The following is a 127,233-nucleotide window of genomic DNA, read 5'->3' as shown; positions in this document are numbered from 1 at the left end:
AAGAACCCAAAATCTTTGTGTCACACACTTGTATTAAAATACAACCCTGGACATGGATTTATTAGTTACATGCATTAATTAAAGAAAATGCTTTATTACTATTCCAAATTAAACAAGAGGCCTCTCTAGACCTGTGGTGCCTGCCGAGTAATTAGCACAACCATCCACCAAGTTGGACAGGTGAAGAAAGGAATACTTACAAACAGAGGGAACTGGTCCAGTCACCAGCTGGTTCTTGGATGTAAGCAAAGTTGTCATAAGCAGGGTGAATCACTTACCTGGCTTATCTGGAGACCTTAAAATGAGTAAGGCATCATGTTGCTTACTGTATGACAATTATCAAAAGTACAAGCTACACCAAAGTTATTTAACAGCTACTGTAATATAAGCAGGGAGATCAATTTCTTGTGATTTCCTGCTTCTGTTACATCAGCATCTTCTTCCCTGCACTTTCACCTTCACTTTCTCATCATCATTCATTGCTTCAAAGTTCCCAGTTACTGTGCAGAACCCATTTCCTCTCTCAACAACTCTGTCGTATCTATCTTGGCATCAAGACTTATTTCTTGTTTCTTGTTTTTTTTTCCTATTCATTTTGCTTCACTCCTGGCAGATTTTTAAAGCTCTTTATTCTACACTACAGTTAATATTAGGCTAGCTTAATAAAACATCATTGATTTGTATTCACAGGGTTAGGTCTTATTTCTAGTCTGTTGTCTAAAAAGTTTCTGGTAATTTTATTTGCGGAATACAATCCTGAAAAGCATTGGTTATGTCAGAGAAAAAAGTAAGTGACCTTAACCCCAAGACAGAAAAAGCTGCATGCAAAAAGTACATTAGAAGCTTTATTTCGTTTGCTGTTGTGATTATAAGCACACATGTGCACCTGAGTACAAGAAAAAACCTGCAGATCACCACCCAAAAATAGGGGGGAAAATTATACCATTGTGAAGAACACAGTACTATTAAGCTAATATTTCTTAAATACATTTATATATTATTTGTAAGAAAAAATTACAAGGATATAAAAAGTATAGCCAAGAATTAACGAATTGGGAAATACCAATATTAAGATGGTGCATATTCATCATGACATACATCCTTATTACACACATCCCTACTGTTTCTTCTGCATGATCCATGATTCATGGATCTGCATGATTCAGAGTTAAGACAGATTGCTGTCTTACTGAACTGCTATATCTTATTTGATTTTGTTCTTACTTGTTCACTGGGCAAAAGTCAGTACTATACTCGGCACACACACCATTCCATTAGTGCTTTGAAGGAGGAATACTGGACTCTAGTGGGTATGAATCTTCCTCCCTCCCTCTCCTCTTACATACAAATGATTTCACAGCAGAGAGTGGGCATATCTGTACCATGCAATGGAACATAATGCAGAGTTAATTCAACTATTCCAGTAACTCCACCACAAACACTGCTCCCACTGTCCAGATCGGAGGATAAATTAACTGGGTTACCAAAGGCAGGCTGATGCAGCACCACACCCATACTAAAACACTTGACACCTAGTACAGCTAAGCTGAGCTGACAAGCTGTCCTGCTTGCAGTGCAATCGGCGGCTGAGAAACGTTTTCTGTGCTGCACTGATATGGAGAGAGCTGATGGGCCCTCGGCCTCCAGCCTGGTTATTATAGGGAGGATGAAATCTACATAAAGTTTTATCCCTTAAACTCTGACCACACATCAACTTTCATACTGTTGACACAAAGCAAAATGTTTAAGAAAAAAAGCATTAATGAAGAAATAAAATTAGTGTGCTTTAATTCAAGTTATTTAATCCAAATGGCCTTTCTGGTGGAAGAGGTGAAATCTTGCAGTAGAGCTCTAGAATGAGAAAGGCTGTTTTATTGGTCTAAAACACATTTAAAAATTACAGGCTAGACACTGGGCAGTAGGTTAAGACACTATGTCTGAATCATACCTTGAATGACTAGCCCCAGACACTCTCAGTTAGCAATCCATCTTGGTGTATTACAGCCTTAGGGTATAATACTAGGCTTTTTTGCTGTAAATCTAAGATGTCCTCTTATTAATAAACAGATAAATATGTCCTCCTATTAATAAACAGATAAATATGTTGAAGTGCCTGAATGCCCATAGAAAATTAAGATCTTTGGTGAATGAAGTCAGGTTTTCACCCCATTCACTGTCACATAGTAGGATTTTTAACTCCATAAGGCATGGAAGGTAACCATGACATTCAGTCATTCCTCACCGGCAATCTTTATTGTGCTTATGTGAACACAGCCATCTGAAAAAATGCTTAAGTTCACTTTAAATAATGAAATAAAAAGCAGTGCCAGGAATTTCTGTTCATGTAGAAGATATTGCTAAGGTCCTTGATAACAATTACTATGTTTGTATGTGTTACACACTCCATTAGCTTCATAAACATAACTTTAATGTATAATAGATTGTTTGCAAATAGGTACTGTTTGAAGGAGAGGCTGCACTCGGTAGATGTATGTATATCTGAGAGATACTGAAGGTCAACCTGTAGCATCCAGAAGAGCCTATTTACTAATTCATGCAGTGTTCCACGGGCATGCTATGAGGACACAATAGGAGCATTTTCCTCTCTTGGTATTCTGCAGTGGTGGAGAACTTACTGGGGTTTTCTTATTCACCTGCCATGCTCTATGGGTTTCTAATCATTAATGATCAATAGATCCATTTAGATAAGAATGATAATTCAGACAACTGAAAAACATATATGCTTCCCTGATGGGTCTGTGGTATTAGGAGCAAATGAATTCACTGTTTAGCCCTCCCCTGAGTAATAAATGTGCTGACGAGCACATTTTAGAATACCAGAGTTGCTACCTTTGATGATTCCATAATCACTGCATTGTAGTATTTGATTTATTTGTCCAAACACCTCACAAATATTCTTTCCTTAAATTTATCAGCTTTGCTGTGCTCCTGAGCTCTGTTTAGACCCTATGACCTCATTGTATATTTAGTTATTGCAGCAGTCTCTGCAGTTACAAATCTTAAAATGTTCTCTCTTAAGGAGTTGCTCAGTGTTGTCAAATATTATTTCTAAGTCCAAAGCAGGCAAAACCCAAGATCCAGGAACACAGAGTCCTTATGGTCTATACATTTGAAGCCACCTTCAATCTCTGCTTTATGTTCAGCAAGCCTTGTGCCTCTCATCCATGCCTCCTGCACGCATGCAATAAGGACAGTTGAGGAAGGATGGAAGTCAGACTCATGGTCCATGATTGCCAATATTCTTTCTAGAGCCATTTATGTGGACAGAACAGACTTCTGCAATTGGTGCTCTTCAAATTCTTTCTTAGCTTTCTTAATTCTTCGATTACTTTTGATCTGCTAGGAGCTACGGACTTTCATGTTCTATTCTAGAGGACAGACTTTCTGTTATAAATTTCAGTCCTTTCTATATGTTAAGCACCTTAATTTTCTGTTGAGCCATGTAGGGTTTTTACTGGATCACTCTGTTTTGAAATTTCAGCAGAGTTTGTCTTGAATTCTAACACAGCATTTTAAAAAAATATCTAGGCTACCTCTAAGCTTCTTGCTTTCTAGCCTGCTCATCCCTTAATGCTTTCTCTTCCTTTTGATCATTTGCCTTATTAGTATGCTGTTCCCTTTTTCAAAATCGAACGCTTGTGGTTGTGATTTATATTTTGGTTAGTCTCTCCTGCTGCAGTGTTAATCTTAATTGTATTGTAATTGCTGTTACAGATCTGTTCTCCCAGATACTTCTTGACCTGGTCCTGTGCACTGTCCAGGAGCAAAGCCAGAATAGATCTGTTCTGGGACTGAAAACTAGTTGTTCTGGAAAGCAACTATTTACTACTGCAAAAAAAAAAAAATATTTCCATGACTTGCCATAAATGATGAGGCATTAATTTTGTATAGCTGAAACATGCCAGTATTAGTACCTGTCCTGAATTTGCAAGTTCTCTAAACTCTGTCTATATCCTGATTGAGAGTGGGAGCAATGATACATTTCATTTACTACAGTATGATACTTCCAACCACAAGGATTTCACAGAGCTTCTCTTTTACAACAGTGATTTCAATGCAACCCCCCCACATGCTCATCTTATTTAGTCAATTTATGTAAAGTTGAAAGCCTGGGAACATAACATCCTCTGTTATACTCTCTGCAAGATCTCTGAGCTGCCTCTCTGTCAGGCTCATTACATGAAACCAAGCACCCTTGTTCTCCTATTTAATTTTCAAGGTTTCTGGCACTGGCAAGTTTTGTCCTTGCTGGATATGTTGTCAACTGACATAGGAAGGATTCTGATTTGCTTTCCTTACTTATTGTTGTTGTGCTGCTGTCATCCCAGCATTTTCAGACACACATCGAACATTAACCACAGACATTTTAGGGCATGTCAACCATCTGATATCTGTGCTCCTCTACATTCCTTCCAGTTCTTAGCACTTCTCTAGGTTTTCAAGGCCAGGAGCCTGGCTCATGTCTAACCAAAGTTCCAACCGTTCCTCATTCCTGTTCCTCCTCTTCTGAAACATTCCCCAGTTCCAAACGTATGCAAATCTCTAATCCTAATATCTAAACTAAATAATTTCTAACTGAATATTATGTTAATGTCTGTTCATGAGCAACTACTGATCATCATAATCTTAAGTTTCTTAATCTGTTACAGTTTGGACTGCTATCAGAGCACAGAATTTCTAAAATGTTGGGATTTTATGAGAAGTTATTAACAGGGAGTTGACAGATTATACATGAGCAGGCAGGCCATATATCCTGTTTATCCAGACAATAGCAGTATCAACACTGTGGTGTAAGCTTTTCCCATACTACTCTATCAATTTATCTCTATCATACCCAGGAGAAATTCCAATAGGGAAAAGGGATTGTAATGAATCCATGAAGCCTCATTCACACCAAGCTGGTGCAGATAAGGATTTACAGAGGGGGAAACAGATGTGGGGCAGCATCCAGAAGCTGGGTATTAAACAGTCAGCACCTATTTGCAAAGTCAAGCTAAATACCAGGCAAAAAACCCTATTCACTGGCCCTTCAGCTTCACCTTACAGGGGGACACCCACACTCCACTGTTTGTAGAAAGGGAAGTTCAGTTAGTTGCTTAATATTGGGGGGGAAGTATCCCATGCCAGAAATAATTCCTGAAGAGCAGAGCAGAAGCATTTTAACCTGCTGCACATCTGTAGTTTCTAATGGGACCCTAGCTTCTGTTACCACAGGCCCTTTCAGCAGAGGGAGGACTGTCAAAGGTATAGCATCTCTAAACAAAGGCACACTACAAACAATAATGACTTGTAGCCAACTGCAATTCAGCTTCAAAACAAAATCCTGTCTCTGCACCTCTTGAAAGAATTACCAATGCTATGACTAGAATAGCTAAGTCATTTTGCCATTCTTCATTTTGTCTCTTTAGTTTGACTTGTGGAGTTATTCATGAAAACACATATAATGGCATATTTAATTTACAATGTGAAAAGTACATGGTAAAATCCATCTTATTCAACAGAAATACACCATTTGAAAATGCCAAACCATTTACCAGAGCTTCTCAGCCATATGGTAACTGTCATGGGCTAGACGAAAGACGAAACCTAGGAATTAATAAATTCATGTTCCAGATCTGTACAATTTGTGGTTTGTAGTATCTGTTGCAGTATCAAAAGGATTTCCACAGCAGTCAGATCAGATCAGTGAAAATAGGTAAGGGAAGCCAGAGCTACAGAAAGCATTCTGAAAGACAGGTGAGAGTTAATGGTCTCATCTTCATGTTAGAGATGTCATAAAGCCTCCATCAAATGAAGGCATTGCTATAAACTAGGGATCAGAATGGGGAAAGGGTAAAAAATCCCCATTGATTGCACTGTCTGGAGTGACAAGAAGTACATTACTTTTTGAAGGATTCCTTGACATCAATAAGAACTAAATTATTTATAACTTTGAAAGAAAGTCTGTGTCTTAATGCCACAGTTTGCATTCATGGGCCAAGGATAATTTCAGAAAATTTTGCAAGAAAATACCTCAGCTGTTTAAGGGATTACATGTGTTTTGATTCATGTATCACCTGCAATTTGACAATGTGTTTGAAAGGTGACATTTTCCAGGATGGTAACTGCCAGCAGTGCTGGGTGCTTTAGGCAATGGTCAATCTCATTCCTACTGTGCAGGAAGACTGATCAGTTTTGAAGTGCTTGTTGTGTGACACATACTTACTGATCCATAAAATGAAAATAATCAGAATTTGTGCCCCCTCCCTTCATGAACCATACCCATTGTTTAAAAAGTAGCTTGGTGAGCCTGTTACCTCTCACCTCTGTACGGCCTGCAGGCAGCATGTGTATTTTGATTTCAGTGTCATGCTCACACATAATAAAGGAAGGATTTTCTTGGATATATAGCTATTGATTCAAAAAACGTCTCAGAGTTTAATGAGCTGAAAAAGTTTCAGTGAAGTTTTCAGTCCTTCTGCAATATCCATTTTATCCTCAATAACCAACCCTCACTCTCTCAAAAATCAAGTCTTTCTACCCAGATTCAGACTTCTTGCATATCCCTCAGAATCCAAGCATGGTTTGCATGCTGTCTGGCCTGAAGCTGGTAGTGACATAAAGAAACAAAGACCATTTTCACATATTTCCTCCCAAGGCCATTCTTTTCCCATCTGAACACCATATTTTTCCTGCCATAACGACACAATTTCCAGAAGGAAGATCCCATCACCTGCCCTTTGCTTTGAGCATAGCTGCTCAGTCCTATGACCTTCTGTGTGAGCTTTAGTATTCACATGGCTGGGAGATGAGCTCAAGCCAATTAAACATCCCAGTTTCTCAACTTATTTTTCAGATTGTTGATTACTCTGCACGGCTGTTATATATATAGCACCTAAGCACAAAGAAAGCACCAGAATGAAGTAGTCAAGGCTAAATTCTCCTTTCAAGCAACAGCCCAAAGGAATTACATTAAAGAGATGGGTCACCACTGCCTAAATATTTCATCAGAGAAAGTAACATATTGTCCAATAACAGGACCTCGGTTTGAGTTCCCACCTGGAAATGGTATCTACAGCAATGTCAGGAAAGCAAAATATCATTTTAATAGCAGAATAAATGGCAGAAGATACAGCTTATACAGTTCTTCACACACCACGGTCTTCTAACAGTTTCACTGGTGATGTGGTTGCAAAGGGGTGCACCAGAACCTGGCAGGTTTTTAACAGTCAGTAGGAAAGGGTTTCTTGTGTTTGATCTTCAGTGAAAAGGAATGATTACATAATTCATTGCACAGTGTACATAGGCAGTTTAGGACAGACAATAGCAGAGCAGCTGAGTGAAAAGACAGAACAGAAAAATGTTTAAAACCAACTCTCTCTGAAGATGCATTTTGATGTAGTGAAATGAGACACATTCAGAATCCATAATCATTGAATCACAGAATAGTCTGAGTTTGAAGAGACCTCTAAAGGTCACCTAGTCCACACCCCCTACCCCACCTCCGCAATGAGAAGGGACATCGTCAACTACGCCAAGTCACTGATGAAAACATTAAACAGTACTGGTGCCAGTATGAACTCCTGAGGTACGCCACTTGTCACTGATCTTCATCCGCACCACTGCTCTCTGGAGGCACCCAAACCAATTCCTCATCCATCAAACAGCCTACCCATCAAATTCAACTCTCCCATTTAGAGAGAAGGACGTTGGGGGGTGACCCTGTCAAAGGCCTTACTGAAGTCCAAAATTGATGACACCAGTAGCTCTTCCAAAAATTTAAATACTTCAGAATGTTATCAGAGAGCACAGATTGTTCATTGACCACGGAAAGTTCGACAAACTTTTATTTATTCTCCTCATTGTCAAAGTGCTGAAAATCTTACTGCTCTCTCTGGAAGTTTTTCTCTACATGAGGACTACAATACTGAATTGGATACAGGAGTCATGCAAGGCTTGTTAACAAGTGTAGCAGTACAAAACACCTCCTTATTGCACCCAGACTTGAATTTTCCTTTTTGAGGTGCTTTTCTTCTCTTCCATCCTGCCTCATTCATTGGTATATATACAGAATACATTTTGAATAACCTTAAGAGTCAAAATCTACCCTCATAATACAAATAACAGATACAGTCTCAGTGTTCAAACAGCTGCCTAGATAAGGAAATGGCACTTCCTAAGCCCATTACTCCAAGCAGTCTCGCGTGCTTTATAACCTACAGTACTGGCACAATCCAACCTATCAGGAGACCATGAGCGACATTGCTGCTTGCTCTCTGCAATAGCCTAATTGCACTGCTGAAAACAGCACTTACCTGAAGACACAAATTTGTCTAATACAGAGTACTAGGGGAATGCCATGGGAAAATTACCAGAGAAGTGAATTACGTGTCAAATGCAAATAAAGAACCAAGAACTAAGCCTCTCACTGCAATCACAGGAAAATAATTATGCACATTACATTCATTTGTTCCCTTCAATGTTACTGCAGAAGTCATACAAAACTCCTTACTAATTTTATTTAAATTCTTTGTAGGCATGAAAGGATTCATCCTGACATTATGATAAATGATGAAACAACATTAACATAAACTTACTTACATGAGAAACCCTGCTGACAGAGTACACGCTTATTCATTTTCTGTTGTTATATTCCCTCTTTCCAAGATACTCAGCTGGGTTCTCATCAATTACACCCATTCAAAAGAAGAATAGCTTTAATAAAGCTTGTATAAATTCATCATTCTAACTAAGAGGCAATATGTAACAGTAAGCTGATTTTGAGAAAACTAGTAGATCAAAATAATAAAAATTAAAAACCAAAGTTGTCTATATTGTCTAAGAAAAATACTAGTTTGGGAACAAACAACACAATATATTTGATCTGTTTTACTTTTCTATGCAAAACTACTTGTGTTAACAGAAGGAATCTGTCTGTGTTTGTTCAGTTGAAGTTAACAAGAAGTGCCTTTTCCTTTGCTTTACCTGTACTGTCCACGGTTCGAAAAGAAGGTCCAACAGGAACTTTGCTTTCTCACAGACATCTCCCTACTCTGCTTCATATTCCAGAATGGTTGTTCTTCAGCTCACAACTAGGGCTTGGAAGTCTTCTGCACAGTATGATGAACTCTACCTACTTGATTCAGGTAACCTCACTACTGTGTGCTTCAAGAAAAAAAAAACACCTACCAGTACTAAAACCAATGGTCATACAGCAGAACAACTTCAGCCCACAGACAAAAGTTTCAAGACACTTCTAAAAAGAATCACGTTGATACTTTGGTTCCAGAAATAAGCATACACTCAAGGAAAGACAAGCAAATCCCAGAGTACAGTGGTAAGACAACTTAAACAATGGCAAAAGTATTCAGTGTAACTCCCAAGGATACTTGATTTGATTTCTCTCCTTTGGGGAATTTAAATTTGAAAAGCCTAATATGGACCTTTAAAAAAAAAAATTATTTGCCTCTAAAATTATAGTGCAGTTATTTTGTTAAACAGCCATGTAAAAACAAACCAAGTTAAGTCTTAGATTAGCAGATGACAGCTCTTCAAAAATATACTCATTAAAGTTGCTCGGATCATCAGAGATGATTTAGAATTTAAAAATTAAGTTCCAGAAAAGCTTCCTCCCTCTTACAATATCCTTGAGGAACCACGAATACTGTTGTGGGTGGCAGTGTGTTGGCAAACCAAATGCCAGCCAACTGCCTCTCCTCACACAAGTGATTATCAGTTTAATAGAGCTGTAAATCAAGAAAAATGTTCCTCCAGCCTTCACAGTGAACTATGAACAAATAATAGACACAAGCTTTGATGCAGAATTGAAAAAAATCTAAGTACTTGTGAAATACTTGTGAAAAATCTAAGTACTTGTGAAACCACTGACCACAATGACTTCTAGCTATGTGACACAGTCCTTGAGTTCTGGTGACAAAGCCTTATAACATTAAGGTTGGGCATCCTTGCTTTTGTCTGTGGGGAGCACCCACGTGGTTTTTATCACATTTTGCTCAATTTAAAACAGAAAGAAGCCAGTACAAGGGAGCTATGAACAGTGCTACAATGCACTAAACCAAGAAAAGAAACTCCAGCCATAAAGCAAAATCAAAATTCTTTGCTATCATCTGGTGCTTCTATCTTTACAGAATTCAGAAAGCTACCAATATTTATAATTGTTTGTACAAGATAGGAAGTGCTGGTAATGTGTAATTCCTCTACAACTCCTAAAAGATTCCTTAAATACTTTTCTTCTCCCATTAAAACACACTGCTCACATGTCATTTTTTCTTTGCAAAACACTATGTTTCTGGCATATCATACCATTTCTGTCTGGAGTTTCTCCTTCCTTCTTTCCATCCTTGCAAATTTAACAGGACATTTGCTATTTAAACTTTCCAATAATGTAAAATAGAAAAAGCATCCTGCATTGGAAAAGGGTAGGTGTAATCCAGCAGCCTGCAGTGGACAACTGCCAGCTGCACCCAGGCTTGAGCCTGGTGCTCTTCCTAAAAGATAGGAAGGGCTTGCAAATAATAAATTCAGTTTTCACTCATGATTAAGTATAATTTTTATATTTTTATAATGCAACAATGAGTTTCTAAGTAATACCTAACCATATCCCTTTTTACCACAATTTGCAGAATTTTTTTATTTAGTTAGACATCTGAGCTTTGTACTTGCCAGAAAGAGAAGTCAAATAACAGTGATCTGCTTCACAGAAAGAACCTATTGTGATTACCAAACAAAGCCCCCAAATCCACAAAATACTAGAGCTCCCAAAGTCTCTGTTATGTCCATGTATGTAAGCAGTCTTCTGTATTTAAAAGCAATTCAACATATTTGAAGAGTGCTAAAATGCTTGTTTCTTCTCCTGATAGTCTAGGGGCATTTGCTTGTGCAATGTCTGTCTATGGGATCAAACACACTAAATGTTTAACATCCATTAAATATTACTGAAGAAGCAAACACTGAGCTCTTGCACTTGATTAATTAATCTCAGGGTTTTTTTCTTGCCTTGCATTTCTTTGTTAGAATGCAATCAATAGGCTGTATCCTTGGCCTTTCTTTTCTAGAAAATAATCAGACTAAAATTAGTTTCTATATAGTAGAGATAAGTATGTCCAATGAGATGACTCTGTCCCATGAAACTAGGTTTACTTGCTTCAGTCTTTTTATTAAAGTATTGTAGCAGCAAATTTTAAAGTTTTGATGCAGCAAATGATCTACCAAGCAGACAGCCCAGACAACAGCAATGGTTGTCCCAGCTCTACAGCAAGACAGTCTGTGTACACCTGATAACTTTGTCTGATGCTGACTCATAGGACCACACGCTACTTGGAAGCAGTATCTCAAGGTAGCTACTATAAAATTCTCTAGATTCTCAGATTTTTGTCTAATGAGCACATTTCAAAGTCATTAGTTAATGATCCAGAAAGGAAGAAGAAACCCAGTTCATTCTAGAATCCTACTTACCTCAAGTTTAGCAGTTTTTCAGAAAAATGTCATTTTCCTGAATGAACTTACACACTGGCTTGACCATTACAAACTTAGAATTTAATTTTGGCTTGAAAAAATCAAACTTACTGAGCCAAGTCAATAAATAATGCTGTTCAGCATGGTCAATAAATAACCAATTTAGCTCCTTTCCAAATCCATTTACAAGTAATCATGCAGACATTAAGCAGTTTTGTAACTGATACACAATGGCTACATAATAACACAATTAGAGTTAATAATTCCTGTTATGCTAGTAAATGGACTAGCATAGTTCATCACCATCCCTAATAGTCTCTTTATGAACTAAAACAGAGGCTATCATGCAGTGATTGGTATACCACATGAACAAGGTTTCCTTAACATACTGTTTCTCATTTCTGGAGAATAATGTTCGAACACAGATGTCCTGGGCCATGGGCCTGCCATGCCATGTTACAATAGATTCCATTTCCCAAGTTTTGTCTGAAGTGACTGCAGCAGACTGGGACACAGAGAAAACTAGAAACTTTAAACTTACAAAAATAAGGAATTACCCATACATATTAACCATCTTCAAAACCCTTTGGGCCACTGCATTTCCTATAGAAATGTGCAAAGTTAGTTTTCGTCTGTCAGTTAAAGCTTTTGAGTCCTCCACACACACTCGATAGCCTCCAAGCAACCTGTTTTGCAGTGAAATTGTTTCTATTTTAAATGAGACGCACAGGACAGAAACTGAGCAGAAAAGCTACTCTGAAATCCTGTTATGTTACTCAGGCTGTGGGTGAGGCTGTGTTTGACTCTGCTAGAGACTTAGTTAAACCCAGCCTTTTTTTTTTTTTTTTTCCCCTCTGAATCCCTTTTTCCAGGTCCTGGTAAACAGTTGTAGCACAATATACATCAGCTATATCCCCATCTCAGCCTTGGGCCATTATTTTTCTTACACTGCCATTATATTCTTCATGTCAGGGCTAGCAGTAGCTGGGGTGTGTGAGCCACTACATTAATTCCCTTCTCCAGTTTGAAAAAAGGCCAAGCCAAGGATATTTATTAAGCTGTTTCCTCTCTCTAAATTCTCTTTTATATCACCCGAGCTGGGAACTTTGTACACAAGCCCTTTCTATTTAATTTCTAGAGAATGTTCCCTGGCATTGATTATGTCAAAATCCCATTTTTGTCCTAGCACTTGGTAAAACTCTAATGGCTTAAAATCCCTCCCCACTTTAGCTTCCCTTCATATATCAGGAAGTGAAAAAAGAACATTTTTTTAAACAAAATTCACAAGCTTGTGTCCATTTAACTAATACATTGAATGTAAGAAATATGGATGGGAAACCTGATTTTTGTCTGCTATCCTCTGTATCTTGCTATGCACATCCTAAGCAGAAGACTGCAGAAGCCTTTCACATCATCAGTGCAGAACATCAGTGATACCCTGGACACAGGCTCATTTAGCCAGAAGCACCCACTGCTGCAAGCAAGGAAAGTGACTCACCATTTTCTGTGCATTGTAGAACCATCTCTTGTGACTGTGAAGGGAATTATCATATTTTTTACTGACAAGGCATATAAAAGATATGAGAAAGAAACAGTAGTGCAGCAGTGTCAACAGCAATAGAAATTGCTTGCTTAATCTGCTGGCAGCCTGAGGTAGAGAATGTCACTGAAAGCTTGCCTTCATAATACTGCATTTGCAGGCAAAGCCCTGCCAGTTAACAGTCTCATTCATGGTTCCATACCTCTAGTCTATCACTGAAGAAAAGTTTGATTAGAAGTAACTGACAAGATCATTCCCTTCCACATCACCATCTTAGTCTAAATCCCTGTCTGTTATGGATATACTGAAATGATCTTACTTGGGATAGCATGGTCTAAGGAAAAAAAAATGCTGCCCATACCTCTCTTCCTCCTGCTTCATCTGACTGTCTCTGAGTAACCATTCACAAGAAAACCAGTAAGCAAATATGTAATATTTAAGGAGTGTTCATCCCTGGTTTGAGTAAGCCCCAGTGGCTAAACACAGGCTTCCATCTGTCCAGCTCCAGGCAGATTGTTCCCTCTCATACAATGGGAGCAGAGTAGCCACAGGACTGGCTAGCAGCATGCAGCCTGAGCTTCCTGTCCAGATGGATTTTGATATGGGGCTGGCCTATCTCCTCCCTTCTTTGTTGGCTTTTGGTCACAAATCTGAACAAAGGCTAAGCAATTCAATGGAAATTTGATATTTCTTCCTGTTTTGGGAAGGCAAGTAGGAGGAAAGATTTCCTGTTCCTTTTTTTTTTTTTTTTCAGGCTAAAATGTAGATGGGATTTTGGCTCCCTAATCTCTGCCAGTCAATGTCATTTGTATAAATCAGTAAAGCAGTTCCCTGAGGCAGGATGTGATTTTGCACTCACTATTCAAGCTAACCTGATTTTGAGCTGAGCTGATTTTGGTGGAAGTTCTACCCAAATGAAAAATGATGTCTAAACTAAAGGTGAATAGCATTTGGTTTACACATTCTATTTATTTGAAGCTACCTTCTAATTAACAGTGATTAAAATACCAGAAGCTTTCAAATACAGAATGTGGCTATATTAGCAAAGCACTAATAATACAGAAAACAGCTGAAGGAGGAAGAATATGATCTGCATGACAGGCAAGGCCCAAGGTCTCTTTGCCCAAAATTTCTGTGATGTGACATTAAGATGGTGACCTGTGACCAGCGTGTATTTTAAAATAAGAGACTCCCTTTATGATTTAAAGAATAATGCCTTTTAAAGATGATTCCAGAGTCACTCATCAGAAATGTACTTGAGTTGCAGTAATTTTTGCTGACTTAAACAAATATGACACCAGAAACATGTCCCCCAGAGAATCAGACAGAAAACCAGAAAAACTTCACATAGCTCTAGAATTTATGTGCTTAAAATATGCATTAAGTATTTCAAACACATTCTAGCTTTGTTTTAGACCATAAGATCCGCTTTCATCTATTGTAGGTTATTGGCTGTGCTTTACAAGAAGCACTGTTTTACAGGTTTGTAACTCACCTAAAAAAATCTGCTCCATGCTAAAGCTCAGTATAAAAAGAGCTCAGCTAAAGAGTTATTTTTTTCATTACAACTTTTTTTCCACTTTGATTAGCTATTTAAGATTACAAGTGTCATAAAAATTCTCCTTTCACTGTAGGATTATTACCCATAGCAGGGCTTGATTTATACTTTAAATTGCAGAGAACAGAAAGGTAGCCCAGATTTAAAAACAACAACAAACCTCATGAATGCTGGAACTGTGAGTTTTACATGGTCAAAATTTTAGATTTTTAAAGATAATTTATTAGAAAAAAATTTTAAAGAGCTGTAGCTTAAAGTGCACTTCAGATAATACAAAGGATGTAACATAATAAATGTGTTACTGGTACATACTAGGAGACCTGGGACAGATCAGTCCTTCAGTGCACCTCTCCATACTGACAGTTTGGAGTTATTCAAGGCCCCGAAAACAACCAGCAGAAGTTGTTTGGGTTGTTCATGTCAGCCAACACAGATTTTAGAGGTTATTTGATCTTAGTATACAAGCACATAGCCAGGGTTAACAGGCTAAGCCCAAAAATCTAGTTCAAAGAGGTATGCCATGTACCAAGAGTTATGCTCAGAGACAAGGCTAAGCATACTTAGAGTGCTCTTGTCTAGAGTGCTCACTTCAGCCTCCTCAGTGAAAACACCAATCACACAAGTTTCACAGATGTTTGTGGGACTGTCTCCATAAACTGTAGTCCAGGATGATACTGGACAGAGTCTTCCCCAACATGATTAAAGAAGCTTACCCAAAAAGAAAGGAGTAGTAAGTGTTCCTCATTCATTTTATTTATCATCCCCATTCTTCTTGTACGTTTTATCTGGACAATGTTTTAAACCCTCATGTTATTAAGCCTTTCTCTGCTCAGTGAGGAGGACATAATTTTAATCACTGGGATGAAGTCACATTTAAGTTAAAACTGCTCAGCCCTGCTATGGGTGAGAAGCATTTCTCTAATGATCTGTCAAAGGGAGTGCTGAAAAACCACCAATCTCCTAACAGCAGGGCAAAAACAATGAAGGTGACCAGAATTCTACTTAATTCAATTTCTAAATCTCCTCAAGAGTGGGATACAAGTACAGGCCATATTTGTACCAATGTGAACAGAAGTGCACACAAAAAGAAACGACTCACAAGAGAGTCTGAAGGTCCCAGGAGAGATTGTAATACTGTAGCTAATTTTGGAAACACTTGATGATTTGTATCTCCTCTTTCACTGCCAATGGAAATAATGAAAGTTAATACCAGGTGCACCAACGCTTCCTGGCAGTTTTGACCTTTAAAAAAAAGAACTTGTATTTACAGATGACAAGATTCATTGCAAGTGCATTGCACAACAGAAAGCTTCTGACTTTCAGACTCGCTAAAATTTACTGGAATACTCCATCCCATAGAGCAATACTTTCAACACCCACAGGAAGGGAAGTCTTGCTGACAAACATCCCTGTCTGCACTTTTAACCAGTAATTCCTGAGACCTTTCCACCTTCAAAATCATGTTAACCAACATGATGTAAACTTATAAATTTATCTCTTCCTCGTAAGGCTCATTAGCACTACACCTTACACAGCTAATACTGGGTCTTCTTCAGTTGCATACAAACATAGTGCAAATACAAACAAGTTGAGATTGCTGCAAGTGTTGGCCACAGCACAATCTTACTCTTCTTCACAGTAGCTCAGAAAAACATAAAGCTATAGCCCACAAAGATATTATTCATTTCTTTTATTGATTGAAGAGTAAGAAAAAAGGTGCCTAGCAGCCCCTGCACCACAGGAGAAAAGAGACTACTAAACCAGATGCAAAGACTAGCAATGAAAAACATTGAACAATGTAACAAAAGATATAAATTATGGAAAGTAAAGCTAAAAATCAATATTCTGCTTTTCTGAAAGACCGTGCTCAGTTCTAAAAACAGTAGTTTTTGCAGAATGTTTAATTAGCTATAGATTTTTAAAAGATTCCAGACCATCTGGAGCCTATTCTGTAACTTGATCTGGAAATCTCTAGCTCAAAAATAATCCCTGTGGGAAGGCACGAACGTACATGCTGCAACCTCATCAGCAAGTTCCTAGTGTATATTTTAGATAAAAATGCCATCTTTACCTCCTGGGAAATCTAAGATTAAAAGTAAAACAGAAACTTCCCAGTGAAATACCAATTACTAGAAACGATTAGAGAAACAAGGTATCATCTCTCAAAAGATCAACAGGAGGAAGGTTGAGATGAAAAAGCCTGATGAGCAGCTTCTAAACATTAAAAGATACAGTTATTCAACAATGGCAGATAATCACCATAATGATAAAGATACATCTTCGGAGCTTTTACAGGAAGCTTAAAGTAAGACTTACAATAACAGCAGAGGAAGATACACTCCAATTGCATTGGGAAAAAAATAAAGCACCACATAGAAACTGAACAAAGTTGTCCTAAAATAGAACTTGGAATGATGCCATAGTTAACAGCTATAAATACAGAACACACTGACATATTAAACGTGGTCTTTACAGTTTTAACCAGAAGGAGAAAAAAGAGGCACAGCTTTGCCCAGATTTTGGTCACTATCAAAAGTACAAAGAAAACTGAAATAATTCTACATAGACACTAACGAAAGATTTAATTTTTTAAATTATGTTGGATGGCTTTCTCAATGGCTTCCTCCCAGCTTCTATACCGGGAATGGAAGAATTAACAATATATATTTCAGAACCAGAAACATAATTAATGCATGATATTTGAATTATAGTCCACTTGGTGCAGTTTCTCCAAGGGTGACCAGCAAATAATCTTCTGGAGATGGTGCAAAAAGCCCTTATTAAGCAGATGACGTCCGATCTGTGTAGGAGATCTTTGCTGCTAATAATCAGAACATAATATATTTTCTGCTTTTTAATAAATGTGGTGTTCTAGGAACACCTAAAGAATGAGGACTGAAAACATAAGTCAACTCATTTTGGCATTGGAAAAGGTTTCCAGGAAGAAAGTAAATGAAGGAGAAAAAGAAAAGAAAAAAAAGAAAGAAAAAAAACCCTGACAGCCTAACTATTTCAAAACTAAGATGCAGTCTGGGAGTCAGAAACAAAGATCTCTCACCAAGTCATTGCTAGTCCAGTTCTCACCAAGTCATTGCCAGTTTATATTGGCGATACAACCACAAATAAGATGCAAAGGAAGCAAATATTGCTTCTTTCCTTCCTAAAAGGCCAGTCATTAAAAGAATCTCTGAACAGAAAGTTCAAATACTGGTAGTAGCCTCATGTTACAAGGACCTGTGTCACTTCATTATTTTCCATCTGCATGGAAAACAATCCTGACTCATTTTTTCTGCATTTTCTCTTCCTTTAGCTCATCGTAGGGAAATTTAATTCAGTAAGATCAAAAGGAAAGAATTAAGATAACTCAAATTTTTAAAGGCCAGCTGCAAAAGGACAATGCCTACACAAATACTTTAGGAAAAAAAAAAAAACTATGGGAAAAAAGACTCTTAGGTCATTAGCTTCTTGACTCCCTTTTGAATCTTTGGAGAAATGGCTTGATGAGGTTAGAATCTATGTACTTATATTTCTGTTTAAGAAAGCTAAAGTCAAACTGGCTTAAAGCTAAGGTAACATTAGCAAAAACTGCTAAGATAGCAAATAAAATAAAATAAAATAAAATAATAAAATAAAATAATAAAATAAAATAAAATAAAATAAAATAAAAATAAACACACCAAACTAAACATTTCTTTCAAGTAAGCCCAGACATTTTCTCCAGCTGGATTATTTTTTTCTGCAAACATTTTTTTTTTCCTTGATTCCCTACGCTTACAATAGAGCTGCTTTTGAAAAATATCAGTCTCTGGAAATACGTGCTATATCCCAAAAGAGAGAAAGAAAAAGATGAAACCAAAAGTCATCACCCAAGTAACAGAAATGCAAAATGTTGGTGCAAAAAAGTCTGTGTGAGATGACAATACTATTTTTCTTACTTACATCTCTCCATTTTTTTCATTATACAAATCATAAACACACAGAGGCACTATGACAAACCCAGCAACTGGGAATTCACAACAAATGCTCTGTGCTCAGAAACTTTTAATCACTTGACAGATAGCAGTCATTGGATATTTACTTTTTATTCCTACCACATCAAACTGAGCTTCTACCTAAAATGTGAGAGTGAGAAAACTCTCCTTTAAAATGGTGGTGGAAATTTATTGTGGCCACTTGTGAATTAAAATACTTAAAACTGTCCATTCAGGTATACTTGAGCATGAGAGAATGTCCACTGCCTTCACTTGGTTCTATTACATTTCTGTGGCTTCTACAGCTCTGACACGCTGACAAAGGATAGCAATACTCCCACAATCTAAGATCATACTCTTTCTGTTATTAAAAAAATGGACAAGCAGCCACATAATGCAGAAAGAATTCTGCCAATCTGCCAAAGGTTCTAGCAATATAAACCACAAGAATAAAAGCCCTGGGAGCATCAATACAGTTAAGAGCAGCTCAGTACTTTTGTGATGCTCTGATGTACAGTTCGAGCATGCTAAACTGCAAAAGGCTCCTGCTTCTTCTAAAGGACAGGCTAGACATAAATCCTTACACACCACAGAAGAACCACGAATAAATCAGATCATTTGGAACCAAGTGTTAAATAAAGCACCTACAGCCGCTTCATGGATATGGGATGCGTTTCCTTTAGCTGCATACTTCCTGTAAAATTAAGGTGTTTTTTAAAAATGCAATTACAGTTGTTCTGTGCAGTTACATATACACATACTTGTCAACAGAAGGGCAAAGCACCAGTACTGGTTTAAATTTGCTTCAAAATTTTAACAGATTCACTTGTTGGATCTTCATTCTTCCCTCCCCTTTGCCCCTAATTTCATCACTCCCAGCAATGGTTTTATTCAGTGCTTCATAGATGTGCCACAACTTGACAGCTATACAATTTACTCTAACAGCAGAACTAAATGCACTTACGTCCCATTACAATTAACAAAGTCTACCTTAGCCTGAGATTGTAGAAGCATTAAAATTTCTATTTTGCTGCAAAAGAGCAAACTTGAAATTTACCATTTTTTCTTTCTTTAAAAGGATCTTAACATCTGGTGCTTGATTTAAGGACCACTTTTCTTTTGTAAAGCACATTGATGCAGACTAGCATCGATAACTGTTTGGTACAGTGCCTTTCACTGCACTCATCCTACCATTTGTTTTCTTCAGCAAGTGTGACAAATAAGCCCAAGTCCCAAGTGCAACCTTTACAACTAAACAACAGCAGCAAATAAAACCAGAACATTCTTTGCAGACTACAGTAATATGGCTCTCTAGTGTCAGTGGAGTAGCATACATTTTCATCAGCAGAAAATGTAATCCCTTGGTTTTAGCCAGAAGATAGCTAGAGGTTTGTATATTCAATGGGCTAAATAATTCTAATAGTACTCTGTACTGGAAAGCACGTTCTTGCAGGTGACATCTTCCCAAATATACTGTTCATGCAGATCCCTGGGGCAACCATGCAGCTTCAATTCATTGTACAATCACAGAACCATAGAATCAGTCAGGGTTGGAAGGGACCACAAAGATCACCTAGTTCCAAACCCCCTGCCATGGGCAGGGACACCTCACACTAGATCAGGCTGGCCAGAGCCTGTACAATGTCAGGTAATTAATAATCTCACATCTTCACTCATTAGTTCCACTGTATTTTGAAATAAAGATGGAACTTCAAGATATAATCTATCACTATTATAAAGTTTTTTTCCTGTTACAATGACAGATATCTAAAAAGTGGATGTATCATGGGAAAATTTTTATCTTAGCACACTCTCAGTATTTTTTTCCTTTTAATGTATGATCCAAACCCTAGTAAACTTGAGAGGGATTTTCACTGACCTTAGCAAGGTTTGAACCAGACCTGTAAATTAGATTCTGACCCCTTTCAATAGCATGCAGAGGATTTATGGTCTATGCAGCCTATCCTTGCAAAATTAGGACATTATGAAGTCAACGTTTTATGCACCCTAAAATAACTACTAACTGATAGCGCAAACTGTGCTGCTTATTTAAGCATATCCTAGAACCTGTGGTTATTTATCTATCTAATTTAACTGTAACTGACTCCTCCCCCATTTATGCTTCCTTCATCACAGTAGTTCTAGGTCATCTGTCTTTCTCTCAGGGTATGAAGCTCAGACACAAGAGAAGAAAAGATGTTTGGCCATCTAGTCTCAGATTAATAATTTAAAATGTAGTTTTAGCAATTTTTTTATCCTATCATGTGAAAGGAAGCAAAAGATTAATGTTTAGCAACAGTCATCCTTGCCTATTACAATACGGAACATCTAGTTAATATTTTAAAAATATATATGCTTATATGCATAGAGAAGAAAAATGTTTGGAGTATAAATGACATTTTCCTTAACATTCCACACAGTCCAGCCATACTTACTTCAAACTGAAGTGACAAACACATGACATATCAGCCCCTCTGCTTTACTGTTCAGACACTGATGTAAACAATTACTCCAAATCCACAAATCTTCACAGAGTTAATCTTGCTTGTATGTATGGAATGAATCCATTATTTAACATTTATATTAAGTTTACATTTGTTTATGAGTCCTTCTTTCTACCTGATTGACTGGCATGTCCCTTTCCTCAGGGAAATTTTTATTTAATTGATAACAACCTCAATTTGCAAATAACTTGTATTTAATGGGGTTTTATTTCATTACCATATTGGCTGCAGATCCAAGTCAACATGCATCATTCATTTTAATGCAATTCTGAGCAGTTATTTATAATACCCTAAATATTTTACTTTGGGAGAACAATGTGCACTTTTGACTACAAAAAAGTAAGAAAAAACCTATACCATTCTATATTATATAAAGATATGAAAATCTGACTTCAGGACTTCCTTCCTAATGGAGGACATACAATTAAAAAGCCATCTATCCAGACCACGTTCTATACAATCAGGATATACTATTCCACTTACATATCTGCTTCCTCACCATATCAAGAACTTCTGTAGCCATGGGCTTTTGTGACAAACTGTTGTTTTGGTTTTGAGTTGGAAGTCCTAAAAAGCCAGTTACTGCAGTCTGTCCATTTCCAACCTGAGCTATATAATCATCAGAATCTGAACACATTTTTACCACACTGCCATGGAGGCTGCTGAAACCAAATGGAGCAGAGTGAGACAAAGTACACCCTTCCAAGGATCTGTCTCAAATCCAGCACTTTTCCAAGTCCTAGTGACATATACATCCTGCATAACAAATAGGATGACATATTTATTGTTCTTTTTTTCTGTAGGGAGAGCAAAAAATCCACTAACAATGAAACAAAAATGAACAGCTCCAAGAAGTTCATTACTACTTGCAACTCCACTCTATTTACAGGTTGGATATGCAGCCAGCCTGGATAGCTGCCTTCAGAGTTGAATTTCAGATTTTTTAGTGATCAATGTCTTTACATTAACCCAGGATCTGATACGTGACGAGACATTTTGGATTGATGCCCTTCAGCTCACATCCTGGTTCCTCTCTCCAACAACAGCAGCTTATAACGTTGGTCTGTCCCACTCAAAACAGCAAACCGATTGCAGAAGGCAGCAAATATAAATTTATAATGTGGTTAATAATCTGTTTGTGACAGATCCCTTTCCAAAAATTCTTAAAGATAAATAACACAAGTGAAGAGCTTAAATTTTAAACCAAACTTGATGGTTTCTAAGTTTTTCTTACATGGGTCACTGCCCATGAACAACTAAAGAAGTAACTTTGAATGAGTCTTGGCAAATAGTCAGGAACACTCAAAAATCTCACAGAATGCCAGAGGCTTTTTTCCATTTCCTGTGTTTGGTACATTTCACACCTTCCAGAGGACACTTATTTAACGGTAGAACACCACCTCAAACTGCTTTATCAGGAGCCAACCAGTCAGAGACTGAAACTTTAGTGTCAGAATTCTGCAACCAACTTATAGCTATATTTAGTTATCTGAACTAAATATTTCACTCAGTAACAGCATTGACTTCAGCAGGCACAAAAACCCATCGGAATCTAGACAGGAATTTTTTGCAGTTCACCATGGTAACTGCACCAAGGCCAGCTCTTAAAACTCTTCCCCTCTCCACTAGAGGACTTACTTTGCATGAATAAATTTCTGTTTATTATCAACAACCCTCTCCCTAGCCCATTCTTAGAGCTATAACAGATTTCAGTACCATGCTTTGGAAATAACACGTAGGTTGTTTGTGGTACTTTGGTTTGTTTGGTTGGTTTTTAATTTATCTTTCTGTACTTAATTGAAACACTGATCTCTCTGAGCTGCCCTTCTCTAGGTCAGCAATAAGGCAAGCCTGCTCCCACTAATGTTAACAGAAACCTTGCAATTGACTTCAAGAGGGAAGAGAATCAAGCCCTGCAGAGTGCAGTAGTGTGTTGATAACCACAATGATTTGTTTCACCTTCATCCATTCTAACCTCTCCAAAGATTTAAATTTATGGGCAACAGTGTCTGCTCCTCTCTAAGGGGTTTTGAAAAATGAATAGCATTAATCTGTCACTTGATTTTCCACTTGAGCTAGTATACACAATGAGGCAAAAAGAAGCAGTAAGATATGTTAGTAAGGACTCCCACTGACAAATCCATACATGTTTCATGTTGGAGTGTGACCCCTACACAGATTAGGCTCTTATTCCCATAAAAGCTGATTTATATCTAGTTGGCTTCCTTCCAGAAAGTGCACCAGGGAGACTTACACAGGACACCCTGAACATTACAATAGCCTCAATGTGGCTTTTGGATTTACAAGCAAATCATCCCATTAGTGTACAGCTCCATTGTAATACAACTGTAAATGTAATTATATTAGATAAAAGCTATCCTTCAGCAAGGACTAGCAGATTTTTACCTGATTCAGCATGTTATTTTATTCACGTATTTTGAAATAGGAAGAAAAATGTCTGTCACACCATAGTATGCATTAAACATCTGCTAAAAATTTTCTCTGAAGAGTCAGTCTTCTTGCTCTTAGTCCATACTTACCTTTCAGCTTTTTCTTATAAACACTTTTGATTTTTCAAAGCAAAAATCTAAATACATGCAAGATTAAAATACTATATTGACTTGGCTGCTTGTATGACTGTGGCAGAGGCATTTCCTAGCAGAAAAGGGGTCTTGATGATGTGAGGGACCCCTTTGATCACCAGGGTGATTTTCTCTGAAGTCCTCAACATAGGTAGTAGATGTCAAATGAAAATTTAACATCAACACTCATTCTGCTTGTACATACATAGACAGCACTTGAACAACACTCACATGTAATGTGTGTCATCAGTATAAAAGATGAAAAAAACCACACTTCAAACATCACACAGAAAAAAAGAACAACTGTACTTAGCAGCATACAGGTCTTGCACTGTCAGGGAGTTACAGTGAAGCAGTTGAACTAAGCCCAGGAAATGAACCTTACTTGAGGGTTGGACTGGGTGATCTTTGAGGTCTCTTCCAACCAGATACATTCTGTGATTCATAAACCAGAAGAGCACAGGAAAAAAAATAATCCCAAGAGCCTCTGCCAGTATAAACATGAAAAGGGGCAGGGGTGGGGAGTAGGGAATTCTGCATTCCTCTCAAATCTTGCAACTGCAAGCTAGATGGCATTGCCAAGCATGTGTGGAAAACATAAACATGATCCAGAAAATTCCCCATAAGAATGACAGTATAGCATGTTCAGACTCCCATCTTTAGTTCCCAGAAAAGACAAAGCAAAGAAACAAGAAATGTATGAAACAAGGGAAAGAATCATTCTTCAGTCCTTCAAATAATCAGTGGAAATCCTCACCAAATAGATAATTGATTGGAAATAAGACAAACAACTCTTCCTAATCCATTTAAAATATTTGAGAGCACCCTAGCCAGTCATATAACTCCTTCCTTGAATCTGTCGAGATCCATTTTCAAATTCTGTTTTCCTTAGCCTTTTGCTCAACTTCAAAGTTATAAAATTAACTTCACTCACTTCCTCCTGGTTACAAATGCAGTCCTGGTGCTTCCATAGATCACAGAATCATGGTTCTTTCATCCTTACTAATGGATCAGTTTAAGAACAATCAATATCACAGAATATTAGAAATCTATAAACTTAATTATCATTGTATTTTAAATTACCAAGAGGCATTTCATTACTATCACAATTTCATACATGGCTTCCATGTTACTGGAACAATGCTTTAGAAAGGGACCTCCAAAAGCACAAGACATTATATAGATAATCTGGGTAAGAGAGCTAAACAAAACTCCCCCTCAAGAACCTTACTGCCTTTCCCAGACAATAATCCAAAATAAAAACCAACTTTCCTATCATCTTTTCTCTGCCAAGCCAACCAGACACATCTATCAGCTTGATTTCTTCCCCTGAAAAGAGGTCATTTTTATCTTAGTTTTGCATCTTCTTATTTTTATGCTAGCTTTAGCCTGTGTTGTCATGTTGCTTCTCATTTCCTTTTCCCTAAATAAACAGAAAATTAGGTTCCCATTGCAGATCCAAGTCCTATCTTCCCTCTTTCCTGCCAAAAATAACTTGTTTCAGTGAGTTCACTGGAATCATCACAATGCTCAGATTTAGCAAGGCTCTGTTTTTACAGCCTATTTAAGCAATATATATGATAGTGCCCCTTCTGCAGCTGGTCTGAATCGAAACAGAAATATTCACAGGATCTTTGTTAAGCTACTGCCTCCACAGTAAGAAACCTAAACTCTTATAATCCTACTAGTAAAAGTCATTTTTAGGAACAGCACAATGTAACATGTGCTTCTGAGGAATCTATTTTCTAAGGGTGCACCTTTCATATCCTGATATGAACCAAGTGAAATGTAAATGTTCTTTGTCTATCCTTGCATAAATTCTTAAAACATGGAGAAGTCAAATAGGATGAGAATTTGAAGCAGAACATTTCAGACTGAGAAGCAAATCCATCTAATCCAGTCGTATTTCGTATCTTTGCAAATTCTTTCATGACTAAGTGAGGTATTAAAAAAGGAGGTGCTCTAGGTTACTTCTGATAACTTTTAGACAATCAAAAATGGCTTTCAAGAGTGGCAAACATATACAGATCATATGATAAACTTGAATTAACAATATTCTAGGGCTGCAAATCAACATGCCGTAGTAAAAATTAGAATAAACATAAAATTCAACATTTCATCAAACTATTTGAGATACATAATGCCTTAATTATGTTTTCTATTATGTTCTCTGAATACTTAGAGGAAATAAAAATGTCTTTGTTCTTTTTGTGCTATTGTATTAAGCACATGTGGAAAGTACTGATTTTTGAGTCCTTAAAAATGAAATCTGTTTGTGAGACAGGTAGACCCAAATGCTTATGGAATTAACACATGATAAAAGCTACACGGTTTGTCTTGCAAGGCCACCATAAAGGTTAAAAGTACCTCATTCACCAGTGTCTTTGAAGAGTGCTTCTAAATAGCCCTGAAAAACACAGACAAATCAAAATACGTTATAAAAAACTTGACACATACAGAAATACTTCTATAATAAAGGACCACACATATGGTTACTGCTAATTAAACCAGTGAGACTTGTTTATAACAAGAATTGTCATCCATTAGGAAAAGGAGAAATTAATTCCATACAATCTACTAAAAAAAAAAAGCTTCTTACTTTCAATGACATGAGTTAGATTTGAATGTGATCAATATTGCATTTCATCATCAATAACCTCAATTAGTTTCTTTCAACCATGTCTCCATTTTCTGCCATAGGCTAGCCCTTGAAGTAAAGTAGGATGTCTTTCAACTTCCTTTGAAAGCAAATAAGGCCAGACTTTTTCTACTGCCAAGATGAGTGAGGAGGCAAGCAGCAGAGGACTCAGAGAGAATATCACAGGATTTCTGTGACCAGGAGGTTAGATTCATGCTCCCTCTCTTTTTTTTTTTTTTAAGCAAAGAGTCAGAATGATGAAGGTGTGCTGACCTGCAGGAGCCAAAACAACTTCCAGTGTTTGAACCTGCTTTTCTGAAGCTCTCACACATTGCGTTTTTAAAACACACTGGAAGATCTGTTAAAGTGTAGATACCAGCCTCTACAAATGAAGATATGTGCTGGTTTGAGGCCAGACGGATCCTCTCTTGCCCCGGGAGGGACAAAAGAATGACACTCACACGAATGGGTTGATGAGTGATGGAAAGTTTAAATGGAAAAAGCAATTGGTGAAACTACAAAAAGCTACAAGCATAGTGGCAAAGAATCCCAAAGCGTACAGAGTCCCTCACATGACACCCAAAAGCTTCCCAACTCTTCCCTTTTCCCCACCTGAGGCTCTACCCAAACCCCCAGGGCTCTTTCTCCCACCCCCACTGCTAGGCTAGTCTCAGGCTGGCAAGGTCTGAGACTGGCCCCCCCTTCTTCTGGCATTAGGCCTAGACAGGCCTAAGAGGCCTTGAGATACTCCCTCACCGTTACCTGATAAGAGAGCATCTCCCACGGGAGCAGAGAGGGAAGAAAGAGAAAGAGAATGACTTTGCAGATGGATTTACAGGGCGCAGGATTTATGGGTAGAAACACGCCGTTCCCTGTGTCCACCTTACTGGTTTGGACACTCAGGACACCGAAGGTGTAGCTTATATGGCAGTAACAGGAGGCACCCAGCTAAACTGCCACAAGATACCATCGAGTACATTTCTTCTATTTATTTAGGCTCTATGCTGCTATAGAATCATAGAATCAACCAGGTGTGAAGAGACCTCCAAGATCATCCAGTCCAACATCACCCAGCCCTAAGCAATCAACCAGACCATGGCACTAAGTGCCTCATCCAGTCTCCTCTTGAACGTCTCCAGGGATGGCAACTCCACCACCTCCCTGGGCAGCCCATTCCAATAGGCAATCACTCTCTCTGTGAAGAATTTCCTCCTAACATCCAGCCTAGACCTCCCCTGGTGCAGCTTGAGACTGTGTCCTCTTGTTCTGCTGCTGGTTGCCTGGGAGAAGAGACCAACCCCCACCTGCCTACAACCTCCCCTCAGGTAGTTGTAGACAGCAATGAGGTCACCCCTGAGCCTCCTCTTCTCCAGGCTAAACAACCCCAGCTCCCTCAGCCTCTCCTCAGAGGGTTTGTGTTCCAGACCCCTCACCAGCTTCATTGCCCTTCTCTGGACATGTTCCAGTACCTCAACATCTCTCTTGAATTGAGGAGCCCAGAACTGGACACAGCACTCAAGGTGTGGCCTGACCAGTGCTGAGTACAGGGGAAGAATAACCTCCCTTGTCCTGCTGGCCACACTATTCCTGATACAGGCCAGGATGCCATTGGCTCTCCTGGCCACCTGGGCACACTGCTGGCTCATGTTCAGCCTATTATCGACCAGCACCTCCAGGTCCCTTTCTGTCTGGCTGCTCTCCAGCCACTCTGTCCCCAGCCTGTAGTGCTGCATGGGGTTGTTGTGGCCAAAGTGTAGAACCCTGCACTTAGCCTTGTTAAATCTCATCCCATTGGCCTCTGCCCACCCATCCAGCCTGTCCAGGTCCCTCTGCAGGGCCCTCCTACCCTCCAACAAATCAACACCTGCTCCTAACTTGGTGTCATCTGCAGACTTACTGATGATGGAATCAATTCCTTCGTCCAGATCATCAATAAAGATATTGAATAGAATGGGGCCCATCACTGATCCCTGGGGGACACCACTAGTGACTGGCTGCCAACTGGATGTGGCACCATTCACCACCACTCTCTAGGCTCGGCCCTCCAGGCAGTTCTTGACCCATTTCAGAACGAAATCTGCCCAAGCCATGAGCTGCCAGCTTTGCCAGGAGCTTCTTGTGGCAGGCAGTGTCAAAGGCTTTGCTGAAGTCCAGGTAGACTACATCCACAGCCTTTCCTGCATTCACCAGGCAGGTAACCTGATCATAAAAGCAGATCAGGTTGGTCGGGCAGGACCTGCCCCTCCTGAATCCATGCTGGATGGGCCGGATCCCTGGACCATCCTGTAGGTTCTGTGAAATTGCACTCAAGATGATCTGTGAACCAGGACTGCTGATAAATGATGGAGAGCGGCTTGGAAGGGAAAGAACAGAATACAGCATTATGTACCACACAAGGAGAGGCTTGACATCCTTCTCACAACATGACTTGTATCTATGGCTTTCTTCCTTCAGCATTTTTAGAAGTATGTTGAAAGCCACAAAAATAAATGATGCTCATGGTAAGCTAGTGTTTGGGAGGCTGTACCATGAATTGCTGAAGATCAGCAGAACTGCCCCAATAAAAATCTCCAGGTACATTAAAGATGAACTTAAATACTCAGCTCATATATTCCAAATCAGTAAAACATGTCACAGGAGTTTTAATCTCTTTAAAGCATGAGTGTCAGGAGGATGGAGCCAGACTCTTCTCAGTGTTGTCCAGCGACAGGATGAGAGGCATACTAGCCAATATTTCCTTGAAATAATAACAATTTGATGCTCAGGATAGCAAAGTACATCTCCTTCAGTACCTTAAGTATAAAAGAGACATTTCTCCAGGCAATCATGGAAAATACTTTCCTGATTTAAAAACTAAAATGGTCTTAGCATTTCTGCCAAGTGGAATATCTGAGCAGAGTAATGAAATGGCTGTATGGATTTGAAAATATTATCCTTCAGCTCACTGCTCATGCTATAAAATCACAATCCCAGGCAAAACTACAAATTTAAAATATCCAACCTGTCTATCTATTTCCTAGGGAAGCTCAGCTGCATCAAAGACAGCACAGTGAGGATTCCTGTATGTCTGGGCTTTTTCCAAATTGGTAGATCTGTTTTTAGAATCAGAAATAAACCTCACCTAATTCCTTTAGAAGTTAACTAGTTCTGCCCTGAAACCAAACAAAGGCATTGTCTGGAGGTAACCGAAGGTTGAAGATTCTAATGGTTCAAAGAGCAGCTCTTTCATCATTCCTTATTATTAACATAGACAAGAAAGTACAAAATTATAAAATACTACTTTATTCACCTTTCTTATTTGCTGTTCATATCTCATTACAGAATGTACCCTAAGATTTTGACCCAGCCATTGTCTTCACATAGAGTAGGATCAAGCCCTAAAAGAATAAAAGCACTCAATGGACAGGAAGGAAAATATATATGAATCTGAAATGAAAATTCCTGTCGGATATTTCTGCTTAACAGAATTGAAACAATCAAATTTCAGGGTTGCAGGTGAAGTCTTAGAAATGCAATTACAGTATTAACCAGAGTCACTATAATAATAACAAAGAATCTAAACAATTACACGAATTATGGTCCTGGTAACTTACTTTCATTACAAAGCCTTCAAATGTAGCAGCAAAAGAATGGAACTCATCCAGTCCTGTGACTGGTGTTTATATGTACATTCAGATAACACAAATGAACACATCTGTCACAATTTCTCTTATATACTGAATAAACCGGAAATACTAACTTGACGCCACGCTGAAAGGTGCAGCAATTGGGTTCCCTGAAGCAATGCTGCCATCTTGTGAGGGAAATGCTTAAACCGAAGTTTTGGGTTTCCAGATTCATCCTAAGTGGCTACAGGTTTATGAGACACAGAGGTAAAGAATCAGCAGGGACGTTGATTACCAGGACATAAATAGCTCTGTCTGGAAACATAATAGAGATGATAAGCAATACTGTCCACAAACTAAGAATTCTTTAAAATAAGCCCTGTCTTCAGCAGTAAGCAGAACATTCAATGTTGCAGTGGCAAATTCAGAACTAAGTGAACTTGCATGTCAGGTGAAAATTAAAGCGAAGGAACTACAAACAGTGCATGCTACAAGCTGGTGAATTCCACTTCCTTTCTTTTAGCTTTAACTATGCAGCTGGTCTTGTCTTGATGGACAGGGAAGTCCAATTTTTTAAAAAATGCAGTTTGCATGGTCAGATATTTAACTCCCTTCTCAAGGTTATGTACATCCATCCTTGACGCTAGGGATGAACGATAGAGCACAGTTCAAAGGACCAAAGTATTTTCTTCAGTCATTGACCAAGTAGCACGCAATTGTATACAGAGATGTTTTCACTTGTGCTGTCTCTCCAGGAACTCAGGAGTGTGTACTAATGGCCTTCCTTTATAGTCTGTCTCTAATTCTAGTGTAATATTTTATATTTCTCTAAATCTCTGTATTTTTTCTCTAGTTCTGTATCTTCTAATTCTAATGTACACACAGAGATTTCAAGACAAGAACCACGATCACCTACAGTCCGACTGAATTTCCTGTGTTGCTAGAAAAATATCACTGGCTCTTGTTATGAAATCCATGTCTTCCTGCAAACCCCTTGCATCAGAAACAGCTTCATGCTAACTGGACTGATGGTTGCAGCTACAGACAGTAACCTCTGCATTCTCCCAATATGAAGATTTGTTGTATGATATTACAAGGAGTTATTAAAATAATTCCTTATATGTTTTACTAAGATGAAGCTGCTACTGTCCAGTGGAAGCAACTGGCTAGCAGAAAGAAGACTGCCAGTTTCTACCATTGCTGCATATTCCCATCTCAGAAATTACAAATAGGTATATTCTTATAACACATCTTAACTTGCTGATGATGTAGAATGGAGCACAGAGGTCTCTGGACATTATTGTGTAGAAGACGAAGGGTAAATAGAGAGGCCTCGGTAAGATAAATCAAGCATTCTTTATCTCTGACAGAAGTGTAGTAATTTCAGTATAAGAACATATTTCTTTCCAACCCCCTCATGATATTGTACTATACTGAAATAAGTCAGCCTTAACAACCTCCAGTGAATCCATGTAAATACATTCCTTCTAGTTTACTCAGCAATGGAACAACAAGGATGTTTTAGTCTTATTAAATACCTGGTTTTTTTTTTTCTCTGTTTTCTGGCACTGCACTCATGCACAGTGTTCTAGAAAACTCAGCATCTGAATCACCTTTCACTGTAATTAAGCAGTATCTGTACAAAGTTTACTTCATTAAATACCTGTGACTTGTTGAAATCACAATTGTCCCTCTCCTGTCAAAACACCACACTTGCGAGAGGATGTTTAGTGGATCCAAATGTTGACATATACTTAGAAAAAACGTGAAACGACCTTTCACTGTAATTAAGCAGTATCTGTACAAAGTTTACTTCATTAAATACCTGTGACTTGTTGAAATCACAATTGTCCCTCTCCTGTCAAAACACCACACTTGCGGGAGGATGTTTAGTGGATCCAAATGTTGACATATACTTAGAAAAAACGTGAAACGATCATCAGTAGCTTCTAATGTGGAAAACGCTCCTGTATTATCATCACTTGTTCTAATTCTACAACTGAGGTCTAGTCACTGAGTCAGTCTGCAGATATTTCCCTGATTAATGAAGAGGTGGCTAAAGCTGTAAAACTAAGGTCTCTGCACTGCACTGTCTTGAGGAATTTCTTCCCCGTCTTGTTGTCATACTACAATGAGAAATTGGATTCTTTGTCACAGGTTTCTCTGTCCAAACCCCCTAGAGAAAACTGTAAAATACCTCTACAGCATAAAGGAAGAGAGTTGGGTTTTGTAGGGAGGTAGGATGGGGCACAGATTTCAGCTTCTATGTTTGCCTATTAAAGTTTTGTTTACAGAGTGATACTGGCAAACACAACTTCAGGGTTTAAAAAGCTCTTGTCTACAATCAAAACTACTGCATATTGCTTCACTTTTCAGTCATACAATAAGCTCCCTTTTCCTTTGGGGTTCCTTCCTTGAATTCAAGACACGAGCTTTAATCTCTCGTCTCTACTGCTGCTAGACTAGACAACAAAAGAGACACTGTACTGCCTCTATAGATGTTTATTCCAGCAGCATTGGCTACTAGTAAACAAGCAACAGAGACATCCTTATACAATTTCCTGTTCTTCTCAAACCTTATTCTGAGATTCCACCACCTAAACAGCAGAATCACTAACCTCCTGTTTGAAAGGTGTCTGAGTGACACCTACAGCTACCTCTAAGATTCAGTACATAAGGTTCAGTTTTCTCAGCAGCATAAAACTGTCATGATAAATAAAAGTGGCAGAGATAGCTTTGCTCAACTTAATGTTTTAGCATTTTTGAAGAATAGTAGTACCAGAGAATAGCTTTACTGGTTTTGCTTCTTTCCTATAAAGGTCTGTACTGGGTTTGGTTGAGATGAGTTAATTCTCCCTAGAGCATCTTTCATAGTGCTGTGGTTTGCAGTAGTAGCTAGGTGTTGATAACACATGGATGGGCAATAGTTTGGGAGGGAGCACAGACAGGCCTGCTGACTCAAACTGACCAAAGGGCTATTCCATACCATACCATGTCAGCTGAGATATAAAAGCTAAGTGAAAGTAGGCATTGTGAGGGCATTCGTTGATGCCATCTGTCCTCTAGAACAATATTCACTTTTGTTGAAGAATTTAAAAAAAAAAAATAGCCTGTCCACTTTGACTATTACTGCTTTCACTTTTCTCCCTTCCTAATTACTTCATTCTAAGGTAAAGCCATGGTTTAAGCAACCAAGGAACGAGGAAACAACCAGCAGTGAAGCTCTGAGAACTGTTTCTGCCATGAACTCCTCATCATCAAAAATGAAATCACCAAAAATCTTCAAAATACCCTTTCATGACCATTATTTTATTCATTTTAACACAGGAATTCTTGGTTTGATTAACTGTTAGAAGTTGCCTTTTTCATTTTCAAAACAGGCACTGTAAAACTGGTATTACTGCTGAGGAATGCACAAAAAAAGCACCCTAAAGATTCTGTTAAATCTAGTTTGGCTGTATAGAAATGTGTCAGTCCAAAAGGCTAATAGTCCCTGTATGTGACTGCAGACAGCAACTACCATCCCAAGGTTACCAAGAATATGAAAGTTTTGATAAGGTGGAGTCTTTAACCTCCTCATGCCTGAAACATACCTACTACTCTAGTGCCACCCAAATAAATTCAAAGATATGAAAATAAGTAACTGGCATGGGCTGAGTTGAAACTGCTGCTGTTATTCAATACCGTCCTGCTGTCATGCCCCCTTCAAAATGAAAAGTGCTGTCTGGAGCAAAGTATCATGGGGCTTGAAGTTCAGACTGTAACATGAGAGGCTTCCTGTTCTGGTTGCGAGGTTTTTGAGGCGTTGGTCCTTTCCGCTGGGCTGGCGGCAGGTCAGGGTGGGGGTGGAGTCACTGGCTTCAACTGCTGCATCTGCATTTTGCTGTGCTTTTCTGCAGATAGATTGAGGTAATTGTGCATTGGAGCATTTCCAGTAAACTCTTTATCTCAACTCTTTATCTCAACCCAAAGGGTTTTTTTGTGTTACTTTCCCTCCCATCTGTGTGGGGGGAGAGAGAGGGGCTTGTGAGAGCAGGCTGTGTTAACCAGGACAATAACATAAGACAAAAAACAGATTAACAAAAGACAGGCCACTATAGTTTCAGCCTGACTTTTAAAACATCTGGAACCAGCAAGAACAAGAAGAGACGGATGGCATAACAACAGAATGGGGAAGATCAGAATGAAGGATGGTTACAGTATTAGCATAAATTTTGCAGTTACAAAAGCGTGTCATAGTCAGGCTTTAGTCTTTCCTACAATTCAGTGGACAGAACAGACAAAAAACCTAAAAGACAAACATGACTGGCTTCATTATCTTTGTTTATAACTTCATGGCCTGTTTTGACAATAATCCTCTGATGATCTAAGGCCTGCACTTTCCCCATTTCAGAAACCATTCTAGACTTAAAAAAATCTGCAATACAACCCAGACCTTGGATGCAGACCAGGATGGGGGCTTTATCATACACACAAGTTTTCCTGTATGTAGAAGTAAACCCAGAATGTCAAAAATTTCATGCAAGCTTTTGGCTCACTCATCCTGGTAGACTTGATCCTACCAGCAAGCCTGGAATTTGGGTTCCATTAAGTCTTTCCAGTACTGATGGTATCAAAAGCAAAGCTGTATATGCATGTTAGTATTTAAAATTAGTCTGGGCTCCTTGATGCCACTCTTTTGTTACCATAAGGAACACAAACCAGAATATATGCAAATGCACAGAGCATGAAAGGCACACATTTCCAGCACAAGGAATGACATAGATTAAATCCATACACAAACCACTGTGGTAAATATGGCAGTACCCAGCCTATTATTATATCTATGAGCCTGGTATTGAGACCTAATTCACTCACCCCTGCATTCCATTGATGCACCCCTACGTTACTAACAAGTCAAAAAGAAAACCCCAATGACCCCTCTTCTTTTAACATCAACATATAAAAGAACCCTTTGCTGAAGAACTAAGTCTCATGAATGGCTCTGGATCCAATCCAAATGATCTGGAATTTGTCTCTACCTCTCTGGGCATCCTTGGCAAGCATACTTACAGCTAACAGGCCCAGTTAACAAGCCTGGGTTACATCACAGGTGACTGGCAAATGGGTACACATCTAACTTAGAACAACTGGAACAATTCATTGCAAAGGAGTAACAATATAAAACCAAACTTAATTCCTGTGCTCACAGCAAATGGAAGATTCAAGTTAGCATAAATGTGCATGGGTTTCAAAGAACTGCAGCCAACCCTTCTAATTAAAATGCTAAGAAAACACCTGCTCTCCAGGGGCATCTTCTCACAAAGGCAATGATAATGAGCAAGGACAGTACTTAGGATTTTTTTCCCGTGTCAATTCAGTACAACCAACAGAAGAATCCCAAACATTTACTAGAAAAAGACAAATTAAAAAAAAAAAAACAAACTGAGAAACATGTGAACAACATTATTGTTTTCAGAAACTACATTCTTTAAGACTCTCACAACCTAGTGGTTTGCCTTAATCTTTCACCCAGAAGAGAGACTACCTGTTCCACAGGATTACTTTATTGACATAGACCCCACACTCTCACAGCCTACTTACAGTCAGGTCTCAACACACAACAGAGCAGTCAAGAGCCAGTAGCATTTCCTTATACATGACCTAAGCAACACAGGAGACAACTTGCTGGGAGATTTCAAAGGGCATTTTACCAACGTCGGGATATTCTGTACACAAGTCCCTGCCCAGCATGACTCATGCTGTGTCCACACTGACATTCCCCGCATTTGCATGGTGACAGCGTTCCCCCTGCCAGAACTCCAGTACTGGCAGCTGCTCTGGACTGGCAGCTGACATTTTAAATGCAATGCAAGACCTCTTGCAGCTCCCTTTGCTGCTGCCAAAGGTAAAGCTACATTAATTCATGCAAGAAAGAACTTTGCAACCCCCACAGCAGACTAGTCCTTAAAGCCAAGAACACTGCAGATGTTCAGGGAACAGCCTGTTGCAAAACAAGGACAAAGTTGAGCTCAGAGAACCACAGAGCCAGTGGCTCGTTTTAGACCAAGCCTCCCAACACCTATGCACGCTACCTAAAAGCTGCTTTAGAGACATCTCACTGCAGGAGACTCTCAGCCCCTGCCACTGTGGAGACACACTGCATAAGCAGCAAGCAGGAGGGGGCCCTGGCACAAGGAATGACCGCAGACTGAGGGTAACCCTTCCACCTAAGAAGCCTAAAACAGTTATAAAATAATCCAACCTCAATATTCCTTAAAATACAACATTCCTCCTCTCACCAGTGGAAGAAAATTATTAGTAAGGGCACAGAACAAAGTGGAAAGAGTAGTGTCAACCTCTGCCAGTAAGCAGCATTCTGGAGAAATAGGAAGAGAGGCAACAGCCCCCTCAAGCTTTCCACCCCTGCCCCAGTAGAGAAGGCTGTCAGTGCACAAAGGCCAAAGACAGACCACACCATAAGGCAGATCCTGCTGCCCTTGCTCTCAAAACCGTGAGACAGCACATTCAAAAGATGCTAACTGCTTCACTTCCTTCCATCCCCACCGTGAGGGGATGGGGTGAAGTTCAGACAGCTGTGAGCTACCATTTCACACTGATAATCATTACACTTTACAACGAACAGGTGAAGAAAACATGTTTCATCCAGGGATAGGCCACCTAGGAACTTAAATCTGGGATGAAGGAATGTTCCCTATGTGCTAAGGCTTGCTGAGGATAGGAAACCATTTCCTGCTCACCCAAAGAGCCATGAACAGTGTAATTGGTGTTTGCTCATAATATTAAACGTCACCAGATTTAATCTGAAGGGTCAGTGGAAACCCCTAATGCAAACCTGAGCTATTTAACTGCCCTGGACCCAAGGGCAGCTATAAATACTTCCAGTGTCAATACTGAGTGCAGCTCCATGTGAAGCTAAGCTACTCTGTTATTTTTTGCACATTACACAGTCTTATTTAGTGCTGCCTTTGCACTTATGGTGACTCTCAACAGCAATTCCTCAAGTGTGACAAGTGTTAATTGAATGTTTTTAAATATACTGGCCACATCATGGTGAGCTTTTTTTGAACCTCTGAAATAATGGAACCATTTTTGTGACTGACATTACTTATGCCATGTGTGAGGCTATTCTCTTTTTACTTTCCTATAGGTAAACCTTTGTTGTGTTACTGTGCATGGAGATGTCTTTCTCCCTGCCAACCCCCAGCCTCAGAAGAGTGAGTCAAATAACATACTAGCCAACATTCCAGAAAGGATGCATGCAGTACACTCTACCAGTGTGCACATTTTAAAAGGCAGCAGATTTCCCAGCTACTGCATACATTTTAGACAAAACTAGTTAATCTGGCCATGAGCCTAAGACAGAAAAATTCTGTGTGAGATTTGCTTGGAGCTCACAAACTCTAGATGATACCAACCCACATATGTTTCCAAATTCTCACCACATAAAGTGGAAGTCAGCTTGCTAGTGCATGTGTTTCACTCCCAGTGACACCAGGAAGGTTTCAAGTACATCAAGAGGCCAAACAGCCTTTGAACTGTGTTTCATGCTAGTAACTTCTCTGTAGTTTATGTATACAGTGTTGAAAATTGTAAGTCAAGCTGATAAAAGAACTTAGTGTTGTGAATCCATGGTCCTGCAAAACTCTCTGCGAGGTTTCTAATTCCCTTTACAACTGTAATTTCAGCCTCAAACTCCTCTGGGAATTCACACATAAGATTAATGCTACGATTAAAAAGAAAACTAACTTCCTCAGGTAATAACTGAACATTTGGTGTCTTGGAACTAGAGTGATAAGGCCAATGAATCATAGCTGATGATTTATGATTAATTAAAATGACCCCCTACTGGTTTTGATCAAAAAGGTCTTGGCATGAATTACCATGTCAGAGGACAGAAGAAAACCACTTGAATGCTCATAAAGATTATAGAAGAAAACACTATTTAAGAACAGCAGAACACAATGTTTATCACTGAACCTAAAACAGAGGGGTTTTACTTAATCTCATGAAGTTTAACTTCAGATGCCTGTTAACCTACCTACAAGACCTTCAATAGTCTTTCTAAAGTGAAAATACATACTTTTTCCATAGTAAACCTTCAATTTAAAGCTTTACTGTCCCATAGCATTCTCAACTGTTATAAACTGATTTTTTTTATTTCCTAAAACTCTGCATACACTTTTTTAGCTATGGATGACTACAATCTCTTTTTTTTTTTTAAGATGGAGATCATAGAAAATTATTTAATGATTCCTTATCTTTAAATGTATACCTTGATTCCAATGCTTAACACATTCAGAAGTCTGAAATGCTAAAATAATAAAAGCCCTCTTCTGACAGTAGTTACAGAAGAATTAAAAATAATGAGTGTTCCCTTTGTAATGATCTTCATTTACTCTGCAGCCTTTTATTAGTCTGCTTCATTTTTAGGGAGCTAAGATCAAATAAGTGGAAATCTAGCAAAAAGCACCTTTGAAGATGCAGAATTCTGTAATTTCCCATCTTGACCTTGTACTAATTCTACTTGTTCTCCCTAATAATTTTCCTCTCACCCTACTTTCACTCTATCCATATAAGGGCCAAATTTAGTGACTTACTTTTTCCCTTTTGAAAGTACTGGATGGTATAGTCAGTAGGCTGCAGTTTTTCAGAGAAATGCTTCAAATCTTCCTGTGTAATTCAGTCACTTGGGGCTCAAAAGCAAAGTAACCAACAGTACAATGAACTGCTGAATTGTGAGATCTTGAACTTTCACACATCTCTTCCTCTATCAGTAGCTGTCAACTTGCCAAAGATTGAAAAGGCGAGAGGCCTTGAGCTGGTTTTCCTTGAAGTGCTGACAACGCAAAAGAGGTTTAAAAGGACAGTGCCTCGGCACTAACTACATTTCTACTGTTGGCAAATACAGACTGGCTATGTAATTTTGGTAATTCATCAGCAACTTGCCAAGGGCTGCAAAACTTTAGGTTTGAGCTTGGGGTATTTGGTTTTTGGTTTTGGCTTTTTTGTGTGGTTTTTGTTTGTTTCCCTAACAGAAGAATGCAGAAGAAAACAAGCACTACAATGCTGCCTCTACAAATTTGACCACCAGCCTCTCAAACAAGAAAGGGAGCTCCAATCAACAGTTCATTTGAAAAGCCAAAACTGAAGTGTTTCAGAGAAGACATCCCAAATCAACTGTATTAGTTCAGACAATCCTCTTTACATAGACTTTCTATTCTATCTATACTACTTCAGGAAAGACAGCATCTGTCTGTATTTTGACACTTACCTCTTAAGATTTTGCACTCCTACAGGTCTTAGAGTACAACTGTGCATAGAAAAGAGCAAGATGGTAGCACTCCCTCCAGTTGTTTTTAAATCTTTTCACACGCTGTCAAATCTTGAAAATGGATGTTGAGACAGAAGTGAGTGAATGTAAACAGAAGAAAAAACGAGTAAAGTACAAACTTGAAAGAAACTGCAGAGGTTGGGAGGTATCCCATTCCCACAGACCAATTTAAAAGTTCATCATCTCTCATAAGGAAGGCCTCCTATTTACTCTAGCAGACCATTTCTGCGTAACTACACTTCCCTTAATGTAAGGCATACATTAGTGTGATAAATACTGCATTGACTAGAGCTAGCCAAGTGTCAGTGACCAAAAAATTACACACTTCAGCACTTGTGACTCTCATTAATACACCTCTGAACAATAGTTTGACAAACAACAGGCTAAGAAATTCACTCGTAACTGCAAATCCAATGTAATTTTTTGTCTAAGATATCACTTTTTCTTCTGCACACTAATAACAAGTTAAACCTGTAGTATGTATATCAGTCTGTACACAAGACTAGGATTCCCTTCATGAAACTCAAATTCTGAATATTCCTCTTTAAGAAGTCTAACATACAGAGATTAAATACTGTAGCATCCACAAATTACAAAAGCTCCTGGAGATTTAATTATTAACTAGAGATTATTACTCCATTAAAAATGTTTCATGCACACATGCTATACTAGATGTTTGCACAGTTTTAAAGTTTGGCAAGAGGATCTAACAGTATTTCTTTATAAATCAAACTCCAGATTCTTATCTAGTAGGCATGTATTTTTGGTAGCTATGTCTGTACCCCAACAGAACAACATATTTTGAAGTCAATGAGTCCAATAGTTTGGCCCCTTTTAAGCACAAATTGCAGAAAAAAAACCCAAACCAACCATAAGACCACATTAACACTTTAGAAAGTCAAAAGAACTTGCAAAGGTAACATCTTTGAAAGCTTCTCACTCCTGAATTCTGGATTCCTTACAAAACAGGAAGAAACTCTCAAATTACAGATTTTTTGGAGCATGTGTTCCTCCCCAAAAGGGGAAAAGCCAAAGTAATAACAGACCCATAAGACACATACCACTGTTAGAGGGTCTTAGCCAGTGCTTTGATGATTGCATCCCCTTTGGTTGCAAGCTTATGCCTCTACTCCAGCTCTTCAGGTGAAGGACTTGCTTGCTAATCTCATGGATCTTTGGAAACCACTGGACAACAGAAGATCACCAGGCAGCTGTGCCTTTTCAAATGTGTACAAAAATGTTGACACAATGTTTTTACTTCTTCTGCAATTACACTTTTTCTAACACCCAGATGCTTATAGAAGTATGCCTATAAAAACTAAACCAAATCCCAAACCTTTTAATCAACAACACAGCTCAAACATTGTAACAAAAGGTCTATTCTAAAAGACATGGGTTCATAGATTCCACAGTCTCTCCTAGTAAAAGCCAACTATTTTACATACTCTTCCCTCTTGTAGAGGAGTAGCTCTACACAACCCTCTGCTTAATGTTGTTACAAAAAGCAAGGAATTCATTGGTTCCTGTCTTGATGTTTGATTTCATCATATTACTGTTCAGGTGCAACATATTTTAAAACTAGCTCCTGTCTCAACCTCCTGACTTTTCCTATATAAATAATTTGATCCCATTAAGTTATGTAATGAAAGCCAGGCCAGAAATACACTTAAAACACTACTTCAAGTAAGTTTTCAATGAGATTTCTGTGCTTAGTTCAAGGAGCAGAACTGGAAACAAAACAAAAAACCAAATCCCCAACCAAACAAAACACTTAGCACCTACCACAACACACTTGAAAGGTAAAAATATAAAATGACTGATTTTGTTACTCACAAAACTGACTGGTTTAAAGGCTTTTTTTACATTTTAAAATACTCTACTAATTTAAATATGTGATGGTTTGAAACTGTCTTTTTAATTTTTCCTTCCAAAGTTCAGAACAGAGAAAGTGAAAGAGTGTGAATAAATCACTATTGGGTGTAAGAAAGCAAAATACTGATTGTTCTAAACACTTCCATTGGATAGATAGAAATGTTTAAGAACTATTACCCAAAACAAAGTGGGGCACTCTGCACATTCTGCGTTCGGCAGTGGGGGCAGTTGCTGGGCTGTCTGGCTGCTGTTTTCTTCTTCTTCTCTTCTGGCTGAATATAACACACTGACCTTGGCAGCTAAGTTAACAACTTTCTGCTCTAACTCTGCTTTCTGTCCAAGGGGGGTCTGGGGGGGAAGCTCCTAGGAGAGGGAGGCCCCTTTGGGAAGGGTCCCCTTTGGGGGGAAGCAAAGGGAGATTGGTTGTGATTTTCTGTTGATTGTATATATATATTTGTAAACGTTGTGAATTTTGTATATTTGTACATATTCATTGTATTTCATCATAGATTGTAGATTCTGCTTTGTAAATACAGCTTTCATTTGCTTCCAGACTGGGCTAGCCTGGTTATTGTCGGTGGGGGGGCAAATTTCAGCTCACACTGACACAAAATATCAATTACAAACCATGACACCAAAACATGTCACTTATCTCATTTTTGAGAAAGCAGGGTGGAGAAAAACTGGAGAAGCTACATAATTTAAAAATGAAAAGGGAGAAGAGATAATTCTACTAAATCTGCACAACAGATTCCCAATAATATACTTTAAGTTTCAAAATGCCAAGTTTCTTGGACACAAAACCAAAAAGTATCCTCAATTCTGCATTTTTCCACAAGAGGACACTAAAATAATGAGAAAATGGTTGTACAAAGATGTGCAACTACCATGTACCATTCTTCCTCATTAGCTAAGTTGAACGTTTTTCACTTTAAAACTATTTTGCAGCAAAAAATTACATTAAGGTAGAATTAATTCTCTGTTAATACGCATTTGAGTCACTGTAGTGATGAGTATTTGGCTTTTAGTGTGCGTCAGGTAGCCTGAAAACCAAATATATTTAAGTTTGTAGACAAAACACAACAATTAAGTCATGCCACAGAAACAGGCTTGCATTTAATTTGAAAATTAACTATTAACCCTAAACGTACAGAGAAGCAAGCACATGCTTAACTTCACAGTATGACTTCAAGTAACAATTTCTGGACAACAATACCAGGGTACACGTTAGTGGGACCAGACTCAGAATAATCATCCTCTCCTGCTAGTCTCTTAACCCCTCAGCCAAACACCACTGTCACATCCAGGTGTGAGGAAAAACAAAGCAAATGAAACATACGGAAAGTACAGCCCGTGTGCCCTGCACCTTGACTGTGGCAAGGATATGTAACAGGTGTTGGAGCAGGAAAGCCGTGAGAACGAGAGAAGACCTTTATGGTGCGGGGGGCTGGCCAGCTCCTACACCTCCCATTCCCTCAGACAGAGGCCCAGCACCCGAGCACACTGCCGGCCTGGCTGCAAGCCCTGCTCGTCGAAGCGGCTGAAACTCCCATGCCCACGGAAAAGCTCTCCTCCTTCACATGCCAGCCTTGGCCTCTGGACACGCTTCCCCCTCGCTCACCTACTGCACCTCAGATTTAATCACTTGCTACTCTGTCTCGCACTCGCTGTCAGCCCGGCAGAGGACAGGTCGAGGGAACACAGAGCAGCGGTAGCCCTCGCCTCCGTTCCAAGGCCCGTGCCGGTCTCCTGTCGGACGGCATTTCCCGCCACTGCTCTCTTGAGTGAAGGGGGTGGCGACAGCTGAGCACCGTTTATGGCCCTTGGAAAAAGAACGGGGATGGGGATGGGGATGGGGATGGGGATGGGTGGCGCGGCCCTGCCCTGGCCGCCTGAAGGGGGAACATGCCACGTCTTCTATACTGCTCGTACTCAGATGATAACTGTGCAGCTCCGATAAGGCCCGGCACCAGGTGAGGAGCATGCCGACGATAGCAGAAACCTGACCGCAGACGAGCCCAGCACCCCTGACACAGCAGGGTCAGGCGGCTCTCGCGAGAGTAGCGCCAGCCGCCATTTTTGCTATTGATTGGCGGCGGGGCGGGACTGTGGCACTGCCCACGCCGGCTGGGGCGGTGGTGGAGGATGAGCCGCTGGTGTGCCCCCGCCTCCCGCCGCTGACGCCGCCGCCGCTGCTCCTCAGCTCAGTTCAGTTCAGCTTAGTCTGCTGCGGGCTTAGCACCGTGCCGCCGGCCATGGTGCCCAGCGAGGAGAACCAGCTTGTCCCCAAAGAGGTGAAGTGGAGGCGGGTCGGGCTGGTGGATTATTGTGCCGGGCACCGCACTGGGCGTTGGCGCCGGCCCCTGCAGCGTGAGGGAGGCCCGGGGTACGGGAGCCGGCCGAGGGTGGAGGTCGGAGGAGGCCTGGCCCGGCCTGGCTTGGTTGTTTGCCTGTGAGGCCCGGCGGGAGGGAGGGCCTGTCTTTGTGTGGTGGCCAAGCAGCCCTTGGCTTGTAGGGGGGACTGGCAGGGGTGAATAGTGATGCGCGAAGAGGAAAGGGGACGCTTTTCCGTGTGGGCTGGTGTGGGGAGGAGGAGGCCGGGGCCGAGCCTGGGCTGCGCAAGTCCCCGGAGGCGGTCGAAGAATTGCACCTGTCTGTGTTGCGGTATGCGGGGAGACCGGCCTGCGTGGCGGCGGGGCTGGGGCCGGGGCCGGGACGCCAGTGCCAGCGCTTGGCCACGGGCTGGGTCGTTCTCCGTGTCAGAGGTCTCGTGCGTTGCTCAGAGGGAGGGCAGCCAGTCTCTGGCCTGGGGGGGGAGCGAAGCTGAGCGGGCAGAGGAAGATGTAGGCATCGGCGGCAAGACGGGTTTCTGGATGCCCGAAGGCGTCTTTGGTTGAGAAAAAGGGGCCAGTGCGCGAAATGGCAGCCCGGGGGGGCCGCTCGCGGGTTTGTGGGGCGACTCCGTGTCTCCCCGACGCAGCTGTGAAATGCTGCAGAGGAACAGGCGGTAGTGACTGCGGTGGGAGAAAATATGGTTCGGCTCAGCAGTGGATTGAGTTTCTTTTACAATGGGCCCCTCATCTCTTTTCTGCGGCAAGAGGAAGGCAGAAGTCTTGGTTTTGGCCATAGGCTGAAGATAAGAGCCTGGGTGAAAGAGGAAGGCTAAGCCTCTGTCCTGCAGCGATAGGCAAATGACACGTGTCAAGTAAGAGGGATACTACTCAGGGCAAGGAGTCTTCGAGCAATGACGTGAAGTGTTTGGAAACAACGATTTGTAAAGTTGTATTAGTAGAAACTTTATTTCCCCAACAGGTACACCTAAAATACTCATGAATTCTTCTAACACTTTTACTGTTCTGATAAATTACTCAAGCCCTTTTTTTTTTTTTTTTTTTTGTTCAAGTGTCAGTGGATCGTTAAATCTACCTGTTCTGTTGGGTAAGAACTTGTGTTTTGTAGAGTTGGGCAACAGGAGTTGGTGGTCTTTTAACGGTATTCTTGAGAAGAGCTGTGAAACAAATACCAATACTGAATTTTAGAAACAAATTTTTGTACTGGTTAAATAGAGGATGTATATAAGACAAAGGTAGCTTTCTTAAAATCTCGTTTGCTTTCTTAAAATCCTAAGGTGTAAAGGACTATGTTAACTCCTTACAGGAACGTGCAAGTCTCCAGAAACTTCAAACAGGGGATGGAGTATAGTAGCTAGTATGCTTAAATATTTGCTTTATAAATAATTTCTAAAAATGTAAGACCAAGGATAGAAGACAGTAGCTAGTATGCTTAAACATTTAATTTTTTAAAGAAACAAACAGAGATAAAAAAGACTGGCAGGAGAAACCTTGTGGCATTGGTTGTAGTTAACTGGAACAGACAAGGTGATTAATAAAAGCTGCTAGCTCAGGCTGTTTCTTTAGTTATGTATTAATAGTATCCCTGTTGGCTTTAAAATTGTATTCAGAATATAGGTATGATTCAGATGTGTATTTTTAACTGACTCATTGGACTAGGATTCTGAATGCACTTCTATCTGTAAGGAGAGAAAGTATGGATAAAGGAAGATGAATACATGTTGTTATAGATATGGATACCTTAAACTCACTGTGAAATCTATAAACTCTGTGCATGAAAGATACTAGTGTGAATTGCTTTTTTTTTAACAATTTTTCACAAGTTCTGTAGCTTGTCCCCTGCATCTATCAGTAGATAGAACTGAACAGAATATAAGAAAAATCAAACTGAGGAAAACGGGTTAGCTGTTAGCATTAAACTTACTTGGTTTATATATATATACGTATATGTATGTATACACAGACACACTTTGTAATAGACATTTTTTCCAGTGTTTTTCAGTATATCCTTTTTTTATTTAAATGATGGGAAGTTTAACGAATGTTATGCTACAGCATTCATATTAAATCCTTCTGAGATTCATTAATAATCTCATTGCAGGGAACACTGAGTTATGGATAAACAGAATTCTCCAGGTCTCTGAGTTCTCAACAACCTTCTCTTGAATATTCCTATTATGCCATTGTCAACAGCTAGAGGCAAAGCAGATACTTTGGAGTTTTAGTTCTGCCCTTAAAAGTTACAGTTGATGGGTTTTGTCCCTTCCCAGGGAGCTGATAGTGCTTGTATAGCTTACTGCCTTGCACCGTTTCAAAGATTAAACCAGTGTCTGTTAAAGATGAATATGCAACCATATTTTTAATTTGCATTCCAGTATGAAAGAGGAAGAAGTATGTTTGCTTTAGGCTAGTCTAGGGAATGACTAATCTAAAGGAGTGGATGTGGGGAAAGTATTTAGGTTCTTTTTTACAAAGCATCATCTCACATGATGCATCTGTATGTATGTATACCTCTCTATGCTACCAAGGAGCTCAGATTGCTAGCTTTAAAGTATATTGCATGAAGTTTTTCATTACCTTTTGTAAAGAGTAATAGCATGTTTTCATGGAGACAAAATGCTAGTAGTTTCACTGCTGCAGTCAGAATGTTTTCTTTTGGACATTGTGCAAGTTCAAATGCATCTCTGCAGGTAATCAGGGCCTTGTTATTTTTTCTTGTTCATAACTTTGGCATCAAGTTCTTTTCCATTTGGGACAGATATATTAAAATAGTTTCTAATAACCCAGTGTTGAGATTTGTTTTTATGTTAACGTTTTTTTCCCAAGTTATGCACGCATTTAGTACATTTGTTCTTTCATCCTTACCACTGCCTAGCATTTTCCCAACTGCTCTTGTAGTTGTGTGACCAATAAATCCTAATAGTAGGGGTCGTGAGAATCACTGCTTACTAGATCTGGGGTTAAGTTTCTTGAACTGGTCCATGTTTCTTTTCATTTCAATTGTCAATTCATTTTCTCTCTTCGTCTGAAAGATAAGTTATTCAATTTAGTCTTCTTTTGTATCCAGTAAAGCAGAAGGTACTGAGTAACATACAGGATGTTGCTACACCCTGGCAGTAAATGCTGAGCATGTTCTTTAAAAATGGCTTTAATATTAGGCATCAATTTACCCCCTATTAGTCTAATAACCCTGGGGAGAGAGAGGGAATGGTGTAAGAAAGATAATAATGGAAAAAGGAAGAAAATGGTGCTATTGGAAGGGAAGGCTTTCAGTCTTTCTGAAGTAAACTTAAAACTTTTTTTGGTGTAAATCTACCTTAAATAGAATATCCTAATCAACACAGTTGATGAGGAAGTTAGATGTGTATGTTTGTTTACTGGTAATAGAAGTGAACTTTACTAAGTTGTCTTGAAAATCAAGATATATCAGAACTTAGTTAATATTGTCCAGATTTGGTCAGAATATAAAAAGTATATTCTGCTTTGAGGTTTTTGAAGTGTCTGTGGTACTAATTAAATAAATGCTGTGCAGATACTTTCTCAACATGTTCCAGCATGAACTATCCAAAATACACCTGTCAGAAAAAAATAAATATATATATATATATATCTCCTTTGTACTTGCTGCCAGCAAAGCAAAGAAGGTGGTGTGAGTTCTCTGTTATCTAACTAATGTGAGTCTTTCAATACCTGCACTAATGAGTCTATTTTATCTTTTTCACTGAACAAATAAAATGTTTCTTGGTGGATATTGCTCTAACTTCTTTGGAAGAGCAAGAATCTGATTAAGGTTCTTGCAGTTCTGTTTAGTAAAGGGATGCTGTTCATTTCAATGCTGATGACATCCTTACTCTTTCATTCTTGCGTATTTAAGAGATTCTGTAAGTGGTTACAGCTTGTGTAATTCATGAGGTTTTCCTGCTTTACCTTCTGCACTCTGTTGTAAAGCATAATGGGTTAACTACTTAATTGACTGAGCAGGTATTCCGGAAATCAAATTTAAGAAACAAACAGAAAATCCACACAGAATTGCACCAAGTGATCTGTTCTGGCCAACAAATGCTTTCTGAATCATACTTGGGTAGTAATTTAGTTTAGTGAGTGAGGCATGGGAGTACAATGAAAGAACTTTCCCTGCTTAGTTCAGCCACTGGGGTTCTCAGACACAGTTTAGTTCCCTTTGCTATGTACAGGGGGTTTTATTCCTTTTGTGAATACTTAAAGGTCGTATTTTACACTTTGTCCCTTTGTGAATTTATATGCCATACCTTCAGGTGGGTTGCCTGTTAGCATTTTGTTATTTTTCCTGAAGAAAGTATTCTCAAAACAACACCATTAGTTACTAAAGAAGTGATAATTGAAAATGCTATTAAATCTTTACAATTCTTGGTAAACTTTTGATAAAATAATCAACTTGATCACAGTTTCAGCCACTGTGAAGTGTGTAGTGTTTTCTTTGTATTTTGAAGTTTGGCATGTAATCATCTTGCATTGAGCAAATGGTCTTGCACAGCGTTGGCAGATTAAATAATTTATAAAAAGTCGAAGGGTAAAACTAGTAAAAATCACTTAATTCAATTTAATCTCCAAGATTGTGTACACAAGGGTACTTTAGGTGCTTCTGAAAAATGGTACTAGATTATTTTTAGATAGGCAGCTCTGTGAATAGCATAGAACATGTTCTTCAGCTGCAATTCAGGTATATCCTCCCAATATTCACGTGAGGAAAGCCTTCTAGGTAACATGAGGAAGTATACCTGATTTCCATAGAATTGATTAATGCTCTAATTTTGAATCTGTGATAAAGATACCTGATATTCTAGGGAAGTTTTCATTGTAAATAACGTCTGACAAGATGTTAACAGTATATTTTTTAAGAAGCCTGGTGGAGTACTGCTGGAGCTAAGGGGATGGAAAGTGGTTATGCTTACTGATTTGTGTAGGTGTTGCATTGAGATCAGTAAAAGTAACTGAGGGAATATTGAAAAATAGCAGATATAACAACTTAAAATAGTACCTGCTTTTTTGTAAATAAAATACTTTCTTCGGTTGATATAGAAAAATCATCTGGGTCCTTTATCATAGATGTTGCTGTATTTATACCTTCTGTGGAGACACTGTGCTTCTAAGTTCCATGCTCTCCCTAAAGGCCTTTGTGGTAGTGATATCAGATAAGCACCCATGAGGCCTGGGCATAAACTTTATATTCTTAACGGTTAACCTTTCTTCTATGCAGTATTACTAGAGAACTACACAAAGAATCCCTGCTGACTTGCTATTCAGCTTCTTTTTATCTTTCTCCAGCAGCAGCTGGACAGTGTAGCATTAGAGAATTAGGTATACCTGTATTCTCATTTTTACTTTCTAAACAGTGTAAGAATTCAGTTTCTTAGCATGCATGTTGGTGATTTTGTAGAGAAGTAAGCCTTCATTTCAAAATTGTCAAAGAAAACTCTTATTTTTTTGCTTGGACTCTGTAATCTGTTGGGTTTTTTGGCACTTACAACTCAATCCAGCAGAAAGTCCTTTAGGATACTAGCAACATAGGAATATTCTTCATAGTGCTTCCATACTTGAAGGAATGGAGGGCAAGTGTGAAACCACCATCCACTGCTTCTGTGACCTTCCTCAGGAAACAAATGATGTAATTTTAGGTTAATAGATAAGTGTAGTATTTGGTGATGTTCTTGGATCCCCTTTTCCTTCCAATATTAAGAAGAAAAGGAGCTCACTGATTAAGAAGATGGACAGAAGATCCAAACAAAGTAAGCCACATAAAGATGATGATGGCTTAGATTTGAATTACTGTAATAAATGTACAGAGGCTGGCAGATAATTTACAATTAATTCTCACAATTTGCAAACTAAGTTCTCTATATTATTTTAGACTGGTTAAAAAATTCCTTGGAAATTTTAACAATTCAGGGTCATCATATGAAAGAAAATATGATCACTTTAATTATAACTTTTAAAAGTGAAATACTCAACATTCAGTGGTTATGGGAAAACTATTTAGATTTTAAAGCTGTTACAACTACTACTGTGTTCATTGATACTCATTAACTTAATAACAGGAAACTTTGTTAGAGTTCTTGTGTGATCTGTAGCCATGATAAGGAAATATCTGTACTTTTAGATTCTTGACAGTAGCTACATTTTATTTTTAAAGGAAGCAATTAATCTTTAATCACCTTAAAAGAGTATTGGGAGATAAGCATAAGAAGGCTTGTTCTTCAAGATGTTAAGTAAAATGTATTTAAAGTTTTTTAAAACACAGAACTTGAAAGAAAAATAACTTATGTAAAACCGGAAAGTAAAAGTCTTGATCTCTAGTTTAGCTGTCCCCAGACACACACCCCTCTGCCATATCTTTTTCAAATAGTCTTCTGAACCCCCTGGATATGTTTTGTTATCTCTGGCCCCATACCAAGTTTTTTGGCTGTCATTTCTACTCTTTTATAATTTTTTTTTTTAAACAGATGACCCAGTAATCCACAACAACAGGAACAAACTCTCAAAGGTAAATGCTGGCCTCATAACATACTCCTTATTTCTGAGGAATAATGTTATTTTGAATGAATCCATAATCTTTGTGAGGCAGAGAACAGAGTAAAACATGTGCGCCTCTTTCCTAAAGGAACAAGGTCACAGAGGCCTGGCTACAGAATTTCTTGTTGTATGTCTTCTTTCTGCGTCCAATAGTCCACTATAGGAATGCATTCTTGGGGTTCTCTTCACCAGGGCCCTTAGTCTCAGTATGACGCCAGCCACCTTCTGTGGTTATCCTGTGTCTACAGCACCCTGGGAAACAGAGTGAGTGTGATGTGAGGACATAAGCAATAGGACTGCCACAGTGACGCTTTCCGCTCTTATAAGCCATTCAAGATAGAAGGGGGAATTGCTTCTCTTGTCCTGTGAGCAACATTGGTGTTTACAGGAACTCATACCCAAGGATGGAGGGTGTAATTTCATTCTTTCAGGAGAACAGAAAGTTGCAGTTATGTCATGGTAGCATTGGTATCTAGTGATTTAAGCATCTCTATATATAATACATGCATTTAAAGTAATATTCCTCCTTCTCCTCTGCTGGTACCATTGTATCACTCAAAGCTTTTCCAGGAGAATTAGGGATTCTGTTGAGAAGCTAAAGGGATGACTGGGGTTGAAGCTAACCCATTAAAAAAAACCAACCAGAAATTATTAAATTTAAGAAGGATTAGCTATCTAAGTCTATTCAATACGTAGCTGCGTGACCATTTGTACCCACACAAGAAAGGGGACAGTGTAGGGGTGGAATTAAGCAGGTGGGAGCAAAACTGCTTCTTCTGGCAGCTATTCAGGGTGTAACTGCTTGTATAACTGAAACATTGCTGTTCTCAAAGTTTTTAGGCTGCTCTGTGTGTGTGTGAAGTATTATTAGTGCACTGTAAATTCATCTAAGTCTTACATATTTAGTTTCCAAAATAGATGAGTATCTTCATAGCCTTATATAGTAATATCATAATTATTCTTTTAATCGCAGTAGTCTTCATGAGGTATCTCATTGAGGCATCAGTTTTGTTCTTTTAAAGTATATCAAATACTGAGAGGAAAGCATAGCTAAATGCTATAGATTGAAGCAGAGGGAAAGCAGTATAACCAAGGACATATTGCTACAAATGTGTTTAAGGAATAGATGAGGGTTCACAAAGTTGAAATTGAGTTCAGGCTTTGTAATGGGGAACATAATTGGGCTAGCTTGTATTTGTTCCTTTATGTCTCTCAGACAATTACTCTGTTGACAAATTTGAAAAATATTCTGTAAATTTTTATTGACTCCTTTCCTTGCACAGTCTTTGAAGTCTCTCTGACTCTGCTGGAATGGGGAAGTTACTTGAAATCTTTGCAATCTATCAGAGTTGGATGGGTATTAATAAGCAACAAGGATTAAACCCAGAAAAAAGTAAAGCTACGTTCAGTTATGTCAAATTTAAAACAATAATGATAACACTTTGGAGATGTAGTTTTTTTAATCACCCTGTTGGGTATTAGCCCTAGTAGGCAGCTAAGCAGCATGCAGCCACTTGCTCACTTCCCACCTCCAGTGGGACAGAGGAAGAGGAAGGGAAGAGTAAAAGCAAGAAAACATGGGAGTCAAGATAAAATTGTTTAGTAAGTGAAGGACAAGTGGAAGAACAGAGGGGGGAGGAAAGTGCCCAACCAAACCCAAACAGTGCAAAGGCAGTCCGTCACCGTGTCCTGTGGGCAGACCAATGCCCAGCCAATTTCCAAGCAAATCCTGAACCTGACCCAATTATTTTCCCTTCTGTTGCTGAACATGGTGTTACACAGGATGGAATATCTCTTTAGATAGGTTGGTTCATCTGTTTGGTCATGTCCTTTCTCAGCCTCTTCCACTTACCTCACTCAATTCACTTGAGAGGGCAGATTAAGAATCAGAGAAGGCCTCGATGCTGCGCACACTGTTCAGTGAGAGCTAAACCTGTCAGCTAAATGCTGGTAATGTGTTATCAGCATTTTTTCAGACACAAATATAAAACGCAGCACATTAGGGGCTTCCAAGAAGAAAATTACCTTGGACTGGCTCAGTACATACTTTTTTGGTAGTTTTTCTTTGTATTTTCCAATCTCATTTCTAGTCAAGAAGGCTCAAAGGCTTCCCCAAGTCTTGGGAGTCCTTGATATCCCATTTGAGGTGGGTGGGGGAAGGGAGAGGGTAAAAGTTTAATAGGAAAGTGGTCAGAACCAGGGTATATATTCTTGAACATTCAGTGTGAAGGTGATTTTGTGGCGGTTGTTTGGGTTGGTTTGGTTTTGGTTTGTTTTTTTTGGTTTGGTTTGTTTTTGTTTTTTTTTTTTAACTTGCTAGTGATGGGGCAGAAAACCTCTGTTTAGTTTCATTAGCTTCAAAGCACAGTTGTTGGATTTTGCCTGAAGTCTCTTCAGGTATAATGAATAATTTGAAACTGAGGGAAAAGTGTACATTCAGGTACTCACAAACCTAATACCTTGAAGTCAGTCAGTCAGATACAAAATATAAAGGTTGTTCAGAATTGTTTTGCCTCAGGAAACGTTCCAACACAAGATATATCAAGTTAACGGCTCAAAATTATTCTATTTATTGAAATCTCCTGGGATCATTATCTAAAAAGGTGTATTCAGTTTACAAAGAAGTACTTCATAGCATGCTTTTGGCAAAGTATGTTTTGGTTCAGGCATTTGTAACAGAATTCTAAGTGTACTGTTTCCTCATTAACTCAAACTAGGCTACAGTGAGGCACCTCTGTGGAGTAAGAACTTGCAGTGCTCTGACAGAATTACTCTAGTAAGCACTCTTGAAGTTGCTTCTTTACTGTAAAATAAAGTCAAACATGAGTCAAATTTATATTTCCTTCACTAGATGAGTAACTACAGCAATGTCCAGTGGTGGAGACCACGTACTCAATGCTTCATTCATTTCAAGAACCTTTATCACCTCTTGTTTGCTTCCCAGTCTAGTGATCTGCTCACCTGGCTGGTCTAGGAAAAACCATGGAGCATGACTTAGCCCAGTTGCAGGGAGAAGAGAGTTGTGGCCTGTAAAGATTCTCTGAAATCCATAGTTCAAAACTGACAGCATAAAGAGAGAGTTTATGCAGTGGAGATGGTAGGCTAGTTCTCTGATTTATTTATTTATTTTTCCTCTGTATGTGGGGGGGTGATTGTTTTGTTTTGGTTGGTTGGTTTTTTTGTTTTTTTTTTTCCCTCCCCTTGCTGTATATTTGAAAAGTCTCTGGCCTTCATGTTTTGTGCAGAGTGTAGTGCTGTTGGCATGTTTCCAGTGTGGTGTTTAATGGGTTGGACCTCTTTGAACAGACGAAGGAATTCCTGAAATATGGTTTCTCAAGCAGCCATATTTATGGCAATTTGTCATCATTGAGAGGGAGTGTTGAAACAAACTTCAATCTGAACATTTCTATGTGGTGATAGTTCAGAAGTAAAAGGTACAAGTGCAGACTATTTTTTTGTGATTGTACTTACCAGATTTCACTTTTATACTTGTAATTTCTGGAAATGTGCAGCCCACCAGCTACACAGACTTTGGAACATACAACCCTAAGTTTGACCAGCAGCAGTGTGATAGACAGTAGTCACTTGTGTGCGTTTCATGAGTCTTATGTTGCTAAAGCTACATGAAGTTTGAGAATTGCTGTTTTAGGCTTAATCATCCAAGTCATTGTGAATGTAAGCAGCATGTCTGCCCTTTCGACTTGCTACTGATCTCTTTGTCTTTCCTCTCTGTTGCAGTGATTTGTAAGAATTATTTATAGGGTGTGGACATGTAGGAACTTTTCTGTTGCTGATCATTTGAAGTCTCAATAGGCCATTAGCTTTCCTTCGCAGTCAAGCTTCACACATCTGTTACTTAAACTCTTGACCTTAAACTGGTGATTTTACTTACTAATTTATGCTGTCAGTGTTTTTGCATGTTGGAAATACTGAATTGGGAAATGTTGTGTAGAATCTATGTCAAGTTTGAGCTTAGCTTTAGGTTTCAGCTTCAATCTCTGAAAATAATTTTATAAAAGAACAGAAGCAGGAGTTGAAATTTGGAAGAATCTTCTGTCATTTGAAAAATGCTTGTATTGGTTTGTTGTCTAAGGTTAGTAAAATGCTGCTATAGAATTTTAATGGACTGAGGCTGGAAAACAGCAAATCACATCTAAATGTAGTGTTAAAACCTCTGTAATTTTGCATTTGAGTATTGCTCTGACAGATCTAGTAACATTGTAATTTTTTTTGCCTCTGTTTTCATCAAATACAGAACTTACATGGTCAAAGTTAATGTCTCAGTCTTGCAGATGGCACTAATAACAGTGCTTGCTTTGTTAGTATATGAAGAATCACAGTTTGAGTCACTTCACTGCTACAGTATGCTTTATGCACTGCAACTTACATGTGCAGATCTTTCATGTAGAAAGGATGAAATATTATTTAGAAAGGTACACGTGGTAAATGCCTCTGTAGATTGGGACTCTAGAATGTCCACCCATATTAGACCTGTGTGCCAATTGCATATTGTATTATAGTCTTCTGCAAATCTGGTCTAATACAGGGTCAGAAATCTTCTACATAGAGATTTGGGAATGTCATCTTCTTTCTAGAAATGAAAAAATGTAAAAGATGGAGTGATAGGATGAAAGTGTTAGTATTTCAATAAATGTAAATGGTTAACATTAGAAATTAAAATTTCAAATAACACTGAACCATATATATTAGCTTGAGAAAACTCTTGTGTTTATAATAATTATAACAATAGGATTATCTCTTACATTGTAATCATATGTAGCAGTCTGCATTTGCCTCTTTAAAAGCTTATGCTGTCAAGGGTCTGCAGCTTCTTTTTACTGAGTTACTGGTAGTGTTGTGGTATGGCAAAGTAGCAACATCTGATTTTGAGGACTTTTCACAAGTGTGGAGTAGATGTGCTTGCTACCTGAATAGTTGCTTTTCTTTCTTCTGAGGAAAGGGCAGTAGGATATTTCTGTATGTATCTACGAATACCATGTATATGTTAGTTTGAATGCTTTAACTGAAAATTAGTAAATGCTGCATTTGAAAGATTGACACATCTGTGTGATGTGATTTATCTTGTTAGAGTAGCTGAAGGCTGCTTCTAAAATTCCTGAACATAAACAGTCTAATTTGTAGAGTTCGTTTGTGTTATGTGGCATGTTGAAAACCAACTTTTGTCATTTAGAACTGTGGAAAAATCTTCCAGTAGTTCTTTACTGAGCATTCAAGAGCTGAGAACCCAGCATAAGGGTCTTCTTACGAAAGAAGCAACCCGTAGATCGAGTCCAGTTCAGGTGATGCCTGGGCCCTGTCTTTCCCTTCTACTCTCTACCACACACATCAAGTAAAATAGCACACTAGGAAATTAAACATCCCTGTGTATATTGGACTTGCCTGTCTCTGCAGGGAAGGAATTCAGGCTAAAGTAAGGGTTCTTTGGGGACACCAATTAGGAGAAAAAATAGAAGACTTTGGTTTTCAGCACTGGGCAATACACTTGACTATCATAATATTATAAATCAACAGCTTCAAAATTATGCTTCTGGGACAATATTAAGTCACTTCAGCAAATGCGTGTAACTTCCAGCTGCAAGAGCAGGTAACACTAGTACTAAAAAAAACATTGAAATTATGGTGGTGTTTGTTTTCATGGTGTGTTTGTTTGGGGGGCTTTTTGTTTGTTTGTTTTGTTGTCGTTGTTTTGGTTTTGTTAATTTGGTTTTTTTTAATATTTAAATCCCCTGTTGTATCTGAAATTACAAACTGGTGTGTAAAGTAAACACTTGATAGATACAGTTGCTAATCTTGGATTATTAAAACTTCAAACCCAGAACTGAAGTTTCTGTATGTGAGGAAACAAATCTGGCCTTCTGTGTCATCCTGCTGTTAAATGCAGTGGTCTAGTTTGCCTGGTTTTATAGGTTGTTTGGTGGGGCAAATAGAGCACATCACTAAAGATGATGTCAGTATTTTGTGTTTTGATGATCTTGACTTAGGGTGCAGTTAAATAAACTTGGAAAAGAGCAATGATATAATTAGCATCTTTCAGTCTCACTTCCTGTTTTTCCTTTCTGGAGAAATGCAAAGTGCAGTGCTTCAGATACAGAACGTAGTGAATTTGGTGTTTCTTCTTAGTCAGAAAACAGTTTTGTACAGAGAATATTTGTTGCATTTTTGATGGTACAAAAGAGATACTTGGAGAAAGCCTGCTTTAGTACATAAGGAAAGTCAGGAGTGTCATCTCTTTATTACCTTCATAGGGGTTCACAGGAATAAAAAATTCCTACAGGAAGTACTCTGGGCATTATGGAAGAGTTTCATATGAAACTGGATAGCCTCATAATTTATAAATGCAGTAATAAACTGAATTACAGGCTTATGCTTGTGTTTGAATCATTTGAGGTAAAATATTTACTTATGTCTGAAAGGCTTTTTTTAATATAATGAAGGAATTTGTTAATATGAATTTTCATTTTTAGTTATTTATAATTTAAATGTTAAACTAGTGTGCACTGAACTTGATTTTACTTGTTACAATATTAGGAGTCTACTCCATTTGTTCTTTAAATGTTGATTTCGAACAATTTACTTCTATTGTAGAACTGTTTGAAAGGACTGAGTTGTTAATTTTGTTTTTGTATGCTATAGGATATGTTTTGGAATTGCAGACAAAGTATCTTTGCTGAAATGAAGAAGAAATTTTCACAGGTAGATAGATGAACTCAACTTCATAAAATGATAACCAAGACACATAATAATAGCATGATGCTGTAGTTTTTATTTATTTCTTAACATGAGCATGTGTTACTGAATCTTTGTGTGCATGTTTTTGAATACAAAGGTTATGTATTAAATCGTCTTCCCAGCAGAAGCTTCAAACTGAGTGTATGCTTATATGCTTTTGCACTGGTATTTGGGGGTTTAGCCCTCTGTAGCTTTTGCTTTTAAAAAAATAGAATTGTGTGGTTGTCATAACACGTCAGATTATGTAATGATTACAATTAAGTTTTGTGTTTACTTTGTGGACTCTGATAACAGCCTGTCAAAATAGTTCAGAGGCCTGTCCCTGCCTTTTACACTATTTAAATAGTCAAGTAGCCACAAACATGATGTGCACATTGTTGTCTGATGGTTCAGATGGTATATGTGAATGCTTACCATTAATAGAGTTGGACTGAGGTTATTTTTGCTTTATCTGTTTACTATGAAGAACTTGAAGCAGTAGCAGCATGAGCAATGGCTTAATACCCTTTGGTTTACTAACCCCAAGTTAACCTGTTCAGTCTGTCAGAATTGCATCCATGAACAAGGAAGAAAGGATTTATCTGACATGAAACATCCAGGAAATCTTCTGTAATTTGTTCACTTAATGTTTTTCCATCCGTCACATGCTCTGTGTCGAATTATTTTCAGTAGCAACTCCAGTTTAAGTCACAACTGATTCACTATCAAAGGTACTAGAGGCACTGTGAGTAGGAGTTAAATTCATGGATAGGAGATAGGAGGGATTGGTTATGTAAAGGCAGTAAGACAACAAGGAATTGAGTCTCCAATGGAGAACCATACAATGAAAGAGAAAAACAGTATGGTTGTTGTATAGCAAAAAAAACCCTACAGAAACCTGGAGAATGAAGCTGTGCTGGGAAATTTAAATGAGAGAATCCATGAGAAGTAATCACTGGTGAAATTTAAATTTAGGCTACTCAGGTACACTCCTGTGTGTCTGTGTGTTATGGATGAAAGTGAGGATAATAGTATGTCAAAATTACTTCAACTTCAAAATTATCTTTTCTTGATGTATGGTTAGTGTTTCAGGAATAGCTATATTTGGCTTCACGGAAAGTAATTCATAAACCTAACACTAAAGATTAAATGTATGAAGATGAATTGGTGCAAATTTGCTCGAAATGGTGCCTTGAATCTTTTGGAGCATGCAGCTAATGAAGACTTCCATACATTGTATCTGCTAAACTTGGAGAAATTCCACTTGTCTAAACTAACATGGTACAGACTGAGGGGGCGAGGGGGCATTTTTATTTGCCCTTCTCTAACTTTTTTTTTCCTGATAATGATAGGAATAGATGCTGCAGTCAAGAATTTAGTTTATAGTTGCTTGAAGACAGTCAGCTGATGCTAGGATTTTGTGAAGTGATGTGGTGTCAGCTTAAATGTTTCTATTGCTTTGTGAGAGGGCTGGTGATGTAAAAAGCTCTCTTAAGGAACTATACCACTGTATATGCTCTGTATTATGAGGCTGCATGTGTAGAAATAAATGGCATGCTGAAGTTTATATCTTCTTTGTAGTTCTCTATGCTGTAGAACAGAGAACTGACATGGCTGACAGTTTTAATGTAACCACAACAACAACGTAATGGTTTTGTCATGAGTTTCAGTGGATAGCACTGCATGTGTTTGTCATTTTAGATGTACCCTTTAGCCGTGAGCTGATTAGGATGCTCTGACATGCCTTACTAACGCTTTCTGTGTGTTACAAGTTGAAAAGGCTGAGTGCTTAGGCACTAATTCCTTTTACTGACCTGATGCTTTCTTGTGTGACTTGTATTTAAGTATGGGTTATTCCTTACTGTTCTACAACTCCCAATAATTTAGAGAATTAATTGATTGCACTTATTTTTGGCCGGGTTTGAATTGTTGCAATGTTTTGAGAAAATGCCATTTTCTTGGCTTACCAGGGTCTGTAAAATTTTGTCACTAGTCTGTTGCCACCTTCAGTTAAGAGTGTTACTTTCATAAATTCATGAATAGTCTAGGTTGGAAGGGATCTTGAAGATCATCTAGTTCTAGCCCCCTGCCATGGGCAGGGACACCTTCCACCAGACCAGGTTGCTCAAGGCCTCTTTTAACCTGGCCTTGAACCCCCCTCAGGGAGGGGGCATCCACAACCTCCCTGGACAACCTGTTCCAGTGTCTTACCACCCTCATTGTAAAGAATTTCTTCCTAATATCTAGTGAAAAATCTGCCCTCCTCAAACTTAAAGCTGTTCCCTCTCTTCCTATCATTACAAGCCCTTGTAAAAAGTCCATTCCCAGCTTTCTTGCAGAGCTTTCTTTCCTCCAGGCAGAACAGCCCTGACGTGTGCCTCTATAGGGCAGGTTCTCCAGCCTTGTGCTCAGCTTCATGGCTCTTGTCTGGACCTGCTCCAGCAGCTCCATGTCTCTCTTTTGCTGGGGGCACCAGGACTGGATGCAGTACTCCAGGCAGGGTCTCATGAGAGCAGAGTAGAGGGGCAGAATTGCCTCCCTTGACCTGCTGATCACACTACTTTTGAATAATCAGTTATATTGAAGTTGCTGTTTAAAATCTCCTTGTCTAGCAGCCATTTGGCAGTTCTGTTCAGACTGAAGAAAAATTTTCTATCACTTGTGTAACAGTTGATTTAGTAAAAGAAATGTGGTGGCTTGTTTATGAAACTTCTTGTTTAATGGTTAGCTTCCAACGTTATTTGGGAGCTTGCACATCATCTGGGTTGCATTCCTGAAAATCACAAAAGGTATACTTCTACCTCAGCAGGATTTGTGATCATGTCAAATTAAAATGCAAGCTTGAAGAAGTGATTTGAAAATCTATTCCTGATTTGAAGAGTCTGTCTGCTTTACTGGATGAAATTCTCATAGGACTTGATCTGTTTTTCTCTCTCTGTAGTGCTTACCCATATTTAATTCTTTCCTGTTCTATAAAAATGGAGCTTGTTTTTACACATGCTTAACAAAACAGGAAGATTCTTATTTTCTTGTGCCTGCCTTCAAAAATGAATTCCAGGTTTAGGATCCTTTGGTTGTAAAAGTGTACTGCATTTTACTGGTGAAGTCTTGTTTCTGTTGCTCTATTTAACTCCAAAACGCTTTTAACTTTACTCATGAATTTTTGCCTGATCCCATTCCAGGTAGAAAGCGCTGCTGAGGAACCCAGGGTGTTGTGTATAATACAGGATACTACAAATTCCAAGACAGTGAATGAACGTGTTACCTTAAACCTGCCAGCTTCCACACCACTTAAAAGACTGTTTGAAGATGTGGCTTCAAAAGTGGGCTATGTGAATGGAACTTTTGATTTAATGTGGGGCAATGGAGATAATGTAATTGATACGGTATGGCAAAAGTGCTTTTTATTTCTATTTTTGCAGCAAACATTTAAGCCTCCATGTTTAAAAGTGTGCCATTTTTCATAGATTTCATTTATTTAATCATTAAACAATAGAAACTAAGATAATTCAGATGTAATGCAGTATGTATTTTTAATAATATCCATGATACTTAATTTCCCTTGTTTTCTTTGGTCTTGTTGGAGAAATGTTTCCCTCTCAACAGAAGCATGTTATGTACTGACTTTCCATGCTTCTTACATGTACTTGAATGTATTACATGTATTTAAAAAAAAAAAATATTAATACTGCTTTATGACTTGAACTTGGTGTGTTTAGTTACTGTGGTTTCCATAGATACACCCATAAAACTTAGTAAGATTCCATAAGACGTAGATGTTAGTTTGTTTCAGGTCATGCTTATGCTTGTTGAAAATTTTGTGGGGTTTTTTTTTTTTTTTTAATAAAAGCATAGTCAAGTGATATAGGACACTATAGTTTGATGTACTGCAAAAAAGGTATAGACCAGTGTCTTGACTCCTGAATAGACTGACCAACTTCTCAGGTCTAAACTATACTGTAGTAATTAATTTACACTGTTTCTTAAACTGTCTCCAGTTATTAATGATGTTTATATCAGATAATAATTTATTTTCATTTCATCTTAGTGTGTCAGAAGCAAGTTCAAGCGGTGTACGTGGACAGAAACTATTAATTGCATATAGGTCTGTGTTGTTTGCTTGGTGTTTTTTTTTTTTAAAGTGTTTGTTTGTGTTGTTGTGTTTGGTTGTGTTTGTATTTTTTAGCAGAGTCCAATAGATCAGAACAGTGACAGAACTATTCTGGATGCTGGTTTTGAGCCAGGGAAGAAGAACTTCCTGCATTTGACAGACAAAGATGGTGAGCAGCCTCGTTTAATGCTGGTAAGTAAAATCTTCACAGAGCATAAGCTATTGCATTGTGGGGGAAGAGCAATACACATGCTGAATATTGCCTTTGTGAGAGCAGAAAATGAAATAACATTTCATACAATAAGCTTCTTCAGGAACCTTCTCAGCAGACTTCCAGACTGTTATTTTTACTATTTTTCACTTCTAGGTTTCTCCCAAGTAGGACCAACTCCAGTACTGGTGATTTGATGTCACTTTTTATTCCTTCTTGTCAAATATTTATGTAATGCTTTGCTTTGAGTAATTTTCGAAGGTTATGATTAATTAACCTTCAGCGTGTTTAGAGATGATTCTTAACAATACAGGTCTAATCCTTTTCCTTTGAGTATTTGAAAGCAATATGAGGCCAGTCTATCAGAATTCTTGGAGGAACTGACAGTTTTGTAACAACAGCAGTTACCTGCTTCCAGATGTACCTTTAAGAAAAAGAGAAATTATATATTTTAAAGAAGAGTTGTCGATGTTGTTGGAAGCACCTGTTTGCCAGAGCAAAATATTTAAAATTGCTATTTGTCAAATGTATGCGGTGAAAGATAAACTAAGCTGCAGTTATTTAAATCAGGGATAGTCTAGTGATATATTAAGATTTATTACTCAGGTCTCATCTCTGCATAATGCTGCCCTACTTAGCCTTTGCTGTGGACTTAATTATCACAGTATATTAGAGACTGGAAGGGACCTCAAGAGATCATTGGGTCCAACCCCCCTGCCAAAGCAGGGTCACTTAGGGTAGTCCACACAGGAATGGATCCAGATGGGTTTTGAAAATCTCCAGAGAAGGAGACTCCACAACCCCCCTGGGCAGCCTGTTCCAGTGCTCTGTCACCCTCACTGTAAAGAAGTTTCTTCTCATGTTGAGGTGAAATCCTCTTCTATGTACAAGTTTGAACCCATTGTTCCTTGTCTTATCACTGTGAACCATCGAAAAGAGCCTGGCTCCCTCCACTTGACACCCACCCCTCAGGTATTTATACACATTGATGAGATCCCCTCTCAGTCTTCTCTTCTCCAGAGTAAATAGCCCCAGGGATCTCAGTCTCTCTTCATAGGGGAGATGCTCAAGTCCCCTAATCATCCTCGTGGCTCTCCGTTGGATTCTCTCCAGCAGTTCTCTGTCTTTCTTGAACTGGGGAGCCCAAAACTGGACACAGTGTTCCAGGTGTGGTCTCACCAGGGCAGAGTAGGTGAAAAAGTAAAAAAGTAGCTGAAAAGGTGAAAAAAACTACTTAAAAAATTGTGCATCTGATGAGAATTTCAGGGTGATTCTGAAAGAATATTGAATTGTAATTCTTATAACTGAAAAATAATCTCAGTCTGTGTTTCAGTGCAGGACATAGGAGGTGCTAAACTGCAGGCTTGCCCTTTGTATGCATTATAATCCTGTATTTGATTATACTATATTCTAAAGGGCATGGATTAACATGATGAATGATTCTCAAGGAGTTGAGAATTTGGAGGGCAGAATTAATGTTACACAAGCAACTGTATATGCAATTTTGTGAAATTTGTATGATCCTCCTAGCAAAATTGATGCCACAGCCACAAGAGAAAGACACAAAACTTGTGCCTCAGTAAAAATTGTCTAATTTTCATATAAAATTGGTTTTCAGGAGTCAAGTGCAACAGATGACAGTGCGCAAGACAGATTTATAGGCCCTCTTCCAAGAGAAGGCTCTGTTGGCTGTAGCAATGACTATGTCAGTCAAAGCTATTCTTACTCTTCAGTCCTGAGCAAGTCGGAGACAGGTATAGTGTTCTCTCTTGTAAAGACAATGATACTTTGTAATTATTTTAGCATGTTTTCAAATAGCAGCACTTAGAGATTTTTGAAATTCATTTTTGTAAAAGCCCATGTTGCTACTATGTTTTCCATCACGTTTTCTACAGGGGGAACAGAAGAGCTGTATCCCATTGTTTTCAGTATTAATCTGCTGCTGTGTCACTAGTTGAGTGGTCAGGATTGTATTACCAAAGAATGTTCACCTCAAGCTGTGTGTTCACTGGCAGCTTAATGAGTACTTGATACTCAGTTTTAGAGGGGCTCTTGCCAAATCTCTGCACTCCACTTGTTAACTGAAGTCTTCTACTGTAGCCCCTGGTTGCAGTTACTCTGCCTGCACCCAAGAGGTTCATCCTCCCCTGCCTGGCTCCCCACCAGCGAGTGGAGACTCCTGTGGAAGGGAAGCGCAGCTCTGCCTTGCAGGCAAGTGCCAGGGCAGATCCTGGGAGGCTGGCTGGGCACCTGTGCTGTGCAGGGGGCAGCAGGAGACAAACTCCTGATACTAAACTTGAGTAGACATGAGGATGACATTCATGTTACACCAATTCACATGTGTTCACTATGTTTATCTGCCATGTACCTTTTTTTAATTTAATATAAATGTGAAAAGGTGATCTGTATAGAGTAATGCATAAAATACACATTCTGTCTTTTCATAGAAAATTCTTCGTTTATATGGAGTAGCTGCCTTTTCATTATTAGTCTGCAACTGAGATTATTTCTTTTAATGCTTGCAAGGCATATTGAATTTCTTCATGTTTCAGTATATGCTGCTTAGTTATCAACTGTTTTATTACTGCATACTTTGAAGGAAATCTTAAAAGTAAGATGAAAATAAGAAAGTAATTGCCTTTTCAGCTAATAAAAATGGCATTGATTTTTAGTAGCTCTTTTGGTTACTGTAGGATATGGTTTTGGAAGATACATGTGAGCACTTAAGAGATGTATTTTTTTTTTTTTATTTGTACTTCTGAAACAGTTGTAGAAACCAGTGCAGATAAAAACTGTTTACATTATAACTACAATATTTTTAGTTGACATCGGGCACTAAGTCACTATTACACAATTGCTTCCTAAAAATAATTTTTTTTTCTTATAAAATATTTAAATGTTTCACAGTGGTAACCAATAATTCATGTTCACTAAAACAGCTTTGTGTCATTCAGGGAAATTATTTTCTGTTGTGTATCCTATTACTCTGTATTGATCTCAGAAATTAGCAGTAGTAATATTACCTCAATTTTTATAGTGTAAAAAATGACAACAGCTGGATGCAGTTCTTAAACATCATCACCAGATTGTTTTGTTGTCCAAATTTATAACTTGTTTTGTTTTTCTTGTATTTTTAGGTTATGTGGGGCTAGTAAATCAAGCAATGACTTGCTACTTGAACAGCCTTCTACAAACGCTTTTCATGACTCCTGAATTTAGAAATGCATTATATAAGTGAGTGCATATATAATTAAAACTTGTTTTTAAATTTGTACTGGTATATATTGGTAGGAGAGCTGTTTGAAGTTCTCCTGTCAAAATTGCAGTGTTTGAGTACTGAAAAGCATGCTTCAAGTCAAGCTGGAAAGACCATTATAAATTACATCTGCTTTAAAGTTTCAGATTGTTAGTAAAATACTGAGATGTTACTAGTTGTGTCATGGACACTGTTATTCAAGAATTGGCCCCATCTTGAAAACATCAAACTTGAAATTAAGTTTGAATCTAGGTGGAGTTCATGTCTGTATTTGTACAGTGTATAGCTTCAAAAGCATTTAGTTTGCATTAGATTTGTACATTTAAACAACAGTGTTATCGTTTACTGCAGAAATGGAAAACAATTTCATTTGACTTTTCCCTAGAAACAGCTTTAGCTAACCTCTGTAATATCGCAAACTGCTTAAAACGTTAAGAGATGCTGATGTAAATGCTTGAGTAATGTTTTTCAAAGCAATTTCTAATTGTCAAATATTTTGTGTTGTGAATAGATGGGAATTTGAAGAATCTGAAGAGGATCCTGTGACGAGTATTCCCTACCAGCTTCAAAGACTGTTTGTTTTACTGCAGACCAGCAAAAAAAGAGCAATTGAAACGACAGATGTAACACGGAGTTTTGGATGGGATAGTAGTGAGGGTAATATGCAGCTATTACGTTTGTGTGATTTGCTTCAGCAACTGCCTGTTAGGAGCCTAAACTGCTGTGGATGGGGTTATAATCCGCTTTGTTTCAATGGATACAAAATAGCCAAAATGGGTACTAGGTTGCAGGGTGGGGGGTGTTTATTTTTATTTATTTTTTAAAAAAGAAATTGCCCATGATTTTTAGGCTGTTAAAGTAAAAAGCATTATATTTTTTAATTAAGCTATCATTGCAGCTGTTAATTGCTTCCAAAGTAATAACTTCATGAAAACTTGCATCTGTCTTGAACCACAAATGACAGATTGTAACACATGTTCCTCTTAAGTAGAAAATAGTATGGACAATTCTGTAAAATCAAACACTGTATTTGTCTTTTTGATGCCTGTGTAATATAATTGTGTTCTATAACCTGCTGAGTTTCCCATGGAGTAATTGTATAAGGAATTGAAAATTTGGTTTCAATGAATCAGCGCAAAGTGGGAAATAAGTCAGAAGCAGTTTATTTTATAACAGTGCAGATTAGCGTTTATGTATAGTTTTTTATATATTCTTGTTTGTGGTTCTTGTTTATGCATAAACATTGTGAGCAAGCTTGCTGCTTATTTTTTCTGACTTCAGGGGCAGCTGCTTGTGCATTTGAACACTGGCCCAATAGAGAATAATGTAGTAAATAATAGATGCAGACTTAAATGATTAAGTAGCGTTTTAGGAAGTATTCTTAACTATAGTTAGTATCAGAGCTAATAGCCTCTCTTTTAATTAAGATTAATTTCCGTTTCTAACAGCATGGCAACAACATGATGTACAAGAGCTTTGTAGAGTCATGTTTGATGCTTTGGAACAGAAATGGAAGCAAACAGAACAGGTAAACATACAAAATCTTTCTTCCATTAGTGCAACAACATGGCATTGTGTTCTGGTGTGGGTTTTATAGGACAGTCTTCATAGTGTAGATTGGCAAGTACTTCCTTTATCTTTCTACACTTACCTCTGGAGACACAGAGAAGGCCTGCATTGTCAACCTGCTAATAACGTCTGCAAGGTCAGACTTGGTTTTGAAACTTGGTTTTGTCTTCACTCGTAAGACAGGACTTTAAAGTACACTGTGAAGCTTACGCAATATTGTTCTAGAAGCTCATTTGATAGGTATTTCATGTTGTGGTGGAGCAGGGAAAAGCAGAAATCAAGAAATAGGTGTCCTGCTTTAGAATGGTATTCTAAATGTATAGCTATACAGTTAAAGCTTAATTTTAAAAAAGGCATTTCCTCGTACAACTCAAGGGAAGTGCCTTCTGTTTCATTGCTTAAAGCTCTGTTGCATATCTGTTTCAGGCCGATCTTATAAATCAGCTGTATCAAGGCAAACTGAAGGACTACGTAAGATGCTTAGAATGTGGCTATGAAGGCTGGAGAATTGACACCTACCTGGATATCCCTTTGGTCATCCGGCCGTACGGCTCCAGCCAGGCATTTGCTAGCGTGGTGTGTACTATTATGCTGACTGATAGTGCATCCATACACACATAGAATACATAATGCGACAGTGGTATAATTGGTTAAATGGTAAGTATCATCCTAGATACTCCATCTTGGGGTGTTCGTCTTTGTGCAGTCAACCAGCTAGCAAGTTCTAGAAGATTTTTGTTTGGCTTTTTGGTTTTTTTTTTTTGGTTTTTTGTTTGGGTTTTTTTTTAATTTTTCTTTTGCCCTTCAATGAGTCCTACTGGTGCATGTATAAGGGGAGGGGAATTGCAACTTTATTGCCTTAGGGCTGCAGTAATCAGTTTTCTTTCTGATAAAATCTTCAACATTTACTTAAGATATTTCTGTAAGATCACTAAGTTTTATTTGAGTTATTCCCTTTATTGGCACATCTGCTAAATTTTCATAGCATTGTTGAAAATCTTAGTGAAAGAACAGAATGTTGATCTAAAACTTTTAGTTTAATTGCCATGCTGTTGCTGTGCTTTTTAAAGTTCATTTATCAAATATATGCTTTTAACAAGCAGTTTAATTGTAATTTTAAAAAATCTGTCATTCATCAGTGTTCTTGGTCACTGTTATTCCAGCATTACTGATGTTGGCAAGCATATATACTGCTTAGTATATCTGTGGAAGGTTTTTTTTGTTTGGTTTGGATTTTTTTTTTCCACCCCCACTCCTCCTCTGAAAAGAAATGATTACAACTGTGAAATTCCACTATTGTGGTTTAAAATACCTGTACTGTGGATGAAGCTGGGAGAAAGAGTAAATCAGACAAGTCTTTCAGTAAAGATTGTTTTAAACAAATACTTGTATAATTGGCTTACCACGATGATTTATTATATAGAAAGTGTTTTCCCTTTTATATTTAGTATGCTGGCAATATTTTTTTAAGCACTAGTAGTCCATAATTCTTAACAGTAATTTTGTTAAGAAAATAGTTTCTAGAGTTAGGTTAAATTGTGCTGTAGGTTCAGAGCACTTAAAATACTTTGAATACTAGTCTTGAAGTAGTGAAGGTGAAGGGCATTGGTCCCACAAAAAGGATTCAACTTAGTAAAATCCTTTGAATTCTTTGTAAGATCACAATGATAATTTTTAACTATACAACTAATTCAAGCTGTACTGATACAGATTGATATTTCATATTGTTGGCTTCTCTTTAACTCTTTAAAAAACTAATTTCTAGAAATTTTCTCTAAACAAAAAATTATTTTTATTTAATAATGAGATTTTTCTGATCAGTTGCTTTCAAGTAATGAAAGCTGTTCAGTTCATGAAGTTCCATTCTGCATTTAACAATGCATTGTATGTGTGTGTCAAATTGAATTATTTTTTTCTTTAGTAGAGAAGTCTATACTGGAATGCCGGAAAAAAAAAAGACTTTGTATATTTACAAAACTACAGAAAGCCTGAACAATTAAGAACTTAAATATCTAATTACTTTTAGTGGTATTTGATATTTCTCCTGTAAATCATCATGGGTTTACTACATTAAGGAAAAGAGGTTTTTAAGATATTATTTTTTTGTTATACAGTTACATGGTTGCAGTTTATTATTGATGCTTCAATTTTTGAGCTTTTTTTAATTCATATTCTGATTATATTCAGTTGATTCTCTTCCCTGCATTTGTATTATCTATAGCAGATGTAATTTTTAGTTTTATAGTCTTCAGCAGTGGGGAGATATGGAGGATACTTGCTTTTGGAGAAAGGAAAAATCGCCTGTTTCTAAATGGAATTCTCTGAAGGTAGTATCCTCCATTGATCCATAGATGATGGTGATTTAGTAGGTGCAGGTAAAAAGGGTATGAGAGAGAGAAAAATTTCACACATGCGCTAATAGGGCTTATAGAAGGGAACGTAAAACTTTTTAGACCTTGCTAGTCAGCTCCTGAGGGAACTTGCAGCAGGCGACACAACCCAAGATAGGGGATCTAAGGAGGATACTACCTTCAAAGAACTCTAGTTAGAGGTAAGTGATTTTCCATTACTTTCTGATAAGAGAGAATGGATGTGTGAGCTTTAAGTAAGGTTAATCTGTAGAATGCCACAAAGTGTATTATCCCACTGTTCGACATTGTGTACTACCAAAAAATGTAGATACCTGACATGTTGCATTTATCTATACATATATATGTATTACTTGTGTGTGTATATTATATATGGGAACATGGAGGAAATGGAAAGGGTGATACTATGTTTTCTGTATTTCCTAATATGAACTAATTCTGAAATTCTCCAGTATGTTTAAGGTTTGTGTTTTGAAATATTTTTCTGATTCCCCACACTATCCCCCAAGTTCATGTAGTAAGACTACATAGCTACAAACACATTAGGGCAGCTCTAAGATCTTGTCAGTACCCATCTTAAGATAGTTTCTGAAAAAGCGCTTACGCTATCTGCATTGTTCAAGGGCATGGTTTAAATAAACTTGAATTAGAGTTTTTTTTAAGTCTCTACAAACATAGACATAAAAAGTATAGCTTCTTTCAAAGGGGAAAAAGGAACACCAGTTGACACCCAGATTTTTGTAGGTACTGGTATCTTTTGTATAGATGCCTAAATTCACTAGCATTAGACATAAGCTGAAAAGTTTTGGGTTTTTTTAATTGTTAAAACATAAAACTTTTGCAAGATGAAGAACATCTGAGAGAAGAGTGGATGCCATGGGGACTAGCTGTTTTACTAGAAAACAGTGGAAATGACTTGGTAATACCAGCAGACTAGTAATAATGCAAGTATTCTAGGGATGTAGCAAGTTCAGTTCTGGTCAGTTAAGCGTTGTTAGTTTTCAGTAACACTGAACATAGAGTATGGATGGTGTGCTATTTTCTTTTTTTAAGCTACATTGGTAACAAGTTTCTAGTTCTTTGCAAGGACAGTTTTTCTTAATTATTTGTGGTGTAACGATCTCAAGAACTACTTTTCAGCCTCTATTTTTCTCTTTGATTCTGTGAATTTATTAAAAAAATCACACAGAAAACAAAAAGCAAACACACGCAATAAGAACGAACAAAAAAACCCCCAACCAACCGAAAAACCACAAAAAGCATAAACCTTAAGCTTAAATAGTCTGTCATACTAAACTATTGCTTCATTTATAGTATGTTTTGAAGCTTTTGTATGTTGGTAGTGTTGGAATTGCTTAGTAGCTCTGAGGATGCATAATAGTTACTTTTTAGAAAACAAATTCAAAGGTACCAGAGTTGCACAAAAATGGGGCATATCATGTGATAGGTTGTGCGGTGTAGAAACTGTCACTGGTTTTGCTGCATAAACTGGTAAAGTACAAAATGAACTGCATTAGGATAGGAATTGTGTTAAGAAACATTCTCATCACAGGACTTTAATGTAAAGGTTAAGTAGGAGAAAAATGGAGGAGACAGAAATGAGTGAGCTTGAGAAGCAGCAATGTTCCTTATGGAAAAGTACACAGATATTCATGTAGCTCAAAAATCAGAGTTCTCAGGAGTTGGGTTTTTCAAGGCACAGCTCACTATTTGTTAAGCAGTGAAACTACAAAACTAATGTAATAATACTTCATTCAGTTTTGGGGAGTCTGAAGGATCACTTTTTTTTCCACATGGTAAAATTTATGCTGTGTTTCCTTGTTAAATTGCATATCACATGAGTTTAAATAAGCATTACATAATCATTTATGTCACATCATTTGCATATTCCTACTCATTCATGTTCCTGTTTATGCATGGATTGCAACTTTTTTTTTGCCCTTGAAATACATTTTTATTGTCTTAACTGGCATTTTCACAGCAGGTGACTGAACCGGTATGACTGCATGTGATGTGCAATACAACAGGAGTTAATGTCATTTTTTATTGTATCATTAGTAAAACAAGGATAATTTGGATTCATCAAATACTGAATGAAATACAGGTAGCAGTAATTGTGGTTTGACTATTTAACTGTGGGCTGGGTAGAAAGGCTAGTTCCTCTTCATATTTTCCTGACTCTGTGACTATATCAAAGTTTGCGTCAACTTCTGGTTGTAGATTTAATTCAAGTAGCTTCTGTGTGTTTACAATCTCATTGTAAGCATATTATTCTGACTTATGTCTCCATAGTAAGCATTCTTTAAAAACCAGGTAACATCTTTTTGTTATTAGGAAGAAGCACTGCATGCTTTCATTCAGCCTGAGATACTTGATGGCCCCAATCAGTATTTTTGTGAACGATGTAAGAAGAAATGTGATGCAAGGAAGGTAAAGACTGTTGAAATGATTTGTGAAAGTTACTTTTGGTCAATACCAATTCTGACGACTGTAGTGTAATCTTGTCTTTACTTTCTTTAGGGTCTCCGGTTCTTGCATTTTCCATATCTGCTGACATTACAGCTGAAGAGATTTGACTTCGATTATACCACTATGCACAGAATTAAACTCAATGATCGTATGACCTTTCCTGAGGAGTTAGACATGAGTGTCTTCATTGATGTTGAAGATGAGGTAAAGTGTGTGGTTTCAGAGAAAACTCTTTAACATTCCAGAAATTTCTTACCAAGAAAGTTTAAATGTTGGTCAAAGAAACCCATTTTTAACATCATTCATCTGCATTAAAGTTCTTCAGCCGTGGCAGTGTTTTAATTTGAAATTTTCAAGTCTATCCATGTGGGGTTTTATTACATTGACAAGGAAGCAGGTTTGATACCTCTCAAAGTGTTACTGGGGTGGGTCAAAATGAGAATGAAGATTGATCTGAGAGAACAGAACTTGAAACAAAATTAAACTATCAGAAAATCAAAAGACTTTTTCTCAGGAAAGAGTATCAGGTAAGTACTGGATATACTAACTTATGGTGAATGAAACACATTCATGTTGTTGTCATGCTTTTAAGCTAATAGAACTCACCAGCCTTACTGTGATACCTTGCCTATGTCTAGTGAGTTGAAATGGAAAAAATGTTTGGCAGTGGATGAAAATATTTCCAATAAAATCAGTTCTGAGTAACAAGATAATGTCACAATAGGATATGTTACCTGATACTGGACTTCAAATTGACTAGTAAATGCATTAGGCTAGTAACAGATAAAACCTTGTCAAGCGTGAAACCAGGTAATCACCATTCAATTGCACACAAGACCAGAAAATACTGATTCAAGAGGCGGACTGAAGAGAGAGACTGATAGAAACAAGTCCAGTCTTGATGGTGAGTTGCAGAGGTCTCTACATTTTTGAGGAACTTCCTTGTTTGCAGATTGGAGTTTTCATTTCACAAACATCATTACTTCTTGTTCTGTGTAACTTCAAGTATTGTATGATATTAGTATGTATGTCTTATTTTTAAGAAGTCTCCTCAGACTGAGAGTTGCACTGATAGTGGAGCTGAAAATGAAGGCAGTTGTCACAGTGATCAGATGAGCAATGATTTTTCTAATGATGATGGCGTTGATGAAGGAATCTGCCTTGAAAGCAATAGTGCAGCAGAAAGGATTTCTAAAGCTGGCAGTGAAAAGGTATGTTTAGAAAAAAAAAAAACTACACTGCGTCTAGTTGGGTTGGAGTTAGTTTTCTTTGTGGTTGCCTATATGGTGCTCTGTTTTTGGATTTGTGATGAAAACAGTGCTGATGGCACACCACTGTGTTCAGGTTTGCTGAACAGTATTGCACAACAGCGATGCTTTCTGTTCATCGTTTTGCTCCTGTAGTGGGTAGGTCTGGGATGAGCAAGAAGCTGGAATGGGGATGTAGCTGTGATGGCTGGGGCTTCTTTTTGGTGGGGGAGAGAGGTTGGTTTGTGGTATTCTTTAATTCAAATTCTGAAAGTTGACAATCTGTCTAGGGAAAGCATGCAACTTGATTTAGAGGTCCTCTGAGAATAAAAGTCTTCCTAGCTTGTCAGACTGGGAATTCTTGGATAACTTTGACATCAGACCCTCAAATTGAAGACTGTTTTCTCTTGTGAGCAATGGTTTTACATTGAGGCCAGCTGTCAAAGGCCCACCAACTTTGGCTACAAAAGTGTCTTGCAGCTTAGTGGAAGATTGGAAAGTTATGATCAGTATGTGCCATCCAGACAGAAGATTGCAGCCTCAACAATGCCAAGTACAGGGGCATGATCACTTCCCTTCTTCTGCTGGCCTCACTATTCTGTCTGAGTTTTCACCAGTTCAGAGGTTGTACAAGAGGCAACTAGTGGTGTATTAAGCCAGTTAAAGAAATAATGGAAACATTTTTTTCCCTAAGTCCTTTGGTCTTCTCTCTTTCTTCCCAGCAGTGAAAGGGGAAATTTCTCTTCACTTCCATTATCACATAGTCTTGTATAACGCTTTGCGAATCAGAGCTCTGATTTTGGTCAGTGTCTAGTGCAGTAATGCATTTCTGTTCTACACATCGGTTTTGTAACATGCAATTATTTTGTATATTTGGGTTTATGTAAGTAGAATTGTAGAATGGTTTAGGTAGTTGTTTTAAAAATTTTGTACCTTTTACCTTTTCTTAACATGTATCATACTTTTTTTTCTCCTCAGAGTTCTTTATTGTATGAGCTGTTTTCTGTTATGGTTCATTCTGGAAGTGCTGCTGGTGGCCATTATTATGCCTGTATAAAATCTTTTAGTGATGACCAGTGGTACAGCTTTAATGATCAACATGTAAGCAAGGTAAAAATAGTATTTTTAGTTATCTTGTGTCCTCATAGATGAACCAGTAAGTTTTTATTCATGTAAAGCTGCACTGGTAAAGAACAAGTATTTCAAACTTCTACTTTGTTTCATCTCCTCATCCTAATGTCCTGTGATTTACCTGTCTCTTGGTTGTTAGCTTAACTGATTTCTAGGAGTGGTGTGTATTTATTTTTGTATGAGGTTTTGTGCATTTAGGGGGAGGAGTGTTTCTATGTGATGGTGAATGGGGATGGTTCATAAAGAATTCTTTATTCATGTGCAGACCAGGTTGGATTTAGAATTTTGCCTTCTATACTTGCTTAGAGAAGTGCAGTTGAACCTGTCCAGATCCATTTCAGGTGTTATGTGCATCCATAAATACTACTGCAATCAAGAACCCCCATTTTGTTTTTCTAGGAAGTTTCTACTTTAAAAACAAAACAAAACAAATTCTGCTTACTTTCACTGTAAAAATCAAGAGGCACATCACTTTGAAACAAATGTTGAATTTTTTGTAGTCAGCAAATAAACACATTCATAATAAAATTCAAATTAATATTGTGTCTAAATTATGTAGTGCCTTTTTTTCTAATGAGAATAAATGTCTTAATCAGTACGAGTTTCTCAGTCATTAAATTGATTTTCTGTTAGATAACTCAAGAAGATATTAAGAAAACATACGGTGGATCTTCTGGAAGCAGAGGCTATTATTCCAGTGCTTTTGCTAGGTTAGTAGTACTGTAAGATTATTTTTCTTTCTGGTTGTGTTTCAGTGCAGTAAAATGAATAGCTAAGATGTGTGTGCTTTAATGTGTTCGTTTAATAGAAGAAGTTTCAAATAGTTGTAAGAACTATCCTAACTGCTGGTTCAAGTCATTAAAATAATGTGATGTTTTAAATCTTGTCTGGTTAGTGTATTGCTAAGATATACGTGATATAGGTCTTTACTGAAAAGCAAACAACAAAACACAAACCAAACAAACAGGAAACCCACCAAAACAACCATAAAAACCCAAACCCAACTATTAAAGTCCATGTTGTTCTCCTGTCTGATCAATTCACATAACTATTCTTTTCTCCACCAGCTCCACAAATGCATACATGCTGATATATAGACTGAAGGATCCAACAAGAAATGCAAGTGAGTATGTTTTGCAGTTGAAAGATTCCATTGTGAAATGATGTTTTAGATAATACAATTTTTTTGTGCAGGTATTGGTATTTTTAGGAAATAAACTGTTTGTAGCCTGGTTGAAGTTAGGCTGATAGATAGTGTAGGTTGTTCTAAGATAGCGTTGAGGATGTGTATATGGTTCAGTTGTGAGAATTTATAACTCCCTTTTTTTAAAATGAAATGCTGACCCTGAAGAGTCAAAATAACTTCCTAAAATTTATAAAGGTAGATATGCAACTACTTCTATGTCAGTATATTCTGAAAAGTATTTTATGATAATCAGAGCAAATCCATCATCTCACTTTAAGTTCCTAACAAGCACTGACCACGTTTTTTAGCAGCAAGGTATTTCATTACGCTGTTTTCTCTACTTACTTTTCTACTATGTTCTCTGTAAAGAAACAGGAGTTGAACGATGGCATTTTCTTTGAGGAAATACTTAAGTTTTCCCCTCCCTATTTTCCCTATGACTTCTTTTTATTTCTGAGAATTAATGGTACAGGGAACAATACAAGTCACAAAAATAGATTTGTTAGTTTTAAACAAAAAGTATTCGAAATAGATACTTAATGTAGTAGAATTCAACAGAAAGATACTGTTAAAACAGCCTTTTATCAACAAATTGATAAAATAATAAGTCTTAGGAGCAATAAAAAATAATACCATGTCAGTATTTTTTCAGTGGGAAAATTCATTATTGTAAACTATTCCTTTGTTTTCACTGGCAGAGTTTCTTGAGGCAAATGAGTATCCAGAGCATATTAAACAATTGGTACAGAAAGAGCGAGAATTGGAAGAACAAGAAAAAAGGCAACGTGAAATTGAACGCAACACTTGCAAGGTTAGAATTTCTGCTAAATAAAGTTACAATGCATTTCCAGTAAGAAACGTTTCTACAGTAAAAAGTAATTTTTTTTACAGTATGAGACTTTTGTGATAACTGTACTTGTATTAATAACTCTTTTAAAAGAATTGTACAGCCATTGGAAGCCTCTACACAGCAGAGGCACCTGTTAGATGTATTCACTGAAGATTTTTGCTGAGTTCATGTCTTCCATGCAAATTTGAATTGGTATTAAAACCAAAATTAAACAATAGTTAATGTGACATCACTTGATTTCAGCAAAGTGAATTCCAAAGAGTATGTACTGCAGTAAAGTAGGTGTTTTATACTGGTAAATCTTTTCATATTGTGACCTTTTGCTTTGAGAGACAATATTTGTTAAACTATTTTTAAAAAATTATTTGGCATAAGGAGCAGTGGATTCAACAGTAATAAACAAAATATGACATCAATGACTTAAAGCATAACAGACAGCTGGTCTACCTATGCTTCAGGTGACTTGTCTTACTAGAAGGTTCTTTGTGGTTGTGAAATATCTAACTCTGTGTGTGAAAAAATTTTGCGTTCATTGTTCCTGTGCAAGTTTTGGTTTGGAGGAGTTTTGCACTGTCTACAATTTAAATATGTTCTGGTTGTAGATGTTGCACCCTCACTTGTAAAAAGATAGGCACAGATATAAGCACACTAGTGCTGTCTGTTATGCCTTTGTTTTTTTTGTCTGCAATTCCCTGATCAACTGAAAGGAACCTGTCCTATAGCTGGAGTAGTGCTAAACATGCATTCTTTATTAGATTGTTTAGTTATAGTGTTGTATTTGCAAATACCTTCAGGATTGTTTGTCTTCCTTTTGTATTTCGTAGATTAAATTGTTCTGCATGCATCCTACGAAACAAATAATGATGGAGAACAAATTGGAGGTTCATAAGGACAGGACGCTGAAGGAAGCTGTGGAAATAGCTTATAAGGTATGCTATTTAGAACAGAATAGTTTAATTGTTAGGTGTAATCTTTGCTGTTGTCTGTCTTCACTTTTTAAATTACTAATGCTGTAGGAATGTTTGTGAGGGATTGACAGTTCTTCAGGGGGGTTTTGTTGTGTATTGGTGTTTAGAGGTTGGTTTAGCAGTTCTGTGGCTGCTTTTTGAGAGGTATTCTAGTTGGGTATTACTGACCTAGTGTTTTCTGTTGGTGACCATAAGGTGATTTTTGATTGAAAAGAGACAGCCAGCCATTTTAAAAGGTGATATGATTTTTATGTACCCTTATTTTAAATTTGAACAATGAGAGCTGCTGTTCGACTCATCGTAGAATTACTAAGTTGAAAGAATTCTGCATGCTTGTATTTGAATTGCAGTAAAAAGTAAGATGCACAGAAGATAATTAGTGGACTTCCTCAGGCCTCTGTGGTGCCATTTGGTATAGTTGATAGGCAATGTATTCCTCTGAACATGCTTTCAGGACGTGTCTTTGTATCTACATACTTCTCACAATTTGCTTTTCTGAGGAGTTTGGTATAGGCTTCTCTTTTGATTTTGAAAACCTATATATATTGCTCATATGTATATATAATATATATGATACATGCATGTGGTTTTGAAATTTGTTAATTCCAAGGATTCCTGGATATACGTATACTGAGAGATTTCTAGCTTACAAGTGAAAAACTAAATTCAGAAATAAACCATGATAAAATGTCGGGGTCTTTTGGGGGGGTTGTGTGTGTATGATTTAGCTAATGGATTTAGAAGAGGCCGTTCCTTTGGACTGCTGTCGTCTTGTGAAATATGACGAGTTTCATGACTACTTGGAGCGATCTTATGAAGGAGAAGAGGATACACCAATGGGGTTATTACTTGGAGGTGTCAAATCAACCTACATGTTTGACTTACTTTTGGAAACAAGACGACCTGACCAAATTTTCCAGTGTTACAAACCTGGTGGTAAGACACGTATTTACATATGGAAAAGGATAGATTAAAAAAATATTTTGTGTGATGGCATGAAGACAAAACTTACTTGAACTTTATGATCTGAGAAAGAAGTAAAACTGTGTTGTACTTAATTTTACAAAGCCAGCATTTGGAACTTCATGCTGTGCTGTGTTGCCATCTTGTTTCTAATTGAAACATTTCTAAGGTGTACTAAAATTTGGAATAGTTTGCCTTTTGGGCATTAAAATTGATAAGAAAATTTCTGAAATTGGTCTCCTTTTTAAATTCAGTACTGCTTGTATGTATTTAACTCAGTCCTTTGACCAGTACATAAGGCAAGCATATCTTGTGTTTTCTTTGCCTGTTGAATTCTGTTACCTATATGTGGTTTTGTTTTCTTTTCCCTACAGAGGTCATGGTAAAGGTTCACGTAGTTGATCTAAAGACTGAGTCTGTTGCTCCTCCAATAAGCGTACGAGCTTATTTGAATCAAACAGTTTCAGAATTTAAACAGCTAATTTCAAAGGTAATTTACAGTCATTAATGATCTTGTTTTGGAGTTTTCATTTACTCTAACTGTGAAAATATGTCATGATTTAAAATGAGAGCCTGCATCTTTTGCAGTTCATACTGTGTCATGGGCTAAGTTAGCTCTTACACTATCTGCTCACAGCTGGTAAAAGCAACAATCTGCCCTGGCTCTTGCACAAGCTTAGCCACTGTGTTCATATTTCTTGCTTACTTAGGAGGTAATAATTTCTTTTGGAAAGCTGAAGAGGCATGTTTATGTTCTTTTAGGGTAGCAACCTGAACACTCCCTACTGAGTACTCTCTCAGTGGCAGACCGTTTCTTTATATCACCAGTCATTAACCATTTACCTGTTCTCTGCAAAACCAAACCATTGTCGTCTGCTGACCTTTTAGAAAAACTAACATTGGTACATAACAAAGGATGGAAGAAGGGAACTGGGACTTTTTTGCAATTTATAAATCAATAAACATTTTCCTTCCCCTTTCTCTAAAAATGCAATTCCTGTGTTTGAAATGGTGTGATGTGCATGTTACCTTCCTCTCAATGTCTTATTTTAGGCTACAAACCTGCCCGCTGAAACAATGCGGGTTGTATTAGAGCGTTGCTATAATGATTTGCGTCTTCTGAACGTCTCCAGCAAAACACTGAAAGCTGAAGGCTTTTTTAGAAGCAACAAGGTACATGTTCTGCTTCTTGATTTACTAATTCCATGTATTTGTACTGTTCTGTTGTAAAATGCGTGTGTAGCTGTAGAACATTTATAATGTACTACCGTCACATATTTGTGTGTGGTTTCTTAACAGGCAAATACCATGGTGCTGATGAATACTATAAACTATATGAAACTAAGTGTACATAACATGGTAGAGCGGGTTCAGAATTAGACGTCTGGTTGATACTCAGCCATTCAAATGATGGTGAAGTTAACAACCTTATGATGAAGATTTTTAAAAGCCAATCTTTTTTAGGGAACGAAGGTGGAGGTATTACTGTGAAATGTGACTGATTTGTTTTCCAAAGCTGTGCTTGCTCTCTGTTAAAATGTCAAAACTAAGAGCAAGTTTTTGGTGGGTTATTCTTAAACTCAGTAATTTTTACTTTTCAGATTCCACCTAACCAAATGCATATTGCTTTTTCCAAAAAGACTTCTACTAAGTGTCTCAAATAATAGTTGTGTATTCATACAGAAAAAGAGTAACTTAGTACTTAAGACAATGCTACAAATATTATTTTTTACATCTTTTAGGACATTCTGCACATGCTCTTGTCTCTGAAATTTAAGCTCAAGAACACCCTATGCTTGATGAAGAAAGTTTAGTGAAAGCTTTGGCTTACAGCTAAGCAAAACGATGGCATTGTGGTGTTATTCAATTATTTTCATCCCTTTTGCATTCACTTTGTCACTGCAACATAGTGGCCTTTGACCATATGTACAGGCTCTTTTTGGTGGTGCACAGTAATAAGACAAGGAAAAATGGGTTCAAACTTGAACATAGAAGAGGATTTCACCTCAAAATGAGAAGAAACTTCTTTACAGTGAGGGTGACGGAGCACTGGAACAGGCTGCCCAGGGAGGTGGTGGAGTCTCCATCTTTGGAGACTTTCAAAACCCATCTGGATGCATTCCTGTGCAGACTCCCCTAAGTGATCCTGCTTTGGCAGGGGAGGTTGGACCCAACGATCTCTTGACGTCCCTTCCAACCTCTGATATACTGTGATTTACAAATTTCCTGTTTATGATGCTGCATGAGAGACTGCAATCTATAGGTGTGAGACTCACTATCACTGCTAGTGTACCGGTGAAGAGTGCACATAAAGTGATGTGTAAATACACTTCTGAGCATAAGTGTTCACTGCAGTTAAGTCAGTCTGGTTACAGTTCACTCTAATCTTAACATCTTTGTGCAAGGAAGGAAAAATGAAGTAATTACTGAACTTACGGACTCCTTAGTCTATCTGTTTCTAAACATGTGTTTAATTTTTTTTATATAAAAGGTGGTATTTCTTAGTGACATAACTTTTAATATATGCTCAATCCTCTCTGCTCTTGTTGCTTTTACTTTTATCTAAAATAACACTACATGATAAACACTGTTATTTTTTATTCAGGTATTTATTGAAAGCTCAGAGTCTTTAGATCGTCATGTGGCATATACAGATTCTCATTTATGGAAGCTTTTGGATCGCCATGCAAATACAATCAGACTGTATGTTTCATTACCAGAGCAGTCACCTGGACCTCAATTTAGACGAACAGTTTATCAGAAGTCTAGTGGAGATTCAGGCAACTTGGATGAAGCCTGTGAAAGAGTAAAAGCAGCTGTAGGTAATATGAAATCTGTAGAGGCAATTCTGGAAGAAAGTACTGAAAAGCTTAAAAGCTTGTCCCTTCAGCAGCAGCAGCAGGAGGGGGATAATGGAGACAGCAGCAAAAGCACAGAAGCCAGTGATTTTGAAAACATTGAATCGCCTTTAAATGAAATAGACTCTTCAGCATCAGCAGAAAACAGAGAACTTGAAAACCAAATTCAGATTTCTGATCCAGAAAATCTCCAGTCCGAGGAACGGTCGGATTCCGATGTAAATAACGACAGGAGTACGAGTTCCGTAGACAGTGATATCCTCAGCTCCAGTCATAGCAGTGATACTTTATGCAATGTGGACAATGCCCCACTTCCCTTGGCAAATGGACTTGATTCTCACAGTATCACAAGTAGTAGGCGATCAAAAGCAAATCAAGGGAAGAAAGAAACATGGGACACGGCAGAAGAAGATTCTGGAACAGATAGTGAATATGATGAAAGTGGAAAGAGTAGAGGAGAAGCACAATATATGTATTTTAAGGCAGAACCCCATGCTGCAGATGAAGGTTCAGGAGAAGGGCAAAAATGTATGTATTCTCTTGTACCTTTTGTTACTATTTAATTTATGTGCTGTGTTAAGGAGTCTTAATGACAGTGTGTAAAATCTTGATTGTATGTCAAATTAAACTAGTGAAAGTGCAAAGATGACATGTGGTGTCATGGTCAGCAAGGATCTAGCTGAATTTTGATTTTGTAATATGTGACTATATATCTGAACAGTGTCTTGCTTTTCAGTTTGTTCTGTTTGGGATTTTTGTGTTTTGTTTTTTTTTTAATTAAAAGCTGCCTCTGTGATACTCTTCTTTCCTTATATTGAAAGTACTTTCTCAAGAGCAAGCTGAATTGTCTTCTAGTGAAAGGGAAATAGTTGCATCTGATCGTGATGATGGTTTACCTGCTTCAGAGTGCAGTTACTTACTGTGGTTCACAGCCATAACTTGTTACCATTTACATTAACAAACCTGAAAACTCCTAGTCATTTCAGTGTGAAAAAAATTTAAACTATACCTGATATTGACCATTTAATCAGTAGACTGTTGCTTTTCATTGGTTGAAGTATAATGAGCATAGTGGAAGAGTGGAGCTGATGTGAAAATGTCTAAACAACTTCAGTGTAAGTGGAGTATTATCGTAAATTGTTTAAACAATGCTCAGTACCTGCATATGTTTTATGACTAACAGGAGATAAATAATCCAGAAATTTGTCAGTCCATAAATTCTGATCTAAAAATAATTGATAGAGTAACATCTTTTTTCCTGGTTTTTGTTTGTTTGCTTTGTTTTGTTGGGTTTGGGGTTTTTTTTGGGGGAGGGATGTGAATAAACATTTTCATTTTTAAAACCACAGAAGTTTAATTGCAACTACTAGAGCTTTAATAAAATTACTCCTTGAGCCTGGAAGAATCTTTCTTTGGAACTAGTATTGAACTAATTTTGTTTTTCCTTTTTTCGGGTAGGACTAGTTGCATGCAGAAATTACTTGTTTACAGTACTTTTGAGGCTTTCGTAGTATGCTGTATAAATTATTATCCTGAAGGGAAGGCTTTTATGTATTTTACTATGACAACATGGCCAGGTTTATAATTCAAATAATTTTATTTGTTCAGTTAAATTCTAAGTAGCAGGGGATTTTTTTTATTCTAATGAGTCACAAAACAGTATAATCATAGTTTATAGTGTAGTTCAAATTGCATATATTAAGAAATACTGCTTCTAAACATAAATTGTTCACTTCACTTTCCAGGATTTCACGTTACTACAGTGGCTTTTCCTCAACTAATATTTTTTTCCCCTGAAAAAGTCCCTTAATTTAGGCTTGTGCTTGCTTTGTGATATCCTGTGGCCTTCAAGAACACAGTTAACTACATTTTTTTAGTCCTGATAGCCAAAAGAAAAAAAATAAATGTTTGGGTGACGTGTGCCTGGCCAGCCCTAACTCAGAAGCATTTATCTCCTTTGAGGCAGGGGAAAAGCGGATTATCTGCAAACACTCCTAATTTTCTCCCATGTGTTAACTTACTGAGTAGACAAGAAAGTACTTTGCCTCACCACTGAATGCAAAACAGGGCAGTTTGCAACTGCTGTGTCTTCTAGGAGTATCTACCAATAAACAAAATGCATCAAAGTTCTTAAAGGTTGCAGTAATACCCTCAGCTCAAACGCAAATGTGATCATCAACTAGAACTCTGACTTTGCAGTATTGTCGCTTTGCTGCAAATTTTAACTTGCCAGTATATGGAGTTAATACACTAGAGTGACTTTTTTTTTGTTAGCATGGTATTTCATGCCATTTTTTAATCTTTATTTTTGTTTAGGGCTTATGGTGCATGTTGATAAAAGAATTACACTGTCTGCCTTCAAGCAACATTTGGAGCCTTTTGTTGGAGTTCCATCTTCTCACTTCAAAGTCTTTAGAGTCTATGCCAGCAATCAAGAGTTTGAGAGTGTCCGGCTGAATGAGACACTTTCATCATTTTCTGATGACAATAAGGTTATTCAGAAGTTATTTTAAATCACTGAAATACATTGCTACAATATAGACAAGAACTTAATTTACAACTTTTTGTAAACTTGCCAGGTGAAATTGTAATGTTGGTCTTGATAGTGTGTTACAAAACGTAATTCTGCTTTTCAGTTCTAACAGGTACTCCTTTTGCTTTCTAGATAACTATTAGACTTGGAAGAGCCCTTAAAAAGGGTGAATACAGAGTCAAAGTCTATCAACTTCTGGTAAATGAGCCAGAGGTAAGATGTTGGACACTTCAAGACTGATTAATGAAAATACTTGTATGCACCTTGGCCAAGTTTTTTTTCTGAAATCTGGGGCAGGAGAGGGAAAGTCTCTTTTTTTTCTCTGCATTCTCCTACAAGCTTACCTGGATTTAGAAAGGGAACTTGAGATTGTTTCTGTTTATGCTGGTCCAAGTATACAATTGCAATGTGATCTATGGTATCTTTCATAAGCATCTCTCTTTCTGCAGTGTAAAGAGAGGACAAATGAAAATAATTTTGTTTTCCTTAAACAGGGGACAGTTGTGTAGAATTCTTCCCAAATAAGAAACCTAGGTTTGCTCATGTTTGCAGTTTTCAGTAATATTGTACTACTTTTCATGAATTTGTTGCCTGGCTTGCTTATAAAAAGAGTTCTGATGTTCATTTTATGGGACTGGTCACAAAACATGAAGAGGAGACAAGAAATTTGTGTTTAATCACCTTCTACTTCTGTTCACAGCCATGCAAGTTTCTTCTAGATGCGGTTTTTGCTAAAGGAATGACTGTCCGGCAGTCCAAAGAGGAGCTGCTTCCTCAGCTTCGAGAGCAATGCGGCCTAGACTTGACAATTGACAGGTAAAAAGACTGCAGTCTGTTGAAGTTACCTGAGTAAATGCTAATCAAGAATGTGGGGGTTTTGTCTTGTGGAGAAAGCAGGTTATGAAAGCAGAAATAAGTTACTGTGGGTTTTGAATCAGATTGTGAATGCAAAGAGTGATTTAGCAATTCTTGGCTTTCATCTCACATAAAATGACCTAGGGAACAATATTTTTATAGAATTGCCAGAGTGCAAAATGTCTGCCAGTGTAGATATGAGCAGATTTGTTTTCTCTCTAGGGTGATTTTCTTCAGAAGAGAGGGCATTAAGTAAATCAGTTCACGAGAGAGCTGCCGTCATCTCTCTAGATGCAGGCCTAGTGTAGAATCACTGCAGCAAACTGCCCGGTGCATTGTCCTAGGGTGTGCATACAGCAGTGATCCAGTTCTGTCTTCCCTTTACACATTATCAGTTACCTAGGCTGGAGTTGCTTTGGGGCCTTGGTTGCACATTCTGTCGAATCTTGGTTACATGATATGTTACCAACATGAGATGCTTACTGTGGAACAGCTGATACTGTACTCACTGGAGTTACATGTGGTAGGCAGACTGATGAGGCTTTGACATATGCCTAAAACTGTGCTGAAGCAAAACACTAGAAGTCAGATGTTGGCCCTGAGAAGAGTAGTAGAAACCTCAATCTGGGCCAAGTTTCTCACTTTCCTTACCCTGACTAGGTCAAATGATTTTTTGACTGCTGTGCTTGTCCTCTAGTGCCCTATAATTATCAGGTATATCACAAAACTCACACCTGCTTTTGTGTATGGAGAAACCATTACAACTAAATTTTTGTACTCGTGTTTAATCTCTGTTTATACCTTTATATACCTCCATATCTAAACAAAAGCTCTTGCTCTTATGAAGTAGAACTAAGTACATATAGTGGACACCAGTTCTCTTCTATTGCTCCACCTCTCCCCTTCTTCTTCACTTCCATGAAAAAACCCAAACAAATCAGCAAAATTGCAAGCAGTGTTTGGAAGTATCTGTTTTCTTATCCTAAACAGGAAGCATTTTTCTTCCTCAATCTCTACATATTTCTTGCACTGAACAAGCACAATACGGGTTTGGGTTTGAAGAGCCAGTAGTGATACCTTGCTGTCAGGACTACGTCAGAATGTTAAGCTTGTTCACAATAAATCCAGCCAAATTTGCATAAGGGAGTGGTATCTCAATTTTGTCAGAAAATACTCTGGGTTAATCTGGGGCAATGCTTCTTCATGATGTATTTACAGGTTTCGCCTACGAAAGAAAACTTGGAAGAACCCAGGCACTGTGTTTCTGGATTATCACATTTATGAAGAGGATATCAGTATTTCTAGCAATTGGGAGGTCTTCTTAGAAATACTTGATGGTAATGATAATAGTGCAAGAGAAAGCAAAGATAGTGTCAGATCTTTTTTCTTTAGAGGTCATTGGAAAATGTACTTCCCCCACTTTATTTTTCCTTTGAGAAAGACTGGTGACCTTTTAATAGCATTTTATTAAAAATAGAAGCAAAACAAGTTAATAAAAGCTCTTCATGAATCTGGGGGAGGATTGTTTTGTAGGTTTATTGGGAGATTTAGGACACAGTGTAGTACCATAGGTAGTTTTTTTGCATGTTTATATTTTCATTGTACATAAAAACTGTAGGAATGCCTGTATGTTAGGTTTTTATTTGTACTTAATTTTTGGACTAGTATTGGTGGTGTTGGTAGTTAGCTGAAATGTGTGTGTATACAAATATTGCATAGATAATTTGGTTGTAGAGTCAGTGCAGCTGTTCTGCCATTTAGTAGTTTTCAGACAGCAATGGAAAAAAAACTTTTTTTGTCACAAAGTGCTAAATTTTTTAGGAAACCTTCTTGCTCAAAAAATTTTGGAATCAAATGTTAGAGAGCCAATTGTGTCTTATGTTAATGTAATAAATTTGCCCTTTTTTCCCATAGGAGCAGAAAAGATGAAATCAATGTCACAGCTTGCTGTTTTATCGAAACGATGGAGGCCATCTGAGATGAAACTAGATTCTTTCCAGGAAGTAGTACTAGAAAGCAGTAGTGTTGAAGAATTAAAAGAGAAGGTAAAGTCATGCAAGTTTCTTGCGGTATCTAAGAGCCTTATTGATGTCCTCTGTGGGAAGCACAGAGCTGTTAATTGCTGCATAGTGACTTTTTTTCCACTGGAAACTGTAATGGTCTGGTACCAAAGTGTTCAGGTGGATGCATACACCCAAAAAAGTGTTATCTTTAAGTTTTAGAAACATAATATTGCCTATGTCTGTTGCCGCTTAAAAAAAATGAAATGAAAAGGCTGAACTATTGTCACTTTGTGTTTTTCAAGCCAGCATTTTGATACTCCAAAATACCAAAGTTTTCAGCATCTTCCTGCATGAATTTGAGTACAGGTTCTTGCCTGCAGTCTTCAAGATTTCCTATTCACTTGTATTTGAAGAAAAAGTTGCCTCCTCTTTTTTTCTTTTCTTAAAAATTCAGGTGCAGGGCCCAATTATAGCAGCATTTGATTTGAGAGGCCTTAATCTTTTTACTCCTGCCAGCAATAAATTCAAATTTGACACATCTGTATTAACAGAGGAGTTCAGCAAACCCTTCTTTCAGACAAATTTTATTAGCAGAGTGTAAGACTAATACATTGCAGAGTTTGTCTAGCTTTTGTCAGTATTGTTTATTTATCCTCGCTTCCTAAGGAGATGAGAGTGTAGAAAATTACACAAGCTGTTAGTCTTTTCTCACCATCCATTTAATTTGAACATGTCTGCTTTAACCGTGGATTTAAGAGGCAAGAATCTTGAAGCGGAAATCTCTTCAAGTTTGGCGAAAATAAGCAGCTAGAGATAAACACCAATTAAAGTTAGTGTCTGCACTGCCATGGAGACAAGATTGCAGTCTCTGCTTAAGAGCAAGGCAGTGATGAGCCTGTGTGCACCCTGAGACTGCTCAGCAGAGAGGATGGCTCCATGCTGCTGGGGACCCTCTGGCAGGTGCAAGAGAAGGACAGGACATGGATGATGCACTTTGTACACTGGGGAGGTGCACGGCAGGGGCAATTGCAAAGGGGAAGAGCAGCCAGTGGTGCTTGGCAGGGAAGGGTGGGTTGCTATGGTAGGAAGTGCAGTGGTGTAGAGATGGGTTTTAGCGTCACTTGTGGCACACTAGTAACTTCAGAAATGTCAAAACTTTGCATCTCATCACTGTTCTTTTGTACTAATGCTTTGGATCATTGAAAGGCTTTTGACTGACTTCTAGATTTGGCAGGTCTAGTCATTTTGTGTAGGTACTGTGCGATAATGTGGAATAATATTAAATCTGCTGTTTTTCTTCACTTTACAGCTGAGTGAAATAAGTGGAATACCTTTAGAAAACATAGAATTTGCAAAGGTAAGTAAGATACTGTCTATTTTTACATTTTAATGGTGAGCTTACTCACTAAGTATGGCTTCTTCTCAGGGCAGAGGAACATTTCCCTGTGACATTTCCATACTAGAGATTCACCAGGACTTGGACTGGAATCCTAAAGTATCTACGTTGAATGTCTGGCCTCTGTATATTTGTGATGATGGTGCAGTAATATTTTATAGGTATGTATTTTATTGCAGTATAATAAACCACACAAAATAATCTGTGTATAAGATTTGAGGTATGATGTAATCAATAGAAGCATAGACATACTCCTGTCTTAAAGGAAAAGAGGGTCTAAAACAGTAAGTTGAAATGTTTGTACACCTCAGCTTCCTAAAAAAAATATATTAATAATGTTTATTGTTTAAGAAAGCAAACACTGCACCCTTTTACTCAAGCCTTCCCCCAAAACCATTGAAAATCATACTGGATGCAAAACTAGTTGCTATATCCTATATGGAGTCTGTGGAAGTCTTGCCATGAGTTTTAGAGAGAAAGGATTTTATTTTTTTGTGTTTATTTCTTCAAGAGATTAGCATGGCTTCTTTGGAAAAAAAAGGGTATTATGATAAAAATTCTGTTAATGTGAAAAATATGCCTCAGCTGACAACAGTATTCCAGAGGCAATATTTGAGGACTAAGATCTTGAATATTGTAATTTGTGCTGAACTCGATGATTGGGCTACCCTCATGAACACATTGCTTCTGCAGTATTTTTCATAGTTACATGTGAGTTTGGGGGAAACAGCTGATGATAATGTGCTGGCCTTGCAGAAAATTACTTGGGTGAGCAGCTGGTAGCTTCTAGTTAGGGGCTGGCTGACATCCTGCTTCCAGCTGTTGGAACTGACCAAATAAAGCAGAGAGTCATAGCTGTCTATGAAGGAGTTACAGGTAGATGGAGGAGTACAGGCTTGTTCTTGCTGCTTTCTTGCTGAGTGTGCTGTTGGTTAGAAAAGTCACTGTGTGCTGAAAAGCAGATTTAGACAGAGTGTTCATTTCTGAAGAAAATCATCTGTAAGGAGTAGTATTATGCTTAGCTGTGTTTCTCACTAAGTTGTTCCAAATGAAAAAAACAAAAAGACATAGATCCAATTGTGATTGTATTAATCTGAACTTTAATGCATACCTTCATTTTAGGGATAAATCTGAAGAATTAATGGAATTAACAGATGAGCAGAGAAATGAACTGATGAAAAAAGAAAGCAGCAGGCTCCAGAAAACTGGACACCGGGTAACCTACTCTCCTCGTAAAGAAAAAGCACTAAAAATTTATCTGGATGGAGCACCAAATAAAGATTTGACTCAAGACTGATACTCACTATAGCATTTTCCCTGGGGAATTTTTTTGTTTCAGATAAAAAGGTTCACTACTACTGTGTAGTGCCATTATGGCAGGACACTCATTAGGTGTAAAGCGCTGACACCAGCACTGGTTGGGTCGTTACCAATCAGAAGCACAGTGCCCCGCTGGGTCACTGTTTGACTTGGAATCATGTTGTGCACTATAGTCAAATGTACTGTAAAGCTAAAAGGGATGTGCAAATAAAAGATTAGAACTAAAAAGTGGGCGGGGAGGGAACTGAGTGGAAATTTTTGAGGACAGTGTGCACATAGTAGCTAGTGAAACTAGCCTCAAACAAGATACTCATAGCTTAATAATAAAAGCTGTGCAAAGGCCATGAAAGAATCCTTTTTTCTGTTCGTTTCACTGATACACACATTACCTCATCAGAGAGTCTGAAGTAAATGTTAACATATGGGTTCTAGAAAAGCAGAAGTAAAGGTCGAGCATAAAAATGGAAGTGCTGCAAGTGTAAAGTTTTAGAATATTCTTCCATAAAGCAGGTAGTCTGAGAAGCGTCTGCAGAAAGCTGCCAGCAGGGGTTGTTTCATGTTGCAGAAGTGTAAGGTAAACTGGTTTTTAATAGGTTATGGAAGCTCAATGTGTAAATAAAATCTGCCCTATCCATTTAACAGAACTGCAGTTCAGCTATTTACCATGGTATTTCTTTTCACATATCAACATTTATTGTGTACATTTGGAAGTAGAGTTGCCTATTTAAATTTGTATTCATTTTGTTTGATGATGCTGGGTACTTTAGGGTTGTATTTCCCTTCGTTAATGAACGTTTTGTTTTCGTTCAGCTACTTTTTGTACATTTTGTCTTTGAAGCTCTTACAGGTTTGTGTCTTCTCCACCCACTGAAAGTCATTTTATTTTTCCCAGAGTTGATTCTGTAGCTATACGTAGTCCAATAATGGGGCAACCTCTTAACACCTCAACTTACAAACTTAGTAGTTCAGGTTGTCATGCAAAGACTGATGCAGTCAACATGATTTCATTGCAAAGCCTAGGAACAGCAATTTTGTGCTTTGGTCCATGAAGATCAATAGAGAACAATTCTCTGCAGTTTTTGAAAAACCACCTAATTTATAACAATCAAAGATTTTGGTAAACTTTTTCATGCCAGATGCTGTTTACAACAATGAACATGCCAATAAAACATTTGTTCATTCTGTTGTTTTATTTTTATTGTTAAATGCTGTGTTTTTTATTTGAAGTGACAGAACTATTTTCATGGCAATACAACTTCCCCAAGGCAATGTCAGAATTGTAAAGCTGCGAGTATGTATGTGTGGATATGCACACACCCCTGTCTCTACACAGTACTACAGGAAGTGGTTCATCACCTGTCTGTTGCTCTTCTGCTTACATTCATACCAAATCTTCAACTGTAAATTTCCTTTTCCAGAATTTAATTCCTCAGTAGTGAAACTTCTATGCTCCATGCAGGATTGGCAGCTAAGTTCTGCCCCAGAGAGGAAAAAGGCTTTTCAATACCAATGTTCAGTTCTTCTTTGCATGCTGACCCACTGCAACCTAAAAAAAAACCGAGGACTCTGGCAGCTTGAGAAACCAGGTACTGCACAGAGGAATCCTTCATTCTTCCTCTTCTGCTTCACTTGTGCCACCGCTTTCCAACACAGATGAGGTGGGAGCAGGAGCAAAGGAAGCATAGTACCATCCAGTAGGCAGAATACTTCATTAAATGACCATTTACTTATGTGTATAGACTGCTGAAGGATCCTTACAGGTTTTGGAAGAGAGAAAACGATTAACTATCAAACGAGTAATGAATTTTCTTCCAAGTCAGACATTTGGAGAAGCAAAAATACAGAGAAGGAATAAAATGTGATTAGGAAAAGAATTCCAAAACTGGCTTGCTTTATTTAGCTTTATTGGGGAAACTTCTATTGAGAACTTCTTTGAGGAAGTTAATTTTAAACCTGTGAGTCTTGGCAGAAATCTGGAGGAGGGGCATCCTTTTAATGATTTCCTGTCCAGAGGTGCACTTCCTTCTACAGAAGTGTACTGGAATACACTCTGTGGTGTTCTGGGAGGTATTTTTCGGTGTCTCTTTTATATTCTGATAATTTCAACATTTTTGTGTTTGATCATGGGCATTTTAAACAAGCAGAAAAGCCTTGAATTTCTAATCTGTTTAGTTCAGCAGAAATCTTACTAAACTTCTGATGAATACTAATATTTCATCTTTCAGGGATTGAGGCATCAATAAACGTGAAGGGAGAATAATGCTGTCCTGAAATAGGACACTGTAAGTCAGATTGTACCGATGAAATACCCTTCCTGTTCATGATGATAGTCGTTAACAATAGAGTACCCAAGGAATTTGTTGAAAAGCTTTCCTGAACTCTTAAGTGGTAAAGACTTGTAGGCTAGTAGCAGAGTCATGTAGCTGCTCTTGTTAAGTTACTAGTGTTTACTGTTCCAAATTAGACATAAGCGTTAGGGATTATTTGGGAATAAGCTCTACAAAGTTACTTGGCAGGAACCTCGTGTAATCTTTTACCATGTGCAGTAACAGATAGTGAAATCTACACCCCACCCCCCCAAAAAAAAAAACCAAACCAACAACATTAATGATGTAAGAACTGTTATAGCAAACTGTTGAGACAGCTAGGAGCTAGGAACTGTGATGGATTGGATTTTACTCTTGGCTTGCTGTTGATTTCTTAAATCGCCAATCTCCGAAAATGTATCAATGATCACATTGGGTAACACGCATAGATTTATGCCTGTGAAAGGGTATTAAAAGCGTGAACCATAAAGAATTTGCTTTGTATGTAATAGAATCAAGTAGGAGATGCACAAGTCTCTAAACACCAGAAGTTCTTTAGGTTGTGTTACTGCTAAAGTAATAGATGTCTGTTCACTGCCTCCCTCTCTCAGAATGGGCAGGTGATGGTGGAACATAGTTAGACCCTTTAACTGCCATTACCCAGGCAGGTGTGTCCATGCAGTGCAGAATACTGTCAAACCTGTGGCGCTGTATTTAGCCCTAGCTTAGGCACAGCCTTGTCACTGCAGCTGTGCACTGTTCTGTGTACTGGTACTTCACACTTTCAGTGCACAACAGAGAATCTGTATTCTCTGTATTCAGCCTAGTTACCTGTTTCTTCTGCAATTTTAAATCCTATTTTTTGCCCCTGAGACAGAGCCCTGAAGAGTCAAGTGGAAAGTTCCCTCCCAGTGTGTTACATGGATACAAGAATGTGCGTAGTATTTGTTAATGTGGTGAACAATTAAGTACCTGGAAAAGGTTGTAGGTGGTGTTTTTAGTATGCCCCTTATGTAGTAAGGGAGGCCAGCAACCACTTAACACTCAAGGAATACTCTAGCTACGGCCCACCAGTTAGGAAGTTGCACTGCAGGCTGTTGAAGGACAAATGGCATCCATTGTACACCCCTGAAAAGAAGCTTGGGGTATAGTGAACTAAAAAGGAGAGCACATGACATCGAGAATCAGCTTCATTAATTGTATTTTCTAAATAAAAACAGTAAAAATGCTTAAAATCAGTGACTAAACCACTCCAAAGCAGATCATTCTTACTCTAGATAAACTACTCTAAGCAACTCAAAAGTCATTCCTACAGTCGCTAATAACTTAAGATTACTTACAGTTATGTGTATTCTTTAATGCATACCAGTACTGATAAGTTTATTTCTAAAGTACAAGGGTCATGTACTAATCTATATATTTCTCATTTGTGTTTGAGAGAAGGTTTGGTCCAAGGATTAAATTAATTCAATAATTAGAACATGCAGGTTTGGTGCACAGTAAAGGATGCACATTGCAGACACTTTATTGCACTTCTATCCAGCAGTATGTGTTTAGTGTTTATATAAGCAAGATACTGACAGAATTTCTAGAAGTAACTGAATTGTCTGGTGCTTGGACTTTAAATTTCATCTCCCAAGAAAAGGTCGTGAACTGACTCGGGCTCAGGCTTCAAGCCTGCTTGGTCCTCTAGGCTCTCTAACTCTTTGCGCACTTCCTGGATGACACTGCTTTCTTCATAATCGGAAAAAATATCTCTGGGCATCAAGCTGAGAAATGGCAGTTCCTGCATGATTAAGGGATCTTCTTTTTCATTATTCCCTGTGTCATTGGCAGACAGTTCACAGACAGATGTAGTGCTGTGGCTGTTGGAAAAAGACATCTGGTCATACAGCAGATCTCATGTTCGTTTGTTAGTTCCTTAATAAAATTCTTATTCCCTTCCCACATGAAAGCATGTAAATGCATGATACTGTCACATCTACCCTAGCCGACTTCATAAGCATCTGATTTTTACATGCTTGATAGCTGAGGAGTTAAAGATGAGATTTCCACATACAGAGCTAGAACAAAGACAGTAAAATCAAAAAAAGTTTGATACTGGACACAAGGTGGCAGTGGACCTCAGCTCAGTCTCGCCCTTCTATCTACGAGAAATCATGATGACTAGTCCATTCTGTTTGTGTCATAGCACCAAGTTAAGTGCATGACGTTTCAGCTTGAAAGGATTGCAGAAAAATGTTGCTTGCTATCAAGCTGTAGAGTGGAGAAAACTGAGCGTTATATATTTGATTCTAAACAGGATCATGTAATTAGCTGTATGTGCTGCTGTCTTTGTTTTGAAAAGTAGCTTTACCTGCTTGCAGACCAGTATCCCAGGTGTGGTAGGAACTTTCAAAGGGAACAATAATGATTTATATTTGCTGACAGATGGAAGGGGAATAGAACTTGAGCAGGGTCCGTTTGCTCTCTCTGCACGGGACAGAAAAGGTCCCTGTGAGAGTCTTGTGGCAGGCACTGCTTAAAGCTGCAGCCTCTTTCACTGTAAACAACAGGTAAATAAACTAAAGATGTTCTTGAAGCTTTTGTGTACATTTTGAATTCTTGAATGTTTTGCCTACTGGAAGTTCTAAGGCTTCCATTTGTGGTCAGAATATTCCCATATTCTGTAGGATTTAATCTGATAGTTTCAGTATTTATCACTCACTAGTAATATTTATCCAAGCAGAGGTGAGCTGTTTCTTTTAGTATAAGAGGTTTCCTGAATCTTCCAAGTTCACCACACAAATTAACAGAACAGCTTTATCTTACTGTCCATGTGACCTTATGGCAGGTGGTATACACTGTATTACTGTATTTGTGATAACCCTAAACAGAGCTACAGAGCTGATCTTTACCTCTGAGCTTGGCAGATCAAGCCACTTGCACATGGGCATCGTTCAAGTACTCCATCAGGTTCCAGTTCCCAGGTGATCAGGTTGAGAAGTCTGTTTGAAGGATCATGGCAGGGTTCACCTTCTTCAGGTAATGGAGCACACACAGGAAACAGTAATTCTGCATTCCAGAGTAAATTAATGTTATGAGAAGTTGTTAACTGTCTGCTGGACTGAGGTACCCTGATCTTAAAAGTCTACAAAGATATAAAAAGACAGACTTGACCTCTTTTTAAGACCCCTTACACATCCCCTTACGCATTAGGAAGAGATAACTTAATGTTATTTCCACTAGGTGAGAGTAAGACATTTGATGTTCATGCTTATCCACAAAGCGACTACTGCCAGTACAGTAGTACTGCATTACTCCCTCCCTTGGAGCTTTGGAAGGCCATTCTAAACCCTAGGAAACTAATACTAATGTGAACACTTTGCAATGCACAGCATTAATGGTTTAAAAACTGAATAGAGAAGTATCTCTTTATAGCTCTGTTACTTTTCTTACTTCTTCTGTTTCTTTGCAGAGGTTACAAATACAGAGGAATTGTTCAAAGACTAAATAATGAGGTTACGAGAACTACTCAGCCATTTAATTTCTTACAGTAATTCTACAGGAGGCAAAGCTGTCTGATGGCTTTTGGGGCTTAGCCCCCTTGTTCCTGCACAGGGTGAATTTCAACCTGTATAAAAAATTATTTAGAAGGATGTGTCATCTCGACAGTGTCAGTCTTGACTCAGCTCTTCCAGATGTTCCTATCAAACCTCCCTTCCTCATCTTCAGTCACTTTTTGTGTGTGTGTGTGTGTGTGTGTGTGTGTGTGGTAGAGCAGAATAAAATACATGGCAAATTCAGAATTTAAGTTTTTAGAATAGGTTTCGTCAAAAGGTATTTGTACGTGTGCGCGAATGCAAATGTTTTAATGTAGGTATATGACTTAGCAGGTCCTAATTCCAAAACATTGTATCTTAAGCAGCACAGGCTCAATAGGTTATATTTTATATAAATAATATACTGTAAAGACAGTCCAGTCTTTATTAGGACAACCTTTTGCAATACTCTAGAGATCTATAAAGGCCTTGAGGTTAGGCCTAACCTGAAAAACCCTGAAGCACTGCCGAAGCAGACAACTTGAGAACAAAAATTCATTGCTATTGACAGCTCCATTTGAAGTTTTAATAATGGTGTTCCATCAATTTCAGTCCATATTCTCATCTGTTGTATTGTTCCTTCCTGAGTTACAGGTTTGTAGTAAATTTCATTTCAAGCCAAGTACTAGCTTACACTCAAATTAGTGTGAATGCCTTACGCTGCTGAAATAATCATCATGAAGTCACAGCTTGTTTAGATCCCATAAAAAAGCAGGGCTACAGAAGCAGTGTTACAGTAGACTAACTTAGTGCTACTACCACCAGTGGACACATACAACTGATTTACTTGTGTCTGCAGCATAGAGATTCAAAGTCCTGTATGGTAAAAGTAAAAAGCACTTATTAAAAGTGCTCTCTTCATCTAATTTCAGAATCGGAGTACAACAAAAAATCTCTTGGTAGAGCTTGGCATAATCTGTAAATGCTTTAGGCAGAAACCTGGTGGAGAGGAAAATCAAAGTGCTCTAACAAACTTGCTGAAATTGAACTTAACAGCAGAAGTTTGCTATATAATGCTCTAAATTGACAAGGAAAAGCTGAGCAGACCCACTTGCCTTTAAATGGTGTTCGAGCTTTCTCCTTCATTTTCCTGAAATGCCCTAGTAGCCTAACCCATCAGCAGGCTGCAGGCAGGACAGGCAGCCCAACTATCAGTGAAGATACAAGGTCACCTCTTGTTCAAAGCAAGAGCCAGCAAAACCCTCTCTAGAGAATATCTACCTGGTGTAGAAAGATAGTTGGAATTGTATCTTGTCACTACAAAATTAAGGTGAACTATGATCAGAGCAGTGAGGAAATAGAGGGTATAAACAGTAGAAGCTGGGCTCTGACCACACAGCATTTACAACTGATTTCAGGCCTGACACCTTCTCCTCCCTTCTGTAAATCAATCATATTCTCATGTGGACTGACAACATAACCTGGAATGTCATTCTTCTGTGTCCAGTCAGTATTGCATAGCATGGTGCCTGGAAGGCTTATATAAAACTCATAGAGTGTGAAATGCATCTGTAATCAGACTCCTATGGTCTGCTTGCTGATATGAAGGGAAAGCCACTTTCAGTATCTCAGTAATTTCTTTTCTACGTTTAAAAATCTCTTATTTTTGCTCTCTTGGGTTAGAATCTGACACAGAGCTCTGAGGCTTTTCAATGTCTGAGACTGTCTTTTAGAAACAGATTCTTATGCTTCTCATGCTGGTCTCATCTAGTAAGTAATAGGTTTTTCTTTCACCATTGTGCACCTCTGTTAGGCTGTTTATCTCTCCTACTTCTACTAATATCTTATAATGAAGTTAACACAGTGCACTCCACTGGCCGAGGGAGAAGAACCTGTTGATTCTGCAGAGATTTAACCACTTCACCTGGGCAAAAGAGCTAAATCTTGACACTCCTGTGCTATAAAATGAATAGGATAAAAAGCAAAAACCTCTGTACCTTTCTGAAAAGCACAGCACGTTCCAGGGTTGCAGTCGTGCTGGTTCTCACAAATGGTGCCGTTCTCTCCTTTTGAAGTGGATCTCCTGCACTCACCCCAAACACACAGCTGCTCTCCACAGCATTCAACATCCCGTGAGCAGGGCTGGCACATGGAAAAAGCACATGACAATACTGTCACTCTAGCACTAATTGCATGGCAACAGACAGCCAAATGTAGAATTAGACCCTGGTGCTGAAGACAGCTGCATGTATGCACTTTAAACATTCATATGTCATATTGCTGCTCTTTAGACCTGCTTACCTCCTCAACTTCAAGCACACATAGACTGCTTGCCAGTAACAGCACTCCTTCTATGCCATCATACTTACAATCTCACAAACCTAAATTTTTATGTTAGCATTTACATCAAAATTGAACAGCAGGCAAACATCTTCCAGTGTAATACAGATTTCAGGGCAGCCTTTTGCAGTTAACGGAAAAAAAAATGAAATAGGAACATTATCAATGGAAAACATTCCTGATTGTTTTCTATTGTTAAATTCATTAGGGACTCTGTCTGTAACTAAGAATCTTTGGAAAAAACTCTTTGGAAAAAAAAATTCTCTTTGCAAATCAGAAATGCAAATCTCCAGCTAAAGCTAGCTCTGTATGACCATTGTCCCAGTGTTTCAACTATACACCTAATAGATCAACCTAATAAATGTGCTATGTCCCTTTGTTGGGGTTAAATAGTTTGATAAACATCTCAGAAGACTGCTACTAGGTCAGCATTCCAACAGCTTTTTTCTGTCTGTGTAAAGTCCTGTCCTGGCACTCATACAAAATCAGAATTTCTTTTCCAGTGGATCCCAGAGGAAGTGCTTAACACAGGGCCAGAAGCAGAATTATGCTAGCACTATTTAAGACCTACTAATCAAAGAAAAAATAGTTTGTAATTGTAGGGGTTCTAAGTTAGGGAACTGATCCCACCGTCTTGTGGACTTAACTGTCTGCAAATGCTTTGAGAATATTTGTTTCACAAGAACTTAGGTGAAAATAAAGTCAGATAAATGGCCTTTTAGACAGACTGCTCTTCAACTGGTTCTCCACCACAGAAAAATCCTGAACTTCTTAGGCACCTGTCACCTACAGAAGGTAATCTAACCAAAGCTACTGGCAAGAACATTATCTTTTAGCTCAAAAGACAGGAAAGTACTGCTTCCTGAGTTCCACAGAATCAAATAATGTAAGTGATCCACATAGGAGGATCACTTACAGTAACAATAGTGCCATAGCATTGTCCAAGCTGTCAGAGAAGGCAAGAACTTGGGCTTCAGGCCACTGCAATTCTCTGTGAGTCAAGAGCTGGAAATGACTGTCAGCAGAGGACAGGTTTCAAAGCATCTGAGAACAGAAACCTTGAAACTCAGGTGTGTTAACAGGCAGAAAAATCTAACAACCCAGAACACTCTAAATATCCAGTTTTTAATCTCATGCAGTAAACTCTGTATCTTTTTTCTATCAGTTTTAACTTGCAGACATTAGCAACAGTAATTTATACCCTGAGTTTCTAAAGAGCACACAAAGTTATTTCTGGTTCAGAACTTACCATAGGCTGGGTCTTACAGAGCTGGCACGTGTATTCAAAGGTGGAGAACTGGCAATATTTCCCCACTTCACAGTCTTCATCAATAATACACTCCTGAGCAAAAGGATTAAAGTGTAACTAGCCCCTGTGTGACAGAAATCCATACCTCATATGAAATAGCAGACAGCTGTGATGGATAGTATTTGTTCGGGAACCAAGAAAAAAAAAGTTTGCTTCCTTTCTTCATACAGCCCTGGTTCTGTAATAGAACAATGCTGTCTCCCTGGCATGCCTAAATACTACGGCTTCAGAGTGTTACATGGCTCCACTTCTTGTATAAATATTAATATCAGCAATTAAGAAAATAAGTGTTGTTCTGCAGGTTTTGGGTTGGGTTTTTTTTTTGTTGTTGCGGGGCTCTTTCAGGGGTGGAGGAGACCTGAAGATATTTGTATTAAATATATTCTACTTGTATTAGAGTACAAGTATGATTCATTACTTCTGTTTTTCAATTGGGGGTCAAGACCAAAGGAGAAATCCTATGCTACAGTAGCTGCAGCAGCCAAGAGTATCTTTATGATCTGTGGGAGACCATTCTGCAACAGCTTTCTTGATCCCAGGCCAGGTAGCTTTATTACTGTCTTCCCTCCTCTTCCCCAGCAGCATTAGTGCTGACCACAGAAACTCCACACCATGGTTAGCTTCCCTAAGCCAGCAAGGACAGCTCTGAGGGAGAAAAAGAAATGCGTTTCCTTTTCCTTTTAACTGCTCCTTTGCTCCTCATTGCAAGGGGCAGACAAATTCTTCTCAGGCAAATGTAAGCATCTTTGTGGTTCCTGAGCACTTCTGTTGGCAGTAGCTTCTACACTGAAACCACAGTGCTTCTTTCCACAGGACTGGTAACGTTCAATATTCCTGGGACTTTATGGTAACAGCAGCACTACCTTACAGCCAGTACTGCTGGGAAGCAGCAGATGACATACACCATTCATTTTCCTTTTCCTGGTTGATGTACCTATCAGCATCACCTGCAAACTCATAGCTGCAAATGTCTGGGTACCTAGACATGTAAATTTCCAATCTGTAATTTAATTTGAACATTGCAAAATACGCAGGAGCAGATTCTCAGCTGACAACATTCCTCTGGCACCTCCCTGCTGTCCATGGAGTTAATTTGCATTTAGTAACATTCTAGCCTGTTGAAGAACTGTGGTTTCCATGTTGCACACTTTTGAAATGCACTTAATGTTTCCTCTCTCCTTGTTTGCTGCACACGAGTGTTCAGCAGTCGGAACACTAATTTAAGATTGACAAGGCCTGAAGAGCCACACACATCCTAGAGAAAGAAAGAAAAGCCTCATAATTTCCTCATGCCACCCAGCTAGAATAGGCTTCAGGCTAGCAAGGACCTTGCGCACCTTTAGCTTTTCAAACCTGGAATCATAAAAATGTTCATGTGAAAGGGACACTAAGACTTTATCTGAATCACAAACTCAGACTAAAGTTTCTTCAGCCAGAGGCTGCACAAGCACTCTGGTAGAGATGGTTCACCTTTCATTCATGCTGCACAGTGAACATCCAAACTGATCAGAAATCCTTCCCAGAATATACCACCACAGGTATGGCAATGAGGAAGAAACTCTTAATACAAAACAAGGTGTGTATGTTTGTGTACCCCTCAAGTATCTAGTTCACAGGGAGGGGTGTTTTCTCTTCCCATCTAATGGTTACCTCTTATTGAGTGGTTAACCCTCTTCTCTAAAATGTGTTTTCTCCAGGCTGGAAACAATGAAACCAACAGAAGCATAACATCATTCTTTGTCACCTGTACGCCATCACTGGTTGGTACCACCATAAGGCTGATGCTATCTTTTTCTATTAGTCAGGTTTTAAAAAAAGCAAAACAACCAAACAACAAAAAAACACAAGAAAAATCTCTGATTTCTTTGAAGAATCTAGTTGACTGCTCTTTGGCAGACATTAATCTCACTTGCTGCAGCAGATCAGCTGTCATCTGTGTAGTGTTTATTGAAATTTTCCACTAAGGTTTTAAGGTCCCTTCCAAGCCAAACTATTCTATGAATTTTCTGTTTCTACTTTTTTAGATCATTTCTCCACAAAGTGCTGACTTTTTCCACTCCATTCAAGCTAGGGTTTGAGTTTCATGTGGGCTGAATATTAGCTCAGCAAGAAGTTTAAATGAAGCTTTTAAATTGCTATAATCACTGAAAGGGGAAAACATTACAACAAAACAGCTAAACTGTCTTCAGATCTTCTCTAGTTTAGACCTTATGGAAGCTGATTGACCTTTGTGAGACAAGGCTGCTCTGCATGAAGGGCAGTGCCTCACCTAAGTTACTCATTTTAGCCATCTGAGACATTTTCAAACAGCTGGATTAGGCGGAACACAGAACAGAAGCTTAACACAATCTAGGGCCTGATTCTTTTCAAGTCAGTGACTTGATATTTAGGTTTTATGCTTATAATTAAGCAACAGTCATTTTCTCTCTTTGAAGGCATTAGTATTGTCTGGCTTAGGCAGTTATAAACTCTCACAGTGTCTTTGCAGCTCCATTATCCCAGAAGAATGTGTTTTCTGCTTGTTTGCTGCATAATCAGGTGGGTCAAAACCCAAATGTTCTATAGTGTGTTTCCAAGTTAGCTGTTAGCCACTTCTCTCCAACAGCCATGCTCTTTCTGTCTGTGGCTTTGTCAGCTTCTTTCATGAATCCCTCTGTATAAACCATAATCAGAAAAAAAATGATACTATTTCATTTATGTTCCATTCACTTTCAGGCAAACAGCCAGGTTTCAGTGTAGTCAGTTTTTCCAATTGTCCTTTTCCACAGAAAAATCTTGCCATAATCATTTTTAAGTTCATGGAATAACTCACTTTCGAGCTCCAAACCCACCTAACACCAAAGTTGCAATACTCCAGTCACTTAAGTCCCCTGCCAAAAACCCTTCTTTCCTCTCTTAGTGAATTACATCCCACCAGTTCAGACTTCCACTTTTATGAGGGTTTTCAGCTGGAGAAAAAAGTCCTTTCACAATTTTCTTTCCTGGCATGGAAAAAAACTTGCTTTCATATTCTCTCTGTGAAATTTTGTGCCACACTCCAAACCAAATTCTTTCACCCACATGTTATAATCCACAGTCACTTCAGAACTCAGTAATGCTTATACATGCAGATGTGTAGCTCTTTATTTCTTTTTTTTTTTTTCTTAATCAGGCTACAGACCTTTTCTAATCAGGTTGCCTTGAGACACAATTGTTGCTGGACAAGGAAAAAACCTAAACATCTTCATCAGCTGCAATGCATTCAGAACTATCAATTTTCTTCTGGAATTCTGCAACTAAGTTATTTGTCAGAATGTTTTGTCTTTGCAAGAGCAACAGTGTTTAAACTGAGGAGAGGGAGTGCTGCATTCTCACATGCAGCAGAGCATACAAGTTGAGCAGACAGCTTAATGAGTTGACTATGCTTGCAATGGTTGTACATCTCTGAAATCCATTATTATGTTATACCAGTTGATTTAATGTAGCTGCAAAACAATACACGGTTTGAGAAGTGCTAAAGAATAATGCAATGTGAAAGCAGAATTGTCTGGTTATTAATGGGTATACTAGGACCCATAAACAGCAGAAGCCAGGATGGAGAAGAGCTTGCTAGGCACCTGTAAGTATACACTCAGCATCCTGGGGGCTCTTATTTTAATATGGTACTCTGCGGTGAATATCCTGCAACACCTGAAAGCAATTTGGGGGTTAGGATCTGTTCCAAAACCAACAGGAAAAAAAACCAACAAAACACTGAAACTCATGCAAAAGTTTCCCTGTATTTGAAGACCCTAGAACAACTGCTGCTGAAAGACACTTCAATTTTCCTTTTCAGACTGTACCAAGTCATCATTTGCTCTCCCAAAGAATGGCTACTCTCACTGCTTGAGAATGAAAAAAACCTAGCAAGTGACTGACTAATGTTTGTGCCAGTGAAGTCCAGCAGTATCACCACTGCCAGGGAAACACACACAAGATGGGGCAGGAGTGTACAGGTCAGAACTGGTGTAACAGGAGTGCTTTCCTTCTAGCTGAATGTTTACAGAGACATGGAAAGGCACAGAAGTTAACAAGCTTTCTTTTGATGTGACAAAACAATCTTCACACTCTACCCCACAGCACCGAGCTGTGGTTGACTTGTTGCTCTAGAAGGTGCTATGGGCTTTTTTTGGCAGGCTTGACTTGGCTGGTGGAGTGTAGCCAACTGTGCTGTGGACATTATCATCTGCCGATGTAACACAATAAAATAGCGATACAGAGAAGTAAAGAATTTCTTGGTTCATTATGAAAGCAGAATCACAAGGCCAGAATTAACCAACTGTCATATAGAAACACACATTCATTAAGAGTGTTTATCTGGTTTCTGTGCCTCACCATGGCAAGTATTTCAAATGCCCTGCTTTGCTGGTGATATATTTTTGTGCTGGTTTGAGGCCAGCCAGAACATCTCTTGCCCTGAAAGGGACAAAAGAATGAGACTCACACAAACGGATTGGAGAGTGATGGAAAAGTTTAAATGGAAAAGCAATTGGTGAAGCTACAGAAAAACTACAAAGCATAGTGGCAAAGAACATCCTAAAGCATACAGAGTCCCTTACATAGTACCCAGAGGTTTCCCAATCCTTCCCTCCTCCCACCTGAGGGTATACCCAAACCCTCAGGGCTCTTCCTTCCCCCCTCCCGCTGCTAGGCAAGTCTCAGGCTGGCCAGGTCTGAGACTGCCCCCCCCCTCCATTCTACTCCTGGCATTAGGCCTAGACAGGCCCAAGAGGCCTTGAGGATACTCCCCCACCGCTACCCAAAAGAGAGCATATCCCACAGGGGCAGAGAGGGAAGAAAGAGGAAGAGGATGACTCTGCAGATGGCTTTATAGGGTGCAGGATTTGTGGGTAGAAACACGCCGTTTCCTGTGTCCACCCCTATTGGGTGGGCACCCAGGACACCAGAGGTGTATCTCATGCAGCAGTGGCAGGGGGCACCCAGCCTAAACTGCCACATTTATATACTGAAATCATACTCATTTTGCTTTACTCTTTTTTTAACACCCTAAGTGTAGACTAGAAAATATTCTTAAGTCTGTTCTGATGCTGTCTGACTTTCGAAATGGAATAGCTGATTTTTAAATTAAAAATTGATGTTTGTCTGTTCTCTCTCCCCACTCACACTGTCTCCCTTTCACATTCTCAAAAATTCCTTCAAAGATCCTTTTAAACAAAACTCTCTCTTTGCTATTCATATCTTCAACCAGTATTTCTCAAGGAATAAGCATTCCTTTCCTTCTAGGTTCTTTACATTTTAGTTTAGAACCCAAGAAATTAGTGAAATTAGCTTTATCAAAGACAGAGACCGAACTCTAAGGCAGGGCTTAGTGGCTATACGGAGAAGAAAATGTCTCCATGGATAAGGGGCAGCTGTAGTGGAGAAATTCCATAGCAGTTGCCTGCCAAGGTCCCTGACTGCTCTGACATGAGAACAGTAAGCAGGATTCAAATGAGAGAACCACTCCTTGTGTAAGCTGTATGTCCCAGTTTGCTGGCTTATTCTGATCCAGTTGCAGTTGGTGACTACAGGCCTTTGCCTTTGCACTGTCTGCAGCAGGGTAAGCCAAAACTGCCATTCCAAAGTGTTCATCCCTAACCCTCCAGGGCTTCCAAGTTGACAAGCTATAGCGTAGAGACGAAAATCACCAATTTCAGAGAGGTAACAATTGCTGCTAGCAAACTTCCTCACCTCTCTGAAACTAGAGCAACAAATAGAAAATGATTTTAATAACAATCTTGGAAATGCATGGGGGCACCTCTCAGTCTGCTGGGCCAGCTATGCTTCAACAGCTTCTCTGAACAAAATCCCCTTTTCCTAGAAGCTCCTGACATAAAGAAATTACCCTTTCAAAACCCTGTAACTCAGGTAAAACTCAATGTTCACATCCATAAATGGTAGCTACAGCTCCTTCCCAGACAGTTCCAGAGCTCACCTAGTTGCATCTGTGAGATGATGATAATTTCAGCCATAGCTGAAGTGCTGTAGTGAAACCACTTGTTCACACTGAAACTGACATTTCTTAGCAATTAGCACTTCTAAGAGTTAATATTTGCTTCTGTGATTGCATATCCCCTTCTAGGTTTTGTTTTAATTTCACATAGGGCTGATCTCCATTACTGCAACAGATGGCAAAAACTGCTGAGTAGTAAGGAAAAAAAAAAAGCATTAGAACTATTTTATATCCTGCATGTCCTACATGTATTAGAAAAATGGCAGAATTACACAGAATGGAATATTGTTTGATGGAAACTACTACCACAGTTTGAATTGCTGTAGCCTTCCAATTCCTAGTCTCTTAGTTGTCTAGACAGGGCACATAATGCAATTATCTTTAATGAGATATGAATTAATTTGCCTTGAAATACCTCAAAACCTCTGTAATATTTTCCATCAGAGCAAACCTCTTATTGCTATTCTGCTAAGTGCACAGTACTCATAAAAAGAACTACTGTTAAGAAAAGATGTACTTAAAAGAGCAGACATGTAACTCACTAACTATGGTATTAGTCACATCCCAGCGCTATGTCAAAAAGTCAGCTACTTGCGTGCCTCTTCAACAGGAATGTGACTTCTGAGCCCAAAAATAATAAACAAGAAAACACAAGTGACTCCCTCAGTTTTATCTTTAACTTCTTCATAGAATTAATCTCACCAGTTTCCTTTTCTTCTGTTAAGAAAAAAAGAACCATTTTAATTGGAAAAACTTCATTTCTGGCTCTCCACATGCTGCAATATGAATGCGAAATATGTCTACATGACATAACTGAAGGTGGCCCTCAGTTTGGCTCTAGGTACCAAAAGCAACATCATTATGTTAGCCTTAACACTCTGTCAGAAAGACTAGGGAATTAATTGAGGTGATTGTAGATACCCAATAAACTGCCCACCACCAAAGCTAGTGTAAGAAGTCCACCCCTTTCTACAGCACCTGCTTATGCTCACCACAAATGTAGCAATCCTGTCACTGATTAGATTCCTACACAATTAGTGTCCAAGGTCAAAAAAGAAATAAATAAAATGCTGTGTTATCCACAGCTTCAAGGAACTGAGACATCAGTTAAGGAAGAAACTACACACAAAAGCAAAAAAAAAACTTATATAAACCTGATAAATGTCTTAGGATATTGAGAAAAATGATGCTTAGATCCTCTATCAGATCATGTTCTGTTCATGCATGGTCAAAATCCCTGTATGTCATGTAATAACTTCATGGCAGGTCGCTCTGCAGAAGGAGTCACTGTTCTTCCTTCACCCCCCCTCCTTTTTCTCAGGAAGCAATGTACTAATCTGTTCCTGGCAAGACTACAGCCTCTGCACATGCTGCTGAGCAGGAAACACAGTGCAAGTACTTACTTCAATCTATTTTGCAATGGATCAGAGGAGGCACACTAGAAGAACTGCCAATTTGGTAGAAAACCCCCACAGATGATAATCTGGCAGGTAATTAACTTAGTCTGGAAACTTAAGAGCTATTCAACTAAGAAAGGACCAAAGGTATGTGTATATGCATACATACATACATATATATATATATGTATGTGTGTATACAGCCATATACATATGGGGCTATGTACTGCAGTGACTGTAATAGCAAAAGTCTCTTCTCATCCCACACATTTGCAGGTACAACAGGCTGTAACATAAATTTATCTTCTGGTCTCCTGTTTCTCAGGTGTACCACAGGTAGAGCAGGGTGGTAGAAATTCTGACAGCAAAATCTTCCCTTAGGCTTCAAGGAAAGTCGGTGCCATGCTATACACTCAGTCCTGAATTTTACTGTAGGCATCTCTTGTCCCTATAAAGTTACAGAGCTACAAAGGTTCCATGATTCACTACCAAAGTATGTAAATTCTGAAAATTTATAAAAGCACAGCTATCCAGAGAAGCTGTACACAGCAAGGATGTGAAACAGCTGTGCAAAAAGGAAAACAGTTCACAATAAGATTTTTGTACTTAATAGACTCTTGCTAATTTTAATCACCAAATTAAGAGTAGCGTACTGAGAGTAAGACAACAACTTGCACCCAGTCCTGCACAGAACTTGTTTCAAACCCTGAATCCTATGTGTTTTATTCTTCTTTCATATCCTCTTTTTTGGTAGTTTGTGGTTTCAGCAGACTTATTTACTGTATTTGAGGTAGGCCAAAGATCATGATACTAGAATGGAAATACATGGGTAAAAATGAATCTACAGTGGATTTTGTCTATAGCAGAGTTGACAGTGAGGAGTCTGCTGTTACTGTACAGGAAAGGGAATATTTTTTTTTCCATGAACTGTAGAATGGAAGAAGAGAGGTTTAAATTACAGTTATAGAGGCTTTAGAGTGAGAATAGGAAAGCGTTGGAATAAATTGTCGCCAGCACTTGCGGATTTTGAGGACAGATGAGATGAATGTCTGCCTAAGGATGGAGTAGACATCTAGGCTGTAGATGCTGACTTTTTGAAGCTTCTTCCAGACCTCCTCTTTTGAGGTATTTGGGTAGGATTACAAATGAACCTTTTTTCCCCCCTGCTAATTCTCTGTCTGAAATCATGTGTCTGGTGGATATCAACACCATGAGATGATGACTACTCATGAACAGTCATTCCTAAACAAACTCCAATGAAAAAGAGTCCTCAGCATACTCTTTATGTCTCTCCAAAAAGAGTATATGAATGTGAATATATCACAGATTTTTACCATGTATGAAGTCCAAGACAACACCTAGTGGGGGACCAAAACTTCCCATTGCTGATGAATATGAAATATCTGACACAGAAAAACCTCTCAGGTTGCCCTTTGCCTGACACCATCATGTCAGTATCTCTACACGCAATAAGCTGCTTCTGCCTCCCCCTGGGATGAGTTTACTTCTAAGGGAACAAGTCTGAGGGATTCCTCATACAACGGAAACGCTCAGAACAAGCTCTGAGTCACTTCCAAATCTGAAATTTCCATCCCACCCTGTATATCTTTTTACCATTTATGCTGTATTATACTGGAAGGGAGAAGTGGACTTGTTATTAAGGGAAGAATTGGGACAAGTAGAAAAGTTGGAGGGAGGTTCTCTCTATATGCTGCAGTGGTGAGCAACTATGATTTGACAGCTAATGCATGCGCTGGTGTAGTATTCCTCAGTGCTAACCATCAAAGTGACTCAGTCCCTCTAAAGGTCAGCCAGACACTCACACCACCAAAGACAGCAAAATGATGTTTTTGAATAAGACGAGAAGAAGAACAAAGTGAGACTTACTTAGCTGACACAGAAATTAGTTTCTCAGGGGATAGGTTTAAAGCCACCATTCCACAGTGCTTTTTATTTTTCTCACATTTGCCAAATCTTGCCTGTTTTTAAAAATGCTGCTGATGTTTTTAAAAAGACAAAACATTTGTGCTTTGCATCCAGTACTGCAGCCTGTATTTCCTAAAGCTGCTGCTGCATGTTGTTACCCTACCAGCTAAAGCCTACTGCTTAATTAGATAACATAGTTTCAGCTACAATGTCAACTAAGTATCTACTGGAGCAAATGGATTAAGCCATATCATCAAAACCAGTGGAAAAAACGTCTCTTTTGCCTTAAAGCTTTGCCTGTCATGTGATTAATATTGCTACATGGATCCGAATGGAGTAAACGTTGCTGATGCACTCTCACTGCTGTCTAAAGGCAGTCCATACTGTGCTCTCTTAAGAGACATCAGTAGATCACAAAATTGTCACCGGCCTGCACACCCGATTCACTCTCCTGACTTTATCTGTTACCTTACAGAGAAGATAAAAAAAAAACAAAACGTTTAATTTCTCTTAGGATAAATAGGTGAGGCAGAAACTAAAAGCATTCATGGTGATTTGTCTTTGTATCTCTCTACAACTTAGATAATCCAGAGGACATCCAGACAGGCTTGGTTCCCTAAATTCAGCATTTTATGTGTGAGAAGACCGAACTCAAAGCTGGGGAAAGGTAAACAACTGCCCTTTGATTTACATTACTCCTTTTCACAGCTTATTTGCAGAAGGGTTGTACCAACCAATGTGTAAACAAGAAAGCAGCAGGTAACTGAATGTGATCCATACCTCCCCATGCTTTTCAAACTCCTTAAGTCTTTCTGTTTGTTGAGGCTAACATTCAGATGGTTTTGGCTATAGTCCAGTGAACATCGGATGACTGGTAAAAAGCTCTGGTCTTAAGAGATACACTGTGACTGACAATAAGAGCATTCCATCATCCATGAGCTAAGTGAAATATCTTACCAGCTTCTGCATCACTAAGAAGTATTTGTTGCATATGGAGTTAGATCTGAATACCCAGGGATGTGCACACACTCCATCACACCTTTCATACGAGAAGGATACTTCCCTTGCTCAAACACAAAGTTCATAGCCTAAACATAACCAAGAGCAATTCAAAATACTAATTGCAAAGTAATTCCCATCTTCGGCTGCATCCTATTTCCCTTTGCGCCCTTTGTTTTCTACTCTAACAAGCACAAGCTGCTTGTCCTTATGAGCTTGCAAAAGCAGTTTTACAGTGATACAGTCTTCCCTGCAAAGATCTTGAAGAATTTAAAGAGCAGCCTCTAACCATGAAAATGAAGGCCTGGTATCATGGGGCCTCTGCTGTATGTGCAAAAGGTGGTGCTTAATAGCTGTGTGCATGCAGACACAAACCTACCCCTGCAGAGAAAAAGCGAGCACCTTGCACAGAATCACACTGAAGACACCTCTCCTTACTCACTCACAAACCTCTATTATCACAGTCAGGCGAAAGAAAGGAATGTTGTTAATACTGCCAAAGCCAAATGAGAAATGCATGATACTCATCCACTTCCCTGGTACACCCTCCCTAAATGCTTCTTTAAAAATCTCTTTTAAGAAAGAGCATTGCACACAGCCTGATGTGCTTCTATTAAAATCTGGGAAAAAAAAAAACAAACAAACACCCTAATTTGCTAAAGAGAATCTGTTACTTTTATTTATGTAAATAATACAGAAAAATTAAAATCTTAGGAATGCTAAGAGAGAACTTACACAAAATACCACTCTGAATATAACCAGGAAGAAATGCAACTAATCTTCATGCAGCAAATCTTACCAGTACAAAAATTTCTTTCATTTTTCATGGTTTCCTTTTATTTTTCACTAGTTAGAGTAATGTGTCAATATTTACATAGGACTAGTCAACAAGCCAGAAAACATTTTGATTTTTATATGGTAATAAAGACTGCTGAAACTTTATCTGTGCTCTATACTTGACCTTACTAGCAGAAATACTCTTAATTAGCAAGCTAACTGATGTTCTCCAGAGAAGTAAATTATAGAATATTTGAGCCTTAAACCCAGTAGCAAGTGCAAATAAAACCTTACACACACATAAAACCACTTCCAGCTACCTCTTGTCTTTATTTGGCCTCTTTAAAGACACAAAATTGTTGGATCAAAGCCTGACATCTCTGCTGGTGACTGTCAGCCCTCACTGGCATCTGAGAAAGCGATGGCAGTTAGTCTGGGAACGTAAATGGCGCCTCCAAGTAATGCAGCACCTCTGAAGAACCTGGATTGCATTGGCAGAAATGGCAACCAGCCCGATTCCTCTTCTGGAAGCTTAAAATACCAGTAGTTTCTTGTCCATCAAAACACTTTCAAGTGAGCTATTCAGCAATAAAGAACACAGTTTAAAATGAACACTTTCATGATGCAAAGCCAAGAAGTACTGAGAGGGAAAAGCACGTGTGTGGGGAAGATTATGCCTTATGTTTATGTAACAGCACATCTTCAGTGTATGGATGTGCAAACCCTTGTGTATATTTATATGTACTATATATGTGTATTTGTACCTGCTTGCATGAGGACATAGCACAGTGGCACAGGCACTGTGATCTAAAAAGCAGACACAACCCATTTTCCATGAAGCTGCTTCTCCAGGGCTGAAGTTCGTTCCGGCTAGTAGATGGATTTATTATTGCAACACAGACCCATTGCAAGACCGTCTTTGCCTATTCATGGGGCTTTAATGTCATGTCTCAAAGCCCAGAAAGGTCACTGGAAAAACATCCACCTGATTTCAGTGGCTTCCAAATTGGCTCAGAGAATAAATGTGAACTGAGGGCTGTAAGGTTCCAGTTATTACCAATTACTGCAGTAATAAATTACATAGAGTTTACATTTCAGAGCAGGTGGTTAACTGAGGTGTTTGATGAATTCTTTTATTTATCACCCAAATTGGCACCTAAAGTGCAAGAGCTGTGGAAATCTTTAACTTTTATAAGCTAAGCCTGTAAACTAAACCTATGAAACTGGTTTAGTTTTCAGCATTCAGTTTCCCTACAGGCTTAACAGTTGAACTTGTGTGATAGCATGCACCTATTTCTTTTGCTTGGCAGACTGAAAATCAAAACAGAAGTGCTGTTCTAAAGAGGCATCAGTATGAAGGCTACAGCATTAGCATTAGAAGAAAGGTCCTGTTTCCAATGGCCAGCTCCCTACATCCTCTGCTACAAAATTCTCCATTCCCAGAACAAGTATCATCCTTTTCAAATAACTGTCAAAATGTAAAGCTAGAATTATAGAAACCTCTTGTTGGAGTGTACTATACATCAGGATGAATCACTGATGGGTATTAGGAATGTGTGTATACTAGCTGTACTTAGAGATCCAGATTTCAAAAGGCTTCCATTTTTAACTGCCTGGAGAACACAAAACCTATACATGAATTAATTTGTTGCTAACATTTATAATAAGCAGCAAAGAAGAAGAAATACTCTTCCACCATCCAATGGTCTGTGAAGCCTCTAGCCTGAAAAGTGACTGGGACATCCCACAAGGTCACATGTCACCAAGTATGAAAATATATGTATATACAAATGATCTAGGAGCCTGGTGCGACTCATATTCCCAGTACTTTTGTCTTAAATTTACAGATTTAAGCAATAGCACTTTTTAATTTGGACAAAATCTTAATTCCACTTGATAGATCTTTTCTTGGCAGCACGTAACCCCAATTTACCCGTTCTTAATCTCATGCCATTACCCCAGTAACAGTTCTTCTCCCATGTAGCACCCTAAGTAATTCATATTCCTCTTGAACATTCAAAGTTTTCAAGTATTTTCAGATTTCCTTCTGTTAGGCAACTCTTAGTCAAAGTAATCTATGTGTGTTTGCCCACTGTCCTTAGATAACAACCAAATATTCTGTTAGCTGCTTTTCACATTTAGCTTTTTCCCTAACTTGGTAACCTCTGAATAAGGTGTTCGTACCATGTGCATGCTGAAAGTCAAAAATGAGAGTGAGAGGGGAAATAAACATTAACAAATGTAGTTTTGTTTCAGCAGCTGCTGCAGTAAGGACACTGATGAATAAAGTGCCCCAGGATTTAAATGATTAGGAGTTAACGTGCTCAGTTCTGATTACTCTTACTTCATAACTGAGTAAAGACTGCCACCATGAAGTCTGACAAAAATTGTATTCAGCTCTCAAATTCTTCAGCTGAAAGACTAACAGTGGTATTGGTTCAGGATGCAGTTCTGGCTTGGTAAGTGAGGCAATCTTCCCATAAGGAAAATGCAGATAATGTTGCTTGATAATTGAAGTTTATGAGTATTGCTCATCGGAGAAACCTTACTTAGAAATATATGTGTATCTGTGATGATTAGACACCACAAGCAAGCCAAATACACTATGAAACAACACTTGTGCTGTGTCCCAGCACTAAAAAGTTTGAAAGATTTGCCTTTGCATACTGGGTTGGAAGATGATGACCATATTTGCTTGTAAGAAAACATCTGGATTGCCTATCATCTAGCTATCAGAGGAAATACTGGCAAGTCTTCTCCTAGTAAGAGCATGAAGAAAGTCAATTTTGGTAAGACTACAACTGAAGAAAACCTAACAGTTGTTCTAAGCAAGGGTTTGTGCCAAATTTTTCACAGACTGATGATGTTTAGCAAATGTACCTATGTTTGCTAGACTCAGGTAAAGAATATTCCTGATCTTTTAAAATGTTTTGAGAATCCTTAACCAACTGTATTTCCAGGGGAGAGAATTTATTGTCCCACCCCTCTTGTCCCCAAAGTGACATTTCACAACTTGTCCATCACTAGGTTAGGCTGAAAAGCAAATACTGCCACATATTATTCCCCTCCCTACAGACAATTTGGGCTTCATTTTCTAGTGTTAAAAGTCTATGAAGCAATTTTTCAATGAAACCCAAGAGCACTGAGAAGACATATAGGAATCACTATTATACTAAGGATGTAATTTACTCAACACTCACTGGAAAGGGCTGTGTAACTATCTTTGCTATTCGAGTGCAACATTCACGTTTGACAAACTGAGTATCCAGATGAAGCACATCAGTTAAGCATAACACTGCAACTCTGCTTCAAATTCATAATATAATATTGCTAAATTAAATTAATTAAAAAAGCAAATGTCTAATTTTTTGTGTGTTTTAAAGCATTCAGAAATTTTGCTAGGTGAACTGTGTCATCTTCTTCTGAAGGACAAACCCAAAGTATTTGTTTCATTTTCAAAGGAAAAAACGTGTCCACTTACATGATTTCTTTTGTTTTCTCCATCTTTTATAGATGTAATAACTGTCTCAGAAAAGACTGTTGATCCAGTTTTGTTATCTGTAACCTGATAGAGTAAAAGAAGAACAAAACATTAATCTACATTTTTAATTAGTCCTCAGTTAACTCTCAGTCTTGCATTCTGCAGTAATTAACCCACTCCCACTTCCTCCTTTTTTTCCCATTTTGTTGTCACTCTTATAAAATCCCAATTTGGGGGAAGAAAGTAGATGACAAGGCTACCCCCTTATCTATTTAAAATGTCACTATAATGAAGCTAATTGAGCAGGAGATGACCATTCTTTCATGACCCACATAATAGCTGTACATGTGTTCCATTTTCATCAGGCACTTTCTTCAAAACAGATTATGATTTCACATTAATCTTCTATGACATATGCCCCTACACAGTGATTAGGCAAGCAAGTAAGGGACAATAAAACCCCAAACTCTAAACATGCAAATTGGTTCTGTTTTTGAAGAAAAGGTCAAATAAGAACCAGCATCTTGCTATAAATGTTTTCTCATACCTTATCAATTTCTTGATGAGTCTGAACAGTTTTATTACCAATTCTGGTTTCTGTGTTGGACTCATTATGGTAGTTGGGAGGTAAGTTTTCAAAGTTTACTTCTGACAGTTTTTTTGCCCCTTCCTCTTCAGCTTCCATCTGTCAAATTTAAATAAACCAACTGAAAATTAGCAACAATTACACAAAAAAGAACAAACGATGCTTCTTGTGTAGCCCTCAGTAATACCCTGGTTTATTATGTGGTGCCTGTTAGCACAGATCCGCCTGTATGGCAACGCTTATTCAGCTGTTTCAGTGACCACAGCAGACATTTTAATGGACTGAAAATGCAGTGAAAAGCTAAATCCTTAAGCTCTGGAGTGTTTAAGCCATCAGTCCCTGTGAGGAAGAAGTGTGCAAAGACTAGTGACAATGTGATATCTGCACAGGCTAAGAGCCCAGCTTTCACTTTCTCCCAGAAAACTACTAAACACTTCACACAGACTTCACCATCTGACAAAGAAGAGAATATATTCTGGCAGGACAGACACACAGCCAAAGCCTCTTGAAGTCAACAGAAGCAATCCTACAGATCAGAGTGCATACATCCAGATTTTCATTCTCTATTTCAGCTCCTGCTGTCATTGTTTGCCAGATGAAGACTCAACAAAGGAGTGCTCTGCGAATCAGAAAACAGTAAGCCCAGCAAAAGGGCATGAGCCCTGTAAACCAAACAAACTTGGAGTAAATTGTGTTCCTTTGTTATTTGCAACTTCTGTAACAGAGCAAGGAGGCCCCAAGTTCAGCCAGGCTGAACAACAGAATTTTTCTCAAGATTTCTTTCTGGCATGTCTGTTTATTTTAAGCAACAGCTGCAAACCATTGTAAGTGTAAAGTACTGATCTGCTATGATGCAGCTCTGATAGTCCATATTTTGTGCTGTATACACACCATTCCTCAATCCAGAACTTAGTTTAGGAAAAGAGGCAGAAATTTCCACTACATTCTTATTTTTCAGTAAGCATATTTTCAGCATTGTAAAGAATACTTTAAAAAGATGGTTTGTCTCAATGTGTTGGCAGTTTAATTGAAATGGATGAGAAAGGTAAATTTCAGCAACTGTCTAGCTGTCTGTCAGTAAGCGTTCAGAGATTATCTGTAGCAAACAAAGGTGTGTTACCCCAAAGGGCTGTCCGTAAAAGATTTTTATTTTTTTACTATGTATTTTTAATGACAGAACTTGGAAGTAAGATTGTTAACATGACGGTAAAAACAATACAGAAGGGGAACGCAGGAACAAGGTCTTTTGGTAGCGGTAGGAGACGATGGCTCGGTGTCTAGACAGTGCCTACCTTTGAAACAGGTCCCGTGTGATTCTGAGCAAGCAATTTGAGATCATGACAGGGAATTACATCAAAAGTAAGCGGTTTCTGCACACGTCCTTTCAGGACTGTCTTACACCTTTGAATCCTTGTTTCGGATAACCTCTCGTTCCAGCAGTACAAAGACAATAAAACAGCTCTGCACTCCTCCCCTCGCCACGTACCGTTATTTCCTCACTTCAGGATCGAGACAATTCGCTTTGCAATTCTGCCTGACTATTGCCTGCACCGCTGCAAGGGCGGCTTTCCAGGGCAGTCCCCAGCGCGCACACACGCGAATCCCGAGCAGGGACACCGGCAACCCCAGGGCACTGGGTGGCGGAGCCGCTGCAAGCAGCGGGGCGGAAAAGCTTCCCGTGAGCAGAAACATCGCCGGAGGCGGCGGAGGGATCTTCCCGCCCTTCCACCGGCCTGCTGCCTCCCCACCTGAGGAGGGCGACCGCGCCAGCGAGCTCAAGGCGGTAGACCTGGAGCTCAAGGAGCTTTCCCGCTCCTCGCTCCCCGCTCTTGGGTGAGGCGCTCCTCACGGAGGGGCGCGGGCAGGGCGGGCCGCCGGCGTTCCCTGCAGCGTGCACCCGGCCGGCCCCCGGGGGAGGTGGAAGGGCGGCCTCTGACAGGGATCAACCAAGGCTGCTGAGAGCTAGCGCTGCCCGCAGGTGCGCTGCGGTCCGGATCGGGGCGGGAGAGGGGGAGGAAGGACTACCCCAGCCCGCGGCGTTCCGCAGTGTTTCCCCGGGCGCCCCCCTACCGCCCCCTCACCTCTTGCACCGCATTGCGCAGCTTGTGCTGCGTGTCCTCCATAAGCGCCTCCACCTCCCGCAGCATCTCTCCCAGGCTGGCCGCCCGCCGCCGGCCTCCGCTCCCCGCCGCGGAGCATCCAAGAGCCCACAGCAGGGCCGCCAGCAGCAGCCATCGCCGCCCCGGACCCGCTCCCACTTCCCGCCGCATCCCGGTGGCGCCGCTGCCGCTCAGCGGTGCGGGATGGCAGCGAGGAGGTGGGGCGTGAGCGGGCGGGTCCGCAGCGCCGGCCCGGCCCCGCAGTCTCCCTCCGGCTCCGCAGTGCCGGCCCACATCTGTCTGGGCCGGCCCCCACAGCCCCCGCTGGGGTCGGCAGCCCGGGGTGTGAAGGAGCGAGGCAGGACTCTTGCGACCGGGCAAAAGCTTGGCCCGGGGGGAGAGGGAATGGCCGAGTAGAGAGGGGCTGGGGGTGGGGATCAGGGGAGCGATACTGAGGGAGTGGAGCAGTAAGAGTTTCCCGCTCAGATCAGACACCTTCCTTCTGCTGACTTTTGGAACAAGTTTAAAACAAAGAGGGTGGTGCGACCTGCTTGACGTCTCCCTTATGTACTTTGATTTACATTTCAGCAATTTTCAAAAGATGTTTTGAGCACCGAGGATCAGAGGTAACACATCCTGCACCGGGCCGGCCAGCATTGCCCAGTCTCCCTGACTGTTTCCTTCCAACATTTTTATAAAAAACGTCAGACACTGGCATCTTTTTGTGTTTGCCTTCCCCAGTTTCCACAGTATTTTTTCTCTTCATGCTGCACCCCAAGAATTTCACGGACAGCTTTTGCCGCAGTCAGCTTGCTGCTCCGGGGCATCACTGTTGTGCCAAGAGAGTACTGACCAATAAGTCCGATCTTATTTTGGAGCCTGGGTGAGAGGTAATAGTGAGTAAAATATTTCTTCAGAAAGTACTGAAGTACTTTAATTAACTATACTGAAAATGTTAAACCTACATTATCTCCCAACAAGTTTAGTGGAAATATGTCCATCTATTTCAGTGGGATTTACACTCTTGTCTTTAAACAGAAGTATTAAGGTTCAGAAAGAGCTCTTAGTATTGATCATCTTTTCTGGTAGTTTTTATCTTGTATGATTAAGGCAACAGTGATGATCACAAAAAATTAAAAACAGATAAAAATTCTGCATTTATTGTAACAGAACACTGTAATCTGGTTATCTCTACTGCATCCTTACAGCAGGCAAAAAGCCACATCTCTATTGAAAATACTGGTTTGTTCTGTTTAAAAGCTTGCTTCTTAGGACAGAGGATTAACTATGAATAGTATGTTCTTTTGTTGGACTGGTGTAAAGTCTTGTTTAAAATTATATTAGGTAAAATATGTCAGAAAATATGTTTTGGACTGTAACGTATTTTCATAGCTAAGGTGCAAGCCCAGAGAGCTAGTGCAGCTAAAGAACATCCCTTCTTGAACACATATACTACATAACCCCCCCCCCCCCACATTACACAAAAACACATCTGATCTTTTTTTGCCAAGATATTATTTATTCTTAGACATTAAATTATTAATTTAGAGAGGACATAATAAGAGAATAATTTTAGCTAGAAACATAGGAAAAACATATCCTAGAGATATTACATAAAAAGGGATTTGTAAGGCTTAGTTCAGCCTCAATACAAGATCCTTAAGGTAGATTTGAGGCAAAAATGGCCCCCTGTCATGGTGAATGCACTCTTGTCAAAGGCAGACATCATCTGAATCAGTGACTCTGGAGAATAGAAGCCACCTTCTGGTTGGATGCATTTTGAGACAAAAGACCATGTTCCTGAAAGCAGCAGGGTAGGGAGTTGTGCATGTTTGATTTATTTTTTCCCACACATTGTTTATTCATTTAAAAGCAGTATATTATGTTCTGTATTCTAAACATTCTCTTCTGTGTTCTAAACATCTGTTATTTTGCATGTTGATTTACCAACTCATTGAGTTCTTTTCCCTTTCCAATAATTGTACTGTGAATAATCAATCAGTTAGCTGCAGAAAAAAAGAATAACAAAATGTTTGGCTAATATACAACTTCTAATATGAAAAGGCAGCTTTCTGAAGTATGTAAGTAGAAACATCAAACGTGTGTACAACAAAGACAAAATCTATCACCAGCAGGCAAAAATTCCAGAAGGGGAAAGGCAAGCATGAGAGAGAAAGAGCAGAATTAAAAGAGGGAATTAACACTGGGGAAGCTCCATTTTCTAGCATTTTAAAGCTGTACATGCCTTGGCCATTCATGTGAGTCTCCCTGTAGACGCTGGACCATATGGCTGGGGTGAGGCCAGGAGGGCTGCTCAGACTGATACTGCCAAGTGATCATCCTGATGCCAGGCTTGCATTATCACCTGCAGAGCAATTTCCCCTTTATTCTGCTTGCTCCCTGCAGTGCTCTTTTCCCTCCCTCTGGGTATGCAGAACACCTATACCAAAGTACCCACTTGTAGCATTTAGCCCATTATGATTGTGCCATATGGTCAGTGGAGGATCATAGCTGATGTCCTGTGAGCGACTGTGTTGTGCCAAAGAGTCCCTACTAACGGCAGCATGAAAGGCCAGGGATGACAGCAGCCAAGGGCAGCTCAGTGCAGCTGTCTGACAAAGTAGAATAACAAGTGACAAAATGAATACTTACGATCTACAGTGAACTTATATTTCAGTGCTATAATATTGAAAAATATTGTTTAGCCTGTCAGCAGTTAAATTCCCTGGTGAAACTGGTTGCTTTATTAGTACAATATCAGTTAAGGGGTCCCATGGGACAGACACTATCCAGACAGATTAAGATTTGTAGATTGTCTACTACAATATTGATTGTCTACTGTTTTTACTGGTCATTTGTTTTATCAGATTTCTTGGACTTACAAAACTCTTGAGTTGTAGTAAAAATATTTTTCTACTTACATGAGATTTTTAGTATGAAAACTTGTAAATGTCAGGACTGAGAAACTGTAAATATAAAAACTCAGAGAGTTATTTTGTTGGGTCAGCTCAGTGTTTAACTTTCTAACCTTTTTTTACGTTAAACATATATACAGTTTTTAAGATCAGTCAGATCTAGGAGCTTTAGGAAAGGTTGAGGAAAGAAATAAGGATTTCAAAGCAATTAGAGCAGAATCATTTAACGATTATAGTTTTGTTAGGTCTTGCTCAAGTAAATAGGTGTTAAGGACACTGAAATGCTAAGCTGTGTCTGGGAGAAATATGACTGCAATGAGAAGAATAGCAACAGAGTTTTCCTGGAAAATGCAATACTTTTGGGAATAACTGCCTCATAGTTTAACTCACTCTTTGATTGTAAATTGATTAAATCAAAGGAGTAAGATCTTGTTTAAAAAATGCAACAGTATGACATACAGATTAGAGTATGAACAGTTATTTTATTTAACTTCATACCTTGTCAGAACCAGAGTAACAGGTGTAGGTGATATTTAACAGATTGAAGATGAAATTTCTGGTTTGCTTAATTATATTTTCTTGCAGAAGAAAGACACACATTAGCTTTGTCTTCACAGATGCAGAGCTTGAAGTGGAGCTCTATCATCCCCTTTTAGCCTTCTCATGGATGATCACAAAGTTTTCTAGAAGTTAGGTTATTATATGCCAAGGGCTTCCGAAATATTGACCTATCAGCGCATAATAAATCCTTGACAGCCTTTTCAAATGCGTTCATCATGTGGCAACTGTACTTTACTCAGGAAAAACAGAATTATGCAAATACAAATACTAATTGTTGTAGTGTGGTGCCACACTAATCCATTTTAATGACACAGTACATAGCAAGATAGCAGCTATACATCTGAAATATGAACATGCTTTGATCTCTTTTTTTTTTCTTTGTGGACTGTATTTTTCTTTTAAACTGCTCCAGGTTTTAACTGATGAAGAACTAGCTGATCAGCAATGCTTATGTTTTTAGTGTGCCTTGTATTGAGTCAGTTACTCATGACCAGAGTGGATAGAGCAGTGAGTCACCTACCAGACATTATTAGTGCTGTGACAACAAGAAACCTGTTGAAGCATCTAAAATATATCTGCTTTCCAAACCACAGAAATACAACATACTGAATTTACTTTGACTAACAGGCAAACTGCAAAGCCTGGTAAGGACTATTCTACAACCACAAGTGCAAATTATGTACATAGGTAAATGGCTGTATTCTTGCATGTATCCTACACACTTTAAATGCCACTTCAAACCATTGCATCCATTTAAAAATAATGAGCTGTGGCAATAAAGTTCTGAAAGTTACAAGAAAGTATTTATTTATATTTGTAATGCATAAGCCCATGGCAGTGGATGGAAACCTGCCACTGAGGGACATGGTTTAGTAGTGGTGGACTCAACAATCTTAAATGTCTTTTCCAACCCAAGCAATTCTATACAATCAAATTACCCTTTAAAACTTCTGCATGTCAGATTGGTCTAACTGTCCAGGAAGTGCCATATTGTCTGGTGTACAAAAATGTCAAGTCTTTTTACAGAAGTGTGCACGTTTTTGTTGGAGAAGGGAGGGGATGCCAACTGATAGTTCATAGCTACACACACTCTCATGAAGACTGTCATAGTATTTCGTGTTTTTCAGACTCAGCGGTTAAGAAACCTGGGAGTGAAATAGAGAACCTTTATCTCCTGATGGTCTGATGCTTTTTACAGTGTATTTCAGATCAGTAAGTAATGTTTTAAAGTTTTTAGTGATTCATATGAAATGAATCAATGTTTCCCCTCAGTTTATGGTAGATGGATAGTTAATAGCTTTGTTGATGCTATTTCCAAACAGCAAGAGGGTTGAGTATCAACATTTATGAAGTCAGAAGAAATACAAAACTATATACTGAAACATTTTTTTTTAATCAGGTATAATTGATTGAGACCTAAAAAGGTAAATTGTATTCTGTAATGCATATAGCCTTTCTCTATCAGATTTCCACTCTCTCTAAATAGCACAAGTGAGGATCAATACTCAATTTATCTGGGTTGGGATGAAGTTGAAACTTAGTTTAATGTAATTGTCATTTCAAAATAAAGGAAAACGCAAACAATGTGATAAAACCTTTTAAGAAATTCCGTCATTCCTATGTTTTAATTTTCCTTTTCCTATTCTAAATATATCTTATTAACATATTTCCCCTCTGCCTGTGTATCTAACATCACCAGGCATTATCGTTTGTTTATTTATTTCACAGAAGATAGAACAGAATTTAAGCTAAAAACTGGCTTTATACTTTATTTTCACAGACTCTGTCAGGTTTATCATTATTTATATCCATGTAAGAGGAACACCTCTAATATTTCCAGTTTTAAAATTGCCTGCCATTCTGAATTATGGTATTTTGTACATCTTTCTATGATGGAACTGAAGTTTACTTGAATTACTGTTCCTTCAAGGATGGGCCTTGCTTTCTTTATTGGTTTGGTTTGTTTTTTTTTTTAACTGTTTCATGCCATACAATTTTTAATGATTGTTATGGTGAATAAGTTTGTGTGTTAAATAGAAGAGAACAGAAATCCCACAATAAGGGTTAGCCCTTCACAGCTGGCTGCTTCCCTAGTGCTACAAAAGCACATGAATCCTTCATCTGGAGAGATCTGACTTTTTAAATTCATAAATTAAAGATGCTCTAATCCAGTTGCTCGAACTAGGACTAGCCAGTATTCTCAGCTGACTGTATCTTCAGAGTTGCTAGTGCAAGCACAGAGTTGTTGATACATTGATATTTATCTTGCATATGGTCCTTGTTGAAGTACGCAGGAAAAACACATCGAATGCTTCAGACCAAAGAGGAAAATAGGTGCTCTCTCCGTCTTGCCTTACTTGAGTTTGTGAATCATTATATGGTCCTTTTTTTTTTTCATGGATATGGTGGGTTTTTTATTTCGGTACACTATTTCCCTACATCATCTGCTTTTCAAGGTTGTGGCTGAAGTCAACAGAACAAAGATTCCTCTGTGGAAACCAGTTTATTCAATTTCTTTTGCAGTTTTCCTTTTGTGATAAGTCTTCACCACTGACTCAAGTTCTCACATTTGAGGACACAGAAAGGGCATAGGCGAAGGAAAAAGTGATAGAGACTGGTAGCTCCCTCACAGAATTAAGATTTGGGAGCCACCTTCCCTGTGTCCCTGTCCCTTCTCCTATTGCACCAACCACTTGCTTGCTGCCCTGAAGAGATCTGACTTTCTCCTGCAGCATTTCAATTGCTGCTCATCCCCAAGCATGGGAGACATCTCAGTGAGATTACATTTAAAAATGGCATTTGGGAGAAGGCAACAGTTCTCTCATCACTGTCTCCAATTTCCCTGCAAAAACATCAACAAATAATCACAGGAGCTGGCAATGATCACATAAATTTTCTGAGATAAGATCAAAGAACTCCGACCAGCATGTGTATTCAGCTGCTGTTTTCTAGCTTTCTTTCCTCAGTATTCTTCTGACAAGACACTTGAACTCCTATTGATATATGAAGGGCAAAGTTCATAATCCATATGGAATATCATTTGAAAAAAATATAATGTATATCCCTGTGTAAATTCACATATGCAATCTACTGGGGCTATTATTTAGCTTTAATACAAAATTATTATGCACACAAAATATTTTTAGACAGTTATTTGGGCTTTTTTAAGTCAGGATATTGTGGAATGTGAAGTCATGGACTGCAATATCTCTCACAGTTTTTGAAACTAATATTTTATTATTTACATAATGAAACATAAACCTACTAACATAACAGAATTTGTCTGGGGCACCTCTACGTGGCAATGTTTTAACAAGGACCTTGATTTTTAAAATATCAAACAATTCTGTGTACTTCAGTACAAGGAGTATTCTGATCTTGATGGAGGTCTCAATCTTATGATATTTATGAATCAGGAAGGATCTGAGAGCAGAGGCAATGACCTAAGTCTGAAAATTCCAGCAAGTGCTTTGTTTTGCATGTAATTTTCCATGCTTAAATGCAAGTGGGCCAGAGTGGCACTGTAGAGTGAAAATAAATTTTTGTGGTCACATTTTTTGAACAGGAGCTGTCAGCCCTTTACAAAAGAAAATCTAGGTAACATTAATATCACAATGACAATCACAAAGGTGAAATGTCCTAGATGCGTGGCATATGGATAGCAATGGCAACAAGAATTGCTAAAAGTGGTACAATGAAAGAATTGGGATGAAACCTCCCAGAATATGAAGGTTGTCATTGTACATAAAATGCTGTTGAAGCCAATCACCAGAAACTACAAATAGCACTGAATGGAGAGGCTTTACAAAGAGCAGATGGTGCAACACTGCAGCTGAAGGGAATGGCAATGGTGACCCCAAGGCAGTTCCAGTGGACAACGAGTGATTTGCTTTTGTTGCAGGTGCCATAGATGTTAGAGTAGATGTGTGGCTGCACAGCAACAGCTGAAGAGGATCACAGACTGTTAAAAAGCATTATTGACAAGCATTTAGCTTTTGCACTTAGTCTGAAAGTTATAAAATATCACCTACCGGGAAGCTGCAAGCCCTGAGGATATTTTCCTGTTGCTGATCTTCTACTGTGCAAAGGTAAGAAAGGAAAGAATAGTTGGAAGAAGTTTACATGTTTATAATTTTGAAACAGGCTGTCAGAAAGAATGATGTGACTCAGATTTAAACAAAATAAAAACAATAAAATCACAATGTCTACAGAAAACCAATGTGTTCCCTAGCTATAGAGAACAACTGGAATTAAAAGTACTAATTGTAGAAAGATAGCAATTGTTGAAAGAAAATAATACAGAGAATTTTCAACTAAAGTTCATCAAGAACTCCTCAAAAGCATTAATGGATGTTTTAATATGGTCTTATGAGAGACAGGAAGAAACACCCATAATTTCCCCCAAATGAATTCATAGATAAAAGAAATTACTGTTTGTGCAAAGTAACAAAGAATCCAGAGGAAACGAGGGAACATCAATGAAGTGTCTAACAGAGCCAGGCAATCAATGACTGTTTTGAACAGACATGTAAGTAACAGTCACATTTTAAAATAAAATAATGAATCCACATGATTGTCAGCCTGCAGCAAAATAAGTCATGGTAACCTTCTAGATGATGCTCTGATGAGATGAGATAATGAGCGCAGAGCAGATGTGAGACAACTGCTGAGACAGTGCAATGAAAGACTCATCTGCACTGTGGGTTCACCTATGAAGCCCTTCAATTTTTGAATAATGTGACTTTTCTGGTATTTAGAAGCGTGTTAGTCTTCCAGGAACGTAGTTTTTATTTCAGCACCTTTGAACATCTGTCTGCAAATAGGCCTTAGGTCATATCCTTGTCCTGTATGGAGAATATAATTTGCTGAGGATCTTTGGTTTGTTTGGGTTTTGGCAACCTTTAAAGTGGACCATATGACCTGATAATTCTGTTTTATTTGTGTCATGAAATAACATCTTGCTGTTCGTACTTAGTGAAGCAAAACAAGTAATAAAGCAAATGCCCCAGAGAGAAGTTTTAGTTTTCCTCTTTTCAGAACAAGGAGTCCACTGAGCATGCAAAGAATCTTGCTCCTGTTTACAGCAGTGTTTATACCCTTACATAGTTCAAGGGAACTGCCTTGTGATTTGTGAGTTGAATTTTCAATTTTTTTTTCAGACTCACACAGCCTAAGGCAGGAGCCAGGATCTGACTAAGATGATGTTACTTAGCTGGAATAAAACATTTATACTTCAGCTTCTATCTTTCACAGGACTGCATCCTTCCTTATATCTCCGGTGGACTGCCCCCAAGCCTCCAGACAGACAAATACTTTCACAGCATTATTGATCTGTTAAGTTTTGCAAAAACAAGGCACAATTTCTGATCATGCTTCATTCCTTCTATGATACAGATGTGGCAAGGGACAGCCCCATCTTGTGTCTTATTTCCCAGAAGACTGCAGCATTGCCACCATTCAGTGCAAAAGAGAGGCTAGTAATCCATCTATCTCGAGGTTCTAGTAGGCTCTAGTAAAATTGTATACTACACAAAGCACAGAATTTCCTCTGACTATTTAACGTGTGTATGTTTCTTTCCAGCATAATTCACAAAACTGGTTAGATTTGTATGTATCTGTTCCATGCATGTGCATCTGTGTCAGCCTTTGAAGGAGAAGGATTTCACCCTAAATATTCTGGTTTTGCATCTATATTATATTTAATCCATTCTGGGTTTTTTTTAGCAATGACCACTCATATTTTTTTCCAGCTCCTGCATAGAGATGTTTCCACGGACTGATCTGTCATTCCTGTGTGTGTCTGTGTTGAATAAGCTCTGCTTGCTTTCTCTTGGCTGCTCCACCTGGAGCCTGTAGTTAGACACAAAAAGCATACCATTAAGCTACAACCCATAACAGTTAGTGTAGCACACATGCACTGCTCTTCTAATTAATTTTCACTGGTGTGGCGTCTAGTTCTTTATCCAAGGTATTCTGAAGCTGACATGAAAACTAAGAAACATGCAAACTCTTGTTGCTGATTTCAGTTATGACCTCCCTCTTTTTTCATTTGATATTCCTTTTCAAGGCTTTGGCTGGCATGGACAGATGTCACTGAAATTAGGGTAGGAGGGGTGGGCTGTAGACTGAGCAGTGGTGCACACTGAGCTCATTCTTGGACCTAAGCCTGGGTGAGAACTGGGTCCGACTGATCTGATCTGTATCTCCACAGCTATTCTGCTGATGGGGTTGGCTTTTAAATGACAGTCAAAACAGTTGTTGTGGACTCTCTGCTTGTTTGATTAAAACTGTTTCCCACCCTGTGCTGGAAATGATGCGGAAGCATGAAGATGTGTTTCTGTGATAAGGAACTGTGAACATGAAAATTGCTGTTGAGCAACACACCATGATACTGCTAGCACTTTCATAAAAAAAGATAAGAGAGTCATACTTGCAGTGTGGAAAACCAAAAAGCTGTAACAAAAGTATTTTCTAGTGACTAAGATTTTGTGGTAAATGTTAGTGAGGGTTAAAAAATTAATCATTAGAAATTACTGTCTTTACTGATGCCTCTGAATAACTTAATAAGCTAGATTCTCAACTGCCTGTGCATCACTCTTTTCAGCTCTATAGGGATATAAAACAAAAGTGTTTAATCTAAGGGCCTCTGTGAACTCTGTCAAACTGCAAGCCTGAACTTCCTAATGCCTGAGGGTGTCTGAGGGCTGAATGGCACCTGGGAGTCTGCAGCATGCACAAACTCATCATTGCTTTACTGTAAAGAAAGCCAAACTGTGTCCCTGGTACCACCATCCTGCCTTTCCCAAGGTACTAACCTTTTTTCCTTTGCTCACAGCTCCTAGACTGTAATTAAAAAGTACTGTCTTGTAGTTTATATCTAATACTGTCTACCTACTTCATATCAAGCTTTCACCAATGGTATTTCAGTCTTTGGAAGGTTTTCAGTTTACAGATTTGAGAAAGGATCTCAATATTGCACATGCATAAAGTTAATTTAGGCATTTTTTAAAACACATGTAACACCATGTAAATATCAAGAACAACTTTTTAAATGGGATTTGTGATTGTTTTCTTGAAAAAATATGTATTCAAAATGAGGAATAGGATTCCCCCACAACAGTTTGAATACACTAGTGATTTCTTAAGTTAATGGGATGTTACAGTGTAAAGACGTATCTGTTTGCTGATAAACAGAATGATTTGACAAATACTTCTCTGAAAAAAATATTTTAGAAAGAGTATCTTACCTCATAATAAAAATTTGGTTTAGCTTGTCCTGGACAGCTTTTTCTGGCAGTTCCACTGGGTAATATCATTGATGATGAAAAGCATTGACTACTGACTGATGATTTATTTCAGGAAAACTGCAGGCTGAGGACAAATTGTCAATTTTCTTATTCATGGTGTATAGAACTAGTAAGTTGGGGCCTTAAGTTGGTTTCTTTTCTGTATGTTATACACTCTAGTTTAATACATGAATAAACAAGTTAAACTTACTAAACACATTAGGAGCAGGACAAAAGAAAGCATTTCAGAGAATTCTAATAGAATCTAATAAGGAAGGCTAGCTGTGTCCAGGAAATATAACAGGGACCAAGGAGTTAATCTGTTCTGGTGGATCATCTCTCCATACTTTTCCCAGCCACCAGCCAAGTTGTTTCTCAAATGTCAGCCAACAACTACTTGCAGCTGGCAAAGATCCACAGTTATCACTGCAATGAAAAAGGGTGAGATAAAAAAAAAAGAGTAGTGTGGTCTTTTTGATAGCGAGGTGTGGGTTCCTGTCTGATATTGGTAAGAGAATAAATAGTTAACAAAGATAACATTTGTACAGTGATTCAGCTGAGTGGTATGTGTGATGACTTCCTAGGTCTCTGGAATCTCTTTTGTGCTGTGCAGTGTATAAAATTCATACAGGACCTGTGAAGTTCACATACAACCTGGTTTCCCTGAGGTCCATGGAAAGACCATTTTTATTGTAAGTGATTACAAAAAATACCAATCAACTAGTTCTTCCATTATTTTGAGTATGACAAATTTGTAACACAAAGCTTTCAAAATCACAGCTACGTGGTGTTTATTCTGAAGAAAAGGGGCCTGAGGGGAGACCTTATTGTGAGGTGAGGGTCTGTCTCTTTCTGGTCTGTTGGACTCAGGATGAGAGGAAACGGCTTCAGGTTGTGCCAGGGGAGGTTTAGATTGGGTATTAGGAAAAAATTGTTCACCAAAAGGTTGTCAAGCATTGGAACAGGCTGCCCAGGGAAGTGGTTGAGTTACCATCCCAGGAAGTACTTAGAAGGTGTGTAGACGTGGCACTTAGGGACATGGTTTAATAGTAGACTTGTTTGCAGTTGAACTTGATGAATCTGAAGTGTGAATACGAGTGGGTGTTGGTATAGTCGTGGTGCACTGAGCATTGCTGAGGGAGGCCAGCACCATCCAGGAGAGTCCTATGGAAATATCTCCATCTAGTGGGTGTTACTGGGCTGAGGACACTCCTCTGGTGAGCCAGGACACTCGTTGTTCACTGTTTTTTATAGCAGTTGCACATCTGTTATTTTCCTGAGACTAAACAGCAAAAGTAGGAACGTCCTACTATTTGTAAAGTCATTTCAAATTTCACATGGGTATTCAAAACCAACTTAAAATAGTTAATATGGTCTTTCAAGGACAGACTGTTCTGCTTATCTCACTACAGGATATTCTGAGTACATTATGCCTAAATAAACTAAATTATCTCTGATGGTTTGTCCAGAAATTGGTGAGTTTTAAAATAAAAATACTGAAAGGTTTTTAGGCTTGACATAGCCTTTCCCACAGTTAAAGGTACTGCTTTTCTCAGAATATTTTACATAAGGCATTCACTGGATATTGGGGGCTGGTATGTTTGTAAATGTTCTTTGTTATCTTCAAGACAAAACATGAGAGAACAATGCAAAAATATGGTAGCATCCTGATGTGAGACATGACTAGAAAATCCTGCACCTACTCTCTGTGTCTTTTTGAGGGAGTTGTTCTGTGAAAAAAAAGCAAGTTTGTTCC

General features: G+C 38.5%; 2 protein-coding genes across 10 annotated transcripts; one reads left to right on the top strand and one right to left on the bottom strand.

Moving 5' to 3' along the window:
* Window positions 1-43,282: 43,282 nt before the first annotated feature.
* On the top strand, window positions 43,283-89,147 carry USP47 (ubiquitin specific peptidase 47). Of its 9 annotated transcripts, none has more exons than XM_054390688.1 (29): window positions 56,640-56,693; window positions 59,891-60,094; window positions 60,898-61,011; window positions 62,376-62,378; window positions 62,649-62,784; window positions 64,168-64,264; window positions 64,798-64,943; window positions 65,735-65,814; window positions 66,282-66,431; window positions 70,559-70,654; window positions 70,745-70,897; window positions 71,737-71,904; window positions 72,919-73,050; window positions 73,705-73,781; window positions 74,139-74,194; window positions 74,956-75,068; window positions 75,932-76,036; window positions 76,804-77,011; window positions 77,413-77,528; window positions 78,092-78,211; window positions 79,644-80,424; window positions 82,213-82,388; window positions 82,562-82,642; window positions 83,130-83,245; window positions 84,503-84,621; window positions 85,199-85,329; window positions 86,597-86,644; window positions 86,714-86,844; window positions 87,806-89,147. In XM_054390688.1, exons 1-29 carry the CDS (start codon window positions 56,673-56,675, stop codon window positions 87,978-87,980), a joined length of 4,053 nt encoding a protein of 1,350 aa, XP_054246663.1. In that variant the 5' UTR covers window positions 56,640-56,672; the 3' UTR covers window positions 87,981-89,147. The 9 variants fall into 9 exon arrangements, with proteins under 9 accessions (XP_054246658.1, XP_054246657.1, XP_054246663.1 ...); XM_054390687.1 differs by having other exon boundaries at window positions 60,895-61,011; XM_054390683.1 differs by lacking the exons at window positions 56,640-56,693; window positions 62,376-62,378 and adding an exon at window positions 43,283-43,373 and having other exon boundaries at window positions 60,895-61,011; window positions 76,804-77,008.
* Window positions 89,148-91,847: 2,700 nt separating this feature from the next.
* Window positions 91,848-114,886, bottom strand: DKK3 (dickkopf WNT signaling pathway inhibitor 3). The gene is made up of 8 exons (XM_054390578.1): window positions 114,698-114,886; window positions 112,578-112,715; window positions 112,031-112,114; window positions 97,420-97,512; window positions 95,828-95,972; window positions 93,207-93,363; window positions 92,666-92,668; window positions 91,848-92,174 (listed from the first exon to the last, which is right to left on the bottom strand). The coding sequence occupies exons 1-8, from the start codon at window positions 114,884-114,886 to the stop codon at window positions 91,931-91,933; spliced, it is 1,053 nt and encodes a 350-aa protein (XP_054246553.1). The 3' UTR covers window positions 91,848-91,930.
* Between the last annotated feature and the right edge of the window lie 12,347 nt (window positions 114,887-127,233).

This window comes from Indicator indicator, chromosome 21 (assembly GCF_027791375.1).
Source record: "Indicator indicator isolate 239-I01 chromosome 21, UM_Iind_1.1, whole genome shotgun sequence".
Taxonomy (NCBI): Eukaryota; Metazoa; Chordata; class Aves; order Piciformes; family Indicatoridae; genus Indicator; species Indicator indicator.
The sequence above is the reverse complement of the archived record's forward strand: the minus strand, read 5'-3'. Positions and strand labels throughout refer to the sequence as shown.

What these genes read in the sequence shown, in the direction of transcription:
- USP47 (XM_054390682.1), top strand. Translation starts at nt 43,335, where the DNA reads ATGGTGCCCAGCGAGGAGAACCAGCTTGTCCCCAAAGAG. An exon ending in CCTGAGCAAGTCGGAGACAG is followed by an intron (nt 62,785 to 64,167) that starts GTATAGTGTTCT and finishes TTGTATTTTTAG; the next exon opens with GTTATGTGGGGCTAGTAAAT. An exon ending in TTCAGGAGAAGGGCAAAAAT is followed by an intron (nt 80,425 to 82,212) that starts GTATGTATTCTC and finishes ATTTTTGTTTAG; the next exon opens with GGCTTATGGTGCATGTTGAT.
- DKK3 (XM_054390578.1), bottom strand. Translation starts at nt 114,886, where the DNA reads ATGCGGCGGGAAGTGGGAGCGGGTCCGGGGCGGCGATGGCTGCTGCTG. An exon ending in GAGAAAACAAAAGAAATCAT is followed by an intron (nt 97,513 to 112,030) that starts GTAAGTGGACAC and finishes CCTTTTGCTCAG; the next exon opens with GAGTGTATTATTGATGAAGA. An exon ending in TCTGTAAGACCCAGCCTATG is followed by an intron (nt 95,973 to 97,419) that starts GTAAGTTCTGAA and finishes TCCATGTGCCAG; the next exon opens with CCCTGCTCACGGGATGTTGA.